Below are 123359 nucleotides of genomic sequence, written 5' to 3'. Positions count from 1 at the left end.
TGTTTTAGGTACCATGAGCTTGATATTACGTTCGGTGATATTACAGCATAAGTTTCAATAACTTATGCTAACTAAAAAATTTATGCTACAGGCTGTTATTACATAGTTATGGCTGATTTGGGTGGTAAATACAAAACAACTACTAGAAGAATTATAAAACGCATGAAATACTCGGAAATGAATGTTGTTGATATTGATATCGAAGTTTACAAATTGATATCAATATTCCATTTATAAATACTAATCTATAAACGTTTCAGTTTGTATTGTTAATATACTTTATGTTCAACATCTGTTGAATTAAATATTCTAATTTTGAATCAGGAAACTTAACAAATCCTAAACTTTTCTACAAAGTCTGAAACGTGAGATTTGTACACACGAAAATTTATTGAATTTATATCTTACTTTTTTTAGAAATAAAAATAGGAATCCTTATAAATACACAATATGAAAACTCAATTAAAATAGTTCACAATAATAATGATTCAAATACAAAACAGTTCAAATAAGTAGTTTAATTTCCAACAAAAAAAGAACAATAAAAATAATGAAATGACTCCAACAAACTCAAGAAAGGTCACATTTAATTAAGCCATTTCGAAAAATATATTTTATCAGTTTACCTAAAATATGACATAACTTACGAGAGTTAAATTAACAGCCACGATTTAATCATGAATAACTAATCGGGCACAAAATTGACCGAAAAGTACCGAAGCTTATGTAATCAAGGGTTAACCGCTGATTTAAGTTAATCGGCTGATTTAGTAATCGTGCGATTAGGTAGTAGCAGAAAGTACTGGCCCTTAGGATTTGGTGAAAGCAGGGCCGCCCAGAGCCAGGCCGGGCCCCGGGAATGAGACCCGGCCGCCCCCCCCCCCAAACACAGTTGAACGAAAATTCCCAAAAATCTGATAACTCATAAACTGGGATATGTAATAGTGAATATTCATGCTATTGACACAGGAAGGAAGAAAATTAAAACAGTTTTAACAATTAAACTTTGTTTTTAATTATTTACAATAGAACTGTTAGTTACAACATAACTTTGCTTGCTTTCATATCCGCAAAGTTTTGGATCACGTGGTCGAAATCAAGAGTTTTTGCAAGTTTCGACTCTATGCTTAACAGTCCCAAATCAGATAATCGTTGTTGACCCATAGTACATCTTAAACAATTCTTAATTCGGCTCAAAACACTAAATGATCTCTCGGCCTGAGCAATGGATACTGGTAGGCAACAGAATATGCGAAGAGCAATGCACACATTGGGGAAAAGATTTGTCACATTAAGGGGCACCAGCTTGTTCAAAAGTTTTGCTGGTTTCAGCGACGTATCTGAGATGTTTGATTTACCAACAGTTTTCAAGTAAATCATTTCATCAACTAGATCCCTGCTTACATATCTGAATTGTACTCTTCGTCGAATCTTACACAACTTTCTGAGATCGTATTCTCGTCCATTTCGTTATACTTTCATAAAAATGAAAATTTCATTTCGATTTCTCTCAGTGCTGTGAACCTCGTTTTCAGGTTGGCCACCAAAACATCAATTATTGTGTAAAAAACTTCTGTTTTGAAGCGTTCTTCCGGGGATAAATTTAACATTACATCTTCTGTAGCTGTTTCATCGTGAAAAGTCTTCCTCTTTCTCGCACGGGAAGTGGAGAGCTCCGGTTCGATACCATAAGCATTTGCAACATGTTTGCATTCAGACAATATCTTGTCCCAGTTATTTCTTAAGGCACTTAAATCATCAATTAGGCTCTCTATATTACTTCTCTCAACATCCAAAGTAGCGTCCATAGTTTGAAGTAGTTGACTTCTGTAGTTGATGGGTACCAACACTTTCACCCAAATTGACGCCATGAGGATGCACTTGAAGGTGTTAAGATATTCTAAAACCCCATTGATTGTGGCTCTCGTTTCAACAGTTACGTTAAGATTTAACAATGATGAAACTGCCTCCCACGGGCTCCCACGCGCAATGTATTCCCAATATATTTTTATTAATTGTAACTTATGCAAAGAAATAATTTCTTGTATATTGCCTTTTCCAAATGCATAATATTCCCCGGGCCCCGGGGAGTTTGCCCCCCCTGTCCCCCCCCCCCTCTAGTCGGGCGTGGGTGGAAGATTTCCTTGAGGTAAAAAAATTGTTAAATTTGAAAATAACACACCTGGACCAGACTTTGTAGCTTCTTTTTTTAAATCAGCACAAAGAGTCTCTTTCAGCTAGAATGTGCCAAAATATCAAGAGGCCACCAGAGGTTTTGTTAGACTTGATCAATTCTTATCTTGATGAATTGGAGGTAGAGCTGAAGGGCAACCTCCATTAAACATCATTAATTACGGTGAAACTAACAACCTCTCAGATGATCCTAGAAAAAGAAAAAACTATTTTCAGAAGTGATTGTAAATATTCTAAAAAAGTGATAAATTCATCGAAGGCTTTAACTTCAGTCATATGTGTGGCTACAGCTGAGGATACAATCATCTTACTCCCTATGTTGTATAGAAGGCCCAGCACCTTTACGATAGCTGGATGAAAGGAGGCCCTAAGAACTCAGGATATAACTGGACGAAATCAGGCTGGTTTGACAGCTTTTGCTTCCAAGATTGGATAGAAACAGTTGTCTTCCCTCTTGTCAAAAATCTTGAGAACCCCAAATATTTGACTGGTGATAATCCAGCTTCTTACCTTTCAGCAGAAGTTATCAAAGTTTGAAGCAGAATATAAAGTAGGTACATATTTTTGCCTAGCAACTCTACACATTTGACGCAGTCACTAGACATTGTTTTCTTTAGACCTCTGAAGATTTTATGGCGTCAAATCTTGGAAAGTTTGAAAAATGTGTACGAGGGGAGGCGTCGGTGTCAAGGACAGAGTTCTATCTGCTAAAAAAGCTGTTTGACACTCGAAAGAGGAAAACGTCCGATCAGGATTCAAGAAGTGTGGTTTTTCCTTGATATGTTGCCAAATACAGAAAGCAATGATGACATGCAGATTAAAAGCACAGCATACCATATAGACGATTCTTTTTAAACACTCTTACAGCCTTTAAGACAATATTACAAACCAAAACCCAAGAGAAAGAGGAAAATATCTAGATAACCTTAAGACAGCTGCTCCTCAACCAGGAATTTCTGGAGTTCAATCAAGAAGAGAAAGTACCAGAAAGAATGTTCATTAGATGATAACTTTGACTATAGCCTTTAAAATAGATATGAGAAGTTCCGATTATCAACTACTTCTGAGGAGGAGCCTGATTTTGGAGAGTCACAAGGTCATTCTCAAATTCCAGAAGTCTGTTCTTCAGATGAGTTTGTTGTTGTGAAGGTTCATGAAAAAAAAAAGATAATGCACAGACTCTACGTGAGTAGGATTGTTTACATGGAGGACGATGGTTATGTCGGTGTATTTTACATGGCTCCTGGAACTCGAAGGTTTTTTGAAACCGATGAGGATAGATTCTTCACTTTTCAAATTAAAAGATATTCTACAAACTCTAAACCCAGACTCTAAATCCAGAGCAAACTCTAAACTACAAATTCAGACATCTGAAAGATTCAAAGACATGGTCACCTTTAACAATGACATGGACGATATTGTTCTCTATTAATAACATACTTTATAACTTTAATTGTGTGCATTTTTACATCTACTTTCATCACAACTTAACTTCTATTCAGCTATCTAGTATTAGGAAAGGATCAGACACGTATTTTTATAAGTGATTTTATTCATCCCTATCTGTGGGGTGAATCTGATCACAACAAAAAAAAATATATTAATAAAAATCATAAGAATGTTATAGAAAGATTTTGATGAATTACGTCAAAGACAAAGTCAAGATCATATAAATAGAGGAAAGGTACCGAATTCGAGACAGGCGCCTAATTTGAGACACCGTCTTATATTTGTGTACGATAGGGTGACATCTAGTGAAAATATTGAAAACTGATCATTCTGTGCAGTAGTGGTAGATCTGCTGTTAGTTGACGCTTAGAAGTGACCTTTGTTGTTTTGTCGACGTTAATTTGATTTACACATTACACAAATTTTTTTCGGAATTTATAAAAACTTACAATACATCAAGGTAAAATGATTACATTTACTCAAATTATTTTTTTTTGTTAGTTTAATATTCGTTAATACATTTTATGCAAATTAAACGGTAATTGTGTGGCATACATAACCAACAAAAATGCGTTTTATTTTTAACGGAAAAATCCTAATTTGAGATACCTGTAGGTTCCAAATTTGAGAGTGTCTCAAATTAGGACCCCGTGTAAAATTTTTATTTTTATGTGTTTTTTTGTTTGTAGATGCCGCCAAAAAATAAAAAATGGAACGCAAATGATATGATACGGGCTGTAAATACAGTAAGAAATAGAGAGATGGGCTATTTGAAGGCCTCAAAAGTTTTTGGAGTACCAAAAGGTACCTTAGAACGATATGTAAAATCAGACAAGGCTCCAGAAGTAATCGTCGGGATATCAATTGGCCGCCGACCTATTCTTCCTATGGAATTAGAAAATGAGTTGGTTGAGTATGCCCTAACTATGGAGCAACGTTATTTCGGGCTAAGAGCGCGTGATATGAAACGACTGGGATTTCAACTTGCAATACGAAACTCAATACCACATCCATTTAGCGGAGTCAAAAAATCAGCCGGAAAGAAATGGTTGAGGCTCTTTCTGAAAAGGCATCCTACGCTTTCAATGCGTACTCCTCATTGAATGTCATGTGCTCGAGTAAAATCTTTTACTCCTGAAAATGTATCCAAGTTCTTTGAACTGTATGATCCAGAATATCCTAAGCTTACTAACCCTGCACAACGTATATTCAATGTAGACGAAACGGGTCTTACAATTGTTCAACATAAACATAGCAAAGTAATTTCCATGAAAGGGAAGAAGCAGGTTTCGTCCCTTACTTCAGCAGAAAGGGGCAAGCTGATTACTGCTATTACATGTATGAATGCTGCAGGAGTTTTCGTACCACCATTATTAATCTTCCCTAGAAAAAATATGAAAACAGAGTTGATGCTAGGAGGTCCCACGGGAGCAGTCGCAGAATGCCATGTGTCAGGTTGGGTACAGGCTGATATTTTCACTAGATGGCTTCAACACTTCATAAAATTCACTCAACCTTCAGCTGCAGACCCTGTTCTTCTCGTCCTTGATGGTCACTATTCTCATACGAGAAACGTTGCTCTAATAGATTTGGCCAAACAAAATCATGTGACGATTATTTGCCTCCCACCACATTCTACACATAAAATGCAACCGTTGGATGTTGCTTTCATGGCACCGCTGAAAACTTATTACGCACAAGAAATAGAAAACTGGCTTAGAGAAAATCAGTTAAGTGTTGTGTCGTCTTATGCCGTTGCCAGTATTTTTTGTAGAGCGTATAACCAAGCTGCGACGATGGAAATATCTTGCAATGGTTTCCGAAAAATTGAACTGGTCCCTATTTGTCGCTATATTTTTAGGGACTTTGAATTTGGAATTCAAGAGCACTTAGAAACACAAAACAAAAGGGACGAACAAATAATAGAACCAAACCATGAACAACCAAACCATCCAATGCGAGAACATAGAACTCCTAGTCCACCACTACCTCATCAACAACTTGTTTCTCCGAAAGACATCTGTCCAATCCCTACATATAAGAGAGATACCAATAAAAAACCACATGCCAGATCAGGAAAGGCTTCAGTAATTACTCTAACACCCTACAAAGAAGAATTAGAGCAAAGTTTGCAGAAGAAAAAAGCAAAAAAACTAGTACCTCAGCTAAACTTGGATTGTGTATTTGCTCCAGAAAAATACATTTCAACAAAAGGTGTTAGATCAAAAAAAAAACAGCAACGCCCGAGGAAGAAAGAGCAGATGAAGACGTAGGTCAACCTTCTACATCAAAAGGCAAAACATCAAGAAGGAAGCGGAAAGTTTCTTCGAGTTCAAGCTCAGATAGCAGTGAAGACTTTCCATTAGCTGATTTATCGTCCAAAGAAAGTGGAGAAGACGACGCGGAATGTTTATTTTGCACCGGCAAATTTTCCGACGATAGATATGGCGAACGATGGGCAAAGTGTTACCAATGTGGCAGGTGGGCACATGAAGACTGTGGAGAAATAAAGTCCAGCACATTTATTTGCCTTTTCTGCGAAGAAAAGGGCTTTTTTGAATAGTATCTAAAATTAAGGCATCTGTCTCAAGTTTAGATACCTGGCTATCCCAAATTAGGGCACCTTTTATTTTTAATGTTAAATGTCGCAAAAAAATTAAATGTATTTTTTTGCAAAAATATATGTTTTATTCGCTTAATTTTTTTTTGTTGTGTTCTAGAAACATTAAATTTAAGTTTTTGAAATAAATGTTTTAAAAACTTTTGAATATTCTGTATTATATTTGTTTTTCAAAAAAAGTGTCTCAAATTTGGTGCCTTTCCCTTAATATATAAATTACAAATATTATTCAAATTTTTATTTATTATAACAATAATTGTATTACCATTAGTTTGGATAATAGACGCTCTACAGCTACATTATTTATATGCTTTATCTTCGCTCGTTTTGATAGATCCTTACACGCAATTTTGTTGTTCGGATTATATCGTGTTCCTTTTCGCGTGAATGTGGTTTAAAGTTATATATTTTCACGGTTATGAACACAATGGATTTTATTTATATATAACTTGACACTGAATTGAAATTATAGCGTTATTCATTTTATCGATTTTGAATGCTCATAACTTAATTATTCAAATAAACGTTATAATATATGTATAGGTTTTTGTTTTAATAATTGAAATTTATGAAGTAATCGAAAAGTAAAACTCAACTCTACTTCAAACAGAGAGGGACTAAAAATAAAAGTAATTTTTAAGGATGTTATGATTACTTCTATATCGTTTTTTTTATTGTGATAGTTCTTTTGGTTCCAATTTTTTTTTATTTTCAAAGATAAAATAATAAAAATACAAAGAAAGAAAAAAATGTTCATTTATAATCTATTTTCTAAGGTGTGAAAACAAATTAACCCATTAGCGCCTAACGATACCATATGGGCTCATTAGAAGGAGGTTTTTAATACGTGAAGAATTTTTTGTAGTGGGGACTCCGAAGCGGTTTGAGTGGTCAGACAAGTTTAGTACATGTCGATACATACCTAGGAGAGTTTGTGCGAACCAGTGGTAAAAGGTTTCGTTTGTTTTGGATATTTGAATACATGTGATAGTAATATTCGTGAAAAATATGGACATCAAATTTGTGTAAGTATTATTTAACTCTGAAAATATTATCTAGCTAATTGCATTTATACGTATATTATCAATAACATGTGAAGGAATGTTAGTATGTAAAAACTGTTTTTGTCTAAATTATTATGGCTATAAAATTTGCCTCTAAACATAGGTGTGCCCATATAGGCTCGTTAGGCGTTAATGCCATTTAAGAATAATGTGTTTTATTTTAGGGGAATTACGCTTCAAGAAGCTCTAGATATAGCTTATGATGAAGGAAATGCCGTAGATATATATATTGAGCCTCCTGATAGTAACATCTTAACTGATGAAGACTCTGCAGATGAAGATGAGAGTGGTTTAGCAGACAATTTGTCGGCAGGACAACTGAGTGCTCCAGCTGAGATTGTATTTGCGAACAAAGACAGACTGGGAGTCAACCTTGATAATATTGATATTTTATCTGCATCAACTCATGTACATGTTCCAAATAAGGACAGTTATTCACTGAATATAGCCGTCAAACCAGCAGTCACCAATTTTGTTGAAGGAGATTTGCAAACCGGTAGTCGTACATTTCCACCAGGGGACTACTCTAAATACCAATCGTTGAGCTGTTCAGAGATATTTGAATGTTTTTTCTCCGACGATTTGCTTCAAATAATTTTACATGAAACGGTAAACTATGCTTTATTTCAAAATTGTCCTAATCCTAATCTGACCATAGAAGAATTAAAAGTTTTTATTGGTATTCTGATCCTCAGTGGAATTAATGTTTTGCCATAGATTCTTGCAAATATGCAGATTTATTCATTTTGCTGATAATAACAATGTAAACACCTCTGATAAAATGTACAAGCTTCGGCTAATTACAGACCACTTAAAATCAAGTTTTCTTAAACACTTTATACCTGAACCAAATCTTTCCTACGATGAATCGATGATTCGGTATTTTGGTCGCCATGGATGTAAACAATTCATCCGTGGCAAACCAGTAAGATTAGGATACAAAGTTTGGTCGTTGAATACTCCGAATGGTTACTTGGTGAATTTTGAAGTATACCAAGGAAAAAATCCCAGATCAAATTCTAATTATGAATCAATTTTTGGAAAACCAATGGCTCCTCTACTGCAAATGATTGAGGAACTAAAGGAAAAAGAAAACTTTCCGTACAATTTTTTTTTTCGATAACTTGTTTACAAATCCAAATTTATTATGTACTCTAAAAGCTAATGGTTATACTGGAACCGGCACTATAAGGGAAAACCGCTTGCCAAACGACTGCCCTCTTCCTTCAAAAAAGGAGGTTGAAAAACAAAGAAGAGGATACTTTTCATACATTTTAGACAGGGAAACGGGAATAGTGTATGTTAGATGGATGGACAATAATGTTGTCACCCTTGCTAGTACGAGTTATGGTATTGAGCCAGTGAAGGCAGTAGACAGGTTTAACAGAAAAGAAAAGAAAATACTTCCCATACCAAGGCCTAATCTTATAGCGGAATACAATAAAAATATGGGTGGAACTGACCAAATGGACAACAACATATCTTGGTAAGTTTGTCTCTTTGTCTGCCTTTAGAATATAATTTTTTATCTGATTGTAGTTATCGCATTGGTATTAGATCAAAGAAATGGTACTGGCCCATATTTACTTATCTAATTGATGCTGCATTACAGAATGCATGGATTTTGTACAGAAAAAGTGGCCGAAAAATTAGTCAACTAGATTTTAGACGAAGTATTTACCAGGTAAATAAACAGGTAGAAGGAAGCTATTCAGTAGTACTCTTGTGTTTCTTTTCTTTATTTCAGACGTATTTAACAAGATACAGGGTACAACCGAAAGCTACTGGACGAGCACCGAAAGCAGCAGCGAGTGATTTTCGAGTTAGCAATGATATTAGATATGATGGAATGCATCATTACATTATTACAGTCCCCGAAGGTAAAAGGCGAAGATGTGGGGGTGACAATTGCAATAGTAGGGGACGAACAATGTGCTGCAAATGCAATATTGGACTTTGTATAGATTGTTTTCGAATGTTTCATAATCAATAGTTAATTTTTATAAAAATAATTTTTTTTTGTGTATAATATAGGTTGCGCCCAACGAGCCCATATGGGAACAGCTATTTTAAAGCATCTTGTTGTTCTTAATAAAAAAATATGGTCAAAAGTATGTTGTAGGGTCTTATTTTAGTCATTATTATTGTAAATTTCTAAAATTTTAAGAAATTTTTTTTTCTCGGCGTTAATGGGTTAATTTTTATTTTGGTAGCGATTAATTCCCATTAATGGTAAAGATATTTCAAAATCTCCTGGACCTCGTAAATACGCATGCCTGAAAAAATAAATGGACCCTATAAACATTAAAAACATTTACCATTTTAATTTCATAGGAAATTAGGCGACAGAGTAGGATTTGCACGTGCTAATGATGTCGAATATTTCCAATAAACATGACAACATTTACCATTTTAATTTCATAGGAAATTAGGCGACAGAGTAGGATTTGCACGTGCTAATGATGTCGAATATTTCCAATAAACATGACATTTTATGTTTCTCTAATCTTAAACATTTCAGTTAGTCATCGCATTTATATTTTATCACACATTGAAAAAAAAATTGACGACTTCCCGTCTTCACTGCCGATAAGAATTGCTGTGTAAAAATGTAAAATATTTACATTGCACTAATGTGGCTTATAAATAAACGAACTTTAAAAAATAAAGGCAGATATCAAGCACAGTTTTATTAATTAAATCTTGCCCTAAGTACTTTCGCTCCCTAGAGCATCAATTCTGGGCTATCCAACAATTGCAGAATGTCATACACTTAAAATTAAACATGAAGTTGAACATAACACTACATTAAACAAGGACAAACAGTTTAAAATAATTTAAAAGGTCGAACCTACATTCTGGTCGGCATCAGGAGAGAGAATGATGAGATGAGATTATTCTCTCTCCTGATGCCGACCAGAATGTAGATTTGACCTTTTAAATTATTTTAAACTGTTCGTCCTTGTTTAATATAAGTGTTATGTTCAACTTTATGTTTAATTTTAAGTCTGCATGTTAAGTCTATGACATTCTGCAATTGTTGGATAGCCCAAAATTGACGAAATGTCCCTGAAGATGCTCTAGGGAGCGAAAGTACTTGGGCAAGATTTAATTAATAAAACTGTGCTCGATATCTGCCTTTATTTTTTAAAGTTTATTTATTCGAGCATTCAACCTTATATAAATTTATAAATAAACCTTTTAATAATCGAAACAAATTTAGAGGACAAATAAATAAATAACAAATTAATGTATGATAAAAAAATAATAGGATTTTGGTTTTAAATTCAGCAAAATATGTTTATACGAGACGAAAACCTCGAATTCCTTGGGAAATATATTCCCATGAGATTGTTTGAATAATCACTTTCATAAAGTATCGCAGAATATTGTTCAAGAGGTCGCTCATACAAAAAGTGGTCCTAATTTATTAAAAAGTTTTGTATAAATCCATTTTATTGTTGTGATAAGGGCCTCAAACAACTAAAAACAATGTTTTTAAATTAAATAAGCTCAAACTAAAGTATCAAAAACTGATACTGATACATTTTTCGTTGAAAAGTTGAAAACAATCAACTTTAAAGAAAAATTGCAATTTACCTTTTTTATTCAGAATGATCCAAAAAGTGATAAAATATTAAAAACTATTGTTCAAAAAAATAAAAATATTAAAGCTATTTCACTAACGCAAAAACTAGTTCGTCTCTGTCTCGCTACGATAACGCACTGAAGAGAACTGCATGTTTTTAGCAATGCTCTTGATATCATCATTATCATTGTATCGTTCGTAAATCGACGTCACTAAATGATTAGGTCAGGTCCACGATATTATGAATTATCTCTAATAAGTAATATTTGCTAAAATTCTTTCTGGTAACCTTGTGGAAAATGTTAATATAGATACTCGATCACTAAATAGTTTAAAAGATGCACCAAACACATCTGTTAATGTAGAACGCAGTTTTTGTTATCTGAACTCAGATAAAAGATATAATTTGGAAAAATAGTTAATTATTTTTTTTTAAATAGCAGTGATATAAGTTAATAAGATCAGTGATACACTAATAAAATTATTAATTTGTTAATTGTTTTTGTAAATACCTATTTTGTATTAGAAATTGGAGCAGCATTTTTTTAAAATATAGTACCATATTACTAATTAGAGGAAGGTCGCCTAATATTAGGACAGCGCCTAACATTGGATAGCTAAATATTTCAAAAACAAATGGAGTAACAGGTGCCATCTATAGACAGAAGGCTAGATTATGGTTCAAAACTTAATGTAGAAGTCGTTGTAGAATCTAAAGATCAACGATCTTAGCATACTGGCAAATTTATTGAACCGCACATCCCTAAATTTTTTGTGTTTACATATTTTTAGTGCTGAAAATATTTTATATAAGGTAGATTAGATAAGATTAGATTAATAGAGGTGGCCCTTCGGCCTATTCCACTGCGACCTTTTCAGATCTATTGTGGTCCTCTAGTCCTAGATAACATTTTCTGCCTGACCCTTTTTATAAAGTCTAGTAGCTTCGAGACTGTACCTTCCATGTAGCTATTTGCCGGTGGATTTTCTTCTCCTAATGCAAAGAACCGCACATGTGCCAGACTGACACACTGACATAAAATGTGCTCTGCTCTTTCTTCTTCGAGGTGACATAATCTGCACAGGTCATCATTTAATAATCCCATCAGCTTCAAGTGCTTATTCAGCTTACAGTACCCTGTTAGAAGACCTACTATGGGTTTAACTGTTTTCCTGTCTTTGCTTATTAGGTCTGCTGTAAATTTTGACAAATGTTCTGTAATGAGCTGTTTCGCCTGTCTTTGTCCCGGTGAATTCCTCCACCATTCCAGAGATTGGTGAGCTACCCACTTCCTTGTAGCCGTTCTTGTTACTGATTTTACAACGCCGCAGAAGGGTTCCGGTCCAATGAATGGCATTGATGAGTCTTGTTTGGCCATTTCATCTGCATGTTCATTGCCCTTATGACCCTCGTTCCTCGGTACCTAGGCTACCGTAACCTTGCTAAGGTCTCCTAGTTTATTTAGAGCACACACGCAATCCCACACTAGCTTAGAATTGACCTCTACACAATTGAGTGCCTTAGGCGCTGCCTGACTATCTGTGAAGATGGCAATCTGCATTTCTATTTCTTCCACGCAGTGATGGATTGCAGTTATTTCCGCCTGGAAAACTGTCACATCCTTAGATAGACTTACCGGGAAATGTATCCCTTGATTTGTCCCTACTATGCCGGCTCCCACACCCTCCGATGTTTTTGAGCCATCCGTGTACCAGGTAGCAGCAGCTTATATGGGTACACCTTTATTCCAGTCTTCCCTGCCTGGTATCTTAATTGTGAACTTATTGTTAAAGCTATATCTCGTAGCTGTTGCATCGAAAGGTTTCCCCATCACAATATCGGCTTTTAGCTCCTCGATTAGCTTTCTGTTGTCACTACCATGCATCTGGCTTATATGTCGCTGACTATGGATTAATCTGTGCATTACTGATCTGGCTTCGCCCTGTATAAAGATATGAAGTGATGGTAGATTCAACAGGACTTCCAACGATGCAGTAGGAGTTGTTTTTATGGCCCCCGTAATACACAAGCATGCTAGCCTTTGTGTATTACCTAGCAGCCTTATTTCTCCCACTTGTTGCGTCTTTGTCAACCACGTCACCGAGCCATAGGTTATCATGGGTCTAATAACCCTTGTGTATAACCATAGAGTCATTTTGGTAAGTCCCCAATTCTTACCGCACATTCTTCTACATCTGCCCAGGGACATAGTAGCTTTCCGTGTGGTTTTCAGAATGTGAGTATTCCATGTAAGCCTATGATCAAAATATACCCCAAGGTATTTTGTTTCTTTGGCAAATCAAATCTCTGTTCTTCCAAGCACCGGTGGTTTTAGCCCTTGTAGTGCTGTTTTTTTGGTAAAGTTGACGATTTATGTTTGTTGAGCATTGACTATCAGTCTCTCTTGTTTACACCAGTCGTCAACTATATTTAGGGCTGCTTGCATTCTCTCAGACACTGCCTGAGCAAACCTACCCCGACAAAGATTGCTATATCGTCAGCATATCCTAGACAATAAAAGCCTTCTGTGGACAGATTTCTGAGGAGATCATCTACCAAGGTTGCTCAAAGTAGAGGGGACAGAACTCCTCCTTGTGGACAGGCTCCACCTACTTTTGCTTTGATGGTTGCTTTACCCAGAGTGGACATTACTGTCCTATTCTCCAGGGATGCCCTTATCCATCTGCATATTACCGCAGGTGCGCCTCGTCTACTCATAGCCCCTATCAAAAAGCTGGTGGTAACAATATTAAATGCCCCTTCTATATCTAAAAAAGCTGCCATTGTTATCTCTTTGTCTTCCATTGACGTTGAGATAAGCCTATTTAGATCATCCAACGCAGAGTCCGTAGATTTACCAGGTTGGTGTGCATATTGACGATTGCTTAGAGGATTATCTTTTAGCACTATGTACCTATCAAGAAGCCTTTCCAGCGTTTTTAATAGAAAAGAAGATAGGCTTATCGGTCTAATGACTTTGGTGTTAGGTCTGATAGTTTACCTACCTTAGGTAAGTATATGACTTTGGCCTTTTGCCATATTTCCGGTACGATCCCCCATGCTAAACTGGCTTTGAGGAGCTTGAATAGGTGTGGTATCAATACCTCTAATTCCATATGCAACAGTATTGGATATATGCCATCTGTCCCTGGAGACTTATATGGCCGAAACTTATTTATAGCCCAACTAATTCTGTTTGGTCTTGTGATTGCTGTGGCTATTCCCCAATCTGTAGACCTTGGCCTAGTGAGCCTTTGGTCTATGTTAGTTTGCCTATCTGCATCATCCAGAATTGTTGAGCACGGAAAGTGCGTGTTTATCAGTTCTCTAAAACTTTCCTCTTTGGTGTCCGTAAATTTACCATTAGCTTTCTTTAGGAAACCTACTTCTTTGGTTGTAGCACCATCCTTTACCAGGACTTTATAAATTCGAGAACATGCCGGGATATCTGTAATCTCCTCGCAAAACTCTCTCCATGAATTTCTTTTGACTTTCCGAATTTCTTTATTGTATAGCATTAGCTTATACCTGTAGGCATCCCAATTTTGGTTAAATAAGGTTTAAATAAGGTAAGAACTTAAATGTTTTTAATCGGTAGTGTAATGCATGTTAAAGTTGACATATTTATGTAGTTTTAGTAATGAAATCTTTCTCTGTTTATCTTGGAAAAATTCTAACCTGCAATTTAGAAATGTGCCTAATATTGGACATAGAAGTATTCTCAATATTGAATATGGAATATAAGGAACGTTTTTATGTATCTATACTGAAGAGCGTTTTTGTTACAGAATGTCCCCCAAAAAAGAAAGCAATGGAATAAAGCAAACAAGGCCTCTGCAATTTAGGTTAAACTGAATAAGTAGATGGGGTATTTGAAAGCCGCCAAAGCATACGATGTACCGAAAGCTACATTAGAATATTATTATAAGAAAGAAAATCTACTGGGGTACCTTGAAAAATCAATTCCCTATAGATCTAAGTCAGTGCTTCCAAAAGCATTAGAAAAAAAATTGGTTGCATACTCCTTGGAATTTGAAAGGCGGTTTTATGATTTAACGTCAATAGATATTCACCGTTTATTTTAATCAAATAAAAGGCAGATATCGAGCACAGTTTATTTATTAAATCTTGCCCAAGTACTTTCTCTCCTAGAGCATCTTCAGGAGAATCTGAAATAGGCCAAAAAACGTTTTTTCAACTGAAGAAAAATTAATCAACTTCGAAAAAACTCAAAGTTCATGGTCGATAAAATTTTTTATGTAATATAACATTTTAAATTTACTTTGTCAAAATTGGGCTATCCAACGATATATGGAGAATGTCATAAACATTAAATGATGACAACACGACACGAAGACAAACAGTTTAAAAATTATTAAAAATCGACGAAGCTACATATTGGTGGCATCAGGAGAGAGAATGGCTCCTGCTCCTGGTCTTAACAAAAATGTTAAAGTCACTTTAACTTTAAGATTATTGGCAACAAATCGAAAACTGGTTAAGATATAATCCTAGAAAAACAATTTTCCTGTACCAGATTGCAGGTTTGTTTGGAAAAGCATATTTAAGAACAGCATCAATGGAAATTTCTTTGCATGGTCTTCAAAAATGTGGCATTATGCAATTTGATAGAGAATTGTTTCGTGACCAAGATTTTGCAATACGTGACAAGTTACAAACTTCCCTTGTTGATAACAGTAGTAACAATGAAAATAAATCTCCAAATAAAACAAAATATCACTCTACAAGATGTTTCTGTACACTGGGGAATAACTACCACGGTTGATAAAATAAGCAACTTTGTAAAACCAACTGATCTAAAGTCTTTAGCAGAATTATAAAACAGCTCTTGAAGACGCACAATGGTCTGAAACTGTAAGTGGGGTTAAGAAAGTGGTAAACTTTGACTCTTATGCATGCAGAGAATTAAAAAAAAACAAAAGAAAACATAAGCATGGGTATTAATTTACGCAAAGAACTTAAGCAAAAAATTAAATCCAAAAATAAAATGAAAACAGAAGTCGTCTTGCAGTTTCGTACGAAAGTGCTGCTGCCAATGGGAAAACAGCGTAAACTCTGCCGCTGTTCAATTAGTGACTGAGTTTAAACAGTGGCGAGTGTTTTTTATTTTTGTGATTCCTGGAATATTTGCAGTGTTCCTGTTTATCATTTCCTACGATAGTTCTGGCAAAGGTAAAAATTTAATACTAACATAGTATGTAGTAAATAGGTTAGTGTAGTATTTAAAGTGACGGAAAAACAATTCTACCGCTAAGTTTTTGAGTGAAGTTAGTTTTAATTTGCACGTGTTATTTCCTAATTCGGACCCCTTGAAGTTTTTAATTCGGACCCCTTTCATTTCTATTTCGGACCCCCAGTAAAAACGGTCCATTATTAAAACTAATTCCGAATGTTATATTTGCAGATTAAAAAACCATGCCGAAGACTACCAAAGAAAAGAAGAAAAGGTTGTGGTTGGAGGAAAATATGACAAAGGCTATAGAAGCCACTAGGGTGAAAAGAATGGGATGGAAAAAGGCTGCCAAGACTTTTCAAGTACCCAAGACCACGCTGATGCGTTTGTCAATGGAAAGAGATGGAGAACCAGCAAAAGCAGCTTCTGTTAGGGCAGGAAGGCCTACTGTTCTGGCTTCCGAATAGGAGGAACAGTTGGTTAAGTATTGTTTGGTCATGCAATCTAAACTTTTTGGTTTGACTAGGCGAGACCTTCGGCGGATGGTCTATCAACTGGCTGAAAGGAATGGCATACGCACCCTTTTGTTAAACACAACACGGCAGGTAAAGCGTGGCTAGATCTATTCATGAAAAGGTTTTTTGATAACATTGAATATGCGTTTGAAAAACACAGCTATCCAGCAAACATAATTTTCAACGCTGATAAAAAAAAACGTTGATGAAAGTGGCCTTACAGTAGTTTTTGAGTAAAGTAAAACCAATCATTGGTCTCAAGGAAGGTAGGCTCTCTGAGATAGCAGAAAGAGGTGCCTTGATAAGAATTGTAGTCTGTATGAGTGCTGGTGGCGACTATGTTCCACCCATATTTCCTCGAAAATACATGAATGCCCAGTTGCAAAAAGGAGCTCCTCCAGGTGCTGTCTTTCACGTACAGTCATCAGGATGGATTAAAACAGAACTGTTTACAAAATGGTTCGACCATTTTTTGAGTACTACAAAACCTACAACTGAATTACCTGTTCTCCTACTCATAAGTTGCATCCCTTAGATAATAAGAGATAGATTAGATAAGTTTTTTTTGTCTCCTTTAAATACTTATTATAATCAGGAGATTAGGCAATGGTTGTTAATAAACCAACGCCCTCAAACAGCATTTGACGTAATGGAGCTGTTTGGCAAGGCCTACATAAAGTGTCAAATGGTAGAAATAGCCATCAATGGGTTCAAGACAACTGAAATTTGTCCACTGGATAGAAACAAGTTTTCTGATGCCGAGTTCATTGGAGGGGTCCAAAATGAGAAGCCTATTGATCTAGATGATAACGGCTGTACATCTGATGATCCTTTTGAAACTTCTTCGAACAACACACTTGATGAGGAAAATCCTGAATCTTCTCACCTGGTGACACATTCTCCTTCATGGGTTGCACACGAAGAATCGTCCACCTCAACTTGGTTGGTAGACCCTCCTTCCCTACCTCTGCCATTCCCCTCATCAAGTTCGCTTTCAAATCCTTCTCCAGTTTACACAAGCCCCTTTCAAATCTTGCCTGTACTCAAACTGATAAAAAATCATCTGGAAGAGGCCTGCAAGTCGGCCATAATCACTTCGTCTTCTTATAAAGCAGACTAAGAGGCAGACATTGCTAAAAACGTTCTCAGGAAAAAAAGATCAAACACATAAAGACGCCAAACGAAAATGGAAGAAGACTGGAACAAAAACAAAAGATGTTGGAGGCTGCAAATAAAGAAAACTACAGAAAAAGTGTAAAAAGCATAAACCTAGCTCTCAGGTCAAGAGACAATTAGATTGTGACATACACAAGAGATCTTCATCTGAGGAAGAAGATCATTTGTCTCTTCAATCGGATGCGTTGAAGGACCAGGACAAACACCGGATGAAACGGATATGACATGCATGTTCTGCAACGAACAATGGTTAAGTCAGTGACGGGTGAACAGTGGATCAAATGCCTAATGTGTCAATGTTGGCACATGTTGATTGTACCAGTGCGGAAAAAGATGATTACATATGCGACTTCTGCCAGTAAACTAGATTTAAACTTAAAAAAATGATAGGCCTACGCCTTCTACTATGAAAAAGCTAATTTATTTTTATATTTTTGTATTTAAGTCACTTAAAAGTCAGATTTGTACACAGTTTGTTACTCAATCTATATTAAAAATGAAATTAATTTATATATTAATTTAACTGTGAATATTTCTACACCAGTCATAATCCGTTAGATTTCTAGGGGTACGAAATATAGCTATAAAATTCATCCAATTTTTCGAAACTTTCAGCCCTTCGAAACGAAGGTACTTTCGAAAGATCGACATAGGAAAGTGGCAGTAGCTCACTTGGAATTTGCCTCTGGGGGAGGGGGGTTTTGGTTGGTCACCGAAATTTTTTTTATGATGCTACCTCCATTTTGAGTCCTTAAAATGTGTGAGTAACAGTGTCGAATAGGGCCCTGGGGGGTTTTAACCCCCAAAATCCCCCTGGGTGCGCCACTGGAAAGTGGAGAGGATAACTGTTTCAGCTCCGTTTTTTTTTTCGACATCGGAACTTTAAATTGAAACACGTAGGAAAAATGCACATTATCTCGACATTGCAGCTGGAAGCCTCTTTTTTTATTCTGGGGTAGCTCGTCGAAATACGAATAACTTCATAGTTTTCACTGGCCGGAAAATATGGGAATCCTCGGAAAAATTAAGTCTATTTGAAATTCACCGTAAAAACTTACTTTTTTTAATTTGGCTGAAATAGTCTGTCGCAGTATTAATAATGATGACATAATTTTCACCCCCCGGAAATCTCGGAAAATCCTGGAAAATCAACATATATTTTTTTTTTCATTTTATATCAATGATGTAATAGTATGTAATGTAATAGTATGTAATTTATACAATATATTATACAATATATTGTATAAATTAAATTTCACTTTGTATTTTTATAATTAACAATATTGATTTTTATTCTATTTTTCGTACAAATACGATATACAATATTATTCTAATCTGCGTTACTGGGATACTTGTCTTAATAAATTTTGCAATGTTTATTAAACTTTACTTTTTTTATTTTCTTTACATACATTGGTTTAAAAGTTAAAATTTGGTTCATTCATTCGACTTCACTGTCAGCTCTGAACCTTTTTGTTGCAGGTTGTTTTGTTTGTATTTACTTATTAAATCAGTCTCTAAATATACATCTTCAGAATCACTGTCGTCCTCAAACGTAACTGTACCGAGGTTGCAACATATTTTTTCCTCTACTTCTTCCTCAGTAAAATTTATGCACAAGTTCGTACAATTTAAACCACGTTTTCTGCACCCACATCTAGTAGTTTTGCAACCTGTGGTGCATTTGCGTGTAATGTGCTTTAATTTCTCTTCGGGAATTAAATTATCTAGAGTATAAATTGGCTCAAAACCAGTGGCACTTTGTCTCCAACCATAGTCTCGAAGCATATAACTTATTACCTAACCACATTTGTAATTAATCGTAAACCCGAAGAACATGCTGTTTAAAAGATGATTTACCGATATTTCTGTTGAATTTTAAGTATCTTAAATCATTTAAATAAAGTGTATTGTTGTGTTTTTTATAATTATTTATTATAATTAATTATCCATTTAATAGTTTTAAATAATACTTACAATTTTCAATCAAAAAGTAATGAAATACGTTTAGTTAAAACTTTTTTGTTCAAAATACACAAAACATTTTACTCAAAAAAGTATAAGTATATTGCTTTCTAAAGCCATTACATTGAAATTTACGAAATTTTGGAGCGTGGAGCTGAAATAGTTTCCCCTCCACTTTCTCAAGTTTCGAAAAATTGGATGAATTTTATAGGTATAAGTTTCAATATAAAGTTTTGATTTTCATTCAAAATTTGTGCAAATTTTACTTCTTAATGTTTATAAACAATGGAGATATGATTTTTTTTTAAAATAGTCGCTAAATTCGTTCCTATTGGTCTATTAGAAGGGCTATTAGAAGGCTTTTTTGTTTTTTAAATGTGAGTTTTTTACCATCTATCCAATGGTGGTACGTAAAAGTCTGTAGCTTGAAAAATATAAAAGTTATTACAATTGTTTATAAGTAAAAAACATACCTCTTTTTCAAACGTTTGTTTTCTAAATAATTTCGATGAAAACGCAATATGCATTTAACTTCTGAGAGAGTTTGTGTGTGTTTAGCATCATTTATAGGGCAAGTTCAATAGTTTAAATAATTAGAACCAGAGATAAATAAATTAAATAACTTTTAAACTGTTTAATGGATCGGGGAGAAATAAAAGACGGTAATTCCTCGAGGTTTAAATGTATTAATAACATTTTATTTTGTTAATACAAAAATTAATAAAATTTATAAATTAGTGCAAAAAACTGCTTTTTTTCAAATATCTCCGTAAATTATTTATCAATTTTAATTGAAAAAACGGGAAAATAAAAATATTCTTGATATAAAAAAATGTTATAAATATTGTCTATAACATGTAAGGGAAAAAACTTTTTGACAAAAAATCAAATTGGGGCCATAAATTATTGTTTAAAAAAAACGCAAGGTAAAAATACGAGTACTTTTTCATCTATTCGTCATCTAGTAACCCCCACCTATGTCTTAAAAGCTTCAGATATCTGCGAAAAATTTTGCCGTGAAATCGATGATTTTTGCATAACCAGACTGGGCTATTACTGGTTATTTTCATTTTTAAGTATTCATTTCTTTAAAACCTCCCTTTTTAATTAGAATTCTACACATCTCAATACTCTAACAATAAATATATTTATTTATATTAGGTATCTCTTAAAATATATTATGAGAAGTGGTTAACAGATTATAAAAAGTTTACCCTTCTTTCTTCTTTACTTCGACTTGGTGCAGGCAGGTATTGTATTTAAATAAATGCTTTCATCATTCCAAAAGTCACAATGAATTGATTAACATTTCTACTAATTACAGTTAATTTTTATTATGTAATAAATGCTAGATTTTCTTGTTCTATTATATACAGTTATGCGAAATTGCCTTCTGTGTCTAAAAATCAACAGTTTCCACTAATTACATGTAATTTCCACTAATTTTCACCTCTTGTTCAGGTTCTTACTCTTTATCAAATTCAGCATAATTTTTTAATCTTAATCACTATTTTCTTTTTAAAACAATATTATTTTTTTTAGATTATACTTGAAAATATGTTTATTTATTTTCTATCTTTATTTAAAATGCAAACAAACAACAAAAAATAACATACAATAATAAAACCATCTGTACTACTGAAATAATGACACTTGATGTAAAGATTTATTTGAAGTCAAAGAAACTTTTAAGTCCAAGATATTCACGAATTTAATGAGACAGAAATTGATAAATAAATTCATGAATTTCTTCGTGAATTTATTGTTGGTGACTGGTGTAAAGCCCGTATAACAAATAAATTATTTTCATTTTATTATCGCATAAAGGTATCTTCTGGAATTACTTCAATCCTACCAGTACATAATACATAGTTATACCAGCAAATTACTGAGAACAAAACAAAATTGGAATTCTTTTTTTTTTTTTTTGTAAAAAGTAGCGGTTGAAAAAAATTTATCCGATATTATGCGACTCTGCTCTACTGCTAAATTTACTTGTTTAATTACAGAAAAAAATGGCAAATACTGATATATTTTTTGCATACTTTGGTAAAAAATGTGCTTATATACTTAATTTTTTTGTGCACATTTGCTCATCTTTTTCATATTCTCATATTAAGTTTGTATTGCATTTTAATACTTTTTATAGGTCCTTTAAAATTATCTCTCTACGTAGGTAACGGTCAATTTTGAATTTTTTTGTTGCGCTCGTAATAACGCCGAAAAGTTCCTAACCACCCGGTACGTACCTTTTATCCCAATAAAAAGTATAATTTTATGTAATTTTACCGATGTTTGCCGGTTTATACCCCACTTTTTCAACCTTGCCTGTCGATCACGTTTTGAGTTTTTTATACACCGCTGCTGATTTCGCGACATTCACACCGGTACCAATGAGTCATGCGCAAGCAATTGGCTCGCCACCAAAACTGTAGTGGAGGCTTTCGAGGGTAGCTGCAGTACAAGGGGAGCACTCGGGGGCTGCAGACTTCTCCGCAACCCTTGCGATTCTTCGATCAATGTGCCTCTCCTCTCCTCACTCATTTCACATTTCACAACTACAGGCAGGAAATTAGTTAGAACCCAGACGGGACGTTCGATTTAAATAATATACGAATCAGAAACTTTGTTGTTAAATTCTTTGCTCGTTTTTACGAGGTAAGAGATCATTTTTTTTTACGAATTATGCATGCCATTTCATTATGTGCCTTTAAAACATGATATTGTTCAATGCGGATAACTGGATTACATATAAAATATTTTCTGAATTATTTATTTGTTATTGTATTCTCTGCATTGAAAATTCGATTGCAATTTTTGATTTAACATTGTACTATACTCATAATATTAGCAGCAATTTTTTTGGTGAAATAAATTTCTAACCATCAGTACCTAATTATATTTACAATTCTAACGGTTTTTCTGAGATTTAAAGTATACGTGCAAAAGTACCATTTTTATAATTGCATGTCAAAACATCATGTTAATTGTTTAATTGTGTATATATATTTCTTCGTATTTATATTAATCCATTTATTATATTTTTTGTCAGCTCTGTGCCATACACAATATTTTTTGCATTCAATATCTAATAATTCTTTCAGTTAAAACTCTTTTTAAATATATTTTCTCTTTAAGTTCTTTTTTATTGAAATAGAATGCATCCGTTTATTCCTTAAAAGCTTTGTTATAAATTGTTTTAACGATTTTTCACTAATATCTCTGTTAGTAAATTTTTAGCAGTATTTAATATATAATTTTTATAATTATGTAAATGTATATATTTGACAGCACTACAGGCCCTTGGCTTCGATAATCTTGACTAGTTTTTTCCACTTTTTATGGTCTTTCACTTATTTTTTCTAGTCTCTTTTTCTCATTTCTTCTATGGTAGTTCGGACGGCATCAAACCACTTTCTTCGTGGTCTCCCTCTTCCTTTCTTCCCTTTTCTCCTGCTTGCAGAACTATTAGAACGTTCCTTTCTTTTGGCATTCGTAAAACATGTAACAACCATCTACCTCTCTTTACCCATATTTTTTGTGTTATTTTGAGTCTCTTATAAATTTCCATTAACTCCTGGTTTGTTCTTCTGGTACCCTCCTTTATACAACCAAAAACTGTTCTCAAGATTTTCCTCTCCCCAATCCCTAATTTTTTTCTTCCTTTTCATTCATTTTCGAAGTTTCACATGCATACAACACTGTTAGTCTCATGTTTCATAAGTTTGAATCTTGGCTGCCCTGGACACGTTTTTTTGCCTTCAAAGTGTGTTTATCCCACTGCTTTGCTACCTTTTAACAACCGTTTATATATTTCTCTCTCTTCGCTTCCTATATTTGTAACTGTTACTCCAAGGTACTTAAATTCTTTTAACTTCTCAAATTTATACTCTCTTTCATTCGTTCTTAGTGATCCACTTATTTTCTCCTCTCATTTCCATATATTTGGTTTTTTCTTGGTTTATAGTTAGGCCATATTTTCTAGTATCTTCTTTAAAGTTTGTAAACATTTTTCAAAGTTCTATTCTTGAAGTGTCAGAAATATTGAGTTATCTGCGAAACCTAGACATTCTTCTATTTTATTAAGAATCGTGTCGTTTCTCTAATTATTTTTTTTAGTACTAGGTTAAATAAGTCTGTTGACAGAGGGTCTCCCTGTTTTAATCCTCTTTTGACGTTAAAAGGATTTGAAAGACTTCCTTTTATCATGACTTTATTGACTGTATTTTTAGCGCCATTTTAACTAATCTTATCTGATATTCCTAGTGATCTCATTGCTTCGCATATTCCGTTTCATGAGATGGAGTCGTCTTCTTCTAAATGTGCCTATCTTCTAGAGATGTTGGCGACCACATTGACTCATCTTATTCTATTCACAGCAGCTCGAAATATAGATCAGTTATACCAGTCCACTTCCTAAGATTGGCCAGTCAGAATATACGTCTACGTCTAGGGCATCTCTTACCCTCAATATTGCCTTGTAGAATCAACTGTAAAAGTTGGTATTTATTATTAGGCATGATGTGACCGAAGTAAGTCAATTTTATGTGCTTTAAGGTGTTAATAATTTCTTTGTCTTTTCCTAGCCTCTGAAGAATATTTATATTACTTGTGTGGTGTGTATATGCCACCCTCAACATACGTCGGTAGCATCACATTTATGCCTCTAATCGTTTTATGGCATCTTCTGTAAGGCTCCAGCTTTCTACTCCATAGAGGAGGACACTAAAGACGTAACATTTAAGAATTCTTATGCGTATCTTCTTCTTTCTATGCCGTCCTCATTAACGGAGGTTGGCGACCACATTTTTAAAAGCTTCTCTGTCTTTTGCAACGTGGAATAATTCGTCTACAGTCATGTTTGTCCAGTCTCGAATATTTCGCAGCCATGACTTCCTCTTTCTACCTATTCCCTTTTTGCCATCGACTCTACCCTGCATGATGACCTGCAGAAGGCTATATTTATTATTTCTTAGTATGTGTCCAAGGTATGCAGTCTTGCGTACTTTTATCGTTCTCAACAATTTTTTGTCTCGACCCATTCTTCTCAGCACTTCCTCATTGGTGACCCTGGCAGTCCATGGGATTCTCAACATTCTCCGGTATATCCAAAGTTCAAAGGCTTCAATCTTTTTAACTATTTGCGCTTTTAGTGTCCATGTTTCTACCCCGTACAATAGTTGCGACCAGACGTAACATTCAACAAACCTCAGTCTCAGCGCAATATTCAGATTTTTGTCACAGAACAATTGTTTGAATTTTAAGAATGCTGCCCTTGCCATTTCTATTCGTACCCGGATCTCTTGGTCTGGATCTAATTCTGTGTTGATGTAAGCTCCCAGATATTTATATTTTGTCACTCTCTCTCTATTTGCTGTCCACCAAGAGTTAGTTGTTCATTATTTATTGGACTCCTTGATACTATCATAAATTTGGTCTTATCTGTGTTGATGTCAAGTCCCATTTGAATGCATTCACTATTTATTGCATCTAGTAAAGTTTGTAGATCTTCTATACTCTCAGCCATAATTACCGTGTCATCTGCAAATCTCATGGTGTTTATGATTTCTCCACCAGTTCTTATTCCTTCTTTTCTTTCCCATAAGGCTTTTCTGAATATGACCTGTGAGTACACGTTGAAAAGCGTCGGAGACAAGACGCATCCTTGCCTAACCCCTCTCGCAATCGGTATATTATTTGTTTCTATATCGTTCACCTTTACTACTGCTTTCTGGTTCCAGTATATAGCCTTAATAAACTCAATGTCTTTTTTGTCTAAATTGATGTTTTTTAATTCATCTATTAACTTCATATGCTGCACTCGGTCAAAGGCCTTCCTAAAGCCTATGAAGCATACATATACACTCTTGTTATATTCCCGACATTTCTGCAAGAGTACCGTCAACGCAAATAATGCCCCTCTTGTACCCATGCCTCCTCTGATGCCAAACTGAGTTTTATCTATCTGCTCCTCACATTTCTTATAAATTCGGTTTTGAACAATTTTCAAGAGAATCTTTAAAGGGAATCAATCTATAGTCATTACATGATTTGGGATTGTTGTTTTTTGGTAGAGGTAAAAATATCGATTTAAGCCATTCTTCCGGGATGTTGCCCTCTACATATATGTGGTTGAGAATTCGGGTGAGTCTCTTTATATTACCGTTATCTAAGGCTTTTAACAGTTCAACTGGAATTTGATCAGGACCCGGTGCTTTTCCTTGTTTTGCATTCTGTAGGCCATTCTTCTGAGGGTAAAATTTGTAGGTATTGTTTTTCTTCACCTATATCTTGTTCATTTTCTCTCTCGTCATGGAAAAGATGGATTATATATTGTTCCCATACTTCCTTTATTTTGCTCTCTTCAGTAAGTATTTCTAAATTATTATCTCTTGTTATTAGAGTTCTTCTTTGTCTGGTGTTGCCTGTAAGTTCTTTCATTTTTTTATGTAAGTTTGAGGTGTCAAGTTTGTTGCTTTTTGAGTTCTTCCAATTCCTGGCATTCTTTGTTCATCCATTCCTCCTTAGCCTTTCTGATTTCATATTTGATTTTATTCTTGATGGTTTTATATTTATTTTCATCTTTATTTTTGTATTTTCTTTTTTCAGTTATTAGCTCAACTATTTCCGGTGTCATCCAGTCTTTTTTAGTTATTTTCTCTTCTTCGCCTAGGACCTCCTTTCCCGCTTTTAGTATGGCTTTTTTCATATCTGCCCATTCAACGCTTTCTTCAGTTAATTTATTTATCTCTGAGTTTAGTTGCTGTTGGCAGTTGTCGTCTTTTAGGTTTTTGATGTAAATTTTGGTGGTTTTAACTTTTTTCTCCGGTTTCCTGAGTTTAATGTTGACGTTTGCTAGTAATAGATTATGATCCGTATCTGCATCTGCGCTTGGATAGGTTTTTGCACTTTGTACTCCATTACGAAACCTTTGGTTAATCGTTATAAAATCTATTTGGTTTCTGATTATATTGTTGGTGTTATCTTTTGGAGAAGTCCATGTGTATAATCTTCGTAAGGGTAGGTCGTAGTATGTATTTGTTATGACTAATTCTTTCTCCTGGCAGTACTGGACTAGTCTGTCTCCTCTTTCGTTTCTTTTACCTAACCCAAAATTTCCTACTATATTTCCAGTTTTTCCTCGACCGACTTTAGCATTAAAGTCGCCCATAATTATTTTTACCTCCTGCTTCTTTATGTTTTTTGTTAACAGTTCTAAGTCCGCGTAGAATTTTTCGACCTCAGCATCATTGCTATCAGCTGTTGGAGCATACACTTGGATTAGATTTATGTTTAGAGGTTTGGCTTTCAGCTGAAGTAGCATCATACGTTCGTTAAAGGGAATGAAATTTATCACAAACTCTTTTTTGTTATTGTTGATAATAATACCAACACCATGGCTGTGTTCTCCAGTGCTTTTGCCTGAGTAGAAAATAGTATTATTATCCTTGGTGTAGTTTCCAGACTTTGGCCATCGGACTTCTGAAAGGCCCAATACTTGTATGTCTAATCTCTCCATTTCTAGCATGACTGTTGTTAATTTTCCTGCTTCATAAAGTGTTCTTATATTTCACGTTGCTATGCGTTTTAAATCGCTTACCTTTAAATCCTTAGGGATCTTTAATGCAGTATATTGTTACTTAAAGATAAGTTGCAAAGAACCTTCCTAAGGCTGTTGAAAGAGCTTCTGGCTTTTTCAATACCTGTTTTTATTTCGTAGCTGTGATCCCAAGTATCCTTAATATTGCAGCTCAAATAGCATATTTTTTCCACTCTTTCTAACAGTGTATCGCCTATTGTAATTTGGGCATTTATGTTGATGTTCTTACTAATGATCATTATTTTTGTCTTCTTGCAATTTAGTTTTAGGCCGTTTTTGTTACATGTTTCTACAACATTATCCCTCATCATTTGGAGCCCCTGTACACTATCTGCCAGCAACACTGTATATCTAATATTATTTATAAGTTGACCATTTACAGCAATCCCATCTGCTGATTCGTCCAAGGCCTCTCTAAAGATGTTTTCAGAGTATATGTTAAATAATGCCGGTGACAATATGCAACCCTGTCTAAGTCCTTTTTCGACTGTGACGATCTCGGACAGTTCATTTTCTACTTGCACTGTTACTTTTTGTTGGAGATATAAGTTTGGGATCAGTCTTATATCCTTACCATTGAGTCCTGATGTTTTTAGGATATTGATTAGTTTCCCATGTGGGACTTTATCAAATGCCTTCTTGAAATCAATGAAACATGCATACACATCGCAGTTGACATTCCTGACCCTTTGTATTAGAACTCGCAAACTAAAAATTGCTTCCCTTCCGAGTCCTGCTCTGAATCCAAATTGAACTTCACTCAGGTGTTCTTCTAATTTGGTGTATATGCGCGAGTGAATGGGAGTAAGGAGTACTTTAAGTACATGAATAGCTTCGTAACAGCTGTGATTTGGTGTACTTCTAATAGCTTTAAAATTTCACCATGCATCTCATCAGGTCCTGGTAATTTCCCATCTTTAATCCGCTTAATGGCCATAGTTACTTCTTCTTTTGTTATTTCTGGGCCGTAGGAATTGTTTATTTCAGTCGGACTTCGTGCTGCATCTTCGAATAATTCTTGCATATATTCTTCGTAGGCCAGTTAGAATAGATGGAGTCGTAGGCCAGTTTAACATCAATAAAGAGCAAATATATGCACACCTAGATTTTGTTCATAACTGTTGTTTTGTAATAACTTTAACATAAATATTTGATCAGTTGTTGTTCTTCCCTGTCTGAAACCAAACTGGTATTATGTCTGTTTTGTAGGATTTTATTCAACTTCGTATAATTTTTGCTAACAATTTATATACTACTTCCAATAGTGCAATTTCTCTGTAATTTTCCCAGATAGTTTTATTAACTTTTTTGTGAATTGGGAAGATTGTTTCGTTTTCCCATATTTTTATAATAAGTCGAGCTATCTTTTGTTGCAGTATATCTCGTCCTACTTTTAATATTTCTGCTGGCACTCCGCTTCCACCTGCACTTTTATTATTTTTGAGGTCTCTTATTACTTCAATTACTCCCTTCTCTGTCGGTTTGTTGTTGTTCTGTTTCTTGTGTTCGTTGTTGTATTTCTGTTGTATTTAATAATTCATCGAAATACTCTGTCCATCTGTTTAATTTTTTTGTCTTGTCTCCTAATATATGTCGCTTGTATCATGGCTGTTTGTATTAGTTCCCATTTCTCCTCTATGTTCCCTGTCGTGATTCTTCCCAATCTCTTGTTTATTTCTTCCCCTATTCCTTTTTCTACCTTTTTATCTTAGATCTTATCTACTTGGTATTTTTTCCTCTGTTTTCCTTTTCTTGGTTCCTAGGGAATTTCTTGCTTAAGTGTGACTATTGTCAATATATATAGTCACTGTAGACATCTACTCCCATGTAGCTTCTACGATCAGTCACTGATCTATTGTGTTTTCTTTCAATGAGAACATGGTCTATTTGGTTTCTCGTTTTTCCATCAGGAGAGATCCAGGTTATTTTATGTACATGTTTATGATCAAATTGTGTACTTGCTATCTTAAGGTTATGTTCCATTGAAAATTCTATTAGTTTCTTTCCTTTGCCGCTACTTTCTTTTTGCCGGCTTTTACCACCAGTTATATTTATATAAATATCTTTTCTTTATACGTTCACATTCATATCTCCCACGATTATTTTTATGTCATATTTTAGTACTTTTCCAATTAGCTCACCAAGTTGTTTATAGAACTAATTTTTTTTTCTACCATGTCCTCTTATGTAAGAGCATTTACGTTAATTATGCTGATTTTTCTATATTTCCCGCGCAATCTTAAATAGCGCAGTCTTTCTGATATTGCTTGAAAATCATTTATCACTCGGCTTGTTTCTGATACCACAAAACCCATCCGTACGTATCTATTTTAGAGACAGCCGCTTTCAAAAAGAGTACTTTTCCAACTTTCACGTCTCACTTTATAGCTGCTTGGTTTCTTGTAAGGCCATTATTTCGATTCTATATTTCTCACGTGTTTCATCTAAATTTCTACATGCTCCTTCCTCGTAAGTCCTTTTGTTTGTTTCCTTTCTTGCTATGTTCTTTTCTTTCTGTCAAAATCATCGTCCTTATTGTAGCCATGTCGTTACCATTTTTCCTTTGTTGCTTACTATTTATTAGTTTTGTGTCCCCCCTTGTGCAGTTTGCTCTTTTTTATTCCGTACTCTTTTAAACATGGAAATGTTAAAATACCCTTAACTCTGTTCTCCTGATGAAGCAAACAAACAATTACCGAAATATAGAGATGTAAAAAAAGGAAGACCGCATACCGGCTAATTTACAACAATATTTGTTTGTGTTTCGGTCGGTCAACCATCCAACCAGTTTTGCTCTATATATATATATATATATATATATATATATATATATATATATATATAAATATTATATATATATATATATATAAATATTATATATATATATATATATATATATATATATATATATATATATCTATATAGATATAGATATATTCATCAACAGAACAAAACTAAAATATAGTAAGACTGAGTAGGACGTATTTTAACTTTTTCCATTAGTTTAGATTTCTTCTTCTTCCTCTTTATAAGCAAATCTGTTTGTTCATTGGCGGATTAATACCTCTATGGAAGGTTTTCTGAGTTAGTTTTTGACTCCATCTTTTGCGCGGTTGTCCGATACTTCTTCTGCCGATTGGTGACTTATCTCTTGCTATTTTTGACGGCACGGGTCTCGTCCATTTTGCTTATGTGGTTATTCCATTTTTTTTTCTATTTTGTGTCCATTCATTTATACACTATACGTTACATTTTCTTCTAATGTCTTCACTTCTTTTTCGACCTCTCAGCATATTTCCTGTAATTCTTCTCAGTACTCTCATCTCTACCGTTTCCAGTAGCCTTTGCATTGTGGCTGTGTCGGGTCTTGTTTATGGGGCATATGTCATTATTGGTCTTACACTGACTATAAATTCTTGATTCATCTCAGTGTTAATGTGTCTGTTTCGCCATATAGTGTTATTAAGGAATCCTGCCAGTCTATTTGCTTTTTGTACTTAATCTCTTACTTCTTTGTCCACGTCTCCATAGCTAGATATGAGACTATCTTCATCTTGGGCTATCAATATTGCGTCGTTTGCATAACAGAATATTTTGATTTCTTTGTTCCCCATTCTGTATCCTCTTCCTTTGTTAACGGTATTGGTGATTTCATCCACGATCAAATTGAAGAGCATGGGGCTCAATGAATCCCCTTGTCTTATTCCGCTGCCTAATTTCTATAGGTTCTGTAAGTTGTCCATCTATTCTGACTTCCATTTTGTTGTTTTGGTAGATGTTTTCGATAGTTTTTATAATATTTAGGGGAGCTTCTCTATTATACAGAAGATGGATTACATCTTTGAGTCTTACTCTGTCAAACGCTTTCTTTAGATCAAACAGAAACAGAAATGCTGGTCTATTATACTCTAGTGATTTCTCAGTTAAATATGGTCTATTATACTCTAGTAATACCGCGGTTTTATATACCTACGAGCCTGGCTCGCGGCTCGTCAGTTTGTTTTATTTTTTACTTGGCTCGTCATTTAAAACCGCGCGTGTATCACTACTGGTGAGCAAAACCGGCAGTTTTCAGCGACCGTTGAAGTGAAAAGATCAGTTTTTAATCATGGATATGCGTACTCTCAGCCACGACTTTTCATTAGAATTTATATATTGTTTACGAGAATGTGTTTTTTTATGGAAATGTACATCGCCAGAATACAAAAACAAAACAACTCGACTTAACGCATATGTTAAACTTTTAAATACCCAACGTCTAGGACGTCTCCGCTTTTTTTTTTGTAATTTCGTAGTATGCTATAGCGAGGTAACATAAAACTTCACTTTCAGTTGAACACGACATGTTAGCTGTGGACGGTTGACAATGACTGTTTTGCTCGCTAAGTCGATCAGCACTAACGAGCCGCGAGTAAAACCGTCGTTCTTAAAACCGCGGTATTATGGCTCGCTCATCGATCACCCACTTTATAACGAATATTTCATCTGTACACGATCTTCCACTATGAAGACCCTGTTGCTCATCTTCTAAACTTCTGATACATTAGCACTTGTAAAATTTTAGTTGTAAGTTTTAGCGTAGTATTTAACAAGATTATATCTCTATAGTTTTATGGCTGTTTTTTATCTCCTTTTTTGAATACTAGAATTAGTTTTCCATTCTTCCAATATTTTATTGTGTTTTATAATTTCATTAATTAATGTTGTTAATTGTTCTGTCATTGTCGCTCCACAATATTTCAGTAACTCGTTTGGTATCCCGTCTTTACCTGCTGCTTTTCTGTTCTCCAGGTTTTCAAGTATTTTCCGAACTTCCTGTACGTTTATTAAGTTCTCCATTTGTGGTAATTTCTGGTGTTTCCAGTTCTAGTGTCGTTTGTTCTTCTTCTGCATATAGCTTTTTCAGGTCAATCCACGTTTTCTTTTCTATGTGTTTTGGGTCTATTAGTTCTTTTACCTCCATTCTTTGACCTCTTATGAAGCGCCATATTTCCTTTTGTAGACCGTAAAAATCATGTTCCATTTCTTTCGAAAAGCGTTCCCAGTGATCGTTTTTTATTTTTCTTACAAGTGCATGTGTTTCGTTTAATTGTCTTGTAATTATGGTATGCCTCTTGTGTTTTGGTTAACATGTATTTCAGGTAAGCTTTTTCTTTTCTTTACATTTTTCTTTTACTTCTGTACAAAACCATGGAGTTCTTCACCTTGGGAACGATTTATTTTTATTTATATTTCTTTCACCAAGAATTTCCTTGGCCGAGGCTAAGATATTAGACTTAATTTTTCCCAGTTTCCTCTATCACTTTCTCTGATATATGTATTTCTCCTTTTTTCGGTTATTCTTTTTTGGAATAGGTATCTTGTGGAGTCATCCTGTAAGATTTCGACTTTTATCTTTGTGGTGTATTCTGGTGTTTTGTTATCACATATATGTGTTTTCATTCGGATTTTGCACAATACCAATTTATGATCGCTTCCTATTTCTGCTGATATTAGTGCTCTTACATCTTAGATTTGAGAGGGCTGTAACTCTTCGTCAGAATATAGTTTATCATAGATCTTTGTCCCCTTCTTCTTCTCTTCTTCTACGGCACTACAGCCCAAAATGAGCCTTGGCCTCCTTTATTTTTTGCCTCCACCCTTGTCTGTCTGTGGCTGCTCTTCTCCATACACGGACTCCTAAAAGTGCTTGTGCGTCGCTGCTTACTGTGTCTTCCCAGCGCTTTCTTGGCTTTCCAACTGGTCTCTTTCCCTGCATTCTGGCGTTCAGTGCTCGTTTTGGTAGCCTATCCTCTCCCATTCGTATCACATGTCCGGCCCATTGCAATCTTTGTATTCTAATGAAGTCTGACAGGGGTGTTTCCTTATACAGTTGATAGAGCTCGTTGTTATATCGAATTCTGAAGATTCCGTTTTTCCTCACAGGTCCTATTATTCTCCTCAGTACTTTTCTTTCGAATGTGTCGAGTTTGTTTTTGGATGTTTCTTTCAGGACCCATGCTTCGCTGCCATAACATGCTATTGGCCGAATTAACGTTTTATAGATTCTCATCTTTGTATTTCGGTGGACACTTTTAGACCGAAATATATGGGAGAGGGCAAAATAAGCTTTGTTTGCCTGCGTTATCCTTTTTCGTATTTCTCCATCCTCTGCTCCATCGGCATATATTTCTACTCCCAGGTATGTAAACTTTCCAACCGTTTCAATGTCATCTTCATGCATAATGTTTTGCGGGATTATATTTCTTCTCGTCTGTACCATTATTTTTGTTTTTTCTGTGTTAATTTCCAGACCTAGCCTTTTCGTTTGTGTTTTTAACTCTGCGTATGCTTCCTGTGCTCCTGTTGATGTTCTACTCATAATATTAATATCATCGGCGTAGGCAGCCAGTTGAACCGTTTTATTGGTCAGTAGGTTTTCTCGTCCAGTTTGCATTTGCCTAACCGCATACTCCAGTGCCAGGTTAAACAATGTTGGTGCCAGCCCATCTCCCTGCTTTAGTCCCTGCGAGATTTTGAAAAAGTCTGTCCGGTTGTTTTGTATTCGTACACATGCCTGAGTTTCATCCATTGTGGCTTTAATGAGTCTAATCAGCTTATGTGGTATTGCTAATTCTGCCAATATATAGTATAGTCTGTCCCTTTTGACTGAATCGTATGCCTGTTTGAAGTCTACAAACACGTTGTGAACATCAATGTCGTGTTCCCACGATTTGCTCAAGACCTGCTTGACTGTAAATATTTGATCCATTGTCGATCTTCCCCGTCTGAAGCCCGTCTGATATTCTCCAATAATATTTTCTGCTAGTGGTTGGAGTCGCTGGTTTATAATATACGTGAGGACTTTATACGCTGTACATAGTAGAGAAATTCCACGGTAGTTTTTGCACTGGAGTTTGTCTCCTTTTTTATAGATTGGGCATACTATACTTTTCTTCCATTCGTCGGGTATTTTCTCTTCTTGCCATATTTCTTTGATAAGCGCGTGGATATGACTTGATAGGTGGTTGCCACCTACCTTATACAGTTCTGCTGGAATCTCGTCAACTCCCGGGGCTTTATTGTTTTTCTGGGCCTTAATAGCTTCGAGAACTTCCTCTATGGTTGGAGCTTCTACTTCAACTTCGTTCTCTTCTACATGGTTCGTACCCATTTCATCTTCCATATCTACTTGTGTTCCAAGTAGGGTCTGAAAATAATGCTTCCAGGTTTCTGTGACTTTCTGTTGGTCACTGATTATTTGCCCACTTTCATCTTTTCATAGGCTTGTTTGAGGTTTATATCCACTTTTTATCTTTTTTAGGTATTCGTAAGCTCCTCTAGTTTCGTTTTTTTTGAAATTTTGTTCCATTTCTTCTATTTGTCCATTTTCATAAGCTCTCTTTTTGTTTCTGCATATCTTGTCTGCTTTCCGTCTTGCGACTTCAAATGATGTTCGTCTTTCCCGTGTTCTTCTTGTTATGTACATTTTGTGCGCTTCGTTTCTTTCTTCTATCGCTTGCCTGCACTCGTCATCAAACCATGTTCCTCTTCTCTTCTTTTTCTTGTTTCCCACGGTGGACGCTGCTGCTGTCAGCACTGCTGTTTTGATATTATTCCATTTGCTCTCTATGGAGTGCAGTTCTTGTGTCCTTAGCTCATTTGTGACTTCTTGCTCGAACTTCTCTTTGTCCCCTACTGTTTTCAAAAGTGTATTTGTATTGTTCTTTGTGAGGGAAGCTAAGGAGAGGTCCGTCAGAAGGTCTCCGTTTTAATTTCTGATATTTTCGTTATATAGCTGTTTTATTCCTGGAACTATATCATTGCCAACACGGGCATTAAAATCACCCATAATGATTATATATTCATCATTTGGAGTCATTCATCAGTGTTCGTAGAAGTTTTCCCTTGTGGTGATATCTCTGTTGTTCTCTGGTGAATTGATTGCTATCACATTCAGAAGTTTGACATTCAGTTTAATTTTTATACTTACTATTCTTTCATGGGTATATTTACATTTTTGTACTTGGTGTAAAAAAATTTTGTGTACTAACACGGCGACTCCTTCTTTGGCTCTGGTTTCTTTCGCAACACCACTGTAAATCATCAGATAGTCATCTAGCATAATTTGACCCTTTCCTTTTTTCTTCGTCTCTTGTAGTGCACATATGTCTATATTTTTTTCTACAAGCTCTTTTGTAATTTCCTGCTCTCTTGTGTTTAGAGACGTTACGTTCCAATTACCGATGCGAAGTATATTTCTCGTTTTCTATAAATTCGTTGTCCTCTTTCTCTTAGTTAGTTAGTCGTCGTAATGAAATCATTCCTGTTCCGAAGCATAATCCTGTTTCTATGAGGTGGATGGTTTTAAAGACTATCAGTAGGATGCTAACCTGGCTGTAGACCCCTCCTCCTTTACCTGGGCTTGGGACCGGTAACATTTCTGTCGAGCTACTTGATCTACCCAACAAAACTTCAGGCGGAGTTGAGTTTAGACACGTTTAGATTTAGAACTGATAAATTTATGTTTTTTTTTAGTTAAATATTCTTGAATTTGAGCTTTAGTTGAGCCTGCAATTGGCGTTTTATGTAGTAACATGCTATGATATGAAGCATTGTCCATAATAAATATCAAAGGTTGCATGTATACAAGGGTCTTTATTAACTGCTCTTTAACCAGCGTAGAAATTTATTTTTATACATTTCCCCATGGTAATTGGATAGTTCAGTTTTTGAAAAACATAATGCTTGTGCACCGTCAATAAATTGATCCTCATTACCAACATTGATTATAATATATGTTTAAAAAATGAAAAGTTGTATAAACTTAATAAACCCAATGCTAATAATAATGACATATAATTAACGAATTGACTAGTGTGACTAACCTTTTACCATCTGTTTTTGTAGGTCTGGCACTTCTTTTGTCTTCATTTTGCCATAAATGGCATATTATTCCATTTTGGAAGATCCATGTTTCATCAATGAAAACAAACATGCTTCCTTCTCTGCAATATAATTCCTTAAAAATAAAGTTCTCCTTACTGCAATATTAGGAAGTTCCATAAGTCTACGCTTTGTTGAATCTTTTTCCCATCTGAAATTCCTTTAAATTCTTTTAATAACTTCCATAATTATGAAATGGAACCATCGAACATCTGCTTGTTAAAGAAGTTGTTTCCTAATAATTTTAAAGGTATATGTTTTTCTACAAAACAAAAAAACCACTATAATTATTAAACATTTTTTAAGAACAATCATTTTGTCTACATTTGTTAATTTGTCAAAGTTCTAACTTGTTTTGTACATGTCGTAAATAATATCACGAATATCACTGACATTCAACTTACTGTATTAGAGGGTTTTCAGACGAGGATACTGTATGCGAGATACTGTATGCGAGATACTGTATGCGAGATACTGTATGCGAGATACAGAATTTTCGATGGCGGCTGTATCGGATTCACGGGCATGATCGTCAGTATGAAAATAGTAGCAGTGCAGTGCGGTTATATTTTTGGATTATGGATGTAGAAGAGTGTGTTATGCTGTGGTACATATTAAATAAAAAGAAACTGAAAAGACGACGTAATTTGTGGGTTCATCCTATTGTAGAATTAAGAGAAACCAAGGGAACGTATAGTTTGCTGTATCAAGATTTATTGCAAGATCCATCGAAGTTTTTTAATTATTTTCGAATGTCTGTGAAGTCGTTTGAAGAACTTCATAAAATTTTGGAAATTCAATTGAGTAAAAAAGACACAACTATGCGTAGAATTATTTCATCAAAAGAACGGCTTTCTATGACTTTTTAAAGTTAAAGTCTATGACTTAAATTTAAAATAAATATGTGTACTTATCTCCAATTTGTAAATTGTTTACCTCGCCCTAAATAAAAAATAACCGTATTCCTTTCACAATAATGTAGTTTGATATTCGTTAAATAATCAAAATTCCAATTAGCAAACTTTTAAAACTAAACTGTATACGTATGAAACAAAATATTAAACTATTCTACTATGTATTTATAATAAAAACATGTTTATTTCTTACCATATTCATTTTGCTGTACTGCAGTCATGGCCTCAAAATTGTCGCTTAGAACTTTCGACCCAGCACTGCTGCTTTTTATTTCTATTGCAGTAATCTGGCGATGCTGTATCCCATAGACAGGGATTTGATTGTACCAAACAAATAAATTTGTCACTATCAAATACAGTACGCTCCATTATTTAACTATATTCAGAAAACACCGTCTTTCTTTCGTTGCTCATTCACAATTATTCGACAGAAAATCGCGCGTCTATGGAAGGTGGTGCAAAAGTATTCGTGTCTGAAGTAATGTTTCTTCTGTATCTGGGATACGCATTCAGTCGTCGGCGACAGGAAGGTCCGAGATACTGAATTCGGTATCTCGCATACTGTATCTCTCGCGCGTCTCGTGTGAAAAGCTCCATTTGAGTCTATGTAATATCTGCATCTCGGATACGCGTATCTCGGATACAGTATCCTCGTCTGAAAGGGGGCTTAGTTTTAACGTTCTTTCCTTTTGTAAGAACGTTTTTTAAGTGTTGATTTTACAAGATATTATTCTTAACACGGTGAAAAATATTATTAACAGTAGATACACTTAGTTTTAAGGCTGCTGCAACACCCTAAAATACCTACATAAGAAAACATTGTAATACAAGATTATATATGTATTTTAAATTCTTTAACTTACCCTCTTAAAGCGCGCAAAGGTAAAAAAAGGGCCTCCATTATTTCGTTCTTTTTCAACATCATCTATTAAAGACGCAATCAGCTCTATACAGCGACTCTTCAGTCGTTTTGGCATTTTTCAAACACAAATACAATACACAAAAATAATTAGTTTTTAAAGCTATTAAGCTATATTTTATATGTACATATTTATAAAATCAGTTTATTAAAGTTATATATTGCGAATTAAATTGATACACAAATGAAAAGAAACATAAACAGAATTCTTACTACACTTAGATGCAACGGAGAAAATTTTGTTCAAATTCAAAGTATTTCAATTTTTTTATTTTTAACCCTATTTTGATGATTTTTTTAGCACACTGTGTATAAATTTATAAATTTTAAATTGGTATAGTCGGTTTTTTGATAAAATTTTATATTTCACTTATTGTACGGGGTTAATTAAACCGTGGTTTTATTATCCTAACTTTGAAACATCCTGTGGAATAATTCCGTCTGCGAATTTTCGTAAAACCTTATTTTTCGGTTGCAACCATGTCTCCTAAGCATTGTGTTTTTTCTTTCATGTCAAAATATGCCTTGGTTCATTTTTTATAGCCAAATGAATTTGCCACCCACACTTTAGGACTTTTTTAATTATGATTTTTTCGGAGTTATTTTGTAATACGACGAGGTGGCTTTGGTGACTGTTATTATGACATATTGACACTTACATTTTGTTTACCTATGATTGATCATGGTTCTTAGTGTCGAAGACTGTGTGAAACCCGTTGCTCTGGTTGAAGATGGACGAAATTATGAATATGTGGCTAGAGTACTACACACTCATCCCTTTACCATCCAAAGGGTAGTGGAACGTTTTATACGAACTGGAACAAACAAGCGTAAAGGGAAGTGGCAGGAAGCGCAAAACTACCGCTTTAGATGATCGTTTTATACGAATCAACGCTTTCCGGAATCGTCATTTAACAGCGATGCAGAGAAGAAATCAGCTTCAAGAGGTTGGAGGCAATAATGTAAGTATATCTCCAGTTCGTCGAAGATTACACGAGTTTGGTTTGCAAAGTTGCAGACCAGCAACTGGGCCATTGAAATTTAGGACAATGGAGTAATGTTTTTTTACGGATGAGTCTAGACACTGTCTTCACTCATCAGATGGGAGAAAACGGGTATGGCATCGAACTGGAGAGAGATTTGCGGAGTGCGCTTTCAGTACCCGCATTAGCCATGGAGGTGGTTCGGTGATGGTATGGTCAGGTATATCCCGAGAGGCTCACACTAAATTGGTATTTATTGAAGATTCGTTGACTGCACACCAGTATATTGAGGAAATTTTAGCGAATCACGTAGTAGTACCCTTTTCTTAATATATCGGCGATGATTTTCTGTTAATGCAAGATAATGCGCGACTCCACTCTGCAATGTGTGTCACGCAATATTTAGAGGAAGTTGGTATTAATAAAATGAACTGGCCAGCATGTTCGCCAGATCTGAACCCAATAGAGTACGTTTGGGAAATGCTTGGTGGAAATATTAGAGGTCGCGAAGTCACACCAGCTTCAATTAACGAACTTCGCTTGGCTCTAGAAGAGGAATGCCAAAACATCCAGTAAGATGATATTTGCAACCTCATAGACAGCATGAGCCGACGGGTACAGGTAGTTATAGAGGTTAGAGGGGGGGGGGCAATACAAAGTATTAAGATATTTTTTAGTAGTTTTTCTTTGTTATTTGCGTACTTAGGTTAAGTGTTACATTTAAGTTGTTTTTTTATGTTTTGTTATTGTTATCATTGTTCATTAAGAGCGTAGGTGCAAAATTTCGGGCCAAAGCTTTTTAAATGCAATCATTTTTTTCGAATCCTGAGAAAACTAACAAATATTTTTGAAAAATTTAAACGCAGAATGAAAGATTACATCATTACCGAGGGCCGAAAGTCCCTTAGAATAAACAAAATTTTTTTTTGAATGAGATATTTGAAATTAAAAATCACACTCAATTTTCTCTTTTTTTTCATCCCTGTAACTTATTAAAATAAACATTATAGAAGTTTTCAGGGACTTTCGGCCCTCAGTAATAATGTATTCTTTCATTCTGCGTTTAAATTTTTCAAAAATACTTATTAGTTTTTTTAGGAAACGAAAAAAATGAATGCTTTTAAAAAGCATTGGTCCGAAATTTTGCGCCTACGCTCTTAAAACCAAGATCATGTCGTTGCTTTTAATCATTATTTAAATACAATGCTTCTGGGATATCGATATGACATTCCTTCAATATCAGTCACCAAAGCCCCCATCTTACCCCCCATAATACAGTAAAACCTCGATATAACGGACTACTTGGGGGGAGGAGGTGTCCGTTAAAGCCGAAAGTCCGTTATATAAAAATATGGTTAAAATAAATCAAAATACTTTTTTTTAAAAATATATATGTACACTGTAATTAGATATATATAAAAAATACAAACAAAATTCTATTTAAGTAATTGTCTTCGGACATTCGTCGTGAAGTGACGTTGCTGTTGATATCGACGCGCTTGCTGTCGGTAATCCCGTTTTGAACAAGTTTCGTTTGCTCTTTCCATGTTTGCTGTTTTTCTATGATCAACTCCCTAAATACAGTTTAATTTGATAATCAATAAAAGTTGTTAGATCGTCGAGATGTGATCTTACCTCTGACCTTACTTCATTTTTAACAGTCTTGTTTTGTCGTCTTGTTTGCTATCTTTACTTTCGTCCTCATTTTTAAGGTTTATAACTTCATCTGCTATTTCACTTTTAGTCATGATGTTATACCCAGGGTCACCTTCATCTACTTCTAGCGATTGTAAAACATCTTCCTCAGCTACATGTTCTCCGGCATTATTACGTATTGTCCTACAGAAATTAGTAACTTTCAACCCTTCTAAATCTATGTCTGCATCTTGGCCATCAAACAAATTCTTCCAACCTTTTTTAATGTTTGCTCTTTCACCTCCTCCCATGCTGCAGCAAAATTAAAAATTGTTAATTTTAAATTGTAAGACCTTAAGTTTTGCAAGGTACGTTGCGCTCTTGTATCTTCTGCATTATCTCCATCGTACAATACAACCATTACTTCGTCTAAAAACTTTCTGCGATATATTCGTTTGGCTGCCAAAATTATTCCCTGATCCATGAGTTAAATAAGCGATGTTGTATTTTTTGGCAAAAACATACACCTGAAGTTTCCATCTTCTGAACGTAGAATATTTTCAGAGGCGTGAGCAGGAGCGTTGTCTAAAAGCAATAAATATTTCACCTCTTCTGACGGTATTCCCAATTTCTCCTCTTGAAATTTTCTCACTGAAGGTACAATTTCTTTGAAAAACCAATTTTAGAAAAATCTGAGGTGAACCATGCCTTCTTAGAGCTATAATATGAAAGGGGCATATGATGCATTATGTCTTTTAAAACTTTTAAAACTTAGGTTTACGAGATTTGCCAACCACTACAGGTATCAATCTATGCGATCCATCAGCGTTAGCACAAAGCAGTGCCAAGATCCTGTCCTTGCTGATTTTTCTTCCAGAATCCGATTTTTCATATTTGGAGGCTTGTGCGCTTTCAGGCAAAGTACGCCATAACAAACCAGTTTCGTCAACATTGCCAATCTAAGATTCTAATAGCATTTCGTTACTTACTTGCTACATGTGCTCCTAATTTTTGCCTAAAAGGTTCTGTTTCTTCTTTAGGTGCAATTTAAGCTTCTCCGTAAATTCTTTTATTCATGATTTCGTGCCTTTTATGAAAGCATCAGAGCCATCCATCACTTGCTTTGGTATGTCCATATGATTTGCTGATTTAATTGCAGCAAATTTCAATTCGACTGCTCGGACCAGTTTTGTTTTTTTATGTTCGAAAGTTTGCTTTTTTATGCCATATTGATTACATATATGAGACGCATGTGTAATATTAACAGTATGTTTTTATTTTTTTTACATTTGACCGGATGTTTTGTCCGTTATATCCGAAGTCCGTTAAATAGAGGTCCGTTATATCGAGGTTTTACTGTACTTAGAAGGCATGGTTGCAACCGAAAAACAAGGTTTTATGAAAATCCGCTAACGGAATTATTCCACAGGATGTTTCAAAGTTAGGATAAAAAACCAACTTTCAATTAACCCTGTATAATAAGTCAAATACAAAATTTTATTAAAAAACTGACTATACTAAATTAAATTTTATAAATTTTTATAAAGTGTGGCCAAAATGTTTACAAAATAGGGCTAAAAATAAGAAAAACTGAAATACTTTGAATTTTACCAACATTTTCTCCGTTGCGTTTTTTTATCTGAGTGTATAAGATTGTAAATTATAATCAACGCTGTAAAGATTCTTACCACATACCCAAATGTCATTAGAGTTTTATTTATATACTAGTACCACTGACGTACGATTGTCTAATATATTTAAATAAAATGATTATTTTTTGAATTATTAAACTTAAACAATTGTTTATTTAAACAATACACTTCTAAAATTCTCAATGTAATTAGGATTACATTTTTCTTATTATAATAATATGTTGACCTGTAGGGAAGTTTCAACACTATGGTTGGTGTTATAGCAATTTTAAATGTCTACGTAGTCTTTTACACTTTCTTATGGTACTGGTTTTTGATTTTGGATTTCATTAGGTTAAACGTTATATTGGCCCCAATCTCTTTTTGTTAATTCAAAATTTAAATTGATGAAAAAAACCACTCTTTTGTTTAAAATACAACTCAGCTATATAAACACGTCTGATAACATCAATGGTGTTTCAATTCCACTCTTATTGAGTATTAATTCTTAGATATATTTCTTCCTGTAGTTGATTTTTCCAAAGTTTTTTTCCGCAGATCCATTTAGGTTAAATTTTTCCATTTCACTGTAAGAGCGAAAATAACTTTTATGAATAACTTCATCATCTTTTTTGATTTAATTATTGTATTGATCTTTTCGATTTGAAAAAGGAATTTCATATTCTGCCGGCAATATTCTACTAGTGGATTTAATGTATTCGAATGAGCTATATTTAAATACAGTAGTCTTATGAACTCTCAATTAAATTACGATAGATGAGAATAAAATATACGATATTAAATAATGCAAAACCTACGGAGCTATCGTCCTAGTTGATGTAGTTTACGACATGATGGTAAAATTTAAAACAAGGAAAAGTGTAACAATAAAATTATTATTATATTAAGGATGAATTGGAATTAATGAAAAATGAGGCTCAGAAAAATGAACTTAGAGTACACTGAGAAACCGATGGATGCACACTGGGACTCGACTTCATGATTTTTAAACCCAGTTTACAGGTCGAGTCACTTCTCCTGCTAAGGTAATTTTCGGTAATTTTACTACGCAACAAGTGGGTGTGCCGATTGTAGGATTTTACAAAAAGTTTCCGAACATATATATATATATATATATATATATATATATATATATATATATATATATATATATATATATATATATATATAATATTACTACATTCTAATCGAGCAAAAAGGCAAAAGAGGAAATCTAATCGTTATGAAAAGGAGACCAAAATTCATAAAAGTGACCTCTTAATATGGCTGACATATCCGGAAATGCAAAGGCGCCAAATTTAAATTTTACGACACTTCACAACAATAATCATACAGTGGTGTAGGGGTTCTAATTTATCTAATGGAATTAGTACAAAGTTTGAAAATTTTAATATGATTGTTTTAATTAGGAAAATATTTCATGTTTTTTCATAAGGTCATAAAACAGTAGCTATAAAATATTTTTCAGAATGTGTCTTATACGAGAACTATTGTTAATTTTAGCAAAAAATGATCTTGACAAAAAAATGCGATTGTTCTAAAACACCGTAAAATCAATCAAACTCTGCTTCTTTTTCGTGATATATAAACCTACCCATTAGAGTATTGAAGTTAACATCTAATAACAGATCCATAAAGAATTTGGAATTAGTGAAAAAATTGTCAAAAACAGAGCAAGAAATATAAAAGAATGAAGAAAACTTGTACAAAGATTAGCTGGAGCATAATCAAGACAGAAGATGCACCAACCTAGCCAGTCAGCCATGTTACATCACTAGTTTAGAAACGCAATAACACATAATACTCTAATAGGAGGAATGGTATTAGAGAAAAAAAAAATAAGAGATTAAACGTGTTATAAATAAAACAAAGTTTATCGTGCAAATGATTTATTTTAGAATAGAATAGAAATATGCTCATAGTCACTGAAAATTCTTCATTCTTTTGTTGTGTTATTTGTTTTTTCACTTCTCTATCTTTTTCTCTATATTCTTTATAAATTTCATCGTTGTTTGTAGTCAGCCATTTTCTGTATAGTTGCTTTTTTTCTTCAATTATTCTTTTTGTTGGTTCATTTATTTCATAATAGTGCTGTTTATTTGTTATATGTTCTTTTTCTCCAAAGGCTTCGAATGCTGCTTGTTTTATACTCGCCTTTATATGCTCGTATATTTCTTCTTCTTCAAATATCTAATTGACTATTGAAGATACTGCAATTGAGAGTGTTAATAACTATAAATACTTAGGAACATGGATAACATCAGATGTAGACCAAACCAAAGAAATTAGGACACGCATTGAAATAGCACGTGCATCATTTTTTAAACTTAAAAAGTTTCTTTGTTGTCGGGATATAAGGTTAGAACTACGCCTGAGAATGCTTCGATGTTACGTGTTCTCTACTCTTCTTTATGACTTGGAAGCGTGGACACTAAAACAAGTCCATCTCAATAAGTTGACCGCCTTTGAATTTTGGTGTTACAGAAGAATCCTACGAATATCATGGATTCAAAGAATGTCAAACGTGGAAGTAACTAGAATGATAGGAAATGGGGCGGAAATAATATTAACTATTAAAAGACGAAAACTTGAGTACTTAGGACATGTGATGAGATGGCAAAAATACGCATTATTACAACTTATTATGCAAGGCAAAATCCGAGGAAAGCGAAATGTGGGAAGACGAAGAATATCCTGGCTTAAAAACTTAAGGGAATGGTTTGAATGCAGTAGTACCGATTTCAGCTTTCGTGTTTTTTGCGTCCATGTATATTTATGAATATTTTTATGTCTAAAGAATCCGTTGGTGATTTTTAGGTTGTTTAGTTCGCATAATTCAATCAGACGTTCTCCGTTATCGTTTTGCTCATCCTCTCCAAATCTCCCCACTACTTTATCGTTTTCTTTCCTTCCAGTTCTGCCTGTTCTGTTCTGCTATTTCTAAATTTTAATAATTAATTTCAACAAATACTTACCGATGAAAAGATGTACTCTCCTTTCTTGTTTTGTGGGAAAGGCCACAAGCAATACAGCTTACCATGGTGATAAGTTTTTATAATATTTTAAAGATATTACAAACACTATGTTCCAATATTATTATAAGCACTATGTTCCAAACACTTACAATACTTTTTTTAACCCTTAACTAGTCCGGCGTCGTCTGACAGACGATTCCATTAATTTATATTTAAATGGGAATAAGCCACAATTAAAGGTTAAAATACGTTTATTGACGTTTCAATTTCCACTTCGGAAATCGTTCTCATTTTTTGAGAACGATTTCCGAAGTGGAAATTGAAACGTCAATAAACGTATTTTAACCTTTAATTGTGGCTTATTCCCATTTAAATATAAATTAATTTAAAATGCCACAAGAAAATAGCTTCAGAACAATATTAAGACGATTCCATATTTTTAATTATATTTTATTGGAAATTGGCACCGCCCACAGGCAAGTCCTTCTATCTAATCCTTAAACTATTGGAGCTTAATTAGGTCGAGAGTAGTTCCTCAGACGACGCCGGACTGTTGGTGTGACTTTTTTGTGTGTCGTGCATTTTTAGAAATTATGGCCATGCCATCAAAACGAGTACGTTTCGGCGATGACGATTATAAGACAACTCTTTTAAAGTGGTACAATGAGGAATGTGATAGTGACAGTGATGTAGACGATATTTCGGAAGACCATAACATTGAATCTGAACACGATACATGTTTGGAATTTTCTAATTCTGACGAGCCTGCAGATTGTGATGAATTAGCAGTAAGTGATAGTGACAAAACGTATGTTTATGGTAAAAATCAACACAGGTGGTGTACGTCAGAAGTTATCCCCTCATCTAGAACACGTAAACACAACATTGTCATAAAAGTGCCAATTCTAAAAACAAAGGCAAATGCTCGGCGAGGCTGCGATACCCTTTGTTTGGAATATGTTGTTTAGTGATAACATTCTACAACATATTGAGCATAATACAAACACAAAATTACGATCAATGCGTGAGAAATATTCTGCTAGTTCTATCCATCATCTTAGAGAAATGGATGTTATTGAGATAAGAGCATTTTTGGGACTCCTTGTTTACACTGCCATTTTCAACTCCAGTCACGAAAATATAGACCGTTTATTTGCAACTGATGGAACTGGAAGAGAAATTTTCAAAGCAGTCATGAGCAAAAAAATATTTGCTGTTCTTCTACTTGCTATCCGATTCGACAATCCTGAAGACAGGGAGGAACGCAAAAAAGATGATCCAACTGCAGCTATTTCATTTATATTCAATACTTTCATAGAAAATTGTCAAAGTGTATACGGACTTGGCCAATCTGCCACAATTGATATAATGCTTGTAAGTTTTCGAGGTAAATGCCGGTTAAAATGTACATGCCTAACAAACCGGCTAAATACGGACTTAAAATACAGTGTCTTACGGATGCACGCAATGGTTATTTGTATAATGCTTATATCTACAGCGGAAAAGACTCAAATGGATTTGTTATCAGTGACGAGAGCAAACAATTCCTAAAGCCTACACAAGCTGTGTTGCGCTTAGCTGAACCGCTCTTTGGTAGCAACCGAAATATCACAGCTGATAATTGGTACTCTTCTATTTAATTAGTGGATATTTTACGAACTAAAAACTTGACTTATGTGGGCACACTGAAAAAAAATAAGGCTGAAATACCTCCATCTTTTCTGCCCAACAGAAATAGACCTGAAGGGTCAACAATTTATGGATTTAGGGAAGAATGTACCTTAATTTCTCATGTAGGAAAAGTGGGAAAGGCTACAGTACTTATATCTTCAATGCATAGTAGACGTTATAGTGATCCCTCTACTGAAAAACCAGAAATTATTTCTTATTATAATGAGAATAAGGGAGGTGTAGATTCCCTAGATGAGAAATGCTCCAAAAACACCTCAAGCCGTCGAACCCGAAGATGGCCCTTAACAATTTTTTTCCGCATATTGGACATTTCTATAGCAAATTCATATATTCTACGTCAATGTTACAAAATCAATCCAGTAATAAAAGAAAAACGTGTTTTTGCTTTGGAGTTGGCTATGCAGTTAGTGCAAGATCACATGAAAAGACGAATGACAATGACGAATATTCCACGTCAATTACGTCTTACAATTAGCCAGATACTTGGAGTTCAAGAAGAACAAGAGGACAATCAGACGGATGTTCATATTTTAGAAAAACGCAAGATTTGCAGTTTGTGTCCTAGTAGAAATCGCAGGATGACAAAATACCTGTGCTTGCGTTGCAAAAAGCCTGTTTGTTTGGGATGTACAAAACCACTATGTAAAAATTGCATATAAAATTGGTAAAGTTTGACTGATATTAGAAACAAACATTTTTGATCGATTTTTATTTTACCTAGTTTTTTGTTTAGTATGCAGTTTGAACATTTATCCTAGGAATACATTTTTTTTTCATAGTGTTTTTTATATATTTTTTTAATAATTTACAAAACTATGTACTGTTTCACAAATATTTGTATGGATGTCAGTTTTATTTTAATATTTTTTTCTTAACCCAAATAATGCCCAAATCTAATACGTTCACTTTTATATAAATATATCAGGGTATGTTTGTAACATTTTTTCTTAATAAAAAAAATATTTTTGAGTGTTGTTTTGTTTTCTTGATAATTTTTCGACTGTTCTAACAACCATTCAAATTTCGTCATTTTGTGTCATGTGGAACAATTTCACCCAATCATGTCAACATTAGACTGATAATTGCATTCAGTGCAATTTTCAATCCCTATGACAACACGATCGAGTTTGACAACTTCATCCAAATAAATTTCAAGTTAAAAGTTCTCGATCACGAACACCAGAACAAGATTATAAAAATATTATGCGTGGTAATAGATCTTCTATAGTAGAGAACAGCAACGAATCTAATGTTAACTTAAATTTTAATAATTGTACTTTCACTAACTGTACTTTTAATAGATAAATGTTTCGTTATGTTGAGTTATGATTTTTTTTTCGAAAAATTATCCGCCGAATATCCCTCGGACATTGATGAATGCCTCATAATTTCATGACAAATTTCTCAAGCTCGTTGCTTGGTAACAGCACTCAGCCTTCGGCTTCGTGCTGTTACCAAGGAACGAGCTTTCGATTGTCATGAAATTATCTCGTCTGTTATCAATGTCCTAGGGATATTACTACTGAAAACAGACAGTTTCGCAGACTACGCCGGACCAGTTACGCTACTGCTACAGTACCGGACCAGTTAAGGGTTAATACTAGAGCATAATAAAGTTTTAATTAAATAATAACGATAATAGTCTAAAATGTGACACAGTTGTTAAAAAACTTCAATATAAATAAGCTTTCATGTGACAGTTGGGACAAACAATAACATAACCCAACTAAATTTGATTTCTTAAATAAGGAAACAGACTTTCTTTCTTTCCTTGTTTAATGTGGCCTCTCAAAATGGCACTTCCTGTCTAACAATATTGTTGACCCCACTACTTTTGCAGTACCTATTCTGTCTTTTTCTCGATGGTCAAACTAAAACCGTGAAAATGCAAGATATTTTTGAGATCCCTAACCAAATTTAAAAAAAAAGCGGAAAAAGCAACGCAAAAGTTAAATATTAAATAAATTTAAAATGTTGTTAAATAAAGATGTTTCTATTAAGTTATCCTTTTGGTTGTATCTTTACGCCCGTGCAGGCCATAAAGTACACTATTACGTAGTTGGTAACTAAGCAATAAAAAAACACAATAATAAACTAGTATGACATAAAATAAATTATCAATCATGTTTCCTTAAATTAAATAAAATTACATTGTAACAGTATAAGAACTTAATTTTAAAAGTTTATTGTGATATTCAAAATTTAATGGATTAACCTCACGTTGTAAGTTTTGTACTTACATTGTATTGTTTTATACAATGTTTTTTTCGTTCTTATTTCATTGTATTTACTGATAAAATAATTATAACCATATTTTAGCATATCCTGAAGAAGCAAATAAATTTTGCGAAAGCTAGGTAATAACAAAAAGTTTCATATGCAACCTCAAGATAAAACTTTAGTTTATATAACGTGTCAGTCGATAATACCTAACTACTACTAAGAATAGCAACAATATGCCAATCAAATATAGAGTAACAATAGACATAGCTAAAAGTTTTCGGTTATTTTATACGAAATCGAATAAAAACCTTGAAACAAAATTGCGAATAACCTAAATTTCAGACGGATCGCAATCGAACTGCCATAATTCTTTCTATTAGTTCAGTAAATTCATTAAGTAAACAGACTTTATGCCTCATTTCCAGTGACGCCATCTCCGTCAATATAAGATTAACGCGAAACCATTATTTTGTAACCGTATATTCTTGCCTTTATCACGAAAATGTCTTTCCATTTACATTTTACTTTTTAAAATTACCTTTATGTGCAGGATAATTTTTTTAATAACAATTTTACGCTACAGAATATAATTTGAATTTTAGAATTACTTAAATAAAAATTTCCAAAAGTGTTTTTGCGATTTTCAGGAAAACAATGTTTAAAGAACAATAGTTACTTCATACAGTTATTTAATATTAATTTTAAAGTTTAATTTTAATATTTTTGACAGTATATTTAGATATATAAAAATGTTCGAGTTTTTTGTTCAGCAGTGTATTTGCCTATTTCGCAATCTCGTGCCAGTAAGAGATTTTGGATTTAGTCGACACAACTCTATCACCCTATTATTAACTGGCCATCATAAATACTGTTATTTTTTTAAATAACAGATAAGATTGGAATTTAATTTGCTTTCAGAAACCATTATTAGTAAAAAAATAACTTCAGCGGAAGGATCTTTCGAAAAATAAATTACATATTGTCCGAAGTCGTCATCATAGATTCGCAAATCGAGCAAAACAATCCACCACTTAATGAGATGAGAATTGATTGACAAAGAAAATACTAGGGGTATCCGAAAAGTATCCGAGATGTGATCAGATCCTCGTAATACTTTACTTTTGGTTGTAGTATCCTTCGAAAGAATAGCTATTTGACGAAAAACATAATCCCGTCAGTCGTTTTATTTACTGGACTAGTCCTGAAATTCAGTTTTTGTAATGGTCGTCAATTCAATTGCCGCATTCATTTTGGACCGCTTCTATACACTAGCAAAGAAATAATAAAATGAGTCATACGCGTTATATCGTAAGTTATCGTATAATTTAGCTGTCCTTATGAGTTTTACCAAGAAGCGTATCTGTAGCGGAGAATTTATTTTTTATTTAGTGTATGGCATATTAAGAATACAATTAAGTATGATTATTACAGTATTAATGAGTATTACAAACGAACATCTAATATATCAATATACTCTAAAACATTTTTGGTCTCATTCAGGAATTCCATCTTCTTACTTTTTTTGCTGTTCTGTCAATATATTACCCTCCTTATCTCTTTACTTCTTTTGTTTGAATTTCTTTTTGCTTTTGTTTAGGTTCTGGCCGAACGTTTATTATATTGGATTGGTGTCTTGAGTCTACAACATAATGATCTATAATCTATCATATTCACTGTACGTCCGTCTGGTGATTTCCAGGTGCCTTTGTGTATATATCTTTTCGAGCGAAGTTAAAATTATACCATCGATACAAAAAAACTACTATGAAAAAGAAGTATATATATTTAGGGATTCTACAGTGTTCACTGCCTTCCCTCGCTCAACCGTTTCCATCTCTCTCTGTTGTCCCATTCTCCATCGTTTAGGCCTCTCTTACTCATGGCGTCGTCTACTTCGTTCCTCCAGGATTTTCGGGGTCGTCCTCTTTTCCTCCTTCCTATGGGGCTCCATTCGGTTATTCTCTTTATCCATCTGCTGTCGCTAGTTCTTCTTACATGTCCATACCACTTTAGTCTTTTTTGTTCTATATATGTCAGTATGTCTGTTTCTATTGATGTTCTTTGCTTTATTTAGTCATTACTTCTCCTATCCATTCTTGTTACTCTACAGCATCTTGGCAAGCATTCCATCTCTGTTGCTACTATCTTACTGCTGTTATTCTTGTTTATGATCCAATTTTCAGCCCCATATGTCATAATACTTCGCACTAATGTTTTATAAATCTGTGTTTTTGTCTTCATATTTAGGTGTCTATCCCACCATACTGAGTTAAGTTGTCGGATTGCTGTTCTTGTTTGTCCTAATCTTTGTGTAATTTCTTCCTCTGTTGTTGCCTTTTTCGAATATAAACCCCCAAGTATTTGAACTTATCCTTTCCTTTGATTGTTACGTTGTCATCAATCTGTAGATCTTCTACGTTTTCTTCACTTGTAGATAGGTACTCTGTTTTCGCGAGGTTAATATCTAGGCCAGCCTTGGTATATTCTTCTTGTAGTTTCTTCATCATGTAGCTGAGGTCGTCTTGGACTTGTGCAATCACTACTTGATCGTCTGTAAAGCTTAACGTATATAGGTATTCGTTCCGTACCGGTACTCCCATGCCTTCGCCATTTCTTTTCCATGTAGTCAAGGCTTTCTCTAAGTATATTTTGAATAGGGTTGGAGATGTGGAACAACCCTGCAGGAAACCTTTTGTTGTGGTGAAGTCTCATGTGATTCTTGTTCTCATTTTAATGGACACTTTATTTTCTTTATACAGAGCTTTTGTAGCTTCTATGAGTTCTGTCTGTATTTCTAATTTGTACATTGCCTCCCATAGTTCTGACCTTGGTACAGAGTCATACGCTTTTCTTAGGTCCACACATGCCAAATGCATATATCTATTTTTTGATTTTTTTCTTTTCCAACAGTTGTTCCAGTCTGTATATGTGGTCTATGCATGATCTTCCTGCCGTGAAGCGTGCCTAAGCCTCCCTGATTTTGCCTTTTATCGGTGGCTCTATATTCTCTCGCAGTATCTTCCCATATAATCTTCCTATTGATGATATTACGCTTATTCCTCTGTAGTTTTCGCATCGTTTTTTATCTCCTTTCTTAAATATAGATGTCATATATGCCTCCGTCCATTCCTTTGGGAGCTGTTCTCGATTTATGGCTTTCTGAAATATCCATTGTATCATCCGGTGTAATTTTTTTGATCCGTATTTTATAAGCTCAGGTGAGATGCCTGCAGGTCCCGGTGCTTTCTTATTTTTGATTGCTTTTATGGCCCTTCTCATTTCCCTATCTTTTATTTCTATTTCTTGTTGTGGGGATCTGCTTCGTCTTCGCCTGTTTTCTTTTCCAATGAATTGAAGAAGTCAAGTCAAAATCAGAGCATCAAAAATATTTATAATTCGTTATTTAATTTTTTACAAAATGAAATTCGTTATTTCACAAAAATTTTTCATTTTATGGGGCTGTGTTATCATTCTTGTTCCATACTATGCAAGTTAAACGTTTACTTTGTATTCCAGTTCTTCCTTTGGCGGAATATTTAGTTTTTTATTGACGCTTATAAAATGAAAGTATTTGCTTCGTTGTGTATCTTGCGCCAATCTGCTGAATAAGCTGTTGATTCATATGTTGTATCTTTATTTTGCTGTGTAACCACATTTCGACATAATGTCAGGACATTGATTAATTCCGTTATTAAATAGACTTCTCGGATATTTGACATTCAAGAGAATTAAATTTTTCTAAGACATAAACTTTGAATCTCGATAATTGCGTTTCGTTCTGTTTACTGCCGTAAACGCAATATGTAGAATTAATTTCGGGGAGTATTGTATTTGTAATAATATGATTCATGTCATGCATGACTCGATGTATAACTTCTTCCAAATAAACACGTTTTGGCATGTTTTTAAAGACATTATGTACATACAAACCAAACAAGCATCTGCGTTTGCTAGCACTCTTTCTATTGACAGACTAAATAATTGAATATCGTTCTGAAACAAAAAGAATATACTGATTTGAGTATTTTACATCTTTAGGTATATAGTCGACTTCCGCACGTTCGCTCACTCTACATATTATTAATGTGAATGAAAACTTATTTTATAAACTAGATCTAATGTATTATTTTTATTATTACAAGCAGAAATATAATATTCTATTGTTACACTGTAAAGTGACCAGCAAGGAAACATATTCAAAATTTTTGAATGTACGAAAGACACGTGATTTCGGCTACTTTTGACCACTTACGACGCGTGATTTGTGACTTATAGTTTCATTTAATATTTGCCAGACCATAGTTCGTCGAAACCTGCGGCAGTTTCAGTTCTGGAAACTTGCAAACTGTGAAGCCTAATTATCTAGAGCGATTTATAATATTTTCTTATTCGCCGTAGGTAGTTTTGGAATGAATTTGGCACACACGCGAGTCATTCCTCAAATTGCATTTGCAATTACAAAATTTACAATCACAAGTTTCGCAAGTTCGATATTTTCCCGTGTTGTTGTGCTAAAAGTCAACTAGAACACAGGTCGTGTCCAACAGACGTGATGCCATTCTTAAACGATCTGAACGATTACTTTATCTGTCTTTTACTCAAACATTCAATTCCAAACGAGTTTTGAGTTTTGTATCCTTTAAATAGTTTAACATCTAGCTCAGCCATTGCACATTAAAACCCCTTAGGGGTGTTGTTCGGCATAAACTAATTAATTTTGGAGAATTCGGGAATTATTAATAAAACAGGTTTTTAACACATCTCTCTATTAATTGATAAATTAATAAAATAACAAATTAGAATTTAACAATAATTAAAAAATTAAGGCTTTGATAACAGAGAATTAAGCATCTATACACAAATTCAAAGAAAGAAAGAAACTTAGCTTAACTTCCATAAGAGATCCTGCTGTTGCTCTCTTCTCAACTCGATCCATAAATTGTCTGCATCAAAACCATGCCTCTATTTTCTTATACCAAAAAACCACGTGTATTTTCTTAAATCTAAACCAGGTGCATTTTCTCAAATCTAAGCCAGGTGGCTGGAAAAACAAAAGCTGATATAAAATTTGTCAGGACACGAGTTTTGTCCAACAACAGAAGAATTCTGGCAAGCGGAAAGCTCTTCTCTCTACGACCTGCATACCAATTCAGAATTCTCTGATGTTGCCAAAACTCACGAATTAGCAATTGCAATTAATATATTAATTAATTATTAAATGGAAAACGAAAAAGCAAAGTTGTATGATTCATGCTAGTGAGATTTATATTGAATTAATATTATTACAGCAAGTATAGGTAAAAAGAAAATAATAATAAAAATTCTAACCGGTTTTTAAGTACTAGCGTACACAAAATTATAAGAAAAACTAACAGTGCTCAAGTTCTTGATTAATGTATGAAAATATGTTGTCGTTGTAAAAAGAACAAATTATTAAACTTACCCAGACTGTGGGAAGTTTCTGACCACGAAGATTTATTTTTATTGAGTACCTTGTTGGTTGCTGGTTTATTTTAAAAAGGAAGTAAATTATTTAGTAGTGGGGTTTCTGTTTCTTGTATGACAAAGTAAGCGCAGATGCAACTACGAATGGACTTAAGAAATTAATCGGTGAATTTATTTGTAGTAGGAAAATATTGAAATGAAATATAGGAATAAAAACAAAGGAAAAAGAAGTTATCAACGAGAATCAAATAGTACGAGCAGAAAATAATGGAAAGTACTTTGAAATTAATAAGAGCAAAAATGTAACGTTTTAATTGTTACAATATTTTTCGCAAAACTTCTTTTTATCTTAAATTAAACTGATGATTTTACCGATTAGGCTCATAGTCTACAAAGAGCACTGCAATGTTTTGTAATAAAGTTATGAATACTATTGGGATAGGATGCCTGTTCAATTCGATGTAGAATTGAACAGGCAAGAAACTCATTTCAAAAATTCAAGCCTCTATTATCCAATAACTCATTAAATTTGGAAATCCGTGAAAAGTTTACAAGATGTTACGTGTGGTCTGTACTTTTGTATGGATGTGAAACTTGGACTTTAAACGCCGATATCATGAATAAAATCGAGGCGTTTGAGATGTGGTTGTATCGAAGGATACTAAAAATTCCATGGACTAGCAGAACCAGAAACGAAGAAGTTCTTCGAAGAATGGGACATCAACGAACTCTATTAAATATTATTAAGAGGCGTAAACCAGAATATCTTGGACATATAATCAGAGGACCAAGATATGAGTTCCTTCGGCTAATTCTCAACGGTAAAATCGAAGGAAAGAAATGGATAGGACGGAAGAAACTCTCTTGGTTGAGGAATTTGCGGCAGTGGACAGGTTTGACAGCGGACCAATTGCTACATGTAGCGCAAGACCGAGATCAGTATAACAATATAATAAGCATGGTAGTCGCCGACGTTCCGTAGGGATATGGCACTCTAAGAAGAAGGGATAGGATACTTTAGGGACAGACCGCATAAATCAGTTAAGTATAAATATATACTGTTGGAGTAATTATCAAAGGCATTACGGCAACGGTCGAAATTGTCTACTGAATAGTAAATTGCTGAGAACCAACCTGCAAAACCCATACAAAACTTTTATCCAGACGAGCAGAAATATCCAATATCGAATCAGACTAAACAGTAGATCGTGAAATGCAGTCCATGCATGTAAAAGGAGCATATTTTAGAGAAGTCAGCGATAAGAAATACGACGTTGATCGAAAGAAAAACACCAACAGTTTTTTATCTCCCCAATATTTTGTAACGATAAGACTACCAAAGAGAATTAAAGTACTATTATAAAAATAATATCTCAATCAACCATGGGAGCTTGTCGTCTATGCCTTGCCTAGCTCAGTATCTCAAGTGTGAGTTTGTCTCGTCTTAAACTAGGAATTGAACCCGAACCCTTAGATGATAGCAAATAAAACAAATTTTAACGAATCATATTTATTAAAAAAAAAAACAATGATCAACCCTGCCAATGCTTAACAATTAATTAGTGAGGGAGATACTTATGGTGTCGATGAGCTGCTTGTGTGTCCTCCTAATTAGATTTTATGTCCTCCGGAGAGCTGCAGTTGTAACATGTGGATGTAGCCTCCTGATTAAGTTTAGTTAAGTCCTGTGGTTAGGTCCTCAAATGGTCAATAAATTTTCATGATTTGATTAGAATTTAGGTTAGGTCCTCCAATAGTCTTGAATAAAATTGTTAATAAACACGCCAATACAATTTGAATGTGGTCAATAAACTAAAAATACAACAACAACTGGTATTAGAGACACATCAAAAGGGCACTTCCTTGCCATTTTACAAAATTACAATTAAACAAATAGCGAATGACAAGGATAAAATGAAAGATAATTATTACTACTTAGTTAAATTCTGTTAACAAGTCCTACATGCATATAATTAAGAAACGTGGTATCGAAATAAGTAAGATGATGAATATTGGAAATGCTGTCAGAATTATAGAATAAAGATTACAATGAAAGCACTCACCCCAAGAGAATGTTGTAGACCATAAAATGAAGCTTATAATAATTTTTGCCTTCTTTTATAAATTTTAGAAACAGGCAAAAAAACATATCCCACTATGTCAGAAAAGCTGATTGACAGAAACTAAGTGGGAGATTGAAATGAAGTTAGCACAGATGACATAGGACGTAAGCCTATGATAGAAATAGCTTTTCTGTCAACATGGAACAGAATATCTAGTCTACCAGACAGAAAGAGAGAGGGAGAATATTTATTCTACGGGACAGAAAGGGAAAGAAAGACAGAGGGCGCCAACTACTTTTTGAAGAAAAAATAGTAAAAACTAATCTGAAGGCAGGAATTAATAAATTAATAAAGAAATTAAAATAAAATAATTATTTAAATATAAGTTAATAAAGATGTGACGTTTATAACGTTACAATTCTAGTCTTCTCTTGTTAGATTTTGTAGCTGCCTTATTTCTGCGTTTTTACTTGCAAGCATATATTTTGTTTTGGCCAGATTGATTTTTTTGTGCAGCTCGTTCTATTAGATTGAATGCTTCTATAATTTCTCTTCTTGACCTTGCGATTATGTCAACATCATCTGCAATCGCTATTACTTGCACACTTTTATTAATTATTGTTCCTCCAGTATGGATTGCTGCTTTTCTTATTATTTTTTCGAGCGTGATGTTGAACAAGATGCATGATAGGGCTTCTTCCTGACGTAGTCTCCTTTTCACATTTTCACATTACCGTTTCCGGTAATTCGTTGTGTAACTAGATTTTACTTTCTACTTTTACATCTTTTGTTATCAATACTGTAGTTGTGTTGGTATATTAAATTCTTTCATTGTTTGTGTTAAGGAGAAATAAAATTTTTTGAAATAGCTAGGTTCCCAAATGTACTCGGCACATTGGATTGTAGCCAGTTAAGATTGAAAACCCAGGTAAAGCAATAAATAACTTTCACAATATTGATGTTAATTACATCTTATAATTATAGGTGGAGATGATGCAGAGCTGTTTAGAAACAGAAAAAGCTACTTTTCTATAACTTACAAAACTAAACAAACTTAGTTTACAAAAATAATTAACTACTAAATAAAACAACTATAACACGACAAAACTAAATAAATCCAATTTGGCAAACAAACAATTCAATAATATCAAATAGAAAAAGTAAGGTTATGACATCTTATTCTTCTTTTTATTTATCAACAATAGTTCAAACGTACCCGAGTTAATACCTAAGAAAGAATTTTCTATAAAGTAGTTCTTTTAGTTGTGAAACGCTGTTGTTCCTAAGTATTGACTTAGGAAGTTCTTTTCGATAAGAATTAGTTCCGAAGGCAACTGTTTAGGTATTGTTGGTGAAATCGAGCATTAATATTTCCTGCTGTTCAGTCAGTATATGACCCTTCTTATCTCTACACATCGTTGTACTTGATTTGCTTTGTTCAGTTTCTGGTAAAATTTCTGATCTCTGTTGACTTACTTACTTCTTGCAGTTGTTTGTTCATATTTTCTCTCTTCTTTCTTCGTTGAATTTCCTTTTCTTCTTTACGTTGTTGTTTATATTCCTTCTTTTCTTGTTGGGTGCTGTGTCCCTGTAGCATTAGTAAATATGCTCTACTTTTTTTTCTCTGTTATAATATGACATTCTTCGTTTTCTTTATATTCTTTATTTTTGTTCGTATCTTTAAGTCCTTTTACATTGTGTTGTTCATATTTCGAACCTCTTTTCTGTTTTGTTTGAAATTCTGTTCCTTGCCTACTTTCGACCAGGTAGGGATCAGAATCCGCATTTGCACCTCTTCTAGTGCGAAATTTTATTATATTCGATTGGTGTCTTGAGTCTACAATAACATAATCTCTCATATTTACTGAAAGAACGTCTAATTATTTCCAGGTGCTTTTGAGGGAATTTCTGAATGATAGGAAACCTCTATTCAGATACCATTAAACTGCTGTGTCCTAACGAACAATAGATCACGTTACCTTCTAGCATATGAGCCTTCTTCTTTTTCTTCTTTTTATATAGAAATGACTCTGTCTGTTTTCTAATGTGCCTCCAGTAAGTTGTCATTCCATCGTTTTTGTGGTCTTCTCAATTCTTAGTTCATCGAACAGCATACGTTGTAAATCATCTTCATTTTGTGATATTAGTGTTGCGTTGTCTGCATAGCAGATTATTTTAAGTTGTTTTTCTTCCATTTGGTATCCTTTTTTAGTTCTTACTTTTTTTATTATTTCATCCATAATCAGGTTGAACAATAGAGGACTCATGGAATCTCCCTGTCTTATCCTATTGCCAGCTTCTACTTTTGCTTTTATTGTGTTGTTTTGGTAGATATTTTCGATTGTTTTGATTATTCCCAGAGGTATCTCTCTTGCGTACAGTAAGTGGGTAACGTCTTTTAATTTGACCCAGTTTAATGTCTTCTTAAGGTCCAAGAAACATAGATATGCCGGTTTGTTGTATTATATGATTTTGAGTTTGTTGTTATACAAATGATTTGTCTTGCACTTGCCTCATTATAAATATAGCGTTGGTGCATGATCTTCCCGACCTAAAACCTTGTTGTTCTTCTGCTAGTGTTATAATTTAATTCAGTTTATTTGTTATCACCTTGTTTGTTAATTTTAGTGTTGTGTTTAATAAATTAATAATAATAAATTAATAATAAAGAAATAAATCAAAACATGAGCCAGACGAAGGATTTATCCAACAGGAATAGATATAATAAACTTCCCAGGTGAACTAGAACTCTGTGAGATACTTACTTCACTGAGAATCAATCAGAAAAGACAAGGAACGGGAAACAGATTAGATCTTATTTATCGCAATGTGACTCCTCCCGTAAAAGTAGTGACAGTAACGAGAATAATTAGCTACACTAATACTCAATGGATAAAAAGTAGAAGGTTTATGTAATTCATTAAATGTTTTATTTAATTACGTTAATGAAATTAATTGATATCTCTACAATGAAAACAAAATTTAATCTCAACGCCATATGCCAGATGGTTTATAGACAAAGAGTGATTAACAATTTCTTCCAGGAAACGCATCGAGGCAAAAATGCGCGAAACTTATTTATATTTTTTTTGTTGTATAAATGCTCTGATGAATCATTCATTTCAAAGTATTTTTGGACATACATATTTCACAGATAATTACCCTAAAGGCCTAAAGTGAAGATCAGTGGCAGTCTATGGGGTTTTATAGGGTCTACTCGTTGTTTGAATACTGAAGATATTCTATGATTGTTAAATACGCTCCATGATCGTTGTACATAGTGATTGTTATTAATGTGTTTTTCTTAATTTTGTTTTAGTTTGTTTATTTTTAGTTTCCTACATTTAATAGGTTAGAGTGGTCCACAGTGAGACGCATTCGAGATTTTTTCATAATTTTTTCTATATTATATATTGAAAACAAACAAGTAATCCTGTAAATTGGCCCTTATTTTACAAAAATACACAACAGAAATAGATTTGAACTTGAAAATATAAGTGGAAAAAAAAAGCTTTTTAAAGTTGCAAAGTGTCTCAATGTGTCGCACAATGGTCCACACTGAGACACACAGTGGTCCACAACGAGACATCGTTCATTGAACATGTAGTGAGTCAAAATTCACTTCGAACTAAACACAATTATTTTGCCTCTTTGTTTTTCCATATAACACTGGTATAGGTAAAATCATCACCATGTCTTGCGATAAAATACTAGCAATTTCAGAAACGTTTGGATAAAAGAACTTGTTCGATTTATTTTTTCTTCTCAGATAATTGATCTCATATTCGAAATCATCGGAAAGATTAGTCAAAATTTTCTCAACAAAATATTTTACTGACTTTTTGCTTGCGAACTTTACAAGAACGTAGTCATCGATGACTGCATTTCTATCCAGTTCTTCGAATTCTGTTATTGAGCATCAAGGTCGGCATCATATTCAGATGAGCTGTTCAGGGATTCTGCTTGGTCACTTAAAGAACTATTTTCGGATTCGATAAATCGTTTTTTACTGTCTTAGCTCTAGATTTGCATTTTTTGGCGTTCTTTGTGACTATTCAGGCCTATCTGTGACGGAACTAGGAAGAAAGTCTTCTGCAAAACATACCGATGATAAGGGAAAATACCCGATTTACGGAATCCTGATTTTATATTATTCGAAGTCATTGCTGAAATGCACTCGTAATACATTCTGGTATATCGTATATTGTAATTAAAACTCCGGGGTGGTGCATGAGCTAAGAGTCGATAGCTCTGTTATAGTGTGCCTTAAATGAAAAATAAACACCAACATCTAATGGTTATAGTTTATTACTGCAATGGGGCGGAAAGGTTGAAACAGTCACTCCATTGAATTTGGCTAAATCCACACATTCCATTGAAAGAGGACTTTCGTGATTATCCAACAACAGGAATGTTGGATTTTCGATTGAGGAATTTATATGGTTTATGAAATGACGCATAACTTCAACAAACAACTCGTTGTTCATCCAGTCCGAAGGTGTTGCAAGTCCCAAACTACCAGTTGGCGCATTACGAAGCATATACGATTTAAAATGAGCCCTAGGAAATATAATCGCTGGTGGAATCGTGTTTCCTGAAGCACTTATAAAGCAGCAGGTCGTTATTAAAGACCCTCTTTCGGTACTAGTTACTTGACTCACTTGTTTACCTCCTTTTCCAGTTTCAGTTTTAAAAAATAGCATACCTTCTTGTTTCTTCTACTAACATCTGGATAGCATTATCATCTAACATTTTTTGAAAAGAGCAACAAGATCTTCGATATCTTTTTTATAACTTTGCACAGAATCATTCCAGTTGATTTTACTGTTAGGCTTAATTTTTTGTGGAATATCGACCCTTTCTTCTTGCTTATCGAGATTCTCATTTTCTATAGTTTCTCCATCTATGTGTTGTTCGGATGCATCATCTTAATGAGCTTCGTCAGCATCACCATCTATATATTTTTTAAATATAATTTCCACTTTAGACAGAAGTTGACGGTCAGTTAGATTGTCCAAAGTGCCTCCCTCATCCCCATTTCCAGAATCCTCATCACTGGCATCTGAAGGCTCAATGAAGATTTCATCAGCATTATCTATATATGCTAATTCTATTGCTTCTTGTAGAGTTAAACCTTGTCTAGAAAGAAATAAACAATATTAATATTTTTTTCAAGGTAAAAAAACACGTATTGAAGGGAGCATACCGTTTATATATATTTATATATATATATATATATATATATATATATATATATATATATATATATATATATATATATATATATATATATATATATATATATATATATATAAATAAGGTCACTGGAGCATCGAAATAAAGTTGATTGTCTAAAAATAGAATTTATTATTAAGTACAAAATTATATGCTAACAAATTATACAAAAATAAAAATAGAGAATCAACAATTTATTTTATCTATCTGACAATAGTTATAAATTAAAAGTGAAAACTGTCACAGTCATTTAACCAGCCTTCTGTACGTATCCGTCACCTTGAAACAAGCTCCTGCGTTCCGTAATACCAAGCATTCACAAAGCTTACATCTTCCCTCCACAAGATATAATTTTCACTATGCAGTGCAAGTGCAGACACAGATAACAAATGCAGGACAATTATTCCATATTGCAGAAGATCGAGAAGCCTTCGCAATGGTGATCGCCAACGTCGTATAATTCTGATATGGTACGCGAAGAAGAAGATGCAGTGCAAATGCGCTAGGCGTTTTTATGATATATCACTATGAATAGACATAAGAATGAGCTTTGTAATATGATATAAACCAATCGATCTTTTTCCATGTCCTGTGTTTATTTTATAAACTGAATCAGACACTTTCTCCATTATTTCAAATGGACCAATTCGGACTTCATCCATTTTTTTCTGTTTAATTTATTACTATTGGTACATAAACTAGATCTCCTTCTTTGAATTCATATTGTATTCTCTTCTTATCAAATATATATTTGTTGTACTAATGATATTTTGTTGATTTCTGTGCTGCTATTTTTCGGTCTTGTTCTAATTTTTTTATTTTTTCGCTTTTCTCTTTTAATTCAGGTGGTAAAGAGTCAGTAGATTCACCACCACCAAGATATTTTGGTGAAAATCCTGTAACTGTGTGATTTCTCTCGTTATATATATTTGTACATTATTGTGCTATTTTAAACAATGCAATTTTTTTTCTTCATTTAATTTACATCGTATTTTATTTATTAAGGTCTGGTTTAACCTTTAGTTTAAACTATTTGAGAATGGTGCATCTACTGCTATGAAAATCTGTTGAATGTTCCTCTGTTCAAGATAATTTTTAAAATCATTCGAATTTTGAGCTAGGTATTGATCTGTAAGTATTGTCTCTATTTCGTTTTCTGCAGAAACCTTTTCTATCAGCTTTATAACTTTCTACTAATAGGTGTAGGTATTTCTTTGTCGATTTACGGTCACTAAAACCACCAACTGTATCCAAAGACATTATTTAAAACGGTTTTTCAGCTGGACCTAGTTGTGACATTAACCCATATTGCTTGTTTAATGTCGTTTTATTTTTTATGCAAACTTCACAGTTTTTACATATCATCTTAATATTTTCAATATCATTTGGTGCAGTGTAAAAAGGGTTTAATTTTATTTGATTTATTCCTATGTGAAAATAAGTTTCATGAATTTTCTTTAAAACAAGTTTACTGTACCTATTGTTCACTTAATACTATCTTTTTCTTTTTCTTTTTCTTTTATGAGCCTTGTAGTAAATTCTGTTTTCCATAATAAAGTTGTTTTTTTTTCTCCTTCGTTGATTTTGTGCTTGATCACTTTTTATACATTCTAGACTATTAACATTTACCGTTTTTAGGATATCTTCATTATTTTCATGATCCTCAAAAACTGGATTTTTACTGAGACAATCTGCTTCAGTATTTGTTTTTCCTGGTTTAAACTCTATTTTAAAATTATATTGAGATAAATAGTGAATCATGTCTCTTTATTCATTATATGTTCCGTTTTTAACATTGAGCTTTTCCAGTGGTTTATGATCTGTGTATACAGTAAAGAAGTTTCCAAGCAACCAATGTTGCCAAAATTTTATACTTTATTGTATAGCCAAAGTTTCCAAAAAAAAATGGCTTTCCTTTTTTTTGATATTAATTTAATTTCTTTGAAAAGTATGCTACAGGCATTTTATCTCCATTTAATTGTGTTTGTTTTAGAACAACTCCTAAACCATTTATACTTGCATCAGTGTAAATAAATATGGGTAATTTTGGATTAAAAATTGCAAGAATTGGCCTTAAACAAAAGAGATTCTTTATTATTTTAAATGGTATTTGGCACTCATTGAACCAATACAATTTTGTATCTTTACGCAATAAATTATGTAGAGGTGCAAGCACTATTGTAGGATTTGGGATATATTTACCATGAAAATTGACTTTTCCTTAAAATTGTCTTATTCGTTTTCTGTTTTGTGGAGTGAGAAATTCACTTATTGCTTTCAAGTTATCCTTTAGAGGTGTAATTGTATTATCTTCTATTAAGTGACCCAAATATTGTGTAGATTTATTGACCCATAAATCTACACTTTGTAAATTTAAGTCTAAGTCCTTCTTTTTGTATAGCATCCAGCAATTTTCTAATGTGTGTTATACGAGTATGTTCAGTAAATATTTTTGAAAAAATCAATATGTCATCAATATAATTTACTGCATTTCCAGATAAATCATATTTATGATATTTCTTAGAATCCTTTGAAAAATTGCTGGCGAAGTCTTTTGGCCAAATGAGAGACATGTCCATTGATAATTGAGTCCTTCTTGAGTTACGAATCCTGTTTTTGGTCTATCTTGAATTCTTAGAGGTATGGACCAAAAAGCAGAGTTTATATCTAGAGTTGTAAAATATTTGCAATCTATAGTCTGAACCGATGACACCGTAGTATTAGCAGAAACAGAAGACCAACTAAAAATATTGATGAAAATATTATCAGAAGAAAGTCACAGGCTGGGCTTGGATATTAACTTTTCCAAAACCAAAATTCTGGTATTCCACAAAAACCCCCATGAACAAGTTACACCTAACATACAAATAAATGGTATCACCCTTCAGAGTTCTCAAAGCTTCATATACCTGGGCAGAGAACTAAATAGTCAACTAGACCACTCAAAAGAAATTAGAAGACGCATTGAAATAGCAAGATCTGGTTTCATGAATATGCGTAAAATGCTCTGTAGCCCCAAGCTATCAGTCTCAATAAGAATGAGAACACTAAAGTGTTATGTGTGGTCTCTATTACTATATGGCTGTGAGACCTGGACATTAAAACAGTATGACGTCAACAAATTAAATTCATTTGAAATGTGGATGTACCGCCGAATACTAAGAATAAGCTGGACCAGCAGAACTACGAATGAAGAAGTACTGAGAGCAATGAACACACGCCCTCATCTGGTGAATACTATCAAAATTAGAAAGACGTCATATCTAGGACACATAATGTGCTATAGGGAATTTGAGCAGCTCCAGGTAATATTAGAAGGCAATTGAAGAATTGAAGATTGAAGGTAAAAGGGGCATAGGACGAAAGAAAAAATCTTGCCTACGAAACATCAGAGATTGGACCCACACAAAAGGAAATTTATTAATTCATCAAGCCCAGAATAGAGAGAAATTTGCCATATTGATCGCCAACCTCAACAGAGAAGGCACTTAGGAGGAGGAGGATAGTCTGAACCAATAAGTCTTCTATTAAAGGAAAAGGTTGACATTGAGGAACTATTATCTTATTTAGGTCTCTAAAGTCGATTTCTTTTTCCTTCACCTCTTTTTAATGCCAGAGTCACTGGTGTTGCAAAAGGACTGTATGATTCCTCAATCAAATTATGTTTTAATAATTCTGCATTTGTTTTTCTATCTCCATTCTATCTTCTATTGAACATTTGTATGGTCTTTTATAGCAATGTTTTTTTGTTTGTAGTTCAATGAAGCCTTCATAATTCTTTACTTTGCCTACATCAAATTTGTTTTTAGCAAATATTTGTTGATATTCATTCACTAGGGCATTTATTATTTCTTTTTGATCTGATTCTAAGTGTTCTGTTTTAATTAGAAATTGATGGGTGTCTATTCCTTCATTGAAATTTACTTTATATTCGTCAGATGGTAGTGACGGATCCAGAGGGTGGGGTCACGGGGTCATGACCCCCCCCCCCTAACTAATTGTTTAATGATTTCTCTGTTCATTTCAACTTCTGCGTTGCGAACAGAAAACGCCCTCTTCTGTACATCCTTAAAGGACAGGAAATTACTTAAATGTTCCTTGCAACTGGAATGTTTTTTTTAAGGAGGCAGACATATTTTTTAAATCAAAGTATCCTTCACAATTCCATACACATTTCATATTAGAAAATAACAAACACGGCCAACAATATAGTCTGTTTTTCGTAATACTTCCAGACAACCATTTGTAGACATCATACCAAGAGCAATTTAAAGTACGCACCTTTTTCCCATCTTTTTGGTCAATACGCAATGTTGGAGTAGGCCTTATATTCATAATAATTTTTTTCTATTAATTTCAGTTCTTCTAGATAATGGCGATTCCAATAGTGAAACAACAATGTCCAAACACTCACTATCAACATTACTATTACTGCAACCTGGTAAAGCGTCATAAAAACTCATTTTTATGTATCAGTTATAAAACAATCTCACATATATAAGTTGCATACAATCAGGCGATATAGAAATTATGCAGATGTGATTTTTTTTCTTCGAATTTTACGAATTTTTAAAAAATTATTTGGGCAACCGTGCACTTGTTTGCAATTGTGTTGTTTGTTTAAAAATATGTTACAATTATAGATTATGTTACATATTTTTTTATCATAATTTAAAAGAAAATTTATATTACAATTCGATAATTACGTTACAAGTAACAACGATGGTCGACATAGGCCCGATCGTCCGGTGCCTAAACAGCAAACATAAACGCGACAATATAAATCGTTGTCTGGCAAGCTGTTTAACTTCAAACGCTTTTTGTACGGGGATCTTATGTGAGCTGGGTCGGCCGGTTCCGATCGGGCCTATTAATGATATTTAAAATGCCTGAATAAGATTCGATGCTTTCTGTGGTAATATGATAACATAGTTGTTTTAACGGACGCTAATATATTGAGTAATTTAGTATATTTAAAAGTTATTTACATGCATTAACATAATTTTTGAATATATGTTTTTCAATGTTAAAGCTCTTAAAATTATTGGGTAGGCCCGGCCTACCCTGCCTACCCCCAAAAGCCGCCACTGATCTTTTGTATTATCTTTTAATTCTCGTATGTTTAAATTCCCATCGTGGGTCAATCTAAATTTTTTTATTGTATCTAATCCCAATATGAGATCACTATCAAACTTTTTACTTTCTAATATAAATGCATTTATATTATTTTCTTCATCTAATATTTTTGCTTTTAATGTTACTAAGCCATTAGTTTTTCCCCTACAATTAATCGATTTTAATGTACTGCTTTTTTCATCTTTTTCTTGATTTTCTACTTGTAATAATTTGGAGTTTATTCTTCTTCTTTAAGTTCCATCTTCTATCGAAGGTTGGAAATCATCATGGCTATGCGGACTCTGTTGACTGCCGCTCTAAAAAGTTCTGCACTACTGCATTCAAACCATTCCCTTAAGTTCTTAAGCCAGGATATTCTTCGTCTTCCCATATTTCGCTTTCCTCGGATTTTGCCTTGCATAATAAGTTGTATTAATGCGTATTTTTGCCCTCTCATCACATGTCCTAAGTACTCAAGTTTTCGTCTTTTGATAGTTAATATTATTTCCGCCTCATTTCCTATCCTTCTAGTTACTTCCACGTTTGACATCCTTTGAATCCATGATATTCGTAGAATTCTTCTGTAACACCAAAATTCAAAGGCGGCCAACTTATTCAAATGGACTTGTTTTAGTGTCCACGCTTCAAGCCATAAAGAAGAGTAGAGAACACGTAACATCGAAGCATTCTCAGGCGTAGTTCTAACCTTATATCCCGACAACAAAGAAACTTTTTAAGTTTAATGAATGATGTACGTGCTATTTCAATGCGTGTCCTAATTTCTTTGGTTTGGTCTGCATCTGATGTTATCCATGTTCCTAAGTATTTATAGTTGTTAACACTCTCAATTGCAGTATCTTCAATAGTCAGTTGGATATTTGCATGTGCAGATTTAGTCATGATCATGCATTTAGTTTTCTTTAAATTTATATTCAGTCCGTACTCATGACAGCGTTCATTAAGGCGTTGCATTATGTTCTGCAAATCATTGTTGTTTTCCGTCATTATTACTGTATCGTCTGCAAAACGTAAGTTATTCAAAACTTCTACATTGATAGATATACCTTTTATTGAGTCTGAGAGCGCTTTTTGAAATACCGCTTCACTGTAGATATTGAAAAGTAATGGGGACAGCACGCAACCCTGGCGGACTCCTCTCTGTATTTTGATATTTGGTGTTTATTAGTGTAACATTTAATCCAGGATCCAGAATCCAGGAATTTTGATTAATGGTGGGAAATTTAGTTTTTTGATCTTCTCTGTTTAATTTAACTTCTAAAATTGAATTTGTAGACATATTTTTATTTTTTTCTGATTTGTACCATTACATATTTTCTGGGTGATAGCGGTTACTCTTACTTTTTTTTTACAAATTTTGCATGGTTTTTAAAAAGTTTTCTTTGTTTCTGGTTTTGTACTTTTTTTAACATCACTTATCTCCTCTATAAACTTCTTATTCATTATTATTTCGTATCTGTGTACATAATTCATTACATAAGTCTTGGGTATTGTTTAAATTTGTCTATCTATTTTCTCTCTTACAAATTTTGATAATCCTACTGCAATAAGATTTATTAAAGTTCTGGTATCTATATTTTTGTTAGTTTCTAGTAGTAGACATTCTTTATTTAAGGCATATCCCCAGTCGATAGTATTTGTGCCAATATGCAGGATAGACATCATAAAGGCTACTTCCGAACTATTTAATTCCAGCGGAGGCAGACCTATGATAGCCTATAAAGATTCCTGTATTATTCAAGGCTTCTGTCATGTTTAGAAGAGCTTGTCTTTGTAGGGTGGTGAGAGAGATCAGACAAGATTGCAAATTTTCACCACCAAAATACTGAACCATACGTAACTGTCGGTCATTTCACTGATGTGTATAACCAACAGACTACCGTTGGTTTCAGCCTTCAGGTTTTACTAACAACTCGTCTGAAGTTCCAGAATAGTTGCGTGGTTCTATCCCTTTTTCCTGCCAATTTATTTCTTGAATACAATCCTCCAGTGCTTGGTTAAATAGATTTGGTGATATTGCGTCACCTTGCCTTATTCTTCCATTCAGTTATTTCGAAGTATCAAAACAAAATAATTTATTTAATTTGTCTTTGGAAAACGATTCCCAAAGTTTAAATCGAATTGTGAAATCTAAAGTATTTTTTAATTAAGATTGTAGTTTATGCTCATAAAATATAACAGTGAATGTTATTACGTACTTAAATATCACTTCTTCATATATTTAAAAACTACAACAATTCACAGATGTTATATTTTGTGGTAGTAGTATTAATTGTGTTTTTAATGAAGACCGTCAGACCATTTTTAATTTTGTCAAAATACTTTTTTTGCGTTCCTAGAATTTATTTCGTGACTGATTAAAAAACATTAATAACTTTGAACGCCTGAGGACGAAGCAGTCCGAATGCTCGTATTAGTCGTACAATAAAGGAATTAATAATGGAAGATTTAGCCCTAAGAAAAATATTTAAATGGTATATACCAATATACCTTAACTTCTAGGAATAAAACTATTCTATGAATTTCATAAAATTCTAATCTGCTTCTCAAAAGTTCAAAATTTATCACCGGAAAGCAATAAATGCTACTATATTTATTGTAGTTTCTTGTTAACAGCAAATAAAATATATTCAATTTTAAATTTATGAATTTGGTATATTACTTATATAGGTATTATTGTCTATGGAGGCATATTAATAGAAACTCGTAAATATTTTGTAAATATGAGAATAACCATCGCGATAATAATTCAATAAATAAATATAAATTTATTGAAAAGATGAATTCTGCTCTAAATCTCTCAGCGAAAATACTTATCGGAGATCTTAAACATGAATGACTCTCTTTTTTGAGCGGGAATTACAGGAACCTAACCTAACCTAGTTTAATGTGTTAGCTCAAAGATGCATGGATATGAATGTTGATGTGCATGTTTGTTACGTTGATTTTGAAAAAGCATTTGACAAAGTAAGACATGAAAAATTAGTCCAAATTGTAAAGACAAAAAACATAGACCATAGGGACTTACGAATAATAACAAGCCTCTACTGAAATCAAAGAGCACAAATCGTAATAGATAACGAACCCAGTCCAGAAATTGAAATCAGGAGAGGAGTTAGGCAGGAATATATTATGTCCCCATTACTATTTAATGTATATAGTAAAGCCATTTTTGAAGAAGCATTACTATCTCAAAGTGAAGGAATAATAATTAACGGAAGATCTATTAACAACATTAGATATGCAGATGACACCGTGATTATGGCAAGCTCTGCTGAACAACTCCAATTACTGAAGAACAAAACAAACAGTTTCTGTGAAAAATATGGACTAAAATGAATATAAAAAAGGCCAAATACATGATAATAACAAAGAAAACAAATATACCAACAAACATACATTTGGGAAATGTACCGATAGAAAGGGTTGATAAATACAAATACCTAGGAACCTGGATTTCAGACAATAATTATTAAAACAACGGAAATAAGAGCCAGGATAGAGATAGCCAGAAATGCGTTTGTAAAAATGAAAACAATTCTCTGCAACAAAGACCTTATATTAGAACTAAGAATAAGAGCACTGAGATGCTACGTATTTTCGATACTGCAATATGGACGTAAAAACTGGACATTAAAGCAAGAACACGTAAATAAGTTACAGTTCTTTGAAATGTGGTGTTACAGGTGGATGCTTAGAATAGCATGGACACAGAAGAAAACTAACACGGAAGTATTGCGAGAAATGGGCAAAGAATGCGAAATAATAAACACAATAAAAATAAGAAAGTTACAATATCTGCGACACGTAATGAGAGGACAGCGATATGAACTGCAAAAGCTGATAATACAGGGAAAAGATAAGAGGAGGAAGGAGTATAGGAAGAAGGAGAGTGTCATGATTGAAGAATTTAAGGGACTGGTTTAAATGCAGTTCTATAGAACTCTTTAGAGCAGCAGTAGATGGGGTAAAGATAGTGATGATGATATCCAACCTCCGATCGCGAGATGGCACTTAAAGAAGAAGAAGAACCTAACCTAAAAATTATTCAAGATCAAAATATCTGAGCCCAGAACGTTCTAAAATCCCCCTGCCTTTATTTGGGCAATTTATTTGTCAAAAATTCAAAAAAACTTCCTCATCTCCCTATCAAATTGCTGAGCAATGCAATTGCTCATACATTTGCAAGCTGAGAGCAAGCAACTTCCATACGAATACATTGACATCCTGTAGGAAACTCCACTATTTAATCGTCACTGGCTGAATAACTCACTTCAAGTTTTACACATGGACAGGGGGGATCGTTTTTTTGTATCTTTCCGATCCCTTTGCAAAATTATATGGTCCATATAGAGGTAACAACCATATTTTAATGAGTACTAAACAAAAAACATAACAAAATAGATAAACAAAACCTGAACTTTACTTGCTTACTTACTACTTTAAATCTTTACATGTCCCTGACCTTCAGTAGTGCGACACACTATTCAACAGCCAATGGGAGAAACAATCACATACAAGTGCCTACATCACAAGAACCAAAAACTAGTCCCGAAGAAGCAGAAGATTCTGAAACAAAGCAATCACAAAAGGAGGACGAGGACAGTGAATGGTTAGTGATGGGTCTGGGTGGCAGTAGCTATAACAAGTGGCTGTTGTCATTAAATACCAAGCAACGTCCTAGTATCCACACGTCAACGGCACTAAGAAATCTCACCCCCGATGAAATGGGTAAAGGCGAGCTTCCAGCGCCTTATATCTGCAATTATTTGGTTAAGGTATGGCAACGCTAACACAAGAGGTCAGGGCCCTACAGGCTGGAGGTTGGGTATGAGGTTCTAGTTGGCACAAAAATTCGAGCTACTTTAAATGCTAAAAAGGAGAGAAGCATCAAAAAATCCGCAAACACTAGAAAGCTTTCAAAACCAGTGGGAAATGTACAAGAACAATATTAAAGACGCAGCAAATAATATTCTAGGACTTAAAAGACTAACAGAAAAGCTAACCAGCCATAACCTAGAGACTAAAAAGAATATAGAAGAATATAGAAGGTAAAAGAAAAGTTAACAGAAATAAACGGGAATACAAAACTCCATGGTACGACGAAAGGGTGAAAGCACTAGCAAATGAAAAGAAACAAGCTTTCCTAACATACAAAGGAGTGAAGACACCGGAGGCACGAGAAGACTACATGAGAATTAGGAATAGAGTAAACCAAGAAATAGATAACATAAAAAAAGAACACTGGGAGAAATTTACCAAAGATATGGAATACGACCTCTATGGATCCCAGAAAAAAGTGTGGAAGATGATAAGGAGACAAAAAATGAATGAATTTGTACGCATAGATAACATTACGGAGGAGAAATGGACCGAGCATTTCACAAAATTATATGGAAAAGGAGAAGAAGAGAACAGAGAAAGAATCATTAACGAAACTCACGATAGAGTACTAATATCAGAAGAAGAGCTACAAGAACGAATAAAAAAATTAAAAAACAGAAAAGCACCTGGTCCTGATAAGATAAACAATGAACTGCTAAAATATGGAGGAACAACACTACGCAAATGGCTCCTAAAATTATTCGTCAATATAATAAATACCGGAGTAGTACCAGCGGAATGGAAGGAAAGTCTCCTGCTACCGATACTTAAAAAGGGAGACTCGAGAAATCCTGAAAATTATAGAGGCATTATTCTGATGAATAACACATTAAAATTGTTAACGGCAGTCATAAAAGATAAAATCGAGGAGAAAGCGAACATGGCAGATGAACAACAAGGCTTCCGGAAGAACCGCAGCACAATAGACGCAATTTTTATTATCAGACAACTAATAGAAAAGTCTATGGAATATGGAAAACCAGCATACATGTGCTTTGTAGATTTAAAAAGTGCTTTTGACAGGGTGAAGCGAAATGACATCTTAAATTTATTACGAGCTGAACGACCATCAGATAATAAGGACAATTAATGAAATTAACAAGAACAACAAGACCAGAGTTATAATGCCAACAGGGGAAACAGAATGCATAGAACTAAAAGGAGTAATCCGCCAAGGAGACTCGCTCAGCCCATTGTTATTCAATATGGTGATGAATCAAATATTCACGAAGTAAGAAAACTACACGGATACCACATGGGAGTGCATAAAATCACGATACTATGCTATACCGATGATGCAGTACTAATTGCTGATAACGAAGATGACCTACAAAGGCAGCTCCACACCTTCAATATCACAGCAAACAAACTTAATATGAGAACATCAGTAGAAAAAACTAAATGTATAGTGATCAGTAAAGAGCCGCGTAGATGCAAACTAGAAATAGACGGCAAAATTGTAGAACAAGTAATGAAATTCAATTACATAGGAGTAGAGATCACTAGTGACAGAGGTATAAGAACAGAGACCACAAGGTAAGCATCAAAAGTGGCAAGAGTAAGTGGTTCTCCGCCACCGAGAAACCATATGGAGAAACAAATATCTGACCACGGAAAGCAAAATGAAAGTATACAAGACAACAGTAAGACCAATCCTAACATATGCAGCGGAGACAAGGACCGATACAAAAAAGACGAAACAACAAATCAACGATATCGAAATGAAAGTATTAAGATCAATAGCGGGCATATCATTAAGAGACAGACAAACCAACAGAAGTATACGCGAATAATTCAAAATTCAAAATATTAACAGATTGATAAAAACAAGAAAAAAAAAAAAAACTGGAACGAACATGTAAACCGAATGGGACCAGATAGATTAGCGAACATCTGTAAAAACAACAAGCCGTATAGCAGAAGACCCGTTGAAATGCCGCCAGAAAGGTGGAAAGATAATGTACAGTCAACAACGACTGAAACAGAATAAGAGGCAGACAAACAGGAGTAATCCTAGTCGCACGAAGAAGAAGAAGAAGAAGACTTAAAAGACCACCACAACGCATAGACTGATACGATTCTGGGTGTAAGGACATTACTCGAAGAAAATGATGCATATATTATGCAGCAAAGAAGAACTCAGGTAAAGCAACAAAATTATAAAGATCTTAGAAGAGAAGTAGTTACACAGAAGAAAAAACGAGTTTTTGAAAATGGAACATTGAAAGAGATTAAAAAGGAAAAACCAAAGCATAAAATGCTATAAATCTCTAAATAGTGCAAGAAAACAGTTTAAACCAAGGCTCAGAATATGTAAAAATAAGGAAAAACATAAACTCAATACAAAAGAGGATGGAGATAGGTAGGTGAAACGTTATGAAGAGCTTCTTTCCACCGGAGTTAAAGATGAAAATCCACCACTTCCAGGAGTAAGAAACAATACACCACTAAAACTTGCTTCAATTCAACAATTACGGGACACAACAAAGCATGCAAGAAATAACAAAACTCCATGAAGTGACGGCATACGTGCAGAACTTATTAAATGAGGGGGGGTTATAGTCTTCTAATCATAAAATAATATTAACAGGTTGCAAGGAGAAACAAATCCCGAAAGACTAGTGCACTGAAATTGTTTGTCCGTTCTACTAAAGCGAAAAGTAACATGACAGAACAAAGTTGCCAACAGGCAAATATATTTTGTCGCTTAGAGTAGGTCACAGACATCGTAGACATTTTATATATGTCTATGGCGTTGAATAGAGAATATGGAAAATATACAAAGAATTAAGCACCAACTATTTTTAGAAGAAAAATAGTTAAACAAAATAAAAATTAACAAGGAAAAAAAAAAAGAAATTGGAATAAAATAATTATTTAAAGAAAAATATCAAACACGTGACGTTTGTAATGTTACATCTTATTAGAAATTTCATTGTAAATCATGAGGAAAACTAGGAAAAAACTCATAATAGTATCCCGACATAATCAGTTTCGGTATTACATTTAGTTTAGCCTCACCATTAATGTCAAATTCTAATCTTTTACTGAAAATATTATGTTAAACTATAAATGATGTATCTTCTTTAAGGTATCAACTTACTGAACTTACTAATATTGTTATGTTCTTTTTAGTTACGTCTTTAAATATTGACGTACAAATCCTCCTATATTCTACTGAGGAATACATACGCTACGTAGTTCTTTGATTTTTCTGTTTTTACCATCCATTTTCTTGAGAACCACAGATGGATATTCCATTTAAACTCTATGTGTATTATCTCATGCGGGTTTATATATCTGAGATCTGTCAAATTCTCTATTTTTGATAAAAGATTGATGTTCATTTATTCTAACATTTAGTGGTCTTGAAGTTTCACCTAAATAAATTTTTTTCGTGCAAAAAGTATTTTATAAATAAAATTCTTTGTTTTTTTTTTTGTTTCTTGTTGATTTTATTTTATAAAATAAATTTTAATGGATTTGTTTTTTTAAATAATGTTAAGTTTTTCTCATAATCCTTCGACTAAGGACATTGTTATTTTACGCGAATTGTTGGTTTTAAATACTTTAGTAACTTGTTTAATATTGTTGTGTGTTTGTATTTTCTCGATCCTGTAATATTCCTTATTTGTAAACTAAAAAGGATAATTACGCGCCAACTTAAATTGCAAAACGATATAAAAATCATTAATATGATAAAGTCAAAATTATTTATTTCAACGAAAATACCTTTTTAAAGAAGAAACGTCTGTTTTATTACAAAATGATTATTCTTTTTCGTTCAAAAAGGATTCTTTAAAATCCTTTAAATATGGAATTTATAATTTTAAAATAATATGAAACAATATCCTATAATATATTTCACGAATTTGCAACTGTTTTGGATTATCGCTACACACTCGACAGCCAATCAAACCTTAACTGTCTATTTAATTTTTATTTTACATTTTACTCTAGTATGGAGTATTAGGAAATCATTTTCATGAAGGGATCTCTACCTAAAGTGGATACAAATTATAAATCCCCATGCCAGTGCATTTTAGTACATTCGTCGTCTATATTTTTTAACCGTAGATAATGGTATCACTAAGTAACTGGAAATTCCAACTTTCATTTTATTTCAATATTTCAGTCTTCAATATTACCGATAGTACCTATAGATACTACCTAATATTCTTGGTATTGTTGTAGCAGGTAACCGATTATAATCTCGTAGTAAAAAATTGATTGCGTGGCGTAAATAGAATTGTGCTTTTGCAAATCATTTTTCAAAAGTGAAAGTGAAAACTTAAGTATCGTCAGTCGAGCTCGTTTAATTTATTAAAAACTCTAAAGTGAAACCATGTCAACTCGTTGTACTCGTCCACTTAGGATCAACCTATAAAATAAGACGCATGTTTTATTGCATGTTTTTGCATGCATTTATATACGCATGTTTTATTGACTATAATAAAGCATTCGATAAAGTACGACATAAATAATTAATGAATGTCCCGAAATCAAAGAAGATTGACTACAACCACCTACAAGGAACAGTATAGGGAGGCGTAGAATGTCATGGTTGCACAACCTGAGAGAGTAGTACGGATGTACATCAAATGAACTTTTCAGAGCAGCCGTCTCAAAAGTCCAAATAGCTATGATGATTGGCGACCTCCGCCGCGGAGATGGCACTTGAAGAAGAAGATAAAATAAGATAGAATTAATGTTGATAATCTGAGCATTGAAACTATTGCGAGAGAGTATAGGAGACAAATGGATGAGGAAATAGAGAGCCTGGAAGCGGAGGAAATGTGGAGGAATTGTGGATAAAATGTAGAAATATAATTACTGAAAAGACCTCGGAAATATTGGGGAAAACCAAATCAGTTAAACAAAACGAACGGTTTGACGATGAGTGCCAAGAAGTAACTGATAACAAAAATAGTGCATACCCAAAGACAAATCAAGCTAGATGCACAAAAAGAGCAAAGGAGGAATACACGACCCTAAGAAGGGAAGAAAAAATATCAAATAGAAGAAAAAAAGGCAATTTGTAGAAAAGCAGTTAGAAAACATGGAATGGCTAATAAATCAAAACCAAACATGAAAGTTGTACCGAAATGTAAACAAAATGAGTAAAGAGTTTAAGCCAAGAATAGGAAGTTGTAAGGATGGAGAAGGAAATATACTATACCAATTAATGCGTGAGTTTGATATACTTATCCGATTAACGAGAATGACAATGTCTAACTTAAAAGCCAGCGTTAGGATATTGGGAGAAAAATCTCGATCCTTTGAGATAAAGGATAGACTCAGACAGAGGGATGCCCTGGCTTGCCTCCTATTTAACATTGACTTGGAAAAGGCAGTCCGAGACACACAAATTAGGGATGGCGGTACAATTTACAATAGATCGATACAAATCTTAGCATACGCTAATTACACTGACATAGTAGGGTGTAGTCAAGCGAGATGTTGAGCAATATTTTCTAGAGTCGGAAACGGCGGCGAAACAGGTCGGTTTAGTCATCAACGAAGACAAATCCAAGTACATGTTGGTTACTAAGCATCCTATAGAAAATGAGGAACGGGAAGTCGTATCTTTGAACGTGTTGACAGCTTCGCATACCTTGGCTCGCTAGTGACTACTACCAACAAAACAAGAGAAGAAATTAAAAGACAAATAAACCTTACAAATAGGGCATACTATGGACTCCAAAAACAATTCCTCTTAAGAAATATCCAAATAAAAACTAAAATTATTACACACAAAACACTGCAAAGGCCGATCCTCACATACGGGGACTCAACGCAGAAGGATGAAAGACTTCTGGGAATATTCGAACGTAAGGTACTCGACAAAATATTTGGAGCTATAAACGCCCAAGGGCACTGGCACAAAAAAATATAATTTCAAATTATATCAACTCTTTAATGAACCAAATGTCTTATCGTTCATTAAAACGACAGCAGGACATTAAAAGCTAACGACAGGAACACCTATAGAAAGAAGAAGCAAAGGTTAATTAGGCAGTTTAATGGAGTTGAGACCAACTTAGGGATACTAGAGATCAGAAGACATCAACACGTTGCCAGAAACCGAACAGAATGGCGACGAATCTTAGAGCAGGCTAGGATCTACAAAGAATTGTTGAGCCAAAGATAATGATGATGAGATTAAACATAGTTTTGGACAGAATGTGTGAACACTACCTCCTCATTCTTCTTCCTATGCCGTCTCCATTAACGGAGGTTGGCGACCACATTTCTAAAAGTTTCTCTGTCTTTTGCAATGGGGAATAATTCGTCTACAGTCATATTTGTCCAGTCTCGAATATTTCGCAGCCATGACTTCCTCTTTCTACCTATTCCCTTTTTGCCATCGCCTCTACCCTGCTAGATGACCTGCATAAGACTATATTTATCATTCCTCAGTATGTGTCCAAGGTATGCAGTCTTGCGTACTTTTATTGTTCTCAACAATTTTTTGTCTCTACCCATCCTTCTCAGCACTTCCTCATTGATGACTCTGGCAGTCCATGGAATTCTCAACATCCTCCGGTATATCCAAAGTTCAAAGGCTTCAAGCTTCTTAACTATTTGCGCTTTTAACGTCCATGTTTCTACCCCGTACAATAGTTGGGAGCAGACGTAACATTCAACAAACCTCAGTCTCGGCGCAGTATTCAGATTTTTGTCACAGAACAATTGTTTGAATTTTAAGAACGCTGCCCTTGCCATTTCCATTCGTACCCTGATCTCTTGGTCTGGATCTAATTCTGTGTTGATGTAAGCACCCAGATATTTATATTTTGTCACTCTCTCTATTTGCTGTCAACCAAGGGTTGATTGTTCATTATTTATTGGATTCCTTGATATTATCATAAATTTGGTCTTATCTGTGTTGACATCAGTTGTTGCATTTGAATGCATTCACTATTTATTGCGTCTAGTAAAGTTTGTAGTTCTTCTATACTCTCAGCCATAATAACCGTGTCATCTGCAAATCTCATGGTGTTTACGATATCTCCACAAATTCTTATTCCCTCTTTTCTTTCCCATAAGGCTTTTCTGAATATGACCTGTGAGTACACGTTGAAAAGCGTTGGAGACAAGACGCATCCTTGCCTGACCCCTCTCGCAATCGGTATATTATTTTGTTTCTATATCGTTCACCTTTACTACTGCTTTCTGGTTCCAGTATATAGTCTTAATAAGCTCATTGTCTTTTTTGTCTAAATTGATGTTTTTTAATTCATCTATTAACTTCATATGCTGCACTCGGTCAAAGGCCTTCCTAAAGTCTATGAAGCATACATATGCACTCTTGTTATATTCCCGACATTTTTACAAGAGTACCGTCAAAGCAAATAATGCATCTCTTGTACCCAGGCCTCCTCTGAAGCCAAACTGTGTTTGATCTATCTGCTCCTCACATTTCTTATAAATTCGGTTTTGAACAATTTTCAAGAAAATCTTTAAAGGGTGGCACATTAGGCTTATCAATCTATAGTCATTACATGATTTTGGATTGTTGTTTTTTGGTAGAGGTGAAAATATCGATTTAAGCCATTCCTCCGGGATGTTGCCCTCTACATATAATTATGTGGTTGAGAATTCGGGTGAGACTCTTTATATTACCGTCATCTAAGGCTTTTAACAGTTTAACTGGAATTTGATCAGGACCCGGTGCTTTTCCTTGTTTTGTATTCTGTAGGGCACTCTTTACTTCTGAGGGTAAAATTTGTAGATATTGTTCTTCTTCACCTATATATTGTTCATTTTCCCTCTCGTCATGGAACAGATGGATTATATACTGTTTCCATACTTCCTTTATGTTGCTCTCTTCAGTAAGTATTCCTCCATTATTATCTCTTGTTATGAGTGTTCTTCTTTGTCTGGTATTGCCTGTAAGTTCTTTTATTTTTTTATGTAAGTTTGAGGTGTCATGTTTGTTGCTGAGTTCTTCCAGTTCCTGGCATTCCTTGTTCATCCATTCCTACTTTTTTTTTTTTTTTTTTTATGGCCTTGGCATAGCCAATTGACCAGACTATTTTGTAATTTGTATTCACAGAACAACAATCAAAGTTCGAGTTAGTACTAAATATAAGTTTTAATTTTTCTTTTTATTTTTTTTTATTTTTATTTATTATTTTTTTTTATTTTTTTTTCCGTTATTTTTTTTTTTCGTTATATTACTTTTTGAGATATTGTATGTAATATGTATATATATTTTTTATTTTGTTTTGGTCATCTTTTGTAATAATTTTGTTTTTTTTTTATATATTTTTTTAAAATTTTTTTTTTATTTTTTTTTTATTTTTTTTATTTTTTTTTTCGTATTAAAAGGTTTATTACATGATTGGTATGTTCGCAAATTGCTTACAAGTTTCATCTTAATTCTATGGTTAGTAAATTATATTGTTTAAAGTTTATATTTACAATTTCTTATTAACTGATAAATACAATTATAGATTTCTACGTTTCCAGAGAAAATTAATTCATTTATGTGAAATGGGAAACAGACATTTAGTTTTCGTAAGTTTTCATATAAACACGTAATATTTCCTTGTTGGTTTACACATTCTAACAAGATATGTGTTAAATCTCCATATTTACCACAAGTGCAGTTTGGAGTGTCTACTAAATTCAGTTTGCACATTCTTGAAGGTGTTAGAGCATGATTTGACCTTAGCCTATTAATAGTTTTAATAAAACTTCTGTTGGACTCTGAATGAAACCACCTTTTTTTAAGAAGTGTGGGTTGCCAATATTTAAATGATGACTGACTTTCGGATTCCGTATAATTGGCTTGCCATTTTAATTTGAGCCGATGTTTATTATAAACATCTATATCTGACACCGGTAAGATATTGTTGTCTATGGTTTCTCCGCTTGATAATGCTTCTTTTGCCAGAGCATCTGCTATTATATTACCCATTATCCCAGAATGGCCTTTGATCCATGCGATAACAACTTCTCCTCCGAGCTTTGAAACCTCGTAGTACAATTTTAAAATCTCTATATCAAGATGAGTCAATTGTTTGGATTTATTTGTTATACCTAATCTTTCTACTGCACTTTTACTGTCTGTAAATATTACACAGTTCTTCATTTCGTTTGTCAAAGCGTGAGAAAGAGCAAACTTTAAACCCAGCATTTCGGATGTGTAGATGGTGGCTTCATCAGGTAACTTATATTTATGTTGTAGTCCAGAATTCTGTTGGTATACTGCGCAAGCAGTGTTATTTCCTTTTTTTGAACCATCAGTAAATATATAATAATAATTAGGCCATTTCTTCTGAATTTCTGCGTTAAACATGGGGCCTTGGACATCATTGAGAAATTCTGTCTTGATTTTTATTGAGAACAGTACATGAGGCTTTTCAGTATAAACTGGTGGAAGATGACCCTTATAAAGTACCTCTTTGAATTTAGACAGATTTCTATAGCTTACCGCCACGAGTGGAGATTTTTTCTTAAACCAATACCTTTTAGTCAAATCTAAAACAGCCAGATTGTGTATATCTTTAAGAAATACTTGGTCTCTGCTAATGGTACGAGCTATATATTTGTCGGTAAGATACTGCCTCCGTAAATTCAATGGCGGTTCAACAGCTTCAATTTCCATTACATTAATTGGTGTAGATTTCAAATACCCAAGGCACAAGCGTAGGCACTTATTTTTCTGTACCTCAATTTTTGTTAAATGAGTCGATGCGTTTCCATACAAGTGACAGCTATAATCGAAAACTGGTCGTATCATAGATCGATAAAACATTAAACTAATGTTGGGATCTGCACCCCAGTTTGTTTTACAGAAAGCTCTTAGGATATTCATAGCTTTTTCGGTTTTTTTAATGATATGTTGAATATGGTCTTTCCACAAAAGTTTTCTGTCTAAATAAGTTCCCAGGTATTTGATACAGTTTTTAATTGGAAATTTGAATTGACCACAACTTATATACCCTTCTGGAATTCTATGTTTTCTAGAAAAGAAGCAGATTTCTGTTTTGGATTCTGATAATGTTAATCCATTTGATTCATAATATGCATGTATTGTTGAAATAGCTGTTGTTAAATTATTTTTAGAAACATCGATTGATTTGTCTGATGAATAGAGTACCACATCATCTGCAAATTGTAGTATTTTTGTGTTAATAGGAACAATGACTTCTAAATCTATATTATATAAAATATATAAAAGTGGACTTAAAATACTTCCTTGCGGCAGGCCTATATTGGACAGTCGAGGAGAAAAAAATTTCTCATTGATTTTTAAGTAAATCAATCTCTCTGAGTACAAAGTTTTCAAAAAGAATGTTATACCTATAGGTATCCCGACTGACAATAACTTTTGTTCAAGGATATCCAAATTTATATTATCAAAAGCAGATGATACGTCCAGAAATGCAGCTGCAGTAGATGAGTTTTCCGTGAAATTGACTTGAACTGTTGTTACGAGAGCAGTTATGGCATCTTGCGTGGATTTAAACTTGCGAAAACCAAATTGGGAGTGTGGGAGAATGTCATTAAATTCTAACCAATGCTCTAATCTATTTTTAATTAGTCTTTCCAGGGTTTTAAGAAAACAAGAAGCTAGAGATATTGGGCGATATGAATTATAATCGTCATCACGTTTGCCAGGTTTTCTTATAGGTATTATAATATACTCCTTCCAGCTTTCTGGAATTGGAGCTTGTTTCTGCCAAATATTATTTAGAATATGAAGTAGATGGATTTTATGTTCATTTGTCAGGTTAGAAATCATAGAATAAGATATATTGTCTTTACCAGGAGCAGTATTGTTATTTTGTTTGAGGACCCTTCTTAGTTCCCATAGATAGAACGGACGATCTAAGCAAAGGTTATCTCTAGAAACAGTGGCTATGGAGTTGGTAATATCATTCGGAACCCAATCTGGAGAAATTTTTTGGTAAAACTCTGTTATCCATGGTTCGTCCGGGTCAATAGGTAATTTATTGGATTGTTTGCGATTTTTGAAGCAGTTTACTTTCCTCCAAACCTCCTTGATGGGAGTATTTTGATTCAAACTTTCACAATACTCCCTCCAGTTTTTCCTTTTCTTCTCCTTAAAGGTTTTCTTCGCTAATGCGTCCATCTTTTTGTATTCTATTAGGTTACTTATTGTGGGATTTTGCTTATATTTAATATAAGTTAATTTTCTGCGTCGGGCTGTTTCCTGGCACGTTTTGTCCCACCAAGGTTTTGGAATGTGATGTTTGTTGGTAATATTCGTGTATTGTGGTATTGCTGTATTGGCTGAGAAGTAGAAGTTTTCAATTAGATCACCATACGTCCTGGGTTGGTTTAGAGATGTAAAAAGTGATGAATACAAATTCCAATCTGCTTTGTTGAAATTCCAGATTTTGTGTAGTCTCTTGGTTTCTTTTCCCTTTGGGTGATAAATTGAAAAGATAATGGGTAGGTGGTTTGATCCATGGGGATCTTGTAAAACATTCCAATTCAGTAGCGCTATAATATCTTGAGTACATATTGTGAGGTCTATTGCAGATGCTCGTGAATGTGCGGTTAAAGGAACAAGAGTGGGCGAACCGTCATTTAAAAATACAAGGTTACACTGCTCGATAGCATCCAACAATGATTTTCCAGATGTGTCATTAACTTCACAGCCCCATGCGACATTGTGCGTATAATTGTGTGTATAATTTTAAAAAAGGATAGCCATTGCTGTGTTGTAGTTTTGTTTTTCGGTTCATTATATAGGGATACAAGATGAATGGTTTTATTTGTTGATGGTAGTTTAAAGGAAATACATGTGTATGTAATAGGAATATTTATGTTAAATCTAATTTCTTGACATTTAATATTTGTTTTCAATAAAATAGCTGACCCACCATATCCATCTATACGATCTGTTCTAAAGCAATTAAAGTTTTTAAAGTTATAATACAAACCAGGCTTAAACCATGTCTCCGATAATAAGGCAATATGAATTTGATTTTGATGGAGTAAAAATTCTAAATTTACTTTATTTGAGACTGCCGAACGACAGTTCCATTGCAAAACATTTAATTTTGAGTTTAGGTCTGCGAATTTGATAACACATCTGGATTTACATGTTTACTAATTAGTTGGATGATTTCTGATTTAGAAACATTTAAATTATTTGTTTGTTGTAGAGAATTAACAATTTTCATAACCAATTCTAAAATTACATTAATTATACTAGGATCTAGGACCTCTGACTGTCGATCTGTGATAATTGTTTTTTTGTATTGAGGGCTACTTAATATTCCTCCCGAAGTACTGGGAACATTAACCTGAGAAATAATCTCTTTTCTGATCTGTTCAGATGGATCAGGAGTATTTGGTCTTGGCCTTTTATTAGATTTATCTTTTAATTCGTTTGAGCTACTGTTATAAAGCAAATGGGAAGCAAATTGTTTTCTAGAGGAGTTGACTTTTGGAATATTCTGAACAGAAGTAGAGGAAGAACTAGATTGTAAATAGGTAGAAGAAGTGGGTTGAACAAGTAAGTCAAATGGATGGCTCGTATTGCTTTTATTTAAAATATCTGCATAGGAAGTTTTGGGAACCTGTTTATTGGCATCAAAAAAGTTTATGTTGGAAAAACTCATAGCTTCCTTAATTAATTTTTGTCTCTTAAACTCTGGACAAACTGATAAATTTGTTGTATAGTGATTTCCTTGGCAACTGAAACATTTTAGGATATAGTCATTTATTTGGCATTCTTTTGTATTATGTGACTCTTGACATTTACCACATCTTGGGCGACCTTTACACTGACTACCCAAATGCCCATATCTGAGGCAATTAAAACATATTAAAACTTTTTGTGTATAGTGTTCAACCTCTTTAATAACTTTATTTATTGAAATATAACGCGGCAATATCTGAGATTTAAAGGAAACAATACACGATTTTGTGGGAACGTAAATTATTTTTTTTGAATCATTTTCAATTACTTCCTGTTTGCGTTTAATTCGCCGAACGTTTACAATTTCAAAGTTACAATGACTATCATATTGTTTAATTTTTGATTTTACATATTCTTCAGAAAATTCTGTATCAATATCTCTAATTATCCCTTGTCGGAACAGAATGAATTTAGGTATATATAATTCTAAGTTATTTTTAACAAATACTGATGAATTTTTTTGATTTATTAAATAATTTGCATTTTTGTAGTCTGTTAATTTAATCCTAATTCTATTACGACCTATAGAATCAATATTTGTAATTTTTGAGTCCAATTCAGGAAACGCAGAAAGAATAATGTCACCAACTCTTAAAGCATTTAACTTACCGGTGAAAGATCCCGAGCAATTTTCTACGTAAACATGATATGGTCCGGTATCTTTATTTGTATATAAATAAACCTGTCTATTATTTACCTTCTCATTAACGTTAGAAACATTATCGTTTTTTCCCAAAGAATTAGACATTAAATTTGTACTTACATTCTGGTTCTCTTGTTTTTGTGAAATTGTTTCCATATTTGTAAATTCCATCATACCAACCTGATTTTCATCTTTATCATAAGGGGGAGGGTCAGGGGGCTTGCTGCCCCCATTTAATTCACTCATCTTTATGAAAAAACACCTATAGTTTCACCAAAATTAATTGTTTATCGCAAAACAACAAAACAAATAGGAAAAAAGTTTCGTTATCGATACTATTAACGCCGATAATTTACACACGTCCGATCGATTTGAATTCTACCGAACAACTGCATTCCTACTTAGCCTTTCTAATTTCATATTTGATTTTATTCTTGATAGTTTTATTTTTATTTTTATCTTTATTTTTGTATTTTCTTTTTTCAGTTATTAGCTCAACTATTTCCGGTGTCATCCAGTCTTTTTTAGTGGTTTTCTCTTCTTCGCCTAGGACCTCTTCTCCCGCTTTTAGTATGGCTTTTTTATATCTGCCCATTCCACGCTTCCTTCAGTTAATTTATTTATCTCTGCGTTTAGTTGCTGTTGGCAGTTGTCGTCTTTTATGTTTTTGATGGCCTAGGTGATGGTCTCGGAAACGCGTTTGTAAGACATGGAGATCGTCAATGTAAAACGACTCCTTGACAGGATCTGTATTTAGTAGGATTAGCTCTTCGAAATGTGTGTATAACTGCACATGAACTCTATGGGGTCTTAGAAAATATCCACATTACTTTATGTGACCAAACTTTGAGGAATAGATTACATGAAACTGATCTGCACGCCAGACGTCCATTGAGGGTTCCCATGTTACGTCATGGAAATAGTGGACTCAGATTATTCTGGGCACAACTACATGTGCAGTGGGTCTTACAAGCATGAAGTTCTGTGTTATTTACAGATGCAACTGGGTTTTGTCTCTACTCTGATTAAAGAAGAGTGAGAGTTTGGAGAGGACCTGGTTGACAAGAGAGACTCAGGCATGTACACGTAAAGAGTTTTCGTCTATATAGTGGTCTACAAGTTATGATATGGACTGGAATAATTTTTTATCATCGAACTCTTCCCGGTTTTTATAAAATGCACTTTGAATCAATCTCAATATATCGATCGTATCTAAAAACCTGTTGTCCTTCCATTTGCCACTGTTGTAGGTCCTAATTTCCGTTACATGCAGGATCATGCAAGGCCACATACTGCAGCAACAGTAAGAGATTGGTTTCACAATCGCCAGATCTTAATCCCATCGAGCATGTGTGAAATGTGCTTCAGGGACATATTGCTCCTCATGTGCATAATGTTTATACTAGACAAGGTCTTTAAAATCTTCTTAAACAGGACTGGATCATATTGCTTTAAGACGAAATTGATAATTTAATTTTAAGCATGCCAAATAGGTGTCAAGCTGTAATTAAGGCTGCTGAAGGAAACACAGATTATTATATACTTTTTTTGTTAGATTTTTATGTTTTATATTGATTTATATGTTAAAAGATTCCATTAAATTAGAGCACTTCTTAACTTTTATTTGGTTATTTCATCATAAAGAAATCATCATCCTCATCAATCAGCCAATCGCGTCCATTGCTGGACATAGGCCTCCCTCAGTTCTTTCCAGTGTTCTCTACACTGGGCCGCTTGTAGCCAGTTTCACCCTACACGTTTTATATCATCGTTGCATCTAGTCGGTGGTCGTCCTCGGCTTCTTTTATAGTTTCTGGGCCTCCATTCCATAATACGTCTTGTCCACCGTCCATCTTGTGTTCTGGCTAAGTGCCCTGCCCAGTTCCACTTAAGCGTCGTGGTTCTTTCGATGACGTCTTGAACTCCTGATCTTTGCCTGATTTGTTGGTTTGTTATGTGGTCTTGAAGGCTCACGTTCAGCATTGCACGTTCCATGGCTCGTTGTGTAACTCTGAGTTTATTCGCAGATTTTTGCGTGAGTCACTCACTCACGTAAAAGAAATCATAGTACACTAAAATTAAGCTGAATGTATTCCTGATCAATCAGGCATAATAACGGCATGTCACTTTTTAAAATCCAATCAACATTGATGTATATCTGGAAAACAAACTTTGTGTTATATCAAAAAAGAATTACTACAAAAGGACTAAAAAAATTCAAAAATTAAAAGACAGTAAATTGGAATATTGGCATTATCTTATATTTATATTTTAATACAATATATTGACCATTAACAGTAAATATTTAGGTATATAATACATACAACGTACAATTATCCTATTGCCAGCACATTCAAACTGGTTCAAATATTCAAGGTGAAAAGCAATCCATTGAAACCGTTATGTCTTTCTTGATTATCCCTATACGAAATTCTATTGACAATGCCCATTCACTAAAGAATATCGTAAAATAAGCGTGAAAGAAAACGACCCTACTACATTCTCATGTCCATTGTTCATCGTTCGATTCTGTAAAAATTTTACCTGATCAGTTCGCTGTTTAAAGCCCTTGAACACAGCGTCGGTGCACGTATTATACGAGACCTGCGAAATTGCAATTTAAACTTTGGATATTAAGTATCTGAAAAATGAGAAAAAAATTTTAGGTGATATTCATATTTACTGGAATCATGTTAGCATAGATTAGGTACTTATTTCTATTTTCGGAAATAGTTAATTACTCCTAAAAAGCTTCATTTTTCACCATTTATGACAGATTTTTATCTTCTTCTTTTTCTTCTTCTTTTACACAATTTTGCTTGTTTATTGGCGAATTATTGCCTCTATGGAAGATTGTCGGTCAATACTTCTTCTACCAGTTGGTGATTTGTTCTGCATCCTCTCATAAAGAGAGTGGAGTACGTTCTGGAAAACAAGGAGGAGATGCTGCATGCATTTTTCGATATAGAGCAAGAATGTGACATCTCTTACGAAACCATCAAGGGCAATTCGTCTTAAAACAATCAATTGTCATCTTTCAAAAGTTTTATTGCTTCCGTAGTAATGCCATCCGGTACAGGGGCCTTGCCCAATTTTGCTACTTTTATAGCATACTCCATCTCGGCACGCATAATGGGAGGGCCGGATAACTTTTCCATGGATAAGTTAGTAGTTGGCAGATTCGGTCTAATATCCATAAATAGGGACCAAGCATCGTCTGTCAAGATTTTAGCTAGTTCTTTCTGGGTGTGTAAGTAGTCTCCTTGATCATTCTTCAGGCAAGTTTCATGGTGTTTCTTGTATACACTCGAAATTTCTTTAACTTTTTATGTATTCCAAAGCTGTCCTCCTTTTCTTGTAGTGATTCCAATTCTTCACAACGTTCTTTCATCCAGTTTTGCTTTGCGATTTTAATTCTTGCCCTTATCGTACTTTGGGTTTCCTTGTATTTCTGTTAGATCTAATGCATGTTGTTCTGTCTGCGTTTCACCATTAGATCAAGTATCTCTTGCATCATCCGCTAGTTTTTGTGATTTCTTATTTTACTTGCGATTGCTTGGTCAGCATTGGTTACAGCCATTTTTATTTTCTCACAGGTTTCCTTTATGGAATTTACTTCTTCAGTATACTTCTCAAGTTCTCGTTGATGTGCTTACTGTATACAGTTCTAAGTTTTTCATCTCTCATCAATACTCGATTAGGAAGTTGTGGTCAGACGAAATGTCCGTACCAGTGTAAGCGGCCATTCTTTTGATATAGTTATGGAATTTTTTGTTTATCAAGATGTAATCAATTTAATTTAGTATCATATGACCTGGACGGTCCCCTGGTCCACTCCATGTATACAATCTTTTTGGTGGTAGCTGATACCATGTATTAGATACGACGAAATCATGTTCTTCATTAAAATCTTAAGTAAAGAACCTGAAACAATCAAATATATCATATATGACTAAGAGACACTAGATTGCAGGGGCAAACACTTTTTAAAGACTACCAAATGACTTTAAAGACATATGGTAACCATCTGATGATAGAACTGTACAAACTGGTAAAGGGTTCCAGAATCCTGGAATAGAAAATCTATTGTATTTTGTTTTGTGATTGTCTATAATTGATTGTCTCTCTAGTATTGTGTTTCATCTTTTTAATTTGATTGCAATTCGAAGATCTGTCGAATTTCACGGTACCTCATCCCACACGGCGTGTACTTCTTCAATTATGTATTTTTGTCATCTAATATTCAGCTTAATTTTTATCATTTATTACCTTTCATGTATTTTCTTGTGTATTATTTTTTTATTTTATTATTTTATATTTTATTTCTTGTTGGGCTCGTTTATCTTCTGGTACCTGGCTGTTGAATAATACTATCAAACACCTGTATATATAGTCTTTCTATACATCGTCATCATAGTGGATAATACAGGGTAGTAACTGTCATCTCCAATGTTTTTGAACTATTGACCCTTTCGTTCAAAGTTCCAAAATTCATGATCATTTCTCGTAGCGTATGTCCTTGTTTGTTAATTTTTTATCATTTTATTCCTTTTTACTTTGCTGTTTTCCTTCTTCTAATTATTTAGTTTTCAATACACATCGACAGAGATATATCTTTTGTCAGTCGGTTTATTATGTCAAAATTTCATTTTCAATTAATGCTTTTATGATTCACCTCACAACTACATACACAATTGCGGTAAATTAATTTGTGATATATCTACTTAATGACTGGAACAAGAGGAAATGTCTAAATTCGACACCTACATACGCGTTACACCTTTTAACTAAATACGGCAAATTATCGAACAGAGTGCAGGTGTTTAATTTCAATGTGAGGTAGAAAACTACCATTCAGTATACCGCCACCAATAAATCCAGAAACAAATTTACAATCACGTACATATGAATTCGATTTATGTCTGGTGTTGTTCCTCATACCGCACTTAATTGTATGCTATACATAACAAGGAACTATTGATGCGTCCTTAGCAAAATTTAAAGAAGAGTTCGTGAGAAAATGGTAATTTTGTCGACTAACTTACAAAAGATGTGAATCTATATTAAATTTTGTTAAATGTAATACAACAGTCTGTTAAATGAAGAAGTAAACAAAAAAAAAAGTATGAAATATTGAAATAAAGCAAAAAAAACCTAAAATTGATCGGATATATATGAATGCGCTGTTATTTTCGTCTAAAAGTTTGTGCACCCCATACATGACACTGATATGTTTTATTCTACTTTTTTTAACTTTTTTTCTATTATTTTAATGCCGCCATTCCCCTGCATTTAAGCTCTCCTCATGGTCTTTTTGCTTCATAGGCCGGAAGTTTCAATTCCTTTTTCTTTCTATCATTCTCGAGACGATCCTTTCCTCCAGTCAATTTCTCTTTAGTTTGGCTGAAGTCTTTTGTTTTTGTTATATTTCGAATTGATTCATTCATTTTGCGATTTTTAAGTGATATACCCAGCATCTGTGTCTCCATAAGTCCTTATGATTCTTATCTCCATGTTTTTTTCAGTAGATGTCCAGTTTTTAGCTCCAGATGTTAGAACATGGAGGATGCAAGAAAAGAACACTGTGATTTTAAGGATTTATGTATTTCGAAGGAAGCTCATTGTATCCTCAAACATCTGCTTATTTAGGAGGTGTGGTTTCTTATGTTTACGTTGACATTTTTATCTAGGTACATAAATTCTTCTATATATTCTACATTTATTCCGTATTCCTTATCAATCATCGTCTCCAGTTCTTTCCATGTAAAGTACTACCTCCAATACTATATCATCTACGTATCTAATATGATCCGGGATCTCCTTGTCTTATGCCTTAGTTGATTTTTTTAAATTTTCTTTTGGTTGCATTTCGTTATTCATTTCGTATATTATTTTAGCTGGTTTGTGTCTAGTATATTCTAATGTTCTGTGTCTGGAGCTTATTCGACTGTTTACTAATGCTTTCTCGATAGCTCACAGTTCCACGCTGTTAAAAGTCAACAGTTTTGTGAACTCTATAAAGGATTAAAAGTGTGAAAGTGTGTATCCGTTAACCTTTTCTGTTAGGATTTAAGAGTATATAGATGGGCACATATCTAGGTATATGCTGTACCACTTTGTACATAGGTTTTGTAAAAGTTTTATTAAGTTGTAGAAACGAAACTGGTCGCTCATTATTAAGATCATTAAGGTCTGTTACCTACTTTTTATGTATTAATATCATGTGGGCAGTTTTTACTGTTTGGATATATTTTCTATAAATAGGCATGTATTAAAAAGAGTTTTTAGGTATTTCAGACTATTTCTGCACCTACTTTTAGAATTTATGTTAGGATTCCATTGCTTCGTTTATCTTAGACTTCTTAGATTTTGTCTCTTTCAGTTTGTGTTCAGCTTATCACTATCCGATGAAATTAAGTAAAACATGTCGCAGTGAGATCAAAGACATTATTTGTTAGAAATTTTGACATAAATTGCTTGTTTATGCTTTCTAGATGCATATTAAATCGCAAACACAATTGTCCAATCTGTTTCTGGAAGATTTGACCTATTACTTACTATTTTTACCCGGAATAAGCCACAATTTTACTTTAAAATAAATTTATTTTGACGTTTTTTCCACTTCGCAAATTGTTCCAAAATATATAAAGTATTTGTACCTTTAAATTCTAGTAAATTGTATAAAAATGCCACAAAAAAATAGCTTCAGAACAATATTGAGCTACTACCACTTAACACACACACACACACGGACACGGACACACACAAAATATACATATTATACACATGCCGATCTACACCATGTTCAATCAGCAAAACACCAGCCGTACCACAGCTGACTCATCATATGGTGAGATTTTTGACTGCAGAAAAATATTGAAAATTTTCTTCAAGCAGTTTGGTGACTTTTAAAAAATGGAAATTGTGTATGGAAGGCATTTAAAAGTTACAATATTTGGATTATTTGATCAGTTAAAAAAGTAATATTTAAACACGAATCGTCTTGTGAAACCACTAGAAGCAAGGAATAAGAAGAAGAATACGTAATTACGTGCGTTTGCAGAGACGAGGAGAACTGGAGTTCTCCGAAAAGAAATCGTTTGAGGTGCCACAAATAGTATACTGACATGAAATTTTTTATTTTTTCCGTTGATTGGTTGAGTTCTCCTTCGGTTATGTTCATTCTGTTGGTACTAGTACTTCTCTACAATTTAGGTCTTTATTTTCATTTTTGTTTGCTGTATCAATGTACTGTACAGTACAGTACAATGCTGTACTGTTTCAATGTTACTGGCTTATACTTTATAATATGGCTTCTGATTGCTTTCAAGATCTCGGTTTAATTTTTATTCGAACTCCTTCCATGATTTTTTCTTTTATTTGGGCGTGGTCATTCACTAGTGTGACAGGGTTTCATCTAATAAAGAGCTCTAGTTTAGCTCAATCTCAATATTCTCTTTACCTATGAACAATTTGTGATTATACTAATAGTTTAAAGGATTCACATGTCCATACGGGTTACAGGATCGCCTTGTATACAAGCAGTTTGTTATCCAATATTAATTTAGAGTTTCGACCAATCAATCAATACATACGTCTAAATTTAATGCCCAGTTGTTTTCTTTTGGTAAATATGTGCTTCTGTCTTGTTAGTCGTTTGTTAAGATGGATACCTAAGTATTTTGTGTCGTTTGCCTTACTTAATTGCTTGCCATTGAGTGTGACCAGAAGGTATTCACTTAGTTTCATTGTGAAGGTTACATGTGTTGACTTGGTCTCATTTACTCTAATTTGCCATGTTTTTAGCTGTTTATATTTTATTTAGATTTTCTTGTAAATTTTCTGATGCTTTTGTGGGATTAGAGTCCATGGCCAGTATTACGGTGTCATTTGCAAAAGTAGCAACTTCTATGTTACTGCTGAATGAGAGGTCTGCAATGAACATCAGAAATAAAATAGGTCCTAGTACGCTTCTTTGTGGAACACCTGCTTTGATAGGGTGGAGCTGAGTGTATTCATCGTGCTACTTTACCAAAAATTATCTATATATTATAATTATACCTATAGGTAGGATTTTAGAAGTGGGAAGAAAGGATATGACAATTGTTTCTTTATCTTATAAAGTAGGCCTACATGCCAAGATTTTTTTTACTATTCTATGCAACTAATCGATTGTCCCATGTTTTAGTCTAAAGCCGAGTTGGTGGTCCGGAATAAGGTTAGTTTTTTTTTAAGATTGGAATTAATCTTATCAATAAAAGCTTTTCGAGTAGCTACCTTTGATAGAATCGGCAGCAAACTTCTAGGTCTATAGGATTTTAGGTCTTTTGTTTTTTTTCCAGGTTTTGGTGTCAGATAATCTGTAAAATTTTCAATTGACTCAGAAAGTAGTCTGTTCTAATGATGACGTTGAAAATGCGCTGCAGATATTTGTAACCCTTTATTGTACATTATTGCAATAACTTGCCTGTTATCAGATGAAACCCTGGGACTTTTTTTGGTTTTTAATTTTTTATAATTGTATTTCTTATTCAGCAAAGGCTGCGGTTTTTTATTTGTTATTTCGAGCCCATTTACCCTGTATGCCTCTTATTGGAGGACAATATTTTTGTGGTTGCTTTAGCTTTTTGTTGCCTTCCAAAGTGAGTAATCTGTACCTTCAGAGACTGCAAGAGAACTTAGGTACTTCTCGTTACCTTTGTTTTTGATATTATAAAATTGCAATATAGCATAATATATTGCAATCCATCGAAGAAGGTTTTGTTTTCATAACAATAAATTTGATACACAAGATATCGTGTGTATTTCGTAGCATAAAGAAAAAGAATCGCACCATTTCGTTGCTTTGATTGCCAAGTGGACTATCTTGACAACGAGTATAAATTGGAATTTGTCCAGATTAAGGGCATTGTATGTTATAATTTTTATCTTAGCTAAGATGTTAGCCATTGCTGTATGAGATTTTGTATAACTGTATTTATTTAATTTCTCATCGTCTATTAAGAAAAAGAAACAGAGGGCACACATTATACATTCAGACGTATTATTTTGAATTGATCTCCGCAAATAAATTAATTCACCTGATTTCATTTTCTTTTCAAACCCTTTTTTTTATTTTCTTTACCTTTTTTTTGTTCCCCTTTTATGTTTAATGTTGGGTTTGGGCCTGTTTACTTGCTCATCGTTAAATTCATTTCATATATTATAATTATATTACAATATCGATTTAGAATTAGTAATCGGTGTTTAGTATTCTTTCGTCACTAGACTATATCTTTAAAATAACCAATAATTTAACTCATGAGGGACAGAGGGATGACAGACGTTTTTCTACACAGAAACATCCAACAACCAGATATCAAGCTATAATAGCAGCACTCTAAAAAGATATCCGTCAGACTTGCTTATAACAGAACTCTCATCTCCTGAGTGTGTGTCCGGAAAAATTGTTTCTAAGTGGTTATATGCTATCTACAGGCCTTTTAGACCCCTAGCTAAATTCTGTCTTCCTCTACATTCTTCTATTCATAACCTTTTTCTTCTTTCAATTTTCGATTTTTTTTCATTGAAATCCGTTATCACCTCTGACCAACTTCGTCTCTTCTCTTTTTAGATCAATTTTTCTCCAATCAATATATTTACCTTTTCTTTTTCCGTCATTTTCCAGTCTGCTCAAATGTCCTAACAATTATACTATAAATCATTTATTTGTAGAGACATACACCAAAACTCAAAAATACAAGAATATTCAAAACTTTCTGAAATTAAGAAAAACATTGATAATAAATCAATATCTAGTGTTTCCCCCTCGGGCCCTTATAATAGCCTGTACACGTCTAGGCATTGAGGTAATTAACCTCTGGACATCAAATTGATCCAATTGGTCCCATATTTCTTGAAGAGCCGCTGTAAGTTCAACCAAGTTGTTTGGAGGGGGTACTCGTGCTCGAAGACGTCTTCCCATCATATCCCATAGATGTTCTATGGGATTGAGATCGGGACTGCAAGCTGGCCAGTTCATACGGACAATTCCCACCTCCTCTATATATTGGTTGACCATTCTAGAACGGTGAGGACGCGCGTTGTTGTCCATAAAAATAAAATTAGGTCCAATGAAAGGAGCAAAAGGTACCACATGCTGATCTAAAATACTTGTTAGGTATCTTGCAGCAGTCATAGAACCTCTATCTACAATAACTAAATCAGTATGGGCGTCTAAACTGATACCATCCCAAACCATAACGGAGCCCCGCCGATAACTTATTCTTTCCGCAATATTACATTGAAAATATCGCTCTCCGTGTCTTCTCCAAACCCTTTCTCGGCCGTCTGGCGACCTTAGATAAAATCTGGACTCATCTGAGAACAATACATTGCTTTAATCTGCATCACTCCAGTTTTCATGTTCTCTTGCAAAAGCAAGGCGAGCTCTGCGATGTTCTATGGATAGTATTGGAGATAGGGCTGGCCTTCTGGATAATAAATTACCTTCTACAAGTCGTCGACGAACTGTCCATCTGCTTACATCCACATTTCTCACTTCGCTCAGACGATTTGCGAGTTCAACTGAAGTTAGATGGCGATTTCTCAACCATGATGAGACCAGAAATCGATCATCTCTTTCGGATGTTACCCTTCTACGACCTGATCCTGGTCTTCTTGTGAAGTTACCGGTGTCGCTAAAACGCCGAACTGCTCTTTGAACCGAAGATCGACTAACACCCAACATTTCAGCTGCATAATATTGGCTACGACTATCTTGAACTAAAGTCACCGCCCTTGCAGCATCTATCGGAGTTAGAGACATTTAGGAAGGATAATTAAATAAAAATATAACACGTTTTGAAAATAAAATCACTACACTAGTATGGTTGTTGAATTAAAAACAACATTCAATAAATATCTACTTGCTTCAGACCCTTTTTGACAAAAATGAAATACCAATTTGTTTTAAGAAATATAAAAAGCAATATTAAAAATATTATTTTATTTCTAAATTTACATACGTAATTTAATGTCTCTAAAATTATACAACTTCAAATAAATAAGAAATAAGGAATGGATCGATTTTTTTGCACCTGAGTGTATATACAATTTTACTTATTGCAGATTCTTTAAAAATTTCGTACAGTTCGTTATTAGTCCATCTCTCCAGGATCTGCTTAAGTTCCTTAAGTGCTTGTAATAATATCTCCTTTGTAGTTAATTCTTTCTCTTCGCTTTCTATATTTTCTACTTGTATAATCGTCACTGTCTATTATTTTTCGTTAGTAGTGGGCGATGTCCAAACCTACCCTTACCAATCCCTAATAACTAAAAAATAAACAAAAATAAAAATGTGGAACTCGATTAGCAGCTGGTTGTAGAGTCTTCTCAGAGAAATAACTACAAGTGCCGAAAAACAAAACAGTATTCTATAATTTTTCAAAATTACTTTATTAATTGTAGGCCCTGTTTAATTATTGGGTAGTTATTGCACAACATATAAACACATGAAAAAAATTAATGACATATGAGGTAAATATATTATCTTGAATTAGAACTGAGCAACATTTTGATGTAAATGTTGGGTGGTTGAGCGGTAATCCCTAGATATTACTTCCAACATCTATATTGGTTTACTTGCATATGATTTGCTGGCTTGCTTTTAATTTAATTTTTATAGTATAGTGTCTCTGTGTTTGTTTAAGATCTGCATCTATTTTACCGTCTTTTAGACAGATATTCTCTATAGATTTTTTTTCTTTTATTTATATTTCAAGTGCCATCTCCGTTACGAAGGTTGGGAATCGTCATAGCCAATCTTATATTGTGAAAATAACTCAAACTTCCTTTCTTAGATATCACCTAATTTTATAAATTTTTTACAGCTATGGAAGAAGTCCTATCAGAGGGAAAAAATTTCAAGTTGGTAGACGAATCAGAGCTTCCAGATATAATTGACTTCCTGGCTAATTATTTACCGGATTCTATTAAGGTAAGCAAATAATACTGCTTCATTAACGAATAAAAATATAAATGCGTTAATGATAATTTCAGTTTCATCAGACGCTGAAGACTTATCTTAAAGATCGGGTTTGGGATTTTCATTTTTACGTCACGAAAACGTGGCCGGAACAGGCTGTGATTTTACATTTTCCAGGAATGACCCTAACGGTGAGTGATATCATTTAAAATTAGAATAGTAGGTACAGTCTCTCTTTATTACAAGCGGACGATTGTATGTAACAACAGTAATTCTAATAATATTTGAGTTTTGATAGCGACATAAAAAGTACCCTACGCGATCTAGCTTGGTATTCGAGTAGACATGAAAGGCATTTAAAGGGTTACTTGCCTCCTTGCGTTTACATAGAATAAAACGCATTCATTCTTTAGAAACCAAAATCGACTCCACGATCTTTTAGACAAATAAATTATATCATAGTCATTTCATCCCAATTATTAATATTATCAGGAATTAAGTTTTTATTAATTGAGAACTTAATTATTAGAGAACATTTAGTCAGCGATCTTCTTTGCTGCTTCTAAAATGTTTATTATACGGGGAAAAGTCAAAAAACAATCTTACGATTCTGCTTTGGTCAAAATAATTTATAATAATTAACATTCTATAGCATCTAAAAGTATTTAGCAAGGATTGTTCGTTAAAAGAAAAGGTAACGAAATTACATCAATAACCATTTCTTTTAGATATTGCCTGGGCAGCGTTACTCAAAGCGTGCTTCGCGGAACCCCAGTGCCCGATGCCAGCCATAATAAAATGAGTTAATGAATATGTCTATGTATTAAAGTGAAACCTATAAACATAAGATAAAAATAAACTACCAAAACGAAACACCTCCTTATAATTTACATCAGTAGCAAGGGGGCTATTTGGTTCGGCACCGATTTTTTTATGCTATCTTCATTTTGAGTCCTTAAAATTTGTGAGTAACAGTATCGGAATAGTGCCCTGGGGGTTAACTCCCCAAACCCCCCTGGGGGAGCCACTGGTTTACATATGTGTAAATTTATAAATTTAATATATTGTTAAGTAAAGCGTCCGGCATATTACATCGAAATGTTACATACACCTTTTGCTCCCGGACTGAACGGAGTTGACTTAAAGGTACCTATTGCAATAAAAATACCAGATCAAATCCCTGCTGATCTACTTAAACTTTTGGAGAAAAATATTACCTACTTAACCACTTTTTTTAACAAAATTTATAACACAGGAAAAATACCAGATGACTGGTTAGAGTCACTGTTTATAACATTTGAATAATCGATGGATTCGACCGTTACTAGATGGAAATTCATTTTATGTAACAATAAAACACTGAAATTTTGTTTTCAAAACTTCCACAAAATTTTGTGTTGGATTGTAAAATGTCTACGAAGATTTCGAGAAGGAATTCAACTGAGTACAATATGATATACTTATCGATTGCCTGTGGGCAGCAGAACTTGGCCACTACGATATAAGACTGTTAAAATATTTATATTATAATCAAGGAGCCTCTATCCAAATTGGATATACACTGTCCAGCTGTGGAGACTTTGAAAAAGAAGTAAGAGATCAAGTACAAGAGCAAACAGATTAGCAGAATGCGTAACAGTATTATGGCGTAACCGATACATTAGGTAACTATGAGATGAAATCAAGGATCTATAAGGCCAGTATAAAACCAATAATGCCAGACGCATCAGAAATAATATTCAACACAGTCAAAACACAGAGGTTACTGGAAACAGCAGAAATGAGAATACTCAGAGGAAACACACTGAGAGACCGACCGAGGAGTGACGAGATTAGAACAAGATGTAATGTACAGGATATAAATGAGTAGACTCTAAATAATAAAAAATTGGGCTTCTCAAATTAAAACATAGGGGAGAGTAAGGCAAAATGGTCTTTCTAACATTTTTTTAGGCTAGAAATAACAAAAAACGAGATAATTCAGTACAGTTTAATCATATAATAACTGTGGTATAGCAGAATATATTTCTTTGAAAAAATTATATCTAAGTATACACTGACAAGAAATATAACATTATTTTTGAAAAGCTCTAAAGAGACCGTTTTACACCATGATTAGGGTAAAATAACCTTGTCCATGAGGTTAAGTGTCCCCTGTAGTTGTTTTGTACAAAAAAAGTACCTAATTTTTACATTTCTATTTACAAACATCGCAAATATACAATTTCTGCTTTCCTGTTACACCTGCACACAATAAATGATACCATTTATTGTACAGATTACACTTAATCCAAACCTCCTTGGGTGCTTTTTGTTTTGCTCTCATCAAAAGATAATTTGGTGTGGATGTGAAAACAGTTGATCCTTACGAAGGTCTTGAACTTCTTGCCTGAGAAGGTTTCTGAGTTAGTGGAGATATATCCTATGGAGTTACAAAAGTATCGTTCAGCGATGATGGAATTTGATTTCTTCTAACGCCACTCTTTTGTTCTGAACAACTGACTTCGGAAATTGGGATTGATGTACCAAATGCAGAGCTTGTAATATCAACATTATGGTTTGCAGCATCAACTTCCGGATTTGAAGCTGCAGTGACTAAAGTTTCATTTTCCCATAATCCTCCTGGACTATTTCCAAAAAGGCTGATATTATATAAAGATTGTCCACTTGCTTCCCACTCCTCTGACGATTCGTCTGATCAAGATATATCACGAATTTTTCTTTTCCTTATAGGTAAAGTACTTGAAAGCGAAGAAGTATCTCTTTGTGGAGATGGAGTTCTTTGTTCATGGATGGGATCAAAGGTTTCATTTTTTACTATAGATGGATCAGTTGTACACGGAGGTTTAAATTTCCAATCTGGGAATAAGTTCAGGTTAAAAGGACAGATGCCTATTTTCTCGAATCCACTGAGTTCGTTGTCAAGTGTGTCAGCTCTTCGATATGATTTTCCAAACAAGCTAGCTATGTTATACAGAGTTACGTCTTTTCCAGGGTTTCTTTTAAGCCATACAATAACTTAGGATACTCAGTAAAATACGCCATAGAGGTGAAAATACTGCTACATCCAATGGCTGCATCTCGTGGGTGCAACGTGGAGGAAACAAAAGTATTATAATACCATTTTCTCTGAAGTTTTCTATAGCTTTGACAGACTTGTGGCTTGGATAGCCATCAAGAAATAGTAGAACCCTATTTTCAACTGAACACTGTTAATGTTGTTGAAAATGCTTTAAGAACAGAATAAAGGTGTCAGATTTCATTTATACAGATTCGTGGGAGGGATGAGTTGACTCGCAGAATTTATACAGATAACAACAGTAACATTTTGTCCCCTTTCGGCGCTTGTTAGGAAAACAACATATTTCCGCCCTTTATGCGCCAAAATTTTTGGTAACTTGCTAGGGACCGTCTGGATACCAGACTCATCCATATTATATATTAAAATAGGATTTATGTTATTTTCATTTTGTATTGTATCTAAAAGAGCAAAAAAAATCTTAGTGACTGCCTTTTTATTAAAGCCTCTGTCACTCCGGCAGCTGAGGTCGCTTCAGGAGTTCTAAAAGAAATCTCTGGATATCTCTTTAGAAAGTCTCTAAACTAAGCCGTTCCAGCTGTCCTTTTGTTTTTAGAAAACCTGTGTTTAATGCCCTTCTTCTCCGCAAGCTCGTAGGCCATTTTACAAATGTTTTTCTTTGTCATGCCAAATAGTCGGTCGTCCATCTGTAAAATATACTCCTTTCAGTAAGTTTCCAATTCTTTGGGCAATGTTGTAATACATCCACCAAGGCTTTTCGAATAACCTGTTGCCTAAAAGAAAGTACCGATTATTTTCTGAAATCTTCCTTATGATTAAAGTAGTCTACTTTTGGTTCACTTACCAATATATTTTGATTTTTGGCACTTCTTTATTTACATAAGTAAATGAGATGAGATGACTTCTGATTATTAAAGAAATTGCAACAGATATGAAATAAACAAAAAAAAACATTAAAAAGATTCTATTAAATTTAATTAAAACTCCTAAAAACACAACTTTTGCGAACACGAAATTGGCAATATTACATGTGTTTTTATAGGTTATGTTAAAAATACTTCTTCTTTTGTTTTTATGGCTTCCACGTCATGATGATACGCCAGCTCAATTTGGTGGCGACCCCGAAAATGTCTGGCTCTAAATCAACTCGAGGCCACTTACTTGTGCTAAATAATTTTTGTAAAAAAAACCATTAATAATGCCTATTACGCTTCGCACATCTTCACAACTTCGTACATAAGTGGCACTAGTAGTACTGAATATAACAAAGAAAGCTAAATGGCGGTTTTATGAAAATTATGTTTATATAATTTTGTTTAATAAATATGTTAGGGGACCATTTTACCCAGGGGGACCATTTTAACGACTTTCTCCTAGGAAAGAAAGATCGTTCTTCTGAAACAAATATTTATAAAGAGTGCAAGTGGAGTTCAACAAGTTATATCCCACATTTAAAACTACTTTTTTCAAAAACATGATATAGCAAAAATTTAGATTTATTTGTGACAGACTGCATGACTATAACACTATGTCGTAAAAATTAAACATTAGTTATTAGAAATAGTACTTCAAAACCTCATCATTGTTAATTTATTAATATTTGGTATATTATTAAACTCTAAAACAGGCTTTTTATTATCTTTTATGTTAAGATACATTAAATACTCACGTATTAATAATACCATGACCTGAAAATAATAATTATTGTCTCTACACTCTACACCTTAGGCAACCAACGATGCTCACGTTAGTGGTAGTAAAATCATATTACAACAATCATTTACATTTAAAAGCATTACCCGTAAACACCTAATCAATGATATTCTTGAAAGTATGAAACTTGCACTTGTTTACTTTTTTAAATTTCCCTTGTGAGTACCTGCAATTGCACTCATACCCTTATTGTATAAATAAATTAGATGCTCGAGTAAAAATAATAAATAAAAAAGCAATACCTGCACTTGCAAGCAATTATTTGCAAATTGTGCGAATCGATTGGTTATCGCTGGATTGGATTAAATAATGAATGAATTATGCTATCAATAATAATATTATAGTGTATTATTACCTACTTTAGATAAGATATCGAACGATAGAATTTGTATATAGTATTTATATAATCAAGCTATTGATATTATATTCCAAACAAACTTATAAGCACGTTTTTCGTCTTTTTATACCCATATTTAACACCTGGACATAAGTCTTACCACCAGCACCTTTCTTACGAGGAACCACCAATGATTCTTGAAGTTAACGATGCAATTAAAAAACTAGCCAAAATCAAATCACCCGGAATAGATAATCTCCCAGCTGAACTATATAAAGAAGGTGGTCATGATACCATAATGACATTACAGCAGCTCATAAAAGAAATATGGACACAGAAATCACTCCCCAATGATTGGAATATTGGAATACTTCACACTATAAACAAAAAAGGGATGTCTTTGAATGCTCTAACCACAGAGGAATTACGCTTCTAAATGCAGCGTATACAATATTTCCCACAGTATTACGTTACGGTATGGCACCATATGCAGAACGGATAGTAGGAAAATACCAGGCTGCAATACCAGATTGCAACCCTAAAACAAATTTTGGAAAAAACCCTGGAATATGGCATTGATCATCATTCAATCTTCGCTTATCCACTGCTGGACATACATCTCCCTCATAATTTTCCATCTATTTCGATCTTGTGCCTCTTGTATCCAATTCCTATGACAACGTTTTAGATCGTCAGTCCATCGTGTTGGTGGACGACCTCTGCTTCGGTAGGCATCATCTCTTGGTCTCCATTCCAGTATTCGCTTTGTCCATCTCCATGTCCATCTTTGACTCCATGGCATTGAAACTCATCACATATTTATAGACTACAAAGCAGCCTACGTAAGAACTCCTTGTAAATAGAAGAGAAATGTTCGAAGCAATGAAAGAGCTAGGAATATCAGTTGGTAAATTTAACTCTTAAAAAAATTGAATGTAGAGTACGAATTCAGGGGTAACTGTCTACACCTTTTAAAACAAATAACGAAGGCGAATCTATGGAGCAGTGAATGACAATGGAGTGTGGAGAAGACGATGCAAACTTTATTGAATATCAGGAATCTGATATCGTAAAACATATTAAGATAGGACGTCTGAGGTGGATAGGGCATGTAATGCGGATGTAACAGAATGACACAGGTAGAAAAACACTCCTTGATAGACCCATTGGTCAGAGAACAAGAGGAAGAACTAGAACAAGACATGAGAAATATGGGAATACGTGCTTGGCGGAGAAAGGCGATGGTTAGGAATGACTGGAGAGAAATTCTTGAGGAGGCTAGGACCCACGCAGGGTTGTAAAGCCAGAATGATAATGATGGCATAAGTCTTACCCAAGTTTCTTCACTAATCTCTGTCATGCATTTTACGTAATTATTATTTTCCTGTTGTAGTTCGGCAGAGCTTGAGAGAATCCTTTTATTAATTATGCAAAATCGTATATATTCGCTCTGCGATAAGAAACTGAGTCATAAACTGTGAGTATTCCAAAACGGGCTGGTAACCTGAAAGCTACGGTTTCCTAAGATAAAAATTAAGTCTCGTTTTTTGGTCATCTTTATAAGTTTTTCTAGTTCAGCGTGCCACGCTTCTAGCTCTACCATGGGTTTATGGGCGGTAGGCTTATACGTCTGAATGATGTTTATGATTGACTGGCTTTCTGGATAATTAAATAAGTAGACATCGGGCAGAAAATGGCACTAAGTTTGTGACAGCAAAGTTATTATCAAAAATATCAAATTTGCTTGGATATCAATATCAAAAAAAGGTTGGAAGAGCTTGGTTAACATATATGTTGTTTCAAAACACAATAAAATCATTATTTTTAATATATTAAATTGTTAAATTTTATTTTTAAAACAAAGGTATAAAATTTTCAATATTAAAAGTATTTATTTTTTTATTACATTTAAATAAAATTTTAAAACTTTGAATTAAAAATAGTTTTGTTCCAACACAACGATAAACCGTCACCTAACTTTTTATTATACTGTTTTCCTGCTCAAAAAATTACTAATCATTGCAAAAAATTTTCATAATATATTCAACCAAAAATTTCATTGAACAATAATTGTCCTGTTTAAAAAAGTATACCATAAAACTTTCTACTAAATTTTAAAATTTTCCATTTCGCCGAAACTTTTCATCCATAATCTTTTAATAACAAATATTATCTTAATTACCTTAATAACAACCTGAATTATTTTTGAAATATTTAACAGTAACTTTTCATGAATAGTTTCCAGTTTGTTAATGATCAAATCTGCTTGAGCCCCATCTAGTTGAGTATCAGGATGGTGTCTGTGTGCTAACACCATTCTGAATAGTTTTGTCACGGTACTTTATGACCTAGTCTGCTCGTTAGAGCCCCTTGGTTTCTCGGTAACTCTGTTGCGAGTGGGATGATGGTCTTCTTCGGAAGTTTCTTTGTATTATCGAATGTTGCAGATTTGGTTTTCTTGGTATTTGCTATGGTCAATTTCCTACAAGCCATTTTTCCCTTTTTCCTCATCTTCCTTTGTTGAGCTCTAGAGAGACGTTATTTGAGACTTTCTTATTTATGTTTTAAATTTAAAAATCCAAAATTATACTTCACAGTTTCGAATTTTCAAATTGTAAAAAATAATTCTTTGGTGTATGTGCTAAAAAACAATTCTAGCGTATATACTAACGAGATCAGGAATTGTTTTTTGATCGAAACACCTTACAATTTTTTGGGTTTTCTCTCCTGGTTTGGGTTTTAATTAATTTTATTTATAGTTTATAAGAAGATAGTTTTAATTATATTATTTGTAGATTTGTACATATTTAAATTAAAAATTTGAATCACAACATTTTTTCTAAAAAGATTCAGTTATTAAAAGTTAATATAATATTTTATTTTCTTCAAAAAAAATGGTGCATGAGTAGGATTTAATCTCTAATTTTATAAAATACAAAAAATTATTGCTATTCTATAAATAATAAAGTTGCATTTGTTGCCCCACTCTTTCATATTTTAGAAGCAGTAATAGCGCTGAAATGACCGCTCCCTAGTGGTATAAATAAGGAACTAAAATATTAATCAACTTCTCTTTAAATTCTTTTCTATAACATGTGTATAACCTTTACCGAGACTAAAAAGTGACAGTAAATGATCCTTCTACGCGTATATGCGTCTATATTCTTTGGTATTACTTCAAGCAGTACTTTTAAAGTAGGACTCATGAGGCTCAGTGTTCGATAGTCAGAGCACTCTTTCGTTGTTTGTTTTTAGGGATGATTATAAACGCTGACTTCAGCCACTATTGCGGTACTATTCCGGTGTCGTACACCGTGTTGAACAAATCTGCCAATACTTTCAAGTTATCCTTTTCCAATAGTTTTATCTGTTCTACTGGTATTTCGTCTAATCCAGCTGCTTTATTATCTTTAGAGTGTTGATAGCATATTTGATTTCATCTATCGTGATCTTCTGTCTCTCCAAAGGATATAATTCTTGTATCTCATGCATTTTACCTCTTTCATATTGGAAAAGTTCTCTAACTTACTTCTCCCATCTTCTTAATTTCTTGGGAAAATCTATTAAAAGTACCTTTTTATGTTTATATGAACGGAATTCTATGGAGTAAAGAAATATCAAAGAAAAGAAAATGGAACATCTATGAGACAATGGTTAAAACTAGCCTACTTTATGGAGCTGAGACATGGAGAATAACCGAAAAATATAAGAAAAAGGTCGAAGCCACGGAAATGGATGCCATCAGAAGATCGATGAGAATATCAAGAGCCGACAGAATACGGAATGAAGTGATAAAACAACAAATGGGTATAGAGGGCACTATAGTTGAGGATATTGAGAGAAAACAGCTCATATGGTATGGGCATGTGAGCCGAATGGGGGACGAAAGATTGCCTAAAAAAACGATGATGTGGCAACCCCCAGAGAAGAGGAAACGAGGAAGACCACCACAGAGCTGGAACCTGGGAGTTAGGAAAGCGATTAGCGCTCGAAATCTGGACGAAAACCTAACTCAAGACAGAATACAGTGGCGTTTGGGAGCCGGACAACGTCGTAAGACGTTATAAAAAACCGAATATATATATATATATATATATATATATATATATATATATATATATATATATATATATATATATATATATATATATATATATATATATATATATATATATATATATATATACCTTTTTATGTATCGTTGTTGACTTTTTTGACCAATTGCAGTCACTTCTCCTATTTTTTGTGCATATTTCTCATATTATATTTCGTTTCTAGTATTTCTATCTCTTTAAATTGTTTCATCAAATACAATTCCTTAGCTGTTTTGCTTTTTTCCTTAATTTCTTTGTATCTCTCTATACTTTTGTAAATATTTTCCTTTATATTCTTCTGTCTGTGGTAGTATTTCTTCTGTCATCTATTATTTTTTAGCGTCTGACCTGTTGGGTTGTGTCAAACTTTCTTGAGCTTACTGTTTTTTGCATATTGACATTCACAATATTTTTTAATTTCTTTTTTATTTCATATTTTCATTCTTATATTAATTTTTGGTTCTTGCCTTCTGGGTTTAATTCTTTTTAATTTTATTTTCACGACAGCAGTTATAATGTAATTTTAACTTATTTATTTATAATTACTTTATTCACTTTTGTTTTATTTCCAGTAAACAGTTACTCGGACCCGATAGATTTTTTTAATTAGAAACAAACAATCGTTTCTCTTGCGAATTTGTTTGTCTTGGAAAATACATTGCGCGGAAAATATATCACACAATTAGTTGTTCTATTTTAACCATCTTTGCGGTTTTCAGACAATTACTTTGCAATGACTTCGTTTAATAAGGTTTCAGCAGTTTTCATGGGCTAATATGGATTTTAAAGGCCTTGACTTACAAACATCGCCATATTATGATACACGTATATAAATCGGTGGTTCGTGCAGGGTTTCACAACAAGGCGGTGACACGCCATTTTCCGTTCTGAAATTTCTTTCTTTCTCACACTCGCAGTGAATGCAGATTTTTAATAGTGCAGGAAACGCGAGAATTATGTCCAGTTATTGGCATAAAAATGTCTCGAAGTTCTTTGTAAATTGTTGTCCTCAGTTGGCAACAATCTGTTGGCAATCCGGTACGGTTATAAAATTTTAATGAACAACCTTTGTATTCGTTGCCAATTTTTGTCGTCAACTGCAGTAGTTCATGACGTAATTAAAGAAGCTTTTTGTACGGGTATATCTCCTATTATGGTAGCTGTTACTAAAGGACGAACATTTTTAAAAAAACTTAAAAAGTGTAGGTACTTGTAATTTATAATACAATTAGAATGCACATGCTAGAATGAAAAAACTAATCTAAATAACTAACCAACAGACCGAATTATTTATTAAAATTGTAGGTCCAATACAACTGTCTTTCAAATAATATTACTGTCATTATTATTGTTTAGAACAGCGGTTCTCAACCTTTTTTACTCGGCGACGCACTAACATACTCCTTATAGATTCGCGACACCCTTATATGTACAAATTTTTTCTAGTGGTAGGTAAGTACAGATGAATATATTAAACATATTATTTTTTATTTCGTTAGAACATAACAAGCAAAAAACAAATCAGAAAGCATACATAAAATTAGTGTAAAATTTGACCCTGATGACTTTTGCAAAGTATATCTATCCGAGGACGAATTGTAGACAGACACACTCTCTTCTCGTTGTCCACATCAAGTAGTCGAGACCGGTAGCTAGATTTTATATTTTTCATCCCAAAAAATGGAGATTCACATAAGTACGAGATCAAAAACGGCAGTAAAAGAGATACTGCTTTCTTTGCTAATTCTGGTTATTCATTCTTAACTGAAATCCAAAAAACATCCGGAGCTACTTCTCTAAATTTTGATTTTAAAACTGTGTCAGAATACACTTCAATAAGTTGTTCCTTTTCAGAATAGCTTAATTATGCCTTGCTTACGTTGTTCTTCTCAAATGCAATCAACCATTCACAGTTAGCACTCAAGACAGAGGGAAAGTATTTAGTTATCACAGAATGACGGTATTAGATTTTTGTTTTGATAAAGTGCAGCAACAACCGTTGATACGTATTTCGACCTCCTTAAATCTCTTCAGAACGGTATAGCCACTGCTCTGAACCAAAACAAAAATCTTTCCCGTCCTAGACAATAGTTATTAAAATAACTATATACAGACGTAACTACGCCATCTAAAAACAAAAAGAGAAATCAAACGATTTCTACTTAGCGAAACCGAATTCAAATCTTAACCACTGTGTTTCCTAAAATTTGCGAAACAAACAGCTGGATGAATTAATCGGCAAGGGAATCTAAAATTGCATTCCACAAGCCGTTTATCCTAGTCAAAATTCGTAGTGAATTCAGTTTCTCGTACTTCCAACGAAGTAAATAACAAAACAGAATGACGGTATTAGATTTTTGTTTTGATAAAGTGCAGCAACAACCGTTGATACGTATTTCGACCTCCTTAAGTCTCTTCAGAACGGTATAGCCACTGCTCTGAACCAAAACAAAAATCTTTCCCGTCCTAGACAATAGTTATTAAAATAACTATATACAGACGTAACTACGCCATCTAAAAACAAAAAGAGAAATCAAACGATTTCTACTTAGCGAAACCGAATTCAAATCTTAACCACTGTGTTTCCTAAAATTTGCGAAACAAACAGCTGGATGAATTAATCGGCAAGGGAATCTAAAATTGCATTCCACAAGCCGTTCATCCTAGTCAAAATTCGTAGTGAATTCCGTTCTGAAGAGACTTAAGGAGGTCGAAATACGTATCAACGGTTGTTGCTGCACTTTATCAAAACAAAAATCTAATACCGTCATTCTGTTTTGTTATTTACTTCGTTGGAAGTACGAGAAACCGAATTCACTACGAATTTTGATTAGGATGAACGGCTTGTGGAATGCAATTTTAGATTCCCTTGCCGATTAATTCATCCAGCTGTTTGTTTCGCAAATTTTAGGAAACACAGTGGTTAAGATTTGAATTCGGTTTCGCTAAGTAGAAATCGTTTGATTTCTCTTTTTGTATTTAGTTATCCCTTCTTGCAACTTACATACGTGCTCTTTCATGCTCTCCTTTAGTAGAGTTCTGTTCTTCAGATTTCAAATTAATTAAACTTATAGAGGTTTCGGGAAAAGCAGTCAAATCGTTTTTCTTCGTTTTTTTTCTATAACTGAGTTCCAGAATGTAAGTTTTTTGGAGAACGCACTTATTTTATCAGTTGATAATATTATGGTTTCCTTTCATAGTTGGTCCTTGCATAGTTGCATTCAAAGAATTTAGCTTATTAAAAATGTCAGAAAGGCAAGCCAACTTAGCACATCAACGAAGGTTTTTAAGATTTTTACAAAAACCACTTTGGCCATCTTTTGTTTTAAAAAATTCGAGTAGTTCATCTTTAAGTTCTAAAGCTCTGTTTAGTATTTTTCCTTTCGAAAGCCAACGAATTTTACTATGAAATAACAAGACTTTATGATCTGCGCCCATGTCTTTACAAAGTTTTTCAAACATCCTTGATTTCACTGGACGAGTTTTGATATAGTTGATCATAGAAACAACAGTATGAATAATGGCCTGAGCTATGGCTCTCAATCTGAATTTTACCGCTGAATACAAGGTTGGTCATAAATTTTGTCTTTGAGGTGTTAATTTTAAGACCAATTGTTTTTGACACTTTATAGAGCGTGTGCAGCATTTTTATAGCTTTATCAACTCTATCAGATATTAAAACAATGTCATCGGCAAATCTTAGGTGGTTCAGATCTTCCCCATTTATATTAATTCCCATGTTATCCTCTCGTGCCATTTGCTTGAACATATATTCAAGAACAGCTGTAAACAATTTAGGGGAGATAGTATCACCCTGTCTTATTCCACGTTCTATTCGAAATTTCTTGGTATCTTCATGAAGGCGGACACAGGCTGTACCAGTTTCGTAAATACTTTTAGCCAATGCTCGAAGCATTTTATGACGATCTATAGTATCAACCGCCTTTTTATAATCTACGAATATAAGAAAGATAGGCTTGTTATACTCTGTATACTTTTCTATTAGAGTTTTTATAACTTGTAGATGATCATTTGTTCCGTATCTGGAGCGGAACCCAGCCTGTTAACAAGGTTGGTTAACTATCCAGTATGTTCACAAGCCGTTTTGTTATTATCTTCATGAATAGTTTGTATGTATGGGAGAGCAAACTAATAGGTCTGTAGTTCTTTAGGTCTGAAATGTCACCTTTTTTGTGAATTATGGTTATTATTGCATTATGCCACTAGGAGGAATATATAAACAATTTTGGCCAAGTTTTAAAGCTCGTTACACTGTTACTACGTTGATTAAAGTAAAATCTGCATTTTAGAAAAATGAAAAAGTATATTTTTAAGTATATGTTTTTAATATGTTTATTATTAACATTATCTATCAACGTATGCTTTAAAAATTCACACAACTGACACTCGACATATCAAACCAGTGGTGTTGTGCGCTAGTTTTCTTTAACTTTATCCTTGATACCTCGCGTTTTTAACAGCTGGCAATTCTAATTTGTAACCATTTTTTCTCAGGCAACCCTATACCTTCATATTAAAAAAATTATCTTTAATTTGATATAAAAAAAACATGCATATATGTCATGAACAGCGTATTTGATTTAAAAAATAAATTAACTAAATTTTTGTTCAAACATTTATTGTCAGTAATTTAATTAAAACTGTTTGTGGCCACTTTTTGTCTGGCAACCTGTTATCAATGTATTTTCCTATTCTAAAATGTATGTAAAAATGTGATTATGATTTATAGTCTAAACTAGGAGTTTAGACTATATTGAACATATGAATTTTACGATCGTTGTTCCAATTTATTATATAATAATAACAATAACTCAGACAAAACTACTAATTGGTATTATTATTTAAGTCAAAATTGTAAAAAATTTGCTTGTTATTAAAATTTTATACAACCAAATTGCGAATCAATTGAGAAGATAAACAGAAAAAAAACTAACAAAAAAGTCAAACATTGTTTCATTTCAGATAAAAAATATATTTGGTTACATGGAAAAATTTATTTGTGTGTTTGTTTTAGCCGAATAGTAAATTATACGAAAGCTTCAGTGTGTTTTGCCCCTGTGATCAATTAGAAAACATAAAACTATTGACAGACGAAGACATATTAATCGACTGGACTCAACCTATTTATCTGAACTTTACTCACGCCAAGATAATGGAAAAAATAGAGGAAATTTATAGCGAACAAGGAACGATGGAAAAGATGTATGGAGAAGTTTATGGGGTAAATAATGACGACACTTACAATGAGGAGGATGGTGTAAAGGCGTAAGTTCTTTTATACATTAGAATATTGTTATTTATATAGGTTTTGTTATTCCTTTATTATTTTTTTCTGATTTATTATTTTTATTTACAATTTTTAGTATTTGCGGCACTGTTTGGCGTTAAGTGCTACAGGAGGAAATATATTTTTTTATCTATTATAATTCTTCTTCGGAGTTATATTCTTTCGAATTGCGCTTAAGAATATTTCAAACACGTTCTTTTTTTCATTTTGTACTAAATTCTTGGCACAGTTTTGTGACAGTCTCTCAAGTGACCATCTAGTTTTAAATTAGAAATTTCATCGCTCTGCGCTTTCTACTTGTCCTTTATGCATCTTTTATTTTAAAATTTGAAGTATCCATTCCCCTTACTAGCTAATTTTAATATATAAAGTTCTGGGAGTATGTGTAATATACAGTGCATTCATAAAGTGTGGAAACAGTCTATTATCTCATGACTTAATTATTTTCAGAGTTAAAGCTCTGACAGGTCGATTTTTATTTTTGTTTTTTAACCTTTTTGTAAAAAAAATAACTTTTACCCCCACTACCTTAGCAGATGTGACGTCATAGATAATTTAGAATGACGTCTAACAGAAAGGGCATATTTTTATCTCAAAATTAAAAGCTCATATTTTTCTAAGTACAACTGTACCAAACTCATCACATTCAAACTTTGGTAGTATACAGAGTGTGAAGGAAACCTATGCTTGTATTTCTTAAAATTAAATTCAAAATTTATTTTACAAAGAAAATTGATAAAGAAGTCATTTCATATTAAAGACAAACAAATAACATACTTACAACAAATACTCGAATTGAGCTCCTTGGTTTAATTGACAGTACCCAAGACGTCCAATGAATCCTTGGGTTATGTGACAATATCACTGTTGTAATTTGTTGCATTTCAGTACGAATTCTCTGTTTAAGGTATGCCAAATTGGTAGGTCGGTTTACATATACCTTACTTTTTAAATAACGTCAAATAGAAAAGTCCATAGGATTCAAATCTGGCGACCTAGCAGGCCATTCAATGTAGCCGCGTCGTCCAATCCAGCGATTGGGAAAAGTTGCATTTAGAAAATTTCTAACCACTACAGCATAATGTGGACTTGCTCCATCGTAATGAAACTAAATGGTCGGATCTATTTGATCAGGATTATTGATACCTGGAAATCTAGCGGTTAAAAATGATTACGTAGGTTTGCAACATCTCTAAATACCTTTCACCTGTCACACTACCGTAAAAAATACGGCCCTACAATGGTATTCCTAACAATTACAGCCGATACATTTACTTTTTGGCGATATTGGGTATAACCATTGCCCAATTGAGATTTTCTGTTGCCCAATAACGACAATTTTGCCTACCATTTAAACAAAAAGTGGCCTCGTCGGAAAACAAGATATTATATTCAAATCCATTATTTCACAAATCCATTATTTCACATTTTCACAAAACTCCATGCGTCTATTAAAGTCGTCTTCATTAAGTTCATGTATGAATTTAATTTTGTATGGATATAATTTGGCCTTTTTTAGAATTTTATGAACAGCACCACGACAAATCTCATTGTTAGTTGATAAAACTGTAATTGAAGAATGATTTTCTTCAACAGGTCGACTTTTGAAATCGTAGGCTTCCACGGCCAGAGTCAGAATTATAGTTTATTCGTCTTCCGGGTTTGGACCGTGTCATTTGTGAGTGACCCAAAAGTGGGTTCATCTCGACGTTTCGCTACAATTGTATGTAGCTTCTTCAGGAGAACAAAAAAAGAAAAAGAAAACAAAGGACAGGAAGATGGGTAGTTAGCAACGGTAACTCAGTTACTCAATGCAACCAGAGGCGAATACTAACTACCAAGATGGGCATTTGGTCACAGTAACTCAACTACTTAACGCAGCCAGAGGTGAAAACCAAATGCCAGGACAGGGATTCACGTCCAACAGCTCAGAACACTAACACGTCGAGAGGCGGGGAGTGAATCCGACCCGACGATTACTCCGCTACCGCTCTATTTATAGTCGCGGTGACCTGTCGTGTCGGGACGTATCGGCACACTCCGTGGCGCGAACGTCAAGAAGCGCGCGCTGGCCAATCATGTGGCTGCATCGTGGTAGCGGGACCGGACGGCGGCTCTAGACTGAGATTCCAGATGGGAGACAAGTAGTATCCTTCCTCTCGATTGATATTATGTGGATTTTTTCGGATCTCTAGAGATTTTCCTGGAATAAAAGAAGGGGCTCTTAGAAATAATATGGGTTTTTTCGAACAATATGGAATGACCGGTTTCTTGGCAGTGTTCTGCAACTGCAGAATGGGAGAAAAGACCTGATCGAATGCATCTTTGATGCTCTTGAATCCGAGTTTTGACGGAACGACCAGTTTCGCCAATATACACTTGTCCACATGAACAAGGAATAGAATAGACACCACAGGAAGATAGGGGCGGTAATGGGTCCTTAGGAGAGGGTAGATATTGTGAGATTTTCTTGGGTGGTCGAAAAGTAGTCCTGATACCTTCTTTGCGAAGAATTTTGCCAATCCTATCAGTGACACTTCGAATATACGGAAGAAAAGCCACAGGAGTATTACCCGAAGATTCTGAATTTGTCGTCCTAGGGTGTAAAGGGGGATGTAGATGTCGGTGTGTAATATTTTGAATTGTGGACTTGGAGTAACCGTTGGCGACAAGGGTTTTTTTGCAGATGGCCAAGTTCTTCTCTAAGGTTGTCAGGTTCAGAAATCGAAATAGCCCGATGGATGAGAGAGTTGATCACAGAATTCTTTTGGGCAGGATGGTGGTGTGATGAAGCATGTAGGTAACGATTCGTGTGAGTCTTTTTTCTATAAACAGAGTGACCCAATCGGCCATTGGGCTTGGAGGTGACTAACACATCGAGAAAGGGAAGGGACCGATTATTTTCTACTTCCATTGTGAATTTTATACTCGGATGTTGTGAGTTAAGATGATCTAGGAAGGGAGAAAGGGTATGTTGACCATGGGGCCAGATGATAAATGTATCATCAACGTAGCGGAACCAGACTTTTGGTTTTAAGGGGTAAGATTCTAGGGCTAAAGACTCAAAGGCTTCCATGAAAATGTCAGCAATGACAGGGGAAAGGGGAGAACCCATTGGTGTTCCAGATATTTGTTTGTAGAAATTGCCTCTAAAAGAAAAATATGTTGAAAGGAGGCATTTTTCCGCAAGATCTGCCAAAACCAAAGACTTGTTATCATTGGTCAAGTGATCTCGCAGAACAACTAGAGAGTCATGTATGGGGATATTGGTAAATAGGGATGATACATCGAAACTGACGAGAATGTCTTGGGGATCGACCGTGAGGGAGGAGATTAAGGTGATGAAATGTGTGGAATTTCGGACATAAGGAGAGGTACGACCAGTATAGGTCTTAAACTGATTACAAACAAGTACAAGTGGCTATGTTTGGCTTAACAAGCTTAAACCTGAAAAAGGAAAAGAATATTCTCTAAGGAATATGAAATGGAAACTGACATAGATTTGCTTCCGGAAGAGTTGAACATTGGTTTGGTAGAAGATAGCAAATCTAAAATAAATTATGTATCCTTTGTATATGCGAGGATTTATTATTAGGAAAATTGTTCCCAAAAAAAACTAAAATGCATTCAATATTTGTTCAACTCTGATCATTCTTATGCTTCTGTTGGTAAAGTTAGCAGGTAAGTAAATTTAAAAAAATAATGGTGAGTTAGTCATTACCACAAAAGACACTTTTCAGATTGTAGAAAACAAAGAAAAAGCCTTGTTCTTTACAAAGGGTGACTTCAAAAATGTTTCGGGTGTGAATGCTAAGATAGTGTATGGCACTGTTCTGTCTATAGTAAATAACCTTTCTTTAGACAATGTTTTTTCTTTATGTACTGAAGTAGTAGACTTCAGTTTTCACCGTATCGATCTCATTGAGATGGTTAGCCATGAATACCTTAGGGTAAGACTCTATGCACTGAGAAAACAGAGGATTAAAAAAGTAAATGCAGCCTACGACTCTGCGAATGAAAGAGAAATGTTTAAAGCAATGAAAGAGCTAGGAATACCAAATTAGTTGGTAAATTTAACAAAACTAACTCTTAAAATAGTTGAATGTAGAGTACAAATTCAGGGAGGACTGTCTGAAGCTTTTAAAACAAATAACGGGCTGCGCCAGGAGACTCTTTCTCCTGTATACTGTTCAATCTGGCTCTGGAAAAAGTAGTCACAAATCACAACCATCGGTTCAATATATGATAAATCAGTGCAAATTCTTACCTATGCTGATGATATCAATATTGTTGAAAGAACGGAAAACGCTGTACAAGAGGCGTATGTAGTATTAAAAGAATCAGCTACAAAAATGCAACAACTCCTACGACCACTTGTTATAGGAAAAGAAGTCATCGAAGCAGTGAACGAATTTGTATACCTGGGAGCGTTCCTTAACACTGAAAACAATACTACTGCAGAGATAAATACCAGAATTTGCACGGCCAACAGATGCTATTTTGGACTCAATCTCCTCCTTAAATCCACAATTATATCAAGAAATACAAAAATAAAACTCTACTAAAACAATAATACGCCCAGTCCTAACATATGATTCAGAGAACTGGACTCTAACAAAAAGTAATGAAAACATGATAGGATGTTTCAAAAGAAAAGTACTAAGGCTAATCTATGGATCAGTGAATGACAATGGAGTGTGGAGAAGACGATACAAATTCGAACTTTATAGAATATACCAGGAACCAGATATCATAAAACATATTAAGATAAGACGTTTGAAGTAGATAGAGCATGTAATGCGGATGAAACAAAATGACCCAGCTAGAAAAACGCTCATTGATAGGCCCATTGGTCAGAAAAGAAGAGGAAGACCCAGAATAAGGTTCCTTGATAACATCGATGAAGACATGAGAAATATGGGAATACGTGCTTGGCGGAGGAAGGCGATGGATAGGGACGACTGGAGAGAAATTCTTGAGGAGGCTAGGACCCACGCAGAGTTAGCGTAAAGCCAGAATGATGATGATGAAAAAGTAAAGGGTATTTCAAAAAGGCATGAACTAACTAAATATATCTTATTAAGTCATTCCTAAACTTCACATCTGCATATATTATGTATATGTATGAATAATATATTCATTGTTGTAATATATAATACAAATAATAAATATCCAAATTTAACAATTCTTTTTTCTCTTTGTCCTTAAAATTTATTTACTAAAAGTGTAAGATTAAACGCGCGGGATAAATATTTTTTTTTTGCAATTGTTTTGGTGTTGATAAAGGAATTCCAAACTTCATTATTTAATGATCAAAAATCATAAATGCAGCTAAAATGAACAAGATCTTTTAAAATTGTCTTATATACAGTCAATTATAATTTTCAAATCCTTGCCACCTAGTTCGACCTCTATTTTATTTAATAGAATTCTGTGGTAATATCTATTTTAACTTGGTTGTTAACAGCATAAAAACTTTGTGGTGTTTAGATGAAAACTCTTATCATAAAGAAACGAAAAATAATATATTTTCTTTCTTCAAAATGTCTAACTCTTTACTTGACATGACTCCATATGTATAACTGATTTTTGTATGTAGGGTTCTCGCAGAGGACGCGGAGATGATGCAGCTGTCGCCCGAGCATGCTCAAATGATTCATGACTTGTACCCGGCCAACCATATGGAATGTGTGGAAGTATTCGAAAAACTCATCAAAAAGCTACCTTGTTACGGAATATTTTCAGCTAATGGAGATTTGGCCGCTTGGATGGTACAGTCTTACTACGGCGCCATGTTTTCAATGCAAACGCGACCTGAGTATAGGAGAAAGGGATATGGACTGATTCTTGCTAAGTACCTGACCAAACTGGTAAGCAATATTAGATTATATTTTATCTAGCATATTTGATAAATTTACTTAAAGTAATCATAACTTATTCGTCGTCTTCCTGTTCTTTTTTTTTATCCTCTGCTGTATACTATAGATAAATTCTTTGATTTCTAAAGAAAAAAGTAGACAGTAACATAGTGTGGAGGGGGCACAAAATTTTCAATTAATATATTTTTTATTTTAATCTAAAAATAATTAATCGCAAAAGAACTAACAAATAACCAAGATAGGAAAAGAATTCATTGGACCTGCTGCTTCGACAGTTTAGCCCGGCAGTCTCGAAGAATATTCCAGCAATAGTACGCCATCATATTAATGTCCCAACGTCCTTAATAGCGCTCCTCTATTGTCATAAAACCTTAGTGAAAACGTTTCCCCAGCTTAATAATATCCCCACGGTTCAATTATACCGTCTGACTGCAATCTATGCTGATTCTTCCAACAAGAAATAACTGGGTGACATAAATTCCATGACTAGTTCTGGACCAAAATGAGAATCCCTGGAAACTGAGGGACAGCACAATAAGGAAACCAAAATTTCTTAAAACTGAATCACAAAAATAGTTGATACACTTGATCGCCATAGGCAATTCAAATACCCTAACATCGCCCATACCGGCGAAATGCCAATACGACATCTTCTTCCTTCCCTTTATAAGCAATTCTGCTTGTTCATTGGCGGATTAATACCTCTATAGAAGGTTGTCACTCCATCTTTTGCGCGGTCGTCCGATACTTCTTCTGCCGATTGGTGACTTTTCTCTTGGTATTTTGACGACACGGGTCTCCTCCATTCTTCTTATGTGGTTATTCCATTCTTTATTTCTATTTTGTGTCCATTCATTTATATACTGTGCGTAACATTTTCTTCTGTTTTCACTTCTCTTTCGATCTTTCAGCGTATTTCCTGTAATTCTTCTCAGTACTCTCATCTCTGCCGTTTCCAGTAGCATTTGCGTTGTGGCTGTGTCGTGTCTTGTTTCTGAGACATATGTCATTATTGGTCTTACACTGGCTTTATAAATTCTTGATTTGATCTCAGTGTTAATGTGCTAATACGACATGAGTCGTTAAATTCGACCTAATTCCTTTTTTATTCTATTTTTTTCTTGCTACTATCCAATCTATCTTAACCTTCGACACAAAGGTATTTTTCTTCGAAGATTTTTCTGCGAAGATCGAAGACACAATTCTAAACACATTGGCTGCCATCATAAGAGTGTTAGGTAAGTTCCCCAGTTTTGTTAAAAGCACAGACGTGTAGTAATTATCTGTTATTATAGTAGATATCTCTTCCTTTTTGTAGATAGTCTTTTGTTAAATCTAGTACAATTTTTCCCCATAAATTCTGCCCTTTATTAGACATATTTTAAAAGTAGTCTTCCTCTAAAGGGAATCATACTTTCATTAACAACTAGTATTAAGCCAAGATTGGCTCAATACTCGCGTCATTTTAAATAATTTTCTAATTTTATGGCAACGATCGTTTGGTAAAGTAGCCGTGCTATCAGCAAACTGTAAGAATCTCAAAAGAAGCTGCAATCTGTTTCCGGCCATTACAGAAGAAATAAAAGTAAAATTATACAATGATATCTTACTCCAATAATTAGCAATTTTGGGAAGCTTGACAATTCTTGTATATATAACACAACCCAAAAATTTTAAAATTTCTTTTTTATTGGTAGGTTTCCATGCATGCATTCTGGATGATCTGCTGTAACGTTGTGCATTTTTTACTTGCGCAGCATTTCTCTTAGTCTCCTCTACAATAAGTTGTAAAATTTCATCACCAATTAGTTTCCTGTATACATGAAAAGGAGTTAGTTCGGTTCTATTTTGAGGATAACTATCATCATAGACATATAATTCATTACCAGGAAACTGTATATCGAGACGTAAATGAGTGTAGTCAACTTCGTACCATTCATCGTCATTATTTTGCTGGCCTTTAGATTTTACCCATTGCTGTGTATTTTCATCCAATTAGCTTGAATCACTGTTAAATTCATCTTCTTTATCAGATTCTTCTTCGTCACTCGGGTTGTATTCTGAACCGGATAACAACATTTCATCAGAATCCCCTCTACCACCTCTAACAATCGGAGCAACTCCTCCTCTGTCAACTTTTTATTTGGCATACGCTGCGTTTTACTTGTACTTGGTAAATTATCCATGATCTGAAGGACAATTTCCAATTAAAAAAAGTAACTCTACTAGCACCATTTTTTATTAATTAAATGTAAGCAAAAACATTTAAGGTTATGTAAAATCAATACTGTAATATTTTGTTTATTCTTACAAATAATCTAGCAACAAGATTTTAAAACGAATAAACCACATATACTTACTTCATATAATTTCAAATTCACCAAAAAAACTGCTTATTCCGTAGAAAAACTCAATAATGAATGCCACTACCTAATCGTTTCTACAACGCCTTATTCTCAAATGTCGTTACAAGCTATTTACGACATTATCCCGCCTAACAAAAGAACATAAGCAAGCTATGGGTTCCTAGTGTGCCACAGTAAAACTATTTGAGCGTCTTTGCAGTGCCGACCGTTATAATTCTGAAAGTTAAATACGCACAAGTAACACCGGTGATCCTAATGACACACTTGTAATCTGTTAGTTAAGATCGTCGGTGATCCTTGTGGCAGCCAATGTGTTAACCCGGCGCCAGTGTGGTAGACTAAAATGTAAGAACCTGTGTGGTGGGTATCAGATACCCCGAATTAAAAAAAAAATTGAAATAAAAATAACACATTTTTAGAAAATTTATATTGTGATTTATATTTCAACATATAACTAACTTAAATCAAAAGGAACTAGTGTTTAGAAACAAATTGCAAACTAAATACTTGAATATTCCAAAAAAGTCTCATTTTACAGCATAAAAAAACGTCACACTCATTTTTTCTCGATTATAAGAAAATGATCAGAGAACTAGTAAAAATAAATGAATGTTTGGAAAAACCATAACATACAGAATACATTTTAATTATTTTTAGCTAAATAGCAAGAATCACAATGCACCACTGAATGCTCTAAACATATAGCTTTTTTACAAATCACACAATTATAAAAGGTCTTTTTGTCATTTTTTCTCGGGCAAACATTACATCTTTAGGCTACTTTCATTCGTTTACCTGATTGCACTTCATCATTTGTTACAGTTCCTTCAGGATGTATTGTAAATTTCGCGGAAGTTTTAAGTTGGTAGACCGAATTTGTCTGTATTCTGTTAGTAACTGTATTGCTAATAATTTCAAAAATTCCCTTCGTTTTGACTGAAAATCGCCAGTATTTTGTTGATAAATTACTCTAGCATTTATACCTGCACAGTTGAGTATCGTATAAAAATTGTAATGGATCACCTTTTGTTATTACGTGAAAAATCGTATGAAGCCAACAATTCATCTACCACATCTACCCCACATTTTGTAGCGTTATAAAAAGAAATTATTTCTGGTTTTTTACTTTCGCCAGTATTATTTATTTCGCCAGTATATAAAAATTTCAGGTTTCTCTGGCTGCAATCCCACATATAGTTCTAAATTCTATACATAATACGATTTTGCATCAACGAGAGCGAATATCTTTAATCCGTATCGTTCAGGCTTTTTCGGCATATACTGGCGAAAACCACAGCGGCCTCTAAATGCCTCCAGCTTTTCATCAATAGTAAGGTATTCGCTTGGCGTATAGACGTTTTGGCTATTTTGCACAAATTTTTCGAAAATTGCTCATTTTATCGAGTTTTTTTCTTTTTTCTCGATTTTCTATATTGTCAAAACGTAGACAAGACTGTAAAAAAAAAATAAATCGTTGTATCGTCTCTCTAAATAAGCTTATTCCGGTTCCATCGGTAGACCAAAGATCTTCTAAATTAAGCCGAGCATACTTGAACACACCAGCCAAGTACAATAGTCCAAACAATGCTCTTATTTCAGTTGCATTGGTTTCGCGAACTGCGTACTGATGGTTTTCATCGTAGCAAGTGGACTTCCTTCTTATTTTTATATTAGTCCAAGTTACGACATCATCCATCATACCAGGTGTAAAAAGTAAATTGAAACATTCCACGGGAGTTTTCGCCATTTTTGCATTTCGTTTTACACCTGGTAAATGCGTAATGATATTTACTGAGCGTGTTCTTACTTTTAGATTTCGATGCAATTTAGATTGTATAAATCGAGAATGCATACTCTACATCTAGAGTATGCCCTCTCGTTCGAAAATCTGTGAAAAAAAGTGTTTCTCTTTTGAATTTTTATGAGATGCAAATTTAAACTTTAATACAGAGCAGAAGTAAAAATGCTATAATATATTTATCCTTGTTCCCTTATTAATCCCACTTCTTAGGATGTTTCACACTCAATTTTTACTGCTGTAAGCTGATTCTGTGACTCTGATAGAGGTTTGATACTAATAAAAATTATTGTTTTGATGATTATAGTTATGTTATGTATTTTTTTTAGGTAAAAGAGCGTGGTTACATGCCATTCGTAGTGATCCGTCCTGAAAACGACGCCTCTAAGGGCCTCTACACGAAGTTAGGTTTCAAAAAGTACTTCGAGACGGTAAGAGCCATCTTACGGCCCCACGAGATGTCAAGCGATGCTCAGGGTGGAGGGACGACAAACGGTCACCATTAAATATTAAAACAATACCTAGAGATTCTAATTCGAAAAAGTAAAAAATAAAATGAAACATTAGATTGCGACGCACATGTTTTGAGCTGAAGGCTTCTAACCACCGTTTTACATTTCCGATTCCAAGTTTTGAAAACAATTGGAAATTGTAACCACACCATTTATCGTTAAGTATATATTTACCAACAGGCAAACTGTTTTCTTTAAAATCTCAACTATGTTAGGTTTCTAAGGCTTTGGTATATTATTTAAGAGGTTACCAAACAGAAGATTTTTAAACAATGTTTTAGCGATATATTATTTGATATTGAATAAAGAACTGTCATAAAATATCTAAATAAATCTACAAAGAACTTCTAAATGTTTGTCCATTGTTTATACCTATAATGGGGGTTATCGTTTTGTGTTTATCTATTAGAGTCATTAAGTAGTAAGATACTGAAATATTCTGTGAGCGTAGTTGTCAAAACGATTTATTAGGGAAGCACATTGACTGAAAATTGAATCTGGACTCGAATCCTGGTTTGTTAAGGAAAAAATGGTTTTCTCATAGAAAAAACGTAGATTGGCCTAGAGGGTACTATTTCAACGGTGTCAAAACTTTTGACGATGATAAACAATAATGTAATAATAATAATAATAAAACATCACTTTTTCTACCGGAATTTTTACCACTTCATTCAATTTTCTATTTTTACCTTTATTTTTGGCAATAGTGAATATATTTTATAGGTCACTAAGGTTGTTTCTAATATATTTTCTTAATGTCATAATTAATTCCTTATATACATATTTATATCGTTACGTCTTCTATTAGGAATTTGTTCCTACATATTTATTTCTTAAGATGTCTTGTAGTCTTGTATATAATTTTGTACTTTTTTTATTACTTGAAACATAAAAAGCCTTTTTTTTTCTTTTTTTTTGTGGCTTTAGCACTTAGCTATTTAGCCAATTACATATAACAAGCCTTGTCTCTAT

General features: G+C 33.9%; 1 protein-coding gene across 1 annotated transcript; it reads left to right on the top strand.

Moving 5' to 3' along the window:
• Positions 1-22237: 22237 nt before the first annotated feature.
• On the top strand, positions 22238-122957 carry LOC140446947 (uncharacterized). The gene is made up of 6 exons (XM_072539541.1): positions 22238-22424; positions 97246-97352; positions 97415-97531; positions 111560-111810; positions 117432-117702; positions 122205-122957. The coding sequence occupies exons 2-6, from the start codon at positions 97248-97250 to the stop codon at positions 122379-122381; spliced, it is 921 nt and encodes a 306-aa protein (XP_072395642.1). The 5' UTR covers positions 22238-22424; positions 97246-97247; the 3' UTR covers positions 122382-122957.
• The last annotated feature ends 402 nt before the right edge of the window (positions 122958-123359 follow it).

Source organism: Diabrotica undecimpunctata, chromosome 7 (assembly GCF_040954645.1).
Source record: "Diabrotica undecimpunctata isolate CICGRU chromosome 7, icDiaUnde3, whole genome shotgun sequence".
In the NCBI taxonomy this organism is placed as follows: Eukaryota; Metazoa; Arthropoda; class Insecta; order Coleoptera; family Chrysomelidae; genus Diabrotica; species Diabrotica undecimpunctata.
This window is presented reverse-complemented; position numbering and strand designations above follow the sequence as displayed.

Coding starts and splice junctions, on each gene's coding strand:
- LOC140446947 (XM_072539541.1), top strand. CDS start 97,248: ATGGAAGAAGTCCTATCAGAGGGAAAAAATTTCAAGTTGGTAGACGAA. Junction 97,353..97,414: donor ATTTACCGGATTCTATTAAG/GTAAGCAAATAA, acceptor TGATAATTTCAG/TTTCATCAGACGCTGAAGAC. Junction 117,703..122,204: donor CTAAGTACCTGACCAAACTG/GTAAGCAATATT, acceptor TATTTTTTTTAG/GTAAAAGAGCGTGGTTACAT.